The 144,179-nt window shown below is 42.9% G+C and overlaps 4 protein-coding genes across 22 annotated transcripts; 2 read left to right on the forward strand and 2 right to left on the reverse strand.

Annotated features, from left to right (window-relative positions):
• Positions 1 to 5,014: 5,014 nt before the first annotated feature.
• Positions 5,015 to 37,728, reverse strand: SDC1 (syndecan 1). Its single transcript, XM_035110015.2, has 5 exons — positions 37,500 to 37,728; positions 10,747 to 10,828; positions 9,272 to 9,810; positions 8,886 to 9,033; positions 5,015 to 7,178 (listed from the first exon to the last, which is right to left on the reverse strand). The coding sequence occupies exons 1-5, from the start codon at positions 37,566 to 37,568 to the stop codon at positions 7,012 to 7,014; spliced, it is 1,005 nt and encodes a 334-aa protein (XP_034965906.2). The 5' UTR covers positions 37,569 to 37,728; the 3' UTR covers positions 5,015 to 7,011.
• Positions 37,729 to 55,328: 17,600 nt separating this feature from the next.
• PUM2 (pumilio RNA binding family member 2) lies at positions 55,329 to 113,684 on the reverse strand. 19 transcript variants are annotated; one of them, XM_035109994.2, is made up of 22 exons: positions 113,539 to 113,678; positions 103,446 to 103,808; positions 98,117 to 98,185; positions 95,745 to 95,850; positions 95,370 to 95,557; positions 93,894 to 94,069; positions 91,806 to 92,079; positions 91,249 to 91,342; positions 90,639 to 90,761; positions 88,271 to 88,419; positions 85,445 to 85,586; positions 79,731 to 79,874; positions 77,911 to 78,198; positions 75,317 to 75,553; positions 65,485 to 65,752; positions 64,803 to 64,932; positions 64,414 to 64,548; positions 64,042 to 64,179; positions 61,608 to 61,733; positions 61,156 to 61,277; positions 60,235 to 60,427; positions 55,329 to 58,132 (listed from the first exon to the last, which is right to left on the reverse strand). In XM_035109994.2, exons 2-22 carry the CDS (start codon positions 103,734 to 103,736, stop codon positions 58,001 to 58,003), a joined length of 3,525 nt encoding a protein of 1,174 aa, XP_034965885.1. In that variant the 5' UTR covers positions 103,737 to 103,808; positions 113,539 to 113,678; the 3' UTR covers positions 55,329 to 58,000. The 19 variants fall into 19 exon arrangements, with proteins under 19 accessions (XP_034965885.1, XP_034965902.1, XP_034965903.1 ...); XM_035110011.2 differs by lacking the exon at positions 103,446 to 103,808 and having other exon boundaries at positions 113,539 to 113,684; XM_035110012.2 differs by lacking the exons at positions 103,446 to 103,808; positions 113,539 to 113,678 and adding an exon at positions 112,871 to 113,430.
• Positions 113,685 to 121,391: 7,707 nt separating this feature from the next.
• On the forward strand, positions 121,392 to 132,305 carry LOC118082460 (b(0,+)-type amino acid transporter 1). Its single transcript, XM_035109992.2, has 6 exons — positions 121,392 to 122,379; positions 125,788 to 125,921; positions 128,245 to 128,374; positions 130,086 to 130,210; positions 131,074 to 131,161; positions 131,472 to 132,305. The coding sequence occupies exons 1-6, from the start codon at positions 121,636 to 121,638 to the stop codon at positions 131,703 to 131,705; spliced, it is 1,455 nt and encodes a 484-aa protein (XP_034965883.1). The 5' UTR covers positions 121,392 to 121,635; the 3' UTR covers positions 131,706 to 132,305.
• Positions 132,306 to 138,009: 5,704 nt separating this feature from the next.
• RHOB (ras homolog family member B) lies at positions 138,010 to 140,799 on the forward strand. The gene has a single exon (XM_035109991.2). It carries the CDS (start codon positions 138,506 to 138,508, stop codon positions 139,094 to 139,096), a length of 591 nt encoding a protein of 196 aa, XP_034965882.1. The 5' UTR covers positions 138,010 to 138,505; the 3' UTR covers positions 139,097 to 140,799.
• The last annotated feature ends 3,380 nt before the right edge of the window (positions 140,800 to 144,179 follow it).

Consider the following 144,179-nt stretch of genomic DNA (forward strand, 5'->3'; position numbering starts at 1 on the left):
CAAAAGATTCCTGCATTGCAGGGGGTTGGACTAAACGGCCTCGGTCCTGTATACCTGAAGGAGCGTCTCCACCCCCATCATTCAGCCCGGACACTGAGATCCAGTACCGAAGGCCTTCTGGCGGTTCCCTCATTGCGAGAAGCCAAGTTGCAGGGAACCAGGCAGAGGGCCTTCTTGGTAGTGGCACCCGCCCTGTGGAACGCCCTCCCAGCAGATGTCAAGGTAATAAGCAACTACTTTACTTTTAGAAGACAACTGAAGGCGGCCCTGTTTAGGGAAGTTTTTAATGTTTGATGCTGTAGTTTTTAATATTCGGTTGGAAGCCGCCCAGAGTGGCTGGGGAAACCCAGCCAGATGGGCGGGGTATAAATAATAAAGTATTATTATTATTATTATTATTATTATTATTATTATTATTATTATTACCCTCGTGGTCCCTTCCAACTCTACAATTCTACTTCATTTATTTATTAAATTTGTATACGGCTCTTCATCCGAAGATCACAGTGCCAATGTCATTAAAAGGCACCGGAGTCCTGATGGTCTATTCTAAAATAAATTGCCATTTGATTTGAAAGGGCCAGCCGTCCTCTCTGCAAAGGTCGTGCAGAGCTGGGATGACATGGGATTCTTGTGTGACTCATCTCTATGAATGTACAGTCATAGTCAAGACCTCACTGAGGATCAGACACAATTCTGGCTGGGAACAGAGTCTGGGCTGGTGATGACTTCCCACAGCAAAACAGGCCACGGCAGAGACGGTTGCACAATTTTTCGAGAGTCTAATCCAGAAAACTGCATCTTAGAGTAATGAGCTTCAGCATTACAGCTTGGGTGCAATTTTCCCATAGACGTGTTTTTACAGCTGTGGTTAATGTGTGACTAATAATTACTGTGGAGTAAACCACATTATTACCACTCCTTAAAAAACTGGGAAACTTCGTTAGTATGTTGCGGGGGTGGTGGCGGCGGGGGGGGGGGATGGGAATAGACTGAAAGGGCAACTGCTGAAAATGTAAGATGATTCTCAATTATTTTTTACTGGTTTGAGCTGTGCATGTTTTATGATGAACCATTAGGTCTGGCTACAGTTACTTTATGACATATATCATGGAAGTAAAAGCAAGAAGCCTTTGACTTATATATAAGCAAATATTAATGGCAGTAATAAAGTCAGCTTTCTTCTTGAGCTGACATTCCTTCAAATAATTACTAAATATTCAAGCTCTCCAGCCCTGCAAGCGGACCACCCAAAATTTTCACCTACTTTCTTTAGTGAAGTAAGGAGGCGGGGAGAGGGTTGGGGAACCCAACCTAGAACACATTCAATGTTATATCATCACTTTAGCATATGGGTATACAAATCAAATAATCTTTGAATTTGGAAAGGACCACAAGGGTCATCTAGTCCAACCCCCTGCAATGCAGGAATCTTTTTATCCTATGTGGGCTTTGAAACCATGACCCTGAGATTAAGAGTCTTGTGCTCTACCCACTGAAGAAAAGTTTCCGTTTGCATAAAATCCAGCACCAGAAGTACTACCAAAATTAAAAAGAAAAGGCAGCACATACCACAGGACATTTCATCAATCTGGTGTCCTCCAGAAATTTTTGACTATGACTCTCATCAACCCCAAACAGTATGCTGGAAGGGACTGATGGGAATTGTCATCCTAAACTTCTGAAGGGCACCAGGTTGGGAAAGGCTGAAACCAAAATGTTAACAGGGAACAAACAAAGAAGAACTGAAACATCAACTACCAACAATTATATATAAGGCCTGGATATACATTTGCGTAAGTGTGAGCCCAGAATGCATGAGGGTGGAGGAGAACCAGACAGCTATGCTCTGGCTGCTACCACCACATATTCAACATGGTGTTCAGATATGTGTTGACCTGAGATGTTTCACCACTCAGTTTGAGGATAAACAGACCATAACCGGGGGCACACCAAAGCAACACACAAGGTGTAGACCGTAGTTTTAAGCAGATACACAACTCCAGCTTGAACATGTGTTCAGCCCTGCAGTGTAGACAATCAGGAACATTTGTTCCACAGTACAATGTTGCTTGGGAAAGTTAAGTCAGGGATGCATAACCTGCCCGTTTCCATCTACCATCAATCCCTGACTCGAGGCTTGTCAATCTAATAATTTGTATGCTTCCTTTATTCCAGGCATCCCCAAACTTCGGCCCTCCAGATGATTTGGACTACAGTTCCCATCATCCCTGACCACTGGTCCTGTTAGCTAGGGATCATGGGAGTTGTAGGCCAAAACATCTGGAGGGCCGCAGTTTGGGGGTGCCTGATTTATTCCATTGAATATTCCATTGAATATTCTATTGAATATCCCTTCCAAGATATCTTGTAGACCTAGCAAACATTAAAATGAGGGTAGCCTTTACACAGGCAAGATTAAATGTCCTTCCACTAGCAGATTGGATGGGATGGCACAAAGGAATTCCTAAGGACAGAGTCCGTTGTTGCAACTCTGTGTCAATAGAAGATAGAACTCATGTGCTCCTTGAATGCCCTTTTTAAAAATAATCTTAGAAACGACTATATTAACCCATTGTTAAGATCAAAGAAGGAAAGGTCATCCTTAGCAAAGACTTGTTTTTTGCTGTCCGGTGTAGAGAAGTATATATCTTTCAGAATATCTAAATTTCTTGCTAAGGCTCTACAGATCTGGATGTATGGGAAATGATTTATCCTTTAAGGGTTAAGGAGCAGAAATGTAAATCTCTATTATTACTTAGCATTTTCATGCGTATAACAGCTGTCTGCTAAAGCACAATAAACTGACTTGACTTGCTGGCTTGGGCTGTTGGGTACTGGACGTCCAGCAATGTCTGGAGGTCCACAAGTCACCCACACCTGCAATGGGACAAGTGCATTTTGGGCAGGAGTTCTTCAAGAGAGCAGTTATGTTGATAAAGTAATTGCAGGGCTCCTTTCCTAGCTAGTGGCTCAATAAATCCTTCTACAGCTCACCCAACTAACCCCATCACACAGAGATATTTAAGAGCTCGCACTGCCGGTCTTCGTTACCAAGAAATTTTGCCATAAGTTGAAAGTCCCAATTGACCAACACTATGGACTCATAGTTTATTCTCAAAGAGAAATGGACAATGAGTGGTATGAATGTGGTTACTCTGCAACTACTAGAGATCACTCTGGACCAGAAGGGAACCACCAGACAATCGTAATTAAGGAACGCAATCCAGCTAGCCTTGTTGCAGCAAAGAATTTTGTTTACTACCCAAGAGCACACATACCAATGAAGAAGTGGGGCTTAGCAAATAGTGAAAAGTTGTCCGTGTGCAGAGGGAAAGTTGTTTTTCCACAAAAAATGCTTCCAAGTTCAACCCCATGTGTTGCAAGCTCACTTAAAGCTTTAAGTTAGCAACTGTCTACCACACAGTAGAAGGGAAAAAAATGTTTTATTGCAACTGTAGCGCTGTCAGGCTTGAAACATTGGAGCATGGTTTCTTGTTACCTGCCCTGAACATATTAGTACTTCCAGGTGGTAAATATATGCTCCTTTTGGTTGTTGTGTACTATTTTATTATTTCATTTTTAACTGTTATTATTTCATTTAATGCTTTTTATTTTTGGGACGCAGGTGGCGCTGTGGGTTAAACCACTGAACCTAGGGCTTGCCGATCAGATCGGCGGTTCGAATCCTAGCAACAGGGTGAGCTCCCATTGCTCGGTCCCAGCTCCTGCCAACCTAGCAGTTCAAAAGCACATCAAAGTGCAAGTAGATAAATAGGTACCGCTCCGGCGGGAAGCTAAACGGCGTTTCCGTGCGCTGCTCTGGTTCACCAGAAGCGGCTTAGTCATGCTGGCCACATGACCTGGAAGCTGTACGCCGGCTCCCTCGACCAATAAAGCGAGATGAGCGCCGCAACCCCAGAGTTGGTCATGACTGGACCTAATGGTCAGGAGTCCCTTTACCCTTTACCTTATTTTTATTTTACTGTTGTAAGCCAACCCAAGGTCTAGGAGGACTAAGGACAGCAGTGTGAATAATTTTAAATCTTACTCATCTAAGATGCAACATGAAGCAATTTTACCCTCATTCCACATATACACATTTCCACTCCCCAAATCAAATATGCAGAAAGCAGCCAAAATGGCCAATACCGCAAGTGGTACAATTTGTGTTTCCCCAACAGCACCACCGCATACTCTGCTTTTGTAAATCCCTTTCATTTTTATTAGAAAGAAAATGTAGCAGAATACTTTGCAATTCAAGGCAGCAATTATCATAAAATTGTAGCAAAGTTGGAAGGGATCCTGAGGATCATCTAGTCCAACCCCCTTGCAATGCTGCTGTCCAATATGGGGATTGAACCTGCAACCTTGGCATTATCAGCACCACACACTAACCAACTGAGCTACCCAGCAGATTCTAGGCATGCTTACTGGTCTTATTGAACTGGTCAGCAGGTCTGTCTGCACAGCAAATATAGATAGGTCCAGGCTCCATGTGTTTCAGACCAGTTCTTCCATCTTCATAGCAGAGCAGTGGTCTGGATATAGACTGGTCAGGCAGTGTTTTGTGTGTGTCTCTGTCCCATTCCCCTACCTTCATTGTCACTGACATTCTGCATGTTCAGTAGCAGCCAAAGCATAGCATGGCCAACCTCTGGGCCTCCAGAAATGGCTGGAATACAATTTGCACCAACCCTACGCTGCCTGGGCTTGAGGGGGGTTGGAGTCTAAACACAACATCTGTAGGGCCAGACATTCCCAGCTCCAAATACTTTGCCAACACACTCTGAGGTTCAGGTGCCCAGGAGAATTAATAAGCAATATAGAAGGGCAATATAGAAGTCTTAAAAGATAAAAGTAAACCAAGAGGGCAAGACAAGGCTGCATTCAGTACACAGAGTTGCAACCCTGTGTTTCTAGTGCCATTTTCTGAGGCTTGCAACTCAAAAGAAGCCGCTGAAAATAAAAATTTGGGTATGGACAGGTGGTTCAGGTAATGACATGAGACAGCTTATTTTGGCAGACTGCCTTTTTATTGCATGTGTTCTGTTTGAGAAGTACAAAAAGAACCAACCGAAGGACTTGCATTTCAAAATTAGCCATTTGCAAGTTACAGAATTCCAGTTTCCGCTCGACCGTTAAAAATGCACATGCCAATTTTATCACTTAAATCTTGCCCAAAAGAAGTGTGTTTCCTAGATCCGAGACAGGCAGTGATATCTTTTTGTACATAAAAAAGGGACACACAATCACTTAAAACCTCATTGTAAAAAGGTACTTATGGGTAGCTGAGTTGTATTGAATGCAAGTCAGGAGTTGACAGCCTGGTTTCAAACGCTGAAAAAAAAGTGTTTAGCCTATCAAAGATATAGATCTTTGTGGCAGTGATATATGGAAGGCACCAATTGTTTGGTTGAAAACTCACAATTATGCTTTATTTGAAAGGTTCTTACTTTACTGTATGTATTTACAGTGCCCTAGTGTCAACTCATTCTTCTGCCTACAGAAGCGTCTTGCAAGCTAACAAGTGTAAATGGTGAAATAAAGAAGAGCCTAAAACGGTGATGTATGTGGTTTTCCCCCCACCGCTAAAAAACCCCAAAGCCTTTACCAAAAAAAAACACAAAAAAACTGTTCAGCAGAGAGATAATTCACATCCATGTCATCCTGTACATTACAGAAATCATATACTTATACTTATTCTACACCAGCTAGCTGTTTTTCAAGAGAGCTCCGCCTCCCTCCACACACAGTGTAACTTAACACACATTTAAATACTGCTTTGGAAGTGCTGACATTCACCGGTTTGGTCCTATCGATACACATCCCAACAAGACCCCCAACTTTACACTTTGGACATGCAAAGGAGATAAAGGCACCCTGTCCATCTTTGACCCCATCTTCTACACAGAACAGCTCCTGAAGGCATTTGCTCTCCAAACTCTCTTAACGCTCTGACACAAGTTGGACCGAGATAAAAGCCAGCCACGTACATTAATAGATGCTAACTCCCTTAGGCTCTGCATGCTGAGCCTGCGCTCCCAGAACGCCGACTACAAACGCCAGTCTAATATGATTCTAGTCCCTGGGACTTGGCAGCAACAGGAGCTCTCATCACCCCTTAACAGGCTCCGTCCTGTACGCTGAATGCCACACCCAGCGTTTTAGGTACCGAGTGGCAGAGGGAGTTTGGAAATCCAGTGGAGAAGTAGCCACTATAAAAAAAAATGCAATGCAGAAGAGGTAGATAACAAACGGTGGCTCTGGGACTACTATGTGGACCTGGTACACAGTGAACAAGGACAACACTACAGCCAGTAGGACCAGAAGTAACTGGAAAAGTGTGCACACCTCAAATACATGCTTCCACCTCTACGTTCCCTCATATTTTTACAAAGCACAGTGTATAAAATTTCTCCCACTAGAATTCCAGAGGAGTCATACGCCTAACTTTTAAGAACTCCAACACTTTGGACAGACCTTTTAATTTGAGGGGGGAGGAGGGTCTTCTTTCACACACCATTCAGCTGCAATAGAGTGACCGAGTGTTACCGTTGAAAAAGGGGTGGGAACATTGAAAGCCACATAATAACCTGTTTTATTATTATTATTTTAAAAAGAAAAGAACATTCTCTAATGCACACAGGGATGGCTACTAAGCGTTGGGGCCCCGAAATGTCTTTAGCATACACACACGCACATTATACCTTACTAATTTCTTGGTGCATGTTCCTAGGACGTCAAGACTATATACAATCGGTTCCTTATCTTTTCCCCAGGAGTCCTAAGGGCTAAGGTTCCACCTTAAAGGTAATCTTTGTGCAAGAAAGCAGGTATGGTTTTACTTAATCCAGATTGACTTTGGAAAAATAGAGGCGTTCCCAATGGCAAGGAGGCAGAGGCTTCAGCTCAGTCCTATGGCTTTTAGTTTCCCCCACCCCTTTTTAAAACGCAGTGAGAACTCATGATGCCCAGGTGACATCCAAATGTCTTTTAAACTTTCTTTGTTCATGCGTAGAATTCTTCTTGTTTCTGTGGTTTCTGATAGCCTCCATTTGACTGTTTTGGCTCATCCAGTGAGTAGCTTCCTTCATCTTTTTTCTTCATTCTGTACAGCATGAACCCAACTAGGAATCCAGCAAACAGCAGACCTACTAGTCCACCAGCGATGACCCCTGTGGAAAAAGCAAGTGCCGAGTTAGATATATTCAGATTAGAAATAAACGAAGTGATAAAGTATTTTTTTCCACACGCAAAAAACCCAGAAGCATTCCTGCTCAGTATCATGTCCTCAGAAATCAAGAAAATGTGTAGACCACTCTTTATGTATGCCATCACAGCGGCAATAATTCTCATAGCGAAAAATTGGAAAAGCAACATAATCCCCACCAAATCTGACTGGTTAGCTAAAATGATTGAATATTCACATCTTGCAAAACTAACAGGGGGAGTAAAATGAAACACTGTTCAAAAAGTTAATAAAGTATGGTTAATTTTTAAAGAATATCTTAAAAACTCTATGGACAACGCAAATCTCCTAGCAGATTCAGACTAAATGTGGAAATAGAGGGAAGATATGGTAAAATATGTATAGACAAACAAAAGGAAACGTGGAAGAACCACTGTGACATGCGTATTGAGTTAAGATTGATAACATAGCATTAAGAGGAAAGTGCAAAGTCAAATGTGTGTGGTGTGATGTCCAATGTAAAGGTACGAGGGTAGGTACTGTATGAAATATATGTACTGTGTATTGTGTAATATCTGTTGAGTTTTATGTCATTAATGTGTGATAACGATAAAGATTATGTTTTTAAAAAAGATAAAGTATTCCCCCCCCAGCAAACCTGGCCACCTCACTGCTCACCCCGAATTCTAGATTATTTATGAACAAGTTAAAAGAAGCACAGGCCCCAACACCAATCCTTGAGGGACTCTACTTTCTCCATCTCTCCATTCGGAGAACTATCCATGATGGCTATGGTCTGCCTCCACAACTGGAGGCACTAACACTTCCAAATACCAGCTGCTGGAGACCACAGGAGGGAAGCATGCCCATGTACTCAGACCCTGCTTGAGAGTTCCCCACAGGCATCTGGTTGGGCCCATTGATGCTTCTTATGTTCCTCCAAGAGTGACCAACGCTTCGTAAAAAGAACAGCCAGCCTGAGGTATGCTACAAAGAGAGTTGTTTCTGTGGAATCTACAGTCCGGATTAGGGCTAGACAACATGATGCCCTCCAGATATTGTTTTGTCTATAAATTCCCATCATCAGCCATGTTGGTTGGGAGTTGAGAGCCCAACAAGGTCCGAGAGCCTACAGATTCCCCATTTCTGGTCCAGATGAAACAATCCAAGTGTACACCTTTGGGGGCTAATCTTTTTCCTCCAAGCTGCTAAGAATGGGGCATATGACAGTATTCTCCATTGAGCACAGCCTTCTGAACACGTATTTAAGGTCCCGGTCATGTGCCCTCTACACAAAGGCTCTGCTCACCCTCCACATGCTAAGGAAGCAAGAGTGGGGATGCACTAGTTGTGCTTAGGCTTTGTCATCCGTTGTCACAAAGCCGTATAGTAACTTCAGCCCGTAAGGTGCTTGCCATAGTACTGGGTTGCCCTGGGCATAACTAACCACACAGTGATGCCAATGTGAGCAGCTACTCTGCAGCAGCTGTTGAGGTTGTGACAAATGTAGGGCTCAGTTCATACTGCAGCTTTGCTGTGCAGAAAACAGTATGGCAGCTCAATAACAGTTGACTGAGATAGTGCTAGAGGTTGCACAATAAGTAGTTTAAACTAAGCGGGGGGAAGAGGGAGAGGGAGAGGGACCAGGAGAGAGAAAGAGAGAGAAAGAGAGAGATCATCTACTTTCACATACCTCCTAGAACTTCTTTCCTGTCCATTATTCCTTGGGCGGCTCCTGCAGATTTTGCATTCTTTGTTTCTGTATCTATTGTTTTATCACCGGGCTGAGGTCCCACTCCTAGTACTGAATTTTCTCCTTGTAGCTCAATTGAAAAGTCATCCTGCATAGAAGAACAACCACGCCATTTTAAATTTCCCTTCCACAGATTCAGTGCATGTATGTTGTTCACACAGTCACAAGAGTTTCTGAGGCACCGTTGCTACTCAAAGTTCTATCATGACATATGCTCGAAGTCTGCATTTAAACAGTCTGCAAGCTACAGCACAGGGCAATTAATTGCATTTCAGCGTAAGAGTTTAATTTATGTAGCAGCATGGTGAACAGCGTCTCGTTCTTACCTTACTTCCAGAACCATCATCAATTAGGATGACTCCGTCATCGGGCAGAGAAGGGATTTCATTCTGGTCACCAGAGGGTATTGTAGTGGGACTTGCAGTATCCAGACTTCTCTCACTAGTCGGCACAAAGTCCAAAGCAGGTGTTGCATCATCAGTGCTAGATCCTTGATGGACATCTTGGTAGACTTCTGCCTCAATGAAGTGTGTGCTAGAAATTTGCGACGTTGTGGTTCTGACTGTGGAAATGTGATGAGTCGCAGGGATTCTAGTCGTTATGACTGGAGACCTTGTTGTTCCTTGTTCAGTAAATGAGTCCAGCTCATATTCTGTAGCTACTGCTGTACTGTCGGTCACCAGATCCATCAGTGGGACTAAAGGTATGCTTGTTTGGGATACAGGTCCTCCTGGATAGTCTTCTGTAGGGCTGTCTGTTTGCTGTACCTCAGGCTGCTTGTATTCCAAGTCAGTTGTGGATTCGGGCAACGACGACATATTTGTGCTTCCTTGTAGTGAAACTTTATCGAAGGTTGCAGGATGGCCTGACAAAGAACCCAAAGCATCAGTATTCGTTTTAGCCAGTACACAGGAGGCCTCAAAAATTGCATAAGCTCATCCAAGTGGTTCAAAAAGTCTGAGGAATCCCTCTCTCTTCAATAGCCAATGCCCACCCCATGACCAACTATTTATGACACCCCTCTCCAGTTGTAGAAAACACACACACACACACACGTTGACTATATTGGTCTCTGTCAGGGTACTTTTTCATTATTTATGTTAATGTTCTTTCTAGAAAAATGAAATCCCTACTTACAGGGTCTTGAGATTTTAACATGCAGTCAATTTTAAATGAAATCTGAACTAGCCACCATTTAACTATAATAGCCATTTTTTATATTCTGGTTACGGCAGGCACTACAAAATCTGGATGGCCCCATTTAATAGGTGTGGGGAGGCTTTGGCCATCCCAATGTTGCTGAACTACAGCTCCCATCAACCTCAGCAGCATGGCTAATGGGCCAGGGATGATGGTAGTTGTAGTAGTTTGGCAACATCTGGAAAGCCAGAAGTTCCCCAGACCTGCCACATGGCCTCTGTCAAACTCACTAGGCGGCCTTGAGTCCTGGCCTAACTTGATAGGCAATAAAGGCACAACAGTTACTCTAAGGAGGACTGGGAGGCAGGATGGATTGTGAAGCAGGAAAGACCCAGATTCAAATCTCCACTCAGCCTGAAGCTCACCAGAATCTCTCTCTCTCTCTCTCTCTCTCTCTCTCTCTCTCTCTCTCTCTCTCTCTCTCAGCCTAACCTACCTCACAGAGTTGTGAAAATAATAAGCGTGTGCAGAGCCATAAACACTAAGCAGTGTGGCATTTGGCCTTTAGTTAACTATAAGCGTACAGAGTTAGAGCTGTTCAGAACCCAAGAGTTCAGGAAGCGCTTTGTTCGTAGCTAAGCAGACACAGAAGCAAACATACCTGCTCCAGAACCAGAAAAAGAGTCATAATCATCACCAGATGAATCCATGTCTTCAGGTGGGAAACTGATGTCTGCTGGTTGCTACAGAACAGAAAACAAAGTACATTTAGAATATTCTCCGTTGATTGTTTCCTGCACACATTACTATAACCCAGCGTTTCTCAACCGCTGTTCCGGGGCACACTAGTGTGCCGCGAGACGCTGGCTGGTGTGCTGCGACGTGCGGCGACGAGAAGGGCGATTTTGCAGCTGCAAACTCCACCTCCCTGGGCGTCCTATTTCTTCGCCCCTTCTAGTTTCCACAGACCAATCAGCTTTCATTATTTCCATTTTCCCCATGCCTCACGTGACAGGATCATCCCAGAATCCTTTAGCCAAGATGGCAGCCCCCAGCAGCTAATAGTGCCGCACGTGTGTCTCTTTTTTGGAAAATCGAGCAGACTTCAAGTAGCTACTTTTAAAATAATCATTCAAAAGGTAGTTTGTTGCTAATTCACGGAGGCATGAAGACCAAATCGTCCTCTCACAAGTCCGAGAACACGCACAGGGTAAGATATGGGATGGCGGGGTCGGGTGGGGTGGATCAGAAACCCGGATCTTTTAAGAACTCGGCAGCGCTGACCCGCCGGAAAGCAATATTTGGCAAGTGTTTCTTACAGTCATAATTATAATATAGGGCGGCACAGAGTTAATTTTTTAAACTTTTTTAATGGTGGTGTGCCTCGTGATTTTTTTCACGGAACAAGTGTGCCGTGGCCCAAAAAAGGTTGAGAAACACTGCTATAACCTAGCAAAATCCCCATCGTTATGCTAGGTGGGATGCCATATAGAGGAATACTTTTTATTCTGCTAGGGCTACGGGTAGGGCAAGAGGACACAGTATGTGTCTGCAATACCCTTACAAACAAAGACAAACACGTATAAACCCTGATAGATCCTTATTGGCAAAGCTGGACCATTCAGTATTGAGAACAAAGGGCAGTTAGTTGCACTGTAAACTGCACTGCTTTATTCCACCTCCCTACTCCTTTCTGAATATACCCATACTGTAAACTACAAAAATGAAGCTTGCTGCACAGCCATAGTGAATAATAATTACCTGCAGAACAGAGATTAGAAGAGCCACAGAGGAACTTATAATTATGATTCATTTTTGCATAGCAATAAGACACAAAGATTCAGAGTCATGCAAGGCACACATGGAAGTTTTGTATAAGGGTGCCAATTTACATTCTTTTCTGCAATGTGTCTTTTAGACACTTACACAAGCAATACTGGAATCATTTCATTCCACTATTTGTTTAGAAAAGTATTGGCACGAGAGAAGAGATGCAATTAGTGTAATCAAACAGATACACATGGTCAAATAAGAAAGTAAGTAAGAGCAGGGGAAAAGTAAGAATTGGAAAATTTTAGAGCAACTTTCATTAGAAAAAAATATTGGTTTGCTATGTAAAATTTTCTGATGCCCTAGAGTGTGATCTAATTTAGCAGGTTTACTTTCTTTGAAACAGAGAAGCTTGGCCAATATCATACTTGCAACTGCCATCTTTTCATGTTTAAGAAATGCATGGGAGTGTGTGTGTGGAAAAATAAAAGAACTGGAAACTTTTCTGCTCTGCATCACTGCCTGTGGGCCATGAAAAAGGCACACAGAAACTCTACTCTGATATTAGAGCTTGTGGTGAATGTGTGTTCAGAATACCCCTGAAGCCATTAAATTCTTTGGCTGCATTATATCAAATATAGAAATTACAGAGATTCCTTTCAAGCCATTTGGCCAACTGAGAGCCCTCAACACAAACTTCCTTATCCACAAACAAGCCTACAATCCTTGCTAAATGATGGTCTTTTTATTGATGATGAGATCGAACAAGGATTTTACTTGGGAGCATCAGATGAACTCCTTCCCCAAGTCCCTTTTCACAAAACACTGGACACTACAGAAACACAACATGTCCTCATTTGGGCAGACAGGTTAGGTAGGTAATGACAGCTTTTCACATGTATGTTGGGCTCATCCTCTATTTAGAGTGCTGCAAGGCTATTTTCTGCAAACTTAACAGTTATATTCCCCTTTGTATGAGTGCCTATCTGCACTCTTTGCTACATCAAGATCAAGACACACACACACACACACACACACACAGAGAGAGAGAGAGAGAGAGAGAGAGAGAGAGAGAGAGAGAGAGAGAGAGAGAGCGTCCTGCAGGGCTATCTTATCTACGGTATATGGTTTGATTGCATTTCTCCATTGTGTTCCAGCTATGTCAGCATGCCTTTTAAGCATCCTTTCTACTGTTAAAGGAACAGCAGTCTTCCTGCCTTCAAGAGGATATCAAACTAGGCTTAGAGCAGAGCTGGGGAACCTTTTCACTCTCGAGGGGTGCATATCTTCCAGGCTATCCTGCCAGGGGCTGCCGGAGCAAAAAGCGGACAGAATTTGCAGCCCTGTGCTACTCCGTGCCATCGCCACATCCCTCCTTCCCTCTGGCAATCCCTCCTTCCCTCTGGCACACAGTGAGAAAGAGGGTTCCCAGAGGGGTAGTCTGGGAAGCCAAAGTGGGCCTGCAACACCTGGAGGGCCACATGAAATTAGGCTGGGTGGTGGTAGTGGAAAAACGGTTGCCCACTGGAGGGAAGGATCAGTTGGGATTAATTGTCACCAGCACCAAGACAGATGATCCTATCTGCATGAAGTTGTTTCCATATACAGTGGTACCTCTACATACAAATAACTCTACTTACGAATGTTTCTACTTACGAATGGAGCTCCGTCCGCCATCTTGGATGCGGTTTAGATAGGATTTTTTCCACTTACGAATTTTTAGATAGGGTTGCTTCGACTTATGATTTTTTTCTCCCAATGCATTCCTATGGGATCCGACTTACAAATTTTTTCGACTTACAAATGTGCGTTTGGAACGCATTAAATTCGTAAGTAGAGGTACCACTGTACAGTTAACAATCTTGGCAGCTCTGGATCTCACGTTTGGCTCTCCTCAAACAGGATTTCCACATCATGTCCCACATAGGAGTTCTACATCACAGACCCTGTGTGTCAATGCACGGCCTCTGAAATAGCACTTTGTCTCTTTCACATACCTCCACTGCAGCATCACAATGCTGACACCTGAGGCAAGGATTAGGAGGCAACCGATTTTGTGCATTGTTTTTGTTTTTTTTAATGTCCTTAACCCTACAGGATTTACAAAGGCAACCTTTCACATTTGGGCTAGCAGCACCAAATGCTTAAGCCGGCATACACAAACCATTCTGCTGGCATTGAAGAAAGCTAGTTATGGATCATTGCTTTGGAGGTCTAAATCTGCCCAGAAGATCAAGAGGAAGTTCCCCCCGAGGATGAGAAGCCAAACAGAGTCCTGGGATGTTTGGCAGTTTTCATTCCCAATGAAAGGTATTGGAAGCTCTCTTAGAACTTATCTCATGGATAATTTCCCTCATCTCATGGATATCAAGTGAAAAGTTTCAAATACTAGACACTTTTCAGTGATACAAAAGCATGCAATGTGGATGCTGTTCTGAACACTTTCTTGTAGAAGCTTGTTCTATGCAGGTGTTCAGTATGTTAAAATAAAAAAAGCATCTCTATACTGGAGGTAGATAGCCACAGGGGAGACTTCTGGTAGCCCTACACTCTTCTCATGAACTTGTGAGAAGCGCTTGTTACTTTTCACCTCCAGGCAATTTGACTGCAAATGCATACCTTTAAAAATAAAAAATATATAGTGTTACAGGTCCTATGATTTTGGCTCTCAAGATATCAAACAGTGTTAGAAACTGGGATAGAAAAGCTAGGAGCCCAATGGTTCCTGGGACCTAGGTTGTGGGCACCAAAACAGATTATCTAGTCACTGCTTTCATTGGGGGAGGGGTGACAACTTTTAAAAATTATTTTGAAAAGCATGAACTAATATGTAACTCACATAAGAGACACATTAATTATATCACATTTTTATCAGAAACCGTTAATACATGTTGAATTTCCAAGCACGAATTCCAAAGGATCAGCACACCCCAACACGCGCATTATTGCAGGAGTTGTGGATCCAGCCTCTTTGAATTGAAATCTGCAGAAAGTTCTTTGAACATCTCTACTCTCTGGCTGGGTTTCTTTGATAACAAGAGATTGACACAACTATTTCCTATTCAAGTTTCTGAATGCTGTCTTTGGTATAGCACATGTTTTTGCCGGGTTCCCCCTATACTGTACTTCCAGCAGCATTTATGAAGACACTCTGAATACATGCATTTCAAGGATGTCTCAACTGGAGGGCAGTGGATGGGAAGGATATATATTCTCCAGGTGGAGACAAAGTAATAGTCTCTTCTTCCCCACCCTATTTCAAATGAGACATGTGTGGGAAGTATTTTAAGACACACATGATTTTTCTTGATGCTTTCCTAAAACAGCTGGATTATCAACTTGAGTTATGTCCATAGTATTTACATCGAAATGGGGGTGGTGGTCTAATATTTTACAGGCTACACACTAAATATCTGGGGTAGGTCATTATGCCATGGATTATGCCTTGAGGTTGACCACAAGGAACCTATTTCAAACAGCACCATGAAGTGGAGAGCTGACTGAAGGAAAGAACTGGTGTCCAAAAAGGTACAGAAAAATGAGTGTTGGCCCTAGGAACTAGGGCTCTGCTTCAGGCACCAAAATATATTGGATTAGTGCCAACTCCATCACTCGAGTTCCAAGAATATATTCTATTGAGTTCAAGCCAGACCTCTTGTAGCGTTCAGACCAATGCAACCAAAATTCTCTTCTCAATTTAGTCTTTTTTTAAAAAAAAACACCAGCAAATTATCTTGTAGTATTATCTTGTAGGATTTAAGATTGAGATCAGCTATCTCTGAGCTTCAATAAAGGACAGCTGTATGTGTGGTGATGTTGGTCACCATCTGCTAATTTTAGCTGCTCCAACTTTTCAAAAGATTCTGAAGTTCAAGAACAAGGAAGGCGATTGAGAAAGCTTTGTAAGCTTCACCACTTTAACTCACCACTTTGCAAACTGTGCAGCTGCTCGTTTTACTCAGCGTGCAAGTTCTTAATGAGCTATAGTGCCATGCACTTTGCTCAGCTACAGCCTGTTGGGCTTCAAGCAGAGCAGGTCCAACTGCTTAGACCAATCGGTGGCTCTTAATGTGGGTTGCTTATTAAGCAGCAGCTGGCCTTCAAGGGGGGAAAAACAACAAGAAGATCTATTGTCATTTGGGGTTCTAACAAGATTATCTCGAAATTCTAACCCTCCCTTAGCTGCCTGCTGATAATTCCACTCTGAAGAAAACAAGTTCTAGAAAGTTATTTGGCTGAAGCAACAAGCTGCCTTTGGGTGAAAGCAGCTGACACATCGGTGCTTGGACTCTACCACTTCAAACTGTCTGAGGAAGATTGCATAGTTAGAAGCCATCCCATGGGGTAGGTGGAATCCTGTACTTGCACATTGGGAGGCAGAAGCTAGATGAGAACTCTTCACAGTATCTAATTTTCTAGCCTCAGCTGCTTTAATACAGAGGAGCCTTCAACCATGAGATCTGGCAGCTGTAGTCTGATGTGGCATTATCCAGAAACCGATCTTATCACCCCATCAACTATTACTGTAAGCTAGGCCAAAGACATCTTGTGACATGTACAAACCATTCAGATCTTGTATGGAGACTGAACATGCTTGAGTGGCTTCTGTCAACTCAAGCTTGAGTTAGTAGATGAAGGAATACCAGAAACTCCATTAGCTGGGCTTGGAAGAGTGTGGACAGCACTACACCTTTTTCATTTAACTATATCTAAAAGTGTTTAAATTTGCTTGAATCATAGAATAGAATCATAGAGTTGGAAGAGACCACAAGGGCCATCCAGTCCAACCCCCTGGCCAAGCAGGAAACACCATCAAAGCATTCTTGACATATGCCTGTCAAGCCTCTACTTAAAGACCTCCAAAGAAGGAGACTCCACCACACTCCTTGGCAGCAAACCGAGGTACCACTGTACATTGTTTATCGCTTTCATTTTATGGATCAAAAGTCTGGAATGAATTAATCCATTTTGCATTACTTTCTATGGGAAAGCACGCCTTGGTTTTGGAATGCTTTGGTTTTGGAACAGACTTCCGGAACGGATCAAGGTACCACTGTACTGTGTTGTCCTTGCTTGCTTTGCTGTGACACTGCTAGACTTGCCTCCCACGTGAATAACATTTTAGCAGGTGTCTGATCCAGACAGTAGGTTGTCCTTGAGAGGGAGACACCACGCAGTTTCCATGCTGACTCATTGCTATCTCTCTCTGACACTGCAAGGTAAGCCTGGACACTTGATATCAGGATATGTTTTGGCAGATATGGCCTCTTGTGAGCAAAGCCCATCAAGGCAATGGATTAGGATGTTCAGACAACACCCACATCCTCCTAGTCAAGCTTTGGCCATGACTTTCAATCTTTAGATTATTTCCCACCTGAAAGATTTACCTCACCACTTATTGCAACAAACAGGAAGCATGACCTAGGAGTAAGCAAGGCTGATGCAATGAGGTTTTCCATTCATGGAATCATAAAATTATAGAGTTGGAAGGGACCACGAGGGTCATCGAGTCTTGCAGTGCAGGAATCTTTTGCCCAACATGGGGCTTGAACCCACAGCCCTGAGATTAAGAGTCTCATGCTCTACCGACTAAGCTATCTTCATTCCTTTCATTCAAAGGTGAGAGGGAAACACTTTTAAAAGCAATTTACTGGGATAATTCACCATTGCTTCCAACAGTACGTTAAAGCCATAGCTTTTATGTACACCATTAAGATGCTATATAGGTCAAGATGGTACAGCACAATTATAGTATGACAAAAAGTATGTCGGAAGAGGCAGGTTAGCCCACACTTTTTCCCACAAGACAAGAGAGCAGCCACCCTATTCCTTGCGACATTTCCACATGCTATCATTCTGGTGGTTGCACAGACCACGTGGCCGGTGGCAAGATGGACTGTTGAGATCACAAGTGCCAAGAGTGTGCCAGGTCATCCAAAGTTAAAAGCCAAGTGGGAACACTCCAACTACTTGCAAACATGGGGTTGTTCACCAAGACACTGTAGTTCATTGTGCCACTAACGTATACTTGGAAGCTGGTCAGTGACCGTAATAAAGATTTACTTACTTGGAAGCTCACCATTTCCCAGGCCCTGCACACTTCCCTTTGAAAAATTATAAAATGTTTTCACTTATTTGAGTGCCCAGTTTGGTCCAACCAGGACCTATCCTTATGCTAGTTTGCACGTCAACAATATTTTATCCTGGGAACCTGAGAATGTAGTTACCAGTGTTTGAAATTAGCCAGGCGCCAGATCATTGGATCTGGACTGTTTTCACACATAATACCCCACTCGGTAGAATTCTATCAGTGATATTTTATCTGCACAATCGGAATGAATTTCTGGAACCAAATTGCTTTTCCTGTGCAGCTGGAGCAGGAGTAGTCACCATTAAGAAAAAGAGGTCGAAATAGGCCAAGGATCAAGTGACTTTCTTCTTTATGTTCTCTAAGTTTTTAAGCTAGTTCAAGGTTGTCATCTGAACTAGCCAAATGTTTAATTGAGAATCAATCACAGTCAGTCCTTCATTTGAAAAATAAGACTTTAGAGCTATCTTGCCCCAAAATGGCAACTAGACATTCTGTTTTGGTGACTAACCTCAATTTAAGGGGCCATTTGGCACCTAGCTTAAGTTTCCAACACTGATAGTTACAGTTCAGATCAGGTTATAGATAGGTGTCATGGTGGACACATTATGACAGCTTTGTTAAGAAGTTTCAAGTTAACTAGCTCCCAAGAATCTCAACTAGCCCACATGGCCACAGATGCTAGCGTCAGTTGTATCTGGTTCCAATGACAACTAGGCAATTCTTACTCACCACAGGTGACCAGGAGTGTGACTATTTTACAAGTCTCTGTTCTAAGTCTGCCAGCCAACTCTACAGTGCCAATGCTCTACTGCCAGTGCTCTACAGTGGGCATACAGTATTTCCCCCTTTTAAAGTCATCTGTTCCTACTTACAGTTAAGGAAGCACCATATACTAGTCATTGGCTTCAGCAGGATGGAGCTGTACATTTAAAAAGACAGTTTTAAAAGGTGCCATTTCCTTATGCAGACCTCCATCTGGGGTGTTCGAAAAGCTCAAAGAAAGGACTTGGCATATTATAACTCGTTCCTCTGAAAGCTGTGGCATTTAAGTACCTCCCTGCCCCCCAACCCTCGCAAATGATCTTCTAAAATGAAGCAAAAGTCATTAATAGTTTTGCCTGTTAAATAAGCTCTGCTCTTTGAGAAACATATACCAAGACATGGACGGACCTCCCAGTTTCTCCTGAACACAAGCCAAGAATGAATGGAATAATAGGTAACATAGCCTATTCCACATAATGTGCTAAGTGATGGCAGAAATTGAATTTAACCCAATATAGTCATCAATAAAATATATTATGGTTTTTTCGGGTGCTGTGTGTGTGTGTGTGTGTGTGTGTGTGTGTGTGTGTGTGTGTGTGTGTAACTTCACAGCAAGTTCTGCTCTCTCCCACTGAGCTTGTATGCCCAGAGGAGAAAAAGACAGTTAAGCATTTCAAACAAGAGTTGAGTCATGATTTACAGATGCTGCAAAATGGCACGAGAGAAGGTAGCATATCACTTCAGACTGCAGGTGGGACGGTCGTGGTTTTCAAATGCTCCCTTGCATAAAAGATTCCATGCAAGTAGAAAACTAGCACAGCAAGAAGTGGGCTGAGAGAGGAGTCCTCTTCTTGCTATGCTTGGTTTTGGGCAGGGTTGTGTTTAGCGTGTTTAACCATGTTTTAATTTCTGCAATCCACCCCGGGACCTTAGGTTGAAGGATGGGTGATAATTAATTGTAATATTAGAATAATAATGGGGTGCCATAATAAGCACAGGATTCCTGCCTGCAATCTGAAGCATTGTCTTCTACCACCTGCTTCTTGTGTACGCCAGGCTACAAAAGTATTAGACAACCTAGAAATGAAGTCTTGCAGTGTTTGGAGTTTTTTTGTCACCTGAATCAGAGACATCTATTTACCCCTTGTCATTGCCTATTTGACCCAGGGGGAGGGGGCAGATCTACTGATGGATCTCTGCATGATTTCCAGTAGGTCCGCAAGCAACGGAAGTACTTTCCCCTAAAGTAGGCTTCCGATATGAAGGAAGCTAAGGAGGAGAGGACTCCCATGTGAAATAGCTGGGAGCTCAACTCAGTGCTTTAAATGTATGTTGTGAGTGTGACCTAACAGCCATGGCTTCCTCCCTAAGAATCCAGGGAACTGCAGTTTGTTGAGGCTGTTGACTTCGCAGAGCTAGCATCCTTGCACTAGTGTCCCCTGGATTCTCAATGACTGCTGAAGTGGTACAACAATGTTTTAAATGCATGATGTGGATGCTGACCTCAGTTAAGTTCTGGTACTGAAAGAAAACTCTAGACCGGGGTAGGCAACCTAAGGTCCGTGGGCCAGATGTGGCCCAATCGTCTTCTCAATCCGGCCCACGGATGGCCCAGGAATCAGTGCGTTTTTACATGAGTAGAATGTGTGCTTTTATTTAAAATGCATCTCTGAGTTATTTGTGGGGCATAGGAATTGGTTCATTTTTTCCCTTCAAAATATAGTCCGGCCCACCACATGGTCTGAGGGACGGTGGACCGGCCCAGGGCTGAAAAAGGTTGCTGACCCCTGCACTAGATTCAAGAGTGTGTTCAGAGGCACCCTGATCTTTAAAACTGCATTTCCTTTGCACTTGGCTCTTGTGGATCTATTACAAGGGTATCTGACAAGCCTGAGGTCTGCCCATGCCCGATTTATCCTAGCGTTTCCCCAGCTATTTTTGGACCACAACTCCCATCATCCTTAGCTAGCAGGACCAGTGGTCAGGGATGATGAGAGTTGTCGTCCAAAAACAGCTGGGGACCCAGCTTTGAGAGACACCGGGCCTACTAGTCCCCCTTACTCCTTCAACCAACCAGATTCCTTTTGCCTCCTGGACCCGTGTCAGGTCCAAATATTTAATTCTGCTACCTCCCTCCCCTTTTTGTGCTTGGCACGCAAGTCCCATTATGCCGAGGACCAGGCAGAATCTTTGGCTCACAGGAAGTGCATTAGTAATCACCACAAAATTATCCCTTAGTGACCTGAGGATCAAGGCCAATAGTTAACACAAACTCAATTAGAGTAAAAAGGATGAAAGAGACATCACTAGGGGCATAATCTTACAAAAAGTGATGTGTGAACACTCAGCCATCTCCCCTTATTACATAAGTAATCCCTTTCACCACCCCAGAGGTAATTAGGCCAGTATTCAACTTTTAGAAAGCAAGGGCTGAAGCAGAAAAGACACCGAAACTGGCTAAGGGTTTGCAGCAAATTTTATGACAGAGCTGAAAGGGCGATCACAAGCTGCACTTATCCTCTGTGGTTGGAAAAGCACATTAAGCCCATCAAGGTAACCTATTATTTTTTTACCTTAAGACTCCTCCCAGCAGAGGTGACCGCTGATTCTTTTCTACTGAACAAAGCATATACAGATGTCTTTTCCATCAGCCCTCACAGATGAAGACACAAACACACCCACATGCTCTTATCTTTCAGCTCTGTGAGGCCTGCTGAGCTGTGAAGGTTATCTCTGATCTGAGCACAGCAAAGCCAGCTGCATGGCACTGAGCAGTCTGGGGAGCTGTTTACGTAGGCAAAGGACCTTCTGCTGATGTATTCCACAAGCAACCCCCAAGGCTTACTACAACTAAGGCTCTGGAACTAACAATTTCACAAGGAGCCACCTTCTGCAAGCTTGATGTGGCACCATCATGCTTATGGGAGAAACAGATCTGACCCGCAAAACAATGGATAAGCTGAAAGCCGACAACCTGAGCGCATCTGTATGTGGCCTGGATAATAATAACCCTCCTCTTGCACAATTCTACCTGTGCATTAATATTATATTCTGAAGGCTCTCCAAGTCCCCTGCCATCAGAAGTAATGTGGGTGGCAACTAGAACAACCTTTTCCAGTAATGGCACTTTGTCTATGGAATTCCCTTACTAGGTTTCTCCTGCACCATTCCAGGTTTTGGGGCATGAAGAGAACATTAGACAACTCTCACACTGGAATTCCTAATTCTTCTGCTGCCATTTTGCTTGAACTTGACTTCTGATTTTATTTCGTTTGTGTACTTAAACTTTCAACAAGCTTTTGACAAAGTCCTCATCAGAAACTCCTTAGTGAGCTTAGCAGTTATGGGAAAATAGGGCAGGTGATCTTATGGACCAGGAATTGGTTAAGAAACGGGAAAAAGCTGACAGTTCTTACAATGGAGGGATGGAGGATCTGGATTTGGGATCCTTTTTAACTACTCCAGGGCCCCAATTAAGCCCTCCAGGCCTCTGCCTGACCCTTGAGTCTCTCTCCAGGCCAGATTCCTCACTTGCCTTGCTTCACACACTTAAGCACGAATGTGTCTGTACCTCTGATAATTATTTTCGATTGCCTAGATAGAGGATAGCAAGGGGGCATGTGAGTTTATGTAGAATCTGGCCAACTGCACAAAAGTAAAGCAGTTGCAAGGAATTCAAAAAGGAACTCTCCAAACTGGATGAATCTATCTATATATAAATGTAGGCATTGCGCGCGCGGAGATCACAGCCTTTCTCCATAACTGCTGAACCGTAATGTAACAAATTTGGCCACAATGTTCCATGCCCATCAGGGAGGGATCTGGCATTATTTTTTTCCCTAAAAACCACACCTTTCACACCTAAAATAACGATTAAACACAAAAAAGTGGTGCCCAAATTAGACGTCACCACCAGAAGCTCTGAAAACTCCAGCAGCATCCAATAGAAAGGCAGATCACACCCTGTCGCCTCCAAAGCTGCACTGCCAGATGACATCACAAAATTCCACAGCAACCAACTGAACACAGTCCTTTTGCAGCAACAAGGCCCAGCTTTTTTCAACAGGCCGCAGCATTGCCAAGCAGGGAAAACTGAGTAGGCTGCAGCATTCAGTAAGCCACAGGCAAAAACAAACAGAATAGGGCCTTTCACAATGGGGGGGCACAGGGATGAGGCACAACAAAGGGAGGGGGCTCACAGGGATATGGCACAACAAAGGGAGGGGGGACACATAGCCATGGGGGGGGAGGTAGGACCCTGAGTCAGCAAAAGCAGTGGGGGTGGGGACATTTTCAGGAACACGTGTGGGTGGGGGAGTCTTATTTTTGAAACTTACAGTAGGGGAGTCAGGGTTGGGACAGGGCAGATGAGGGGACTCTGAAGGGAGACTTGAAGGTCAATTTAACAGGAAAAGTTTGATTTAACACAAAACCCACAGCAACGCGTGGCTGGGCCAGCTAGTTGGGAAATAAAAATGGCAAACGCTGCTCGGTGTAAGCAAAAGTGAAGCGATGCACACTGGGATGCAAATATAAAAATCCTAACTTCACATATATGCTAATGGGGTCTGAACTGGCCATAAGAGGAGAGGAGAGGAGAGCTTTGGGTCATAGTTGTTAGCACAGTGAGGAACATACGAAGAGTCTTGCCAACGACCCATCAAGTCTAGCATCCTGTTCTCACGGTGGCCAAACAGGTGCCTGAGTAGAAAGACACCAAGCAGGACCTAGGTCCTATGTCTCTATGCAGCACCACTTTTCCTCACTTGTTATTCCCAGGAACTGGTATTCAGAGGCATGCTGCCTCTGACACTGGAGGCAGAAATAACTTAAACTCATCTTCCATGAATTTCTTTAACCCCCTTTTACAGTCATACAATTATGGCAGCAAATTCCAGTTTTAACCATGCACAGTGCATAGGACTGGGGTACAAAGCCTTGCAATACAAGGGTCCGAGGGAGGCTCGTCGAAATAAGAAGCTACTCCTGAGGCCCACCCTCAATAAGATACCATCTTGCTTGTATCCAGTCTACAAACATGTCGGAAGCTTCTGACAGGTTAAGAGTTCAGTGTCTAGCATACAACTTAGCTTTCAAACTGCAATGTTACTCAAATGTTAGAGGAGTGATTCAGATGATAAACAAGATGTTGCCTTGTATCACTGATAGTACCTTCAGCATGCTGCATGCATAGGTTCCATGCTTGGCATCGGTGCTTGTTCTGAGAGCTCACGTAATCTTTTCCCTTGCGATATTCTAATCAGTTAGTCCCACCAAGAAGCAGGTAGTATACAAAGTGTTGCCAAGGTAAACTTTTATTACTTTTTGGACACTTGCAGACTGGCTGTCTGAAACAGATTCTCATCTACTCACTCACACACCCCTCCTGAATTTAATTAAACACGGTGCTGATTGAGTATGTAGGCCAATTTTCTCTTGAATTAGTTTTAACCTCGAGTCAGAAGACATTTTGATAGACTTAAGGTATATAAAAAATGAGTTCCATTGTGAAGGACTATTGTGTATTTAGTCATGCCTCAGCATGCCATTTTAAGCCACAGTTCATTGAGTAAAGCCCTCAATTTAGTGCAGAGAAGAGTACAACATTCATTGTGCCTCTAAGCTTCTCAATTGAAGGGTGGGGTCGAGAATTGGGAATTTCAGATGCAACCAAAACATAAGAGGCCAAACTTGGCATTGAGGCAGCTACAATTGCAGGTACTGACAAAATACTAAAGGAGACGAACTTGAAATAACATTCAATACTCTCTGCTATTGGTCAATAGGGAAGTGAATCTAAATCTCAAATATCCTTAACTATAATCCCTCGTTCTCTTCTACCGGTAGGTTACCCATAATATGCAGCCTTCATGCAACTATGGAGCATTATTTATTTCATTTTTAAAAGACATCCATTATACCCAAGCACCACATTGGTAAATATACTTGTTCTGTTGTCTAAATTGATGATGGGTTTTTTTTTCCAAATATCAATACGTGATATGCAGTATCTGCAGTTAGCACTGTATGTCATTAAATTAATATGTAAGGATGGGGCTGTGTGTGTTGAGTGCTAATAATTCACCCCTCATGTTTCCCTGGCTTAAAATTGTCCCCATTGCAAAACAGATGTGGGAGGCTGAAACTCTCCTCACAGTTCCAATTTGGGGGCAGGGGAGAATCTGCAGCTGTTTAAAAAAATCATGACAGATGATAAGAACTCTTATATCATCACTAGTTTGGTCCAGTGTTTGATATGAAATTGCAAACAAGGTTCTTTCGTCTGTGAGATATCTGAAATTGCTGCCATCACATGGGGAATCTATTCAAATAGCTGTTTTTAAAAGTGGGGGGGGGAGGAATAACCACAGACCAAGTAAATCTAAAATACTACAAAAGTCGGGAACGAGTGTGCATGTGAAGTTTCACTCCCCATCATTACCATTCCCTTAACAGGACAACCCTATGCATGCTTGTTTATTCATAAGAAAATACCATGGAGTTCAATGGAATTTACTTCTGGAGCATGCATGGCGTTTTGAGCAGGAATATGTGTCAGCCTACAAATCACTTGAGGCAATCTACAAAAGACAAGTTTTCAGTGCTATCCCCCCTTTTTTTGTTGTTATAATGCAACCTCCATGTATTACCGATATCTATGGTCAATATCTGTATTTTCAGGCAAACAAGAGGTCATGCACTCTCACCTGTGGAAACCGTTTATGAGACTCTTCTACCCTGTTAGCCACCATATATCCCATTACTCTTATGGAGTCAACAGTCTCTCTTGGAACAACTTTGAAGCTGTGTTGCAAAATTGTATAGCTCACCACTATAACACTGTGCTGCCCTTTTCAGCAAAGCTTACTTCTGCCTTTCAACGCCATATATTCTTGCATTCACATTTCACAAGGTGCAATATTTGCAGAATACTCAGACATTAAATAATAATAAAAACCATGTTAAGCTTGAGATGGAAAGAGCTGTAGGGTAAGAAAGGATTTTTTTTGGGGGGGGTTAGTCTGCAAATCTGTGCATAACTTACCTGGGAGCAAGTTCCATTGAATTCAGGGACACTTACTTCCAAGACAACATGTACAGGATTGCACTGTCATCCAGCTTTGAGCAATGAGTCCTCCCCACTTTGCTGGAAATCCCACCCACCTTTGTACAAAAGTGGAAGAAAACCAATGAAAAAAGCTGGCTCCAAGGCTCTTCATAGAAAAACTGTAAGGACCCTTCAAGTAAAACTTGGTAAAGTGCAATGTCCTCTTGAGCGCTTCCTTATCATTTACCAACAGTTAAGATGGCATGGGAGAGCTGCACTTTTTGATATCTAATCAAGTAGCTTCCCCATTCTCATACCGTACATGTCCAGAATTTGTAATGGCATCAAGAGTTTTATACTGTGCAGGAGAACTTTCCAATAACAAGGAGTTGTGTGTCACCTTAGACTCCTCTTTTGCAGCTAGAATGCTTATAGATTAGTCTGCTTTGTCAGATGAATTGGTAGAGTGCAAGGCCTCTTATCAATCACTTCCCATCAAATGTGTTGAAAGCCTCTACGCCAAGTTAGCCAAAAGGTTCCTAGAAGCCAGAAGGTGCTTCACCATCGAGTCTAAACAGGCTTACATCAGAAAAGAACAAGCACTGCCTGCTAGACAATCTTTAGATCATCCAATAGCACCTTAGGGGTTATCTCATGCCAAACTAGATCAGCTGAACTCCCACAATGCCTAGCAGTTCCAACTGTGGGAGTGTTGCAGCCTAGAGCTGATTTTTGGTTATTGGTAGAAACTGGTATTATCAGTTTGCTCAGTACAGTAGCCTAAACTTTGGACTAAAATGGTGCTTTCATGACCAATGTTTCCTTTGCAAGACTTTAACCCTGACAAATTCTCAGACAAAGGGACCCCTGACCATTAGGTCCAGTCACGGACGACTTTGCGGTTGCGGCGCTCATCTCGATTTATTGGTTGAGGGAGCCGGCGTACAGCTTCCAGGTCATATGGCCAGCATGACTAAGCCGCTTCTGGCGAACCAGAGCAGCACATGGAAACGCCGTTTACCTTCCCAGCATAGTGGTACCTATTTATCTACTTGCACTTTGACGTGCTTTCGAACTGCTAGGTGGGCAGGAGCTGGGACTGAAGAACGGGAGCTCACCCCGTCGCGGGGATTCGCACCGCTGACCTTCTGATCGGCAGGCCCTAGGCTCTGTGGTTTAGATACCCCATATCAAATTTTAAAAACAACTACTAATTTATTTTTTGCTCCTGTAAGCATTTCATATTACTAAGGAAGCATGATAAAGGATGCTCCGTGGAGCTTTATTGATTGCATTTGAGTGCTCTCCCCCAATTTTATGTCTCACTCTGTATGCTTTGGCTGTGCAGTATGCTAAAGAGTCACACTACCTTATGAAGATCACACAAAGGCAAATACCAATGGAAGTGTCTAGAGTAGGGTAGTCAGAAGTATATGCTTTACTTCTCAACTGTTCACACAATATTCCCAAGAATTTCCCCTCCTTATAAGAGGCATTGTGCTCAGTCACAACAAGCAAAAAAGAGGTGGTTTCAGAAGTCGCTGCTCTTGTGCTTTCTATAGTTTTCACTAATCAGACTTCATTCACTAGAAGCTATCAAACATTGTTTCCTGAAAAAGGGTGCGGGAGGGGAAGACAAACCATATCCCTGATCCTTTTTCTTTTTGCTTTCCTGTTTTGAGGAAGAGCAGCTGGAGATCACACTTTTTAATGGGAGACTATGTAGGACAGGCATCCCCAAACTGCAGCCCTCCAGATGTTTTGGCCTACAACTCCCATGATCCCTAGCTAACAGGACCAGTGGTCAGGGATGATGGGAATTGTAGTCCAAAACATCTGGAGGGCCAAAGTTTGGGGATGCCTGATGTAGGAATTCACTCCCATCAAAACAGGATGGGGCAAACCCTTTATAATTTAAGCAGCATGCATTGGTGTTACCTGCACACAGTATTTTGGACAGACTCTTCATCTATATGGGACTATAAAGACAGTTTCAAGATTCATAAGCATTCAGGCAGAGTTGCTTTCTTCTCCTCCCTACATATTAAAAATGGACAGGGGGCAGGATTAGCTAAGCCATGATTCATATAGCCACCACGTTTGAACCAGGAAGTTAGTTAGCTTTGACTGTAATTGACAGTGGTCTTTCTCTTCCCATGTTACCAAACCATCAAACTGTTTTAATAAAAGCCTTCGGCGCAAGTCAGCATCCCCAAGGTGGCTTGTAAGATGGAAAAAAAGAATGCAAACAAATGCATAAACATGGAACAACATCCAGGCTGAAATAAATCCCAGGAGATGAGATGAGTTTAGATACACTGCTGGATTTCCTTTCCCAAAAGCTCAATTTTTGAGCATTTGAGAAAATAAAGTTTGGGCGATCGAAGTCTTGCAACCAGTTCACCTAGGTGCAAATCTGAGCTAAACTTCATTCCTAGCCAACAGCCTACAACATTTGCTTTCAACTATGAGGTATGTTTGGAGAACATGGAGCACGGGGACTCCCAGCTACTAAAATCAGGCTCCCTATGATAGTACTAAAAACAGGCCTGCATGAAGGCAATCTACACAGGACAGGAAACTCCCATTCCTGGAGCTCAAGAACGTGTGGCAATTCTGCTTACCATACTGAGATTTCTCAAGAGTTTTAGTCTTGCACATTTTCTCAAGGTAACAGAAAGGCTAATCCAATCCACAAATTACACAACTTTACTGGGGAACACAAAAGCCAGCATTGTTAGATTGGTATGTTTCTACCACACTGTCATATGAAGATGTAATTATTTTATGATGCCATTTTGTTGGCTGGAAGACACCAAGTACATGCTGGTGTTTGTGTTTCAAGCTCCAAGTAACCCTCTACCTATTGTTCTGAGGCACCTGGGTTATGCTATGCAAGACACACACACACCCCACGCTTCAGAAAATTTGGGCCTGCTTGCCAGGCATACAGTGATATTACTAAGAGAATCATTAAATTAAAAGTGTCCATTCATCAATTGAACTGTTCCTTTCACCAACTCTTGACAGCTTCTGTTTAGGTCCCCTGCCAACAGTGTCCTTTTGTGTTCCACAGGACAACAGGATAGTCTCTATAGAAAAGAATTCATGGACACAAATCTGACATTAAAAATAATGTATCATAGACTAGGAGAGAATTTCTGCTACTGATCTTAGTTGAACAAAGCAATTTATTTCAAAAGGAGACATCAGCACAAAGTTGAATTGTATTTATTTGAGTCTGTATAAAGGCAACTGTTTCACCTCCCACCACAGAAAATCCCAAACTGACTGATTTGCTAGTTAGCCACTGCTGTTGCAAAAGGACACTGACCTTATTTTACAGGAACACATTCTAGTTCTGATTGAATAATCATTATCTGTACTCCATGCCTTTCAGCTCCCTCTGGTCCTACTGCTTACAACTTAAATCTCCCCTCATCCCTTACGAGTTGTATGCCTGCAACTGAAGACGAGACTTCACACAGGCACATCTGATGAAGCAGACTATAGTTCACAAAGCTTTTGTGCCATAATACAATCAGCTAGTCTTTAAAATGCCAGGGTTTCCCAAACTGGGGTCTCCAGCTGTTTTTGGACTACAGTTCCCATCATCCCTGAGCACTGGTCCTGCTAGCTCATGGTGGTAGGAGTTGTAGGCCAAAAACAGCTAGAGATGCAAAAGTTTGGGAAACCCTGGGCCACACAGTAGCATGAGTGTGTTACCATTTAATCAGCCAGGCATGTTGCTAACCACACAAATACAATATAATACACTGACGGGTGCATATATGAAGGCTCAGAATTATGTCAAGTGTGCAGAACTCCCTAAACTACTATTTTCCCAATTAAGTTAAGCAGCTTCGATCTCTTCTCTAATTAACTGTTGACCGAGTTAGGCTCCGTCTGTAACCCTTGGGAAATTAACCTTTAAACGAGCATGAAAGTTGCAGAAGTGCAATGCCACTGCCATTTCTACAATCGCTAAAAAGGTTTTATGCTGTTATAAGTTTGCAATTGCACTGTGGCAAAATAAGGAAGAAGGTTGGAAGAATCTGGAGTTGTAAAGTTCTTAAGGAAATCAGCCCTGAGTGCTCACTGGAAGGACAGATCCTGAAGCTGAGGCTCCAATACTTTGGCCACCTCATGAGAAGAGAAGACTCCCTGGAAAAGACCCTGATGTTGGGAAAGATGGAGGGCACAAGGAGAAGGGGACGACAGAGGACGAGATGGTTGGACAGTGTTCTCAAAGCCACCAACATGAGTCTGACCAAACTGCGGGAGGCAGTGGAAGACAGGAGTGCCTGGCGTGCTCTGGTCCATGGGGTCACGAAGAGTCAGACACGACTAAACAACAACAAAGGTTTGAAGAATGAGGGAAGAGTTCATTTCTTGAGAGTGTAGAGAATTGGGGTAATTTTGAGGAGGCATGAAGACAGGGGAATAACCAATTTGGTCATTTATTGTACCCACATTCCACACAGGAACCTGTTTTGTTTTTTTAAAGAAACAGAATTTGATGGGGTGTTTCAAGTTCTTCCCCTGCTGCTTCTGGAACACTGCGGACTGGAGTACTGTTTAATAGAGATACCTTTAATATTCTACTGAAACTGATGGACAAGCCTTGCAGTATGTTCTCCATTGCACTATTATATTCATCCAGATTTTCAGAAGTCCTGTTTATTATCCAGTGATCTCCCCCAAATCAAAGGTAACTCATACTGGCTTCAACCAAACAGCCTCAGTCCTGTATACCTGAAGGGGCGTCTCCACCCCCATCGTTCAGATCCAGCGCCGGGGGCCTTCTAGCGCTTCCCTCATTGCGAGAAGTGAGGTTACAGGGAACCAGACAGAGGGCCTTCTCGGTAGTGGCACCCGCCCTGTGGAACGCCCTCCCATCAGATGTCAAGGAAATAAGCAGCTATCCTATTTTTAAAAGACATCTGAAGGCAGCCCCGTTTAGGGAAGTTTTTAAATATTTAATGCTGTATTATTTTTAACACTCAATTGGGATCCCAGAGTGGCTGGGGAAACTCAGCCGGATGGGCGGGGTATATATTATTATTATTATTATTATTATTATTATTATTATTATTAAACTCAATTTCCCAGGTGCACCCACAGATTATACGTACAGTGGTACCTTGCGAGACGAATGCCCTGCAAGACGAATTTTTCGCAAAGATGAATGCGTCTTGCGATCTGAGGGTGACTCGCAAAACGAATTCATCTTGCGAAAAATTCGTCTTGCGAATCACGGTTTCTCATAGGAATGCATTGAAATTTAATTAATGTGTTCCTATGGGCAAAAAAAGAAATTTGATTTAAATCAAATCCACCCTGGTCAGGAATAGGGGAAGCTGTCGTTCTGCATCCAGAGAGCGCCAGGACAGTTTCCCTCTCTACCAAAATGGTAGAACTTTACTGCTTCATCTCTTCTGTCCATAAGGAAGCAATACTGTACTGGATTTCTTGGTTGACTCCCAGGTAAAACAGATCTAACCATTTCAGACTCATTAAGGTTGCAGCAGTAAGGAGTCTTTCAGTTTCAAACACTACTCAGTCTGTATAGCTGGGCAGCTATAAAATGTCTAGTCACCACTACAGTCGAAATTATGTTTTAAAGGGAAATACAAGGAAAGGCTATATAGGCCTACATAAGGGTAAAAGAGATGGATCAAAGTCTAAAGAGGCCTCCACCACACCCAATACCCAGGTAATGGTGCCACTAGAAAAGTACCACCTTTCCTTACTAAGGTCCTCTGCTAATTAAATTCACCTTCACTCAAACCACCACGAAGCTCAGAATGCAGGGGGCAGTGGGGGGGAGAGAGAGATTCACAGCCACTTCCCATTTTATTTTTTTACAACCCAACCCTTAACAAGGCCACTCTACAGGAAAGGCACTTCACTGGAGAAATCAATGGACTTGCTTGGCAGCAAGTAAGGATTTTAGTGTGGGAATGTTCAAATGCAAATATAAATGGGGGAGAGAGAGAGACTGATTGATCACAGGAAAGATTATTCAGAGCCCAAAACTCAATCCTGGCATACTTACTGTATTTTAAAGACAAACATACTGTATTTTAAAGACAAGCCATGAGTATGCCAGGTTACATATAAACAATATCAAGGAAGAACAGGTTGGTGTATTATCTCCCTCAGTAAATAAATGAGGCAAGTTTGTTGCCCAACACTGAGTAGGAGGAGTCTGAAGGGTTGGCAGCAACTAAACTTCCAGTACGTTTATTAAGACCTTTTGCCAGGTTATCTGTCCACTTGAATGGGCAGGAGGAAGTCAACTTTCTGTGGGCATGACTCTTCCTGTGAGAAGCAGGATCACATTCAAGGAGCCTCCACAATATTTCAGCAAATCATCCCCTGCTCTTTGATAAAGCCTAACTAGAGTTGAAACTAGGCGACTTAAAATGGGGATGATTTGTAAGTGAGTCAAGTCTAGCTAGGTAAAGCTAAAGGGACCCCTGACCATTAGGTCCAGTCGTGGCCGACTCTGGGGTTGCGGCACTCATCTCACGTTATTGGCCGAGGGAGCCGGCGTACAGCTTTCAGGTCATGTGGCCAGCATGACAAAGCCGCTTCTGGTGACCCAGAGCAGCACACGGAGATGCCGTTTACCTTCCCTCTGTAGTAGTACCTATTTATCTACTTGCACTTTGATGTGCTTTTGAACTGCTAGGTTGGCAGGAGCTGGGACCGATCAACGGGAGCTCACCCTGTTGAAGGGATTCGAACCGCCGACCTTCTGATCGGCAAGCCCTAGACATGTGGTTTAACCCACAGTTGCCAAGTGGCATGGCTCTGACAGATGAACTTGTTCGAGATGTGCATTCTACAAGCCAAGAGCTTAACCCTTGAAGCAGTTTGGGGACAGCAAGACTCCAGATTTATTACTTCTAACTTGATGTAAATAGTACTGGCACCAATGATCCTAAGAGCTAGTTAACATATGTGTGTTCTTATCACAATGGCCTGCTCTGCTGAGTCATGAGCTGCATGCGTGAATGAACCCTGCTCTGCCAGATCAGCAGAGAGAAATTTCATGCAACCTGCCAAAATGGCAAACAGAGGGATCAATTAACGCAACCAACCCTGTTGCCTTCCAGGTGTTTTTATTATAATTATAATTATTATTTATTAAATTTGTATACTGTGCTTTCATCCCAAGATCCCAAGGTTGTTCACAACAGAAAGATGCAAAGTGAGAATACAAAATGCGTAACATGACAGCATGGCACAAACAAGGAGCCACTGCAGAAAAGGCACTTTCTTGCGTTGCCACCTTCTGGACCTCTCATGGAGGAAGCACACAAAGAAGGGCTTCAGATGGTGATTGCAAAGTCTGGGTAGTTCACATGGGGAGAGGTGGTCCTTGGGCTACTGTGGTTCCTCAGCTTTATAGGTCAAAACCAGCACTTTGAATTGGGCCCAGAAACTAATTGGCAGCAGTGTACAGTAATATGCTCAAACCATCTTTCCCTGGCTGCTGAATTGCCCACCAGCTGAAGTTTCTGCACCGTTTTCAGAGGTAGCCCTATGTATAATGCATTGCAAGATGATACAGTATTTGATTCCAACTCTCTTCAGCCCCAGCCAGCATAGCACACAGTCAGGGACAACGGGACTTGCAGTTCAACAACATCTGGCTAATGCTGCTGGCTACCCATGGGGTTACAACACATCATTATCATCATCATCATCAAAAACTGTTTTAACTGATTTCAACAGAGTGCATCTTATATATATTTATCTCAGGTGTCAAAACATCAAGGTAGGAAGGTGGTTTTTCAGATACAGTATTTGGGACACAAGTCACTTAAGGCTCTAAATGTGAACATATAGAATTCATGCTCTCAACAATGTAAACCTCTTGAATTAGGCCCAGAAACAAAGTAGCAACCAACCAGTGCAGCTGGTTTTAGGAACTGTAAATAGGACTGTGGTCAATTAACTGGCTGCCGTGTTTTGAAACAAATGAAGTTTCTGCATCGTCCTCAAGGGCCGACCAAGATAGAGCATTATTGCAATAATCTAGCAGGAAGTTCAAAAGAAGTCGAAGCTGATGAACCAGCTATAGATTGACATGGCAAATCTGATGCCGGTTCCCATGGGGAACATGTGAGCATGTTATGTAGCATAGAGGGCAAGATGGAGCCCTGCAGTACGTCACGAGACAATCCCCATTGCCCTGAACAACAGGCCTTTCTCAAAAGAGACCTGAAGGCAGGAGCTGAACCACTTTAATGCAGTTTCACCCACCTCTCAGTACCATTCAAGAAGGTCAAGAACAAGGAGGGAGGTCACATTCCTCCATCTCTGTTCCAACAAATATTATCAACCAAGACAGTTTCAGTGCCATGGCCAGGTCAGAAACTAAATTGAAATGGGCCAAGATAATCGGTTTCCTCAAAGCATACCCAAAGGTGGGCTGCCACCACAAAGGGGACAGTCGCCACTGTGTGACACGTGTGATAGCTGATAAGAGAACCTCACTGGCCAAGGAACAGCTCACGGAAAAGACCCACCAGTTCCTTCTGCAAGGGAGAACTCTACCCTACCATTCCTGCAGTCATGCATTATTCACCCTCTAGACCCAGTCAATCTCCATCAGCTACTTCTAAGATGACAAGAATGCAGGTTGAGGGTGGTTGACCACACTTCTCCAAGCAGCTTGCTCACATCCTCAGTCAAAAGTGACACAGCACAGATGGAAAAGACAGTGCTCCAGATTCCTCATTACGATGCCTAATTCAAAACTGACGCAGCAGACTTCCAAGACTGTCGAAGCAACACTTAGCTAGGTAATTAAAAGCCACTTCAAAAAAAAAAGGCCTGCTAGAGAGGCACTTTCCTTGCCACTGCCACCACCCATGGTAGAAGGAAAAATGTGCTCTCACCTACACTGAGTCATGTTCAGACTGAAATTTGCACCACCAGTGCTCAACCATTGGCTCTCGTGTTTTATTGCATGCAGGTCAGTAGAGCACACGCACCAAACTCACTCTCTCTCTCTTTACAGTACTTACTGCCTTGGTTGAGCAATGGTACAGATCAATTTTAAGATTGTACAAGCGAAACAAATTAAATTTTGCACAGGACACAGACATGCTGTAAAAGTACAAGCATGTGAATTTCCAGATTTGTCAAAGTAGACGCTATGGGAGTGGCAGACACAAGACGGGCATTGTTTATTCAGTAGCGACATCTGCTGGTGCAGTGCTCAGGGGGGGGGGAGATAGTATTAAGATTTATTCTAGGTTCTAGAGTTTGAATACTGTCTGTTTTCACTTACACACTAATGTTCTGTGGTTGTAATTTTCAAAGCAGACAACTCATTATTTTGCTTCGGATGTATAGCCGCCAAAAAAAAAAAAGTCTTTAGTTTTGTTGCAATTGTACAAGTATCCAGAATGATTGCCTGGAACTTTATGCTTGCTCAATTCAAAGTACATAGTGCCATTTTAAAACTTTTTGATGATGCAATTCTCTGTGCAATGTAAATAGGCAAAGGGGGTGTCAAGTGGCCCATGACAGGGAACAGCAAGCATCAGGTATTATGAAGATAGGGATGTCCGTTCAAGCTTTTAAACCCAGGTTACAGGCTTTGACTGCACAAGCCATAGAAACAGATTTTTAGAGTCACATGAGGCACAGAAAGAAGCCAACAGATTCTGAAGTCATGCAGTATTGCATCTGCCGAGAGCCACCAGTGCAGAAAGCTGCGGGTACCCAACAACTATCTATGCCCTCTTTTGATTATAACTTGTGGGACCAAGATAATCATTAAGTTTAATCCTGTCCGACACTAGGAAAAAAGTGTTCTTGAGAACTATCCTGTCTGCAATCTAGTTTTAAGTGTCATTTTATCAGCTGGTACTTGAACTATTTGATTAAACCATCTTAGAAAGGAGGGGGAGAGGGATATTACTTCATTTAGGCATAAAAGAGAAAATTCTTGCTTGTGCAAGCAAAAGGTGGGGGGAGAGAGAAAGAGAATCTCTTTGAAGACCTATTAGTGTTCTGCCTTCAAGCTTGGGTGTTGAGCAGTTCCGCTGTTTCAGGCATTTTGAAAACCAGAGCCCTGCCCCTTGTTATTTGGACCCTTGAAACAAAATTCAAGCTCCATCTTAAGGATCCAGGCATCTCAATAAGGATGTGAGAAGCTCTTCTTTTACCCCACCATCAGTCATGAGGACAAGCATAAAATTGTACAGTTGGAAGGGACCCCTGAGGATCCTCTAGTCCAACTCCCTGCAATTCAGGAATATGCAGTCGTCCCACACAGGGATCGAACCTGCAACCTTGGCATCTACTTTGCTTGGGAATATTATAATTTCAGAAGTGTAAGATTCTACACCGCTTGGGAACAAAGCCAATGGTAGCTCAGGTCAAATGGCTAGGGAAATGCAAGAAAGTTGTGTGGATGACTTTGGTCACAAAACATCTCCCAAGATCTACTTGGCAAGACTAAGTAATTGTGGTGGCTCTGTCAGCGCTCTTTCCCCCAGGCCATATAGGAAGAAGTCTGCCTACTCCAAAAGCAACCTCATCATTTCAGTTCTCACAAGGGCATGAATTAGCAAAAGTGCATTTGCACCCATCTGCCTCAGTTCCAGAAACCCTTGCTCCCCTCCATGTGAAAAAAATTCAAGTCCTTCACACATCATCTGTAGGATTACCATGTGTCTCAACTTCCCCACCCATGATGGCACATCAGCGCCTCCAGAGTCGCCTCCCACAGAGAAGCTTTGTAACGTGTGAACTGGCACAGCCCGCCGTGCCTGCTTGCTACTTCTCCAGCTAGCAGCCTATTCCAAGGAAGCCCCTGTAAGAGAACCGGGGACTTCTGCACACCAAAAAGAAAAAAAGTATGATTGAACAACTATTTGGGGGAGGGGAGAGAGGGAGAGCCGCCGTTAAGGGGGACAAGGCGTGCCAACTCCTGGCTTAGGTAGCCGAGTTGCAACCTGCCCTTCGGAGTTAAAAAAAACAGCAACACACACACACAAAAAAAAAAACAGGGAGCAAAGCGGGCAGGCCGCTTCCCAGAGCAAGGCAAATATCCGGCTAAGAACAGGGAGGTGGAGAGGGACGAGGAGGAGGGGGAAAGAAGGAGCAGGGCGGCAAAGAGAGAGAGAGAGAGAGAGAGAGAGAGAGAGGCGCTTTGAGGTGGAGGGGAGAAAAATTCCAATCAGGTTATGAGCCTCCATGGTCTGGTTTGAATTAAAGCCTTAAGGGGCAGCCGCGGCTCTGGAATCCCCCCGCCGACACAATAGGCTATTATTGAACCCCGCTAAGCTGGGCTTTTCGAGAGGGCTCTGCGCCCCAGAACCTGTTGAAAGGAGAGGGCGCACCGGGAGGCGGACGGCGCGGGGAGGGGGATGTGTAAGGAAGGAGGCAAAAGGCGCTTCGGTGTTTCCACCATTCCCAATACACCAGCTGGAACCGCTTTCCAGGCGCGGGAGCGCAGGGCAGAGGAAGGAAAAGGCGCGCGGGGAGGGGGAGGTCCCGCGTTTCCCTCTAGTTCAGGCCAAGAGAGGGGAACGAGGAGGACTGGGCAGCCGCGAAAAAGAAAGTGCTCCCGAGTCCACCGGAGCTCTGGGCTTTCTCTCCGCCGACCACGTGTAGCCAAGCCAAGCATCCCCGCCTGCCTCCCTCCCGCCCTGCCGGGGAGCCCAGGCGGCGCTCGGAAGCGCTCCGCTCGCCTCCCGCGCTGCCTACTCACCGCCGAGAGCGCCTGCGAGCAAAAGACCAAAGCGCACAGCAGCCGCGCCGCGCTGACCGCCTTTGCCATCGCGAAGGTAGGTAGGTAGGTAGGTCGGTAGGTAGGTAAGGCAGGTAAACCCTCGGCTGCTGCTGCTTCTTCCTCGCTGCCTTCTCGCCACCGGCGGCTGCGGAACCAAAACGCACCGAGACGGAGCAGGACGAGCTTCTTCTGCCTTCTGATATAAATCTAACCTTCACCTAGAGCCCAGGCCCCGCCCCCGGGCCGGCTGAGGCGCCGCCCCTCGGCCCGCCCGCCACGCCCCCTCCTGTCTGCTTCTCGGACCATAAGGAGAGCTTCCTTCGCCCCGCCGAGGTCCCCTCCCGCCTCGCTTTCGCCTCCAGCCGGGTCACGTGGGCCGCCGAACCCTGGCTTCGAACCCCGACGGCTCCGTGCATTTTGGGGAGAATAGCTTGGGACGAGCATGTGTGCAACGTCCCCTCCGCCCCCTCCCGCCCCGGCTACGCGGTCCCTAGGTCCCTGTGTGCGTTCAATTAATTGCAAAAATCCCAAAAAACGCTAAAGGTAAAAGAGCGGGTCTCCAGCACCTGGGAACAATAAGGCGAAGCGAACAAAAGAGCAGGGAGCTACTGAGGGCGGGAGGAAAAGCGAGGGAGCCTCGACGCCTCGGAGGCTGCAGGCGCCTCAGGTTTGTGGCGCGCGACTCGGGGTGCCCCTCGTTTGTTTCCTGCGCTTAGGAGGACTTTGAAGTGAGACCAAGCTCGGAGGCTTGTTGCCATGCGCGACTGGAGAGTTCGGTTTCCTTAATGGCCCCACAAGACGGGCCGGTTTCTGAGGGCTTTGAAAGCTGGCGAAGGCACGTCTAGCAAAAGAGGCGGCTCCTTCCTCCCCTCCAGCTCCTGCTCCTGCGTCCTTTGCTTGTGGATTTTGCAAACATTCCCCTTTGTTTGGGTCTTGGGTGACTTGCAGAGTGAATTTTCTAAAAAAAAATTTAAAAAATAAATTTTCCATTTTAACAATCCAATAAAAACCACATTAAAATATTCCAAATTATGATGCAATCAAAAAAAGCCAAATATTCAGTGCCAAATTATATATCTTTGGGTGCCTTCCCATGCTCTGCAGAGTGGATTTTCTAGAGGTGCAGAAGCTCCAGACCTGGCTGGAGGAGAAGAAATCTCATGGTAACACAATCTCTCTTGCTAGGTTGCCATGTTGTGGTGGTGTTTGCCTGCCAAGTGTGTTGTGCTTGGGAAAAGCTGCCTCTTTGGATAGGAGGTTAAATTGTGAGGAAAGCTGTGCCAGCTCAGCTGTCAGGTAGCTGTAAATGCGCAACAGATAAATAAGTCTGGAGCTAAGAGATGGATGTTATTGGCAGCAACAGCGCATATTCAGTGCTCCTAAATAAAGCATATGGTCTCCTCCAGCACCATAATTCAAAAGCATCAATTCTTCGGCGATCACCATAAAGAAGGCTGATCGCCGAAGAATTGATGCTTTTGAATTATGGTGCTGGAGGAGACTCTTGAGAGTCCCATGGACTGCAAGAAGATCAAACCTATCCATTCTTCAGGAAATCAGCCCTGAGTGCTCCCTGGAAGGACAGATCATGAAGCTGAGGCTCCAATACTTTGGCCACCTCATGAGAAGAGAAGAATCCTTGGAAAAGACCCTGATGTTGGGAAAGATTGAGGGCACTAGGAGAAGGGGACGACAGAGGACGAGATGGTTGGACAGTGTTCTCGAAGCTATGAACATGAGTTTGACCAAACTGCGGGAGGCAGTGCAAGACAGGAGTGCCTGGCGTGCTATGGTCCATGGGGTCACGAAGAGTCGGACACGACTAAACGACTAAACAACAACAAAATAAAGCATGGCAGTTGTTGTGTCTCACGTGAGCTGCTTATTTACGAAAGTCGGGAATCCTGATGCTGTACGATTGTATGATTCTTCAATAGTGTTTGAAATTGGCACATTTTGCACCTGGGTTTCGACCACTTGTGCCCAAGTGAAGGTGCCTGGGTGCCAGGATCTGGGCTGTTTTCACACACTAATGCCCCACCCTGTAGAATTCTATCAGTTATATTTTATTAGCAGAGTCAGTATGAATTTCTGGAACTGAAATGCTTCTTCTGTGCAGTCTGAGTAGGAGTAGTCATCGGTTAAGAGGTCGAAATCGGCCAATATATATGTGGACTGTGACTTTTCTTAATTAAATTCGCAAAGCTCTGAGAGCCAGTGTGGTGTAGTGGTTAAGAGCGGTAGACTCATAATCTGGGGAACTGGGTTCGCGTCTCCGCTCCTCCACATGCAGCTGCTGGGTGACCTTGGGCTAGTCACACTTCTCTGACTCTGAAGTCTCTCAGCCTCACTCACCTCACAGAGTGTTTGTTGTGGGGGAGGAAGGGAAAGGAGAATGTTAGCCGCTTTGAGACTCCTTCGGGTAGTGATAAAGCGGGATATCAAATCCAAACTACTCTTCTTCTTCTTCTTCTTCTTCTTCTTCTTCTTCTTCTTCTTCTTCTTCTTCTTCTTCTTCTTCTTCTTCTTCTTCTTCACCTAGCTCAACATTGTCATCTGAACTAGCCAGTTGTTTAAGTGAGAATCAATCGTAGGTGGACCATCGTTTGGAAAATAAGGCTAGAGACGTCTTGCCCCAAAATAGCAATTATCGTAGTCATTCCGTTTTGGTGACTGCCACCTTGGTTTAAGGAGCCATTCGGCACCTTACTTATATATGTTTCTAACACTCTTTCAAGGAGCACTGCACCTTCTTAAGGGGAAAAACAAGGAATGTTGATATTATCGGTGCTATGTATTGGCATGTTTTGTGATTAAACTTCTGGTATGCAAATAAACTTTTTAGTATGGTTGAATTTGTTAGTTGCCTTTTTTATACAAAACTAAATAAAAACACAGTTAAACGAAAAGGCAGGACTACAAGTAATTACTGGGATGGGGGATCCTGTGGCCCTCCAGATGTTGCCGGACTACAACTCCCATCATTCCTTGCCATTTGGCCATGCTGGGTGTGGGCCGGTGAGAGTTGCAAATCAACAATACCTGCTCACTTTAATGCCTTGTTGAATTCCCAGTATTTATATTGAAATTCTTTATAGCTTTCAATGTGTATTTATGGTAATTGCGCTGTCAAAAGCATTTAAATTGCTGCCTCTTTTCCGTGAAGGCTTTGAGCGCAGTATATTTGTGTAAAAGGTAGCATAAAAATAAACTGACAATGGCAAAGTGGGGGGGGGAGATATTTGCTCAGAAGCTGAGCTGAAAACCTATGGCAGTTTCACTTACACCAAATTTATTAGGCAGGAATTCCAGGTGCAGTTTTATTGCTTTCAGATAAGAACATAAGACATGGGCCATCTAGTCCAGCATTCTGTTCTCACAGGGGCTGACCAGATGCCTGTGGGAAAACAGTAAGCAGAACATAAGCACAAATGCACTCTTTCCCCTCCTGTGGAATCCAGCAACTGGTATTCAGAGGCATTACTGCCCACAAGCCCTCTGCTCCATTAATTTGTCTAATGATCCTTTTTTTAAAAAGCTATCACTGCCTCCTGGTGGATCAGTTTCCATAGTTTGGTGATGCTCTGCACGAAGATGGGGGTGGGTGGGTGAGACATCCTGCATAGGCTTATAGAATCTGTTGCTTTCTTTCCAAGTTGACTACAGTCATACCTCGGGTTGCGAACGTGATCCGTGCAGGAGGCACGTTCGCAACCTGCAGCGTTCGCAACCCGCAGCGCTGCGTCTGTGCACATGCGTGACATGAGTCGGCACTTCTGTGCATGCATGTGATGTCATTTTGTGCTTCTGCGTGAGCGCAAAAAACCTGGAAATAACCCGTTCTGGTACTACCGGGTTCGGCGCAGTCGGCAACCCAAAAATGTGTAACCTGCACCATTCGCAACCCGAGGTATGACTGTGTGGATAGCTACCCCCTTTTACTATGTTAGAGAATAAGAGAGATGGGGAATGTTGTACAGCTATGCGTCATGCATGTATTGGTTGGGAACCTGTGGACTTCCAGATGTTACGGGGCTCCAACTCCCATCAGCCCCAACCTGTATGGCCAGTAGTTGAGGATGATTTGAGTTGTAGTCCAGCAACATCTGAAGGGCCACAGGCTCCCCATCCCAAAGAAGCCTGGTTTCAGTAGAACCTGCTCCCTAATATGTGTAAGATAGGTTTACAACATTAGGTTCACACATTTGAAGCTTGCAATCTGTATTGAAATAGTTCAGTATTAACAAGTGTAGCAAACAAGCCACAAGACCCAAGGCGTGGGCATGCCTAGGGAGATTAAAAAATAAATAAATTATTACTGTACTTTGAACAACAGATTTTAATCCAAACTGTCCCCCAGTTGTTTATTGACCAGGCATGTTGCATGGCTATCTGCTTCTTTAGCTCTGGTTCCTGTATTGCAAGGAGGTGGACTAGAGAATCCCTTGGGATCCCTTTCAACTCTACAGTTCTATGATTTATGATTACAGTGGAACCTCGGTTTACGAACACGTCGGTTTACGAATTTTTGGTTTACGAACGCCGTGGACCCATCTGGAATGGATTAATTCACTTTCCATTACTTTCAATGGGAAAGTTTGCTTCAGTTTATGAACGCTTCAGTTCATGAACAGACTTCCGGAACCAATTACACCCATGCTTCGGGTTAAGTACACTTCTGGTTGAGTACTCTGCGGACCCGTCTGGAACAGATTAATCCACTTTCCATTACTTTCAATGGGAAAGTTCACTTCAGTTTATGAACGCTTCAGTTTATGAACAGACTTCCGGAACCAATTGTGTTCATAAACCGAGGTACCACTGTACTCATAAGGCTGCAAATCTGAGGTTTCGTATTTTTGTCCAGCATACCTTTACTCAGCCCCATTGATCCCAGTGTAAATTACTTCAAAGAGATATGCTTAGGGAGGGCTATCAGTTGCTCCAGTCCTTTACCTGGAGCAATTAGTATGCAGATACAAGGCCAGGCATCCCCAAACTTTGGCCCTCCAGATGTTTTGGACTACAGTTCCCATCTTCCCTGACCACTGGTCCTGTTAGCTAGGGATCATGGGAGTTGTAGGCCAAAACATCTGGAGGGCCGCAGTTTGGGGATACCTGTACAAGGCCCTTTCAGGAGATAATCACCCTTGTGGTTCAGGCTGCAGACGCCTAGTGGGGGTGGCAGGGAGGAAACCCAACAAATTGACAGATTGGGGGAGATGGGAAAGTCACTGGAGATGCCCTCCAACAAGTGATCAATCAGTCACAGTGCAGCATGCTCTTGTCTCTGAGGAAGGCTCTCTGGCTAAGTAATGCCTTTGGTTTCTGCAAGACACTTGTGCTAGTAGACATTTTAGGAATATGCCTAAATACAATCCAGTTAGCTCCAGATATGAAGATGTGAAAAAAAGAAAAGAAAGATAGGCAGCGGACTTTGACATTTTGAATGAAAAGTTTTGCATTTGAAATCAAAATCCCAAATAAGACATTCCTGTGCGTACTGTTGGCATCCCATGAATACTTTAATTAGGACAGTGCGTATATGAAGCCCTGTAAGTTGTCAAACTGAGTAAATGAATACTGATGCTGCCATCAAAAATTGTTCATTCACAGCATAAGAAGTCTGTTGGACTGAACCAAGGGCGGGCATCTGGTCCTGTAGCAGCTGGCAAAATGCATCTTGGCAGCTGATAAGCTGGGCATAAAAAGGAACAGCATTCCTCCACTATTTGTCACAGATAACATGATAGTTAGTATTTTGACAATATTTTGAGTGCTAACATTCCACATTCCTTTCGTGTTGACGCTCATGATGACTTAGCAAATCTAACTAAAATATAAGGGATGGCCCAAGCCATGTACGTAAGTGTATGGCCAACATGTTTTCCGCAGTGCATTAAAAAAAAGTGTCATTATCATTATGTTTTAAGGCCTGCTTCTTAATTATAGCTACCCTTTTCCTTCCTTCAAATTCTTCTTTCCAGACTTTAACACCAGTGGAGGTTTTGCTTCTTTGCAATTGAAAAGCAGCAGGAGTAACCTTCCTTTCTGAGTGGGTTGAGCTAGTTGACCTACCGTACCTTTCTGCAATATTGAGCTAGTGGGTTCTGTTTCTCGGCCAAACTAATAGGAGGTGTGATGGTCGTGTCCCCCCCCCAAGGAACCCTGGCATGAGAATCCTACAAAAGATAAGCATGGTTTTGCATCTTAATAGTCAATTTTATGAGATGATCAAATTTACCTAGAAATACCTCTGCATCATGCAAACTGGGACAACAAACGGTATTTGTTTTGATTTATACAGCTCACTCTGTTTCCAGGGCACGTTAATGTGAAACAGTGATTCTACATAAATAAATATGAGCCTCTCAGTTACTCGTTTTGCATTAAAAAAAGTAAGCCCTAGACTCTTGATTCTGAATTACTAACAAACCTAAAAACTGCTTTTTACAGTTTGTACTTACAGTATCAACAACCAGCTACACAAGGCGGAGGCTTGCCACTTTCCATTTAAAATACATGCAAATTTCTGACTCATTATTCATACATATTTGAAAGATCCACCTGTGCGCTCTTCAGAAATGAGATACTGTACACCTTTCGTACTTGTGATATCGGAACCAGAGTACAAAATTATAAGCCGCAAGCAAGTCGTAAATTAATCTGGGTCCAGCATGAAAGGGGAACTAGGTTCATTAGGTAGAAGAAGAAGAAGAAGAAGAAGAGTTTGGATTTGATATCCCGCTTTATCACTACCCGAAGGAGTCTCAAAGCGGCTAACAATCTCCTTTCCCCTCCTCCCCCACAACAAACACCCTGTGAGGTAGGTGGGGCTGAGAGACTTCAGAGAAGTGTGACTAGCCCAAGGTCACCCAGCAGCTGCATGTGGAGGAGTGGAGACACGAACCCGGTTCCCCAGATTACGAGTCCACCGCTCTTAACCACTACACCACACTGGCTAAGGTAAGCACTCCTTGACTCAAGAGCCATTCTGGTGGCAGAAGGAGAAGAGGAGAGTTTTGCATATCCCCCCCCCTATCCCAAACTATTCCCCAAAAGTTTAGGGAATGTTCTGGAACAGCATGGGAGGTGTCGCTGGAGGCTGCAGTGAGAAGGGCAAATTGGCAAACATCATGTTATCTCCCGCTGTCAAATCCACTAGATAGAAAGCACCTTTCCCTCCATGGAAGGCAAAGTCTGGATCCAACTCGGAAAGAAAGACAAGTTTCAGACTACTACTCCATTCTCCCTTTTGCCCGTGTCTAATAGACACAAAAAGGGTCTTGCAGGACCAGAACAACAGACCACCTATCTCAGCATCAGGCTTTCAAGAGAAGTCAACCAGATTATTCCCAGAAAATTTACAAGTAGGGGAGGAAGGCAATGGCCCTTTCACATTGCAGGCACCCCCGCAACTGGTACCGGTATATTTAAACATGGTGACAGATGGGTGTGTGGCTGACTGCATTTGCAGGAGAAGGTACTAGCGCAGTCCATTGCAAAACTGTATTTTTCCATCTTTCTTTGGCTTATCAAATTATGCAACCTGTTAGGATTTCTCACCTTCAGTCTGCCTAGCAGCAGTCTCCCATCTGGTAGGCGAACGTGCATTTCGCGTTTCCTGTTGAAACAATGCAGCTTAATCACCATGCAGGCAGTCTGCCTACTGTCCTGTCGCTAATGAGTCATCTGTCTAATGCCCTTTCTGTAAGGCTGAGTGGAGTGGGTTGAAAAGGATGAGGAAGGCCAAGACTCCTGTGCATCTCTCAATAGAACCACCTTGGCATTGGCTCAAGTTGAGTTAGGTAAGGCAGGAGGTGGAGACAATGGAAAGTGTGTGGGCAGGACTATGGTCATGTAAGAGGCCAGGTGGAGGTGGCAGAAGGCTAAAGAATAGGGAGGCAGAGAATGAAGAGGAGAGAGGGCAAATGATGGTGTTGATGGACTAGGAAGAAGGAGGTGTAAACCAGAGTCTGACATGGGAGTAAATCTACTTTGGGGGTTTATAATAATTTTGAGTCTTCAGAGCACTGGGTGACCTTGGGCTAGTCACACTTCTCTCTGAAGTCTCTCAGCCTCACTCACCTCACAGAGTGTTTGTTGTGGGGGAGGAAGGGAAAAGGAGATTGTTTTTTTTCATATATATTTTTATTAATTGTTTTATAAAACACAAATTTTCAAAAACATAAAAATACAAAAACATAGAAATACAAAAATACAAAAATACAAAAATACATCAACATCAAACAGAACAAAACAAAAACATATCCTCTTCAATCCATTTTTATATTCATTGTCTTTTGGCTTCCCCAATTCCCCACTATCTGATTTTCCTTTTTTATATACATCTGTAGCAGTTTCTATTTCATCTTTCTTACCCATCGCATAATCCCTTTAACTCTTCTTATTTTCTTCTTTCTACCATCCACCAAAATTTACTACTTTTAACCTCATATTTTCTCCCTATTGCCTTAACTTCTTTATTTCCCTGGATATTCAGAGTCCTAATTATCAAATACTTTCCCTATATATATTTTAAACCTCCTCCATTCTTTTTCAACTTTGTCACTTGTTTGGTCCCGGAGTCTTCCTGTCAATTCTGCCAGCTCCATATAGTCCAGCATTTTCATTTGCCATTCCTGTAACGAGGGCAATTCCTCTTTTTTCCAATATTTTGCTATTAAAATCCTAGCAGCTGTGGTGGCGTACATGAACAAAGTAACATCGTCTTTGGGAATTTCTTCCCCTACTATTCCAAGTAGAAAGGCTTCCGGTTTCTTCAGAAATGTATTTTTATAAATCTTTTTCATTTCATTATAAATCATTTCCCAGAATCCTTTTATCTTAGGGCATGTCCACCACATATGGTAGAATGAGCCAACATCCTCTTTACATTTCCAACATTTGTTGTCACTTTTGTGGTACATTTTCGCTAACTTAACCGGCGTCAAATACCATCTGTACATCATTTTCATCAGATTCTCCTTCAACACAGTACAAGGAAAGGAGATTGTTAGCCGCTTTGAGACTCCTTAGGGTAGTGATAAAGCGGGATATCAAATCTAAACTATTTTCTTTTCTTTTTTCTACAAGGCATCTGTTTTTGAAAATTGAAGTTAGCATTTATTTTTGGAGGAGAGGGTTCTCAAGCCTTGCCTAGGGCACAAAATAGACTGGCACGGAGTATGAGTTTCTGCTTTCCCCTCCGATGATGGCTCTTTGGACGGGTTCCTTGGCTCTGGTGTCCATTGAGGCAGCTGCAGAATTGAAGTTCTTGTTCATGTATCCATGTGGTGAGATCCATATAGGAAACCTGGGATCAGAGATGTCAATCGTGCTGTGCTTTTTTGTGTTTGTGTGTGTTCGTTCTGAGCTTGAGCTCGTAGCATGTGTGCAAGTGCTATCCTTGATATCTCTTTCAACAATCTCATCTGTCACCATTCATTTACCCAACCTGTCGCTCCTATATAGACTCGTCTTGTGCCACCCAGTGGCAGCACTCTTGCATGACATTTTTCGTTTGGCAGTGGATTGGTACGTTCTCTGCCAGCAAGTCCTGCCAAATGCCCCATGTTCAATTCCCAGCAACTTCCTAAAACGAAAAGCAAAAAAACCCCACCCAATTTATCAGCTTCCCCTGCCCTATCAGCTGTGCACGTGCAAATATTGATTGACAGGATTATGGCCAAAAACATAAATAGAACAACACAAATAATCCTTCTGGTCTGCTACTCTTTGTTAAGACTTCTCGTGAGATCTTGGAGAACCGCTGCTGCCAGGCAGAGCCTTGATAGACTAAGGCAGCTTCCTATTTACGGTAGATTCTAATGTCACCCCTTATTTTATTACAGCTTTCCCCAGCCTGGTGCCCTCCAGTGGTTTTGCATTGCTGCTCCCGTCAGTGCTGGCTGGCTGTTGTAATCCAAAACTGATGGAAGGCACCCAGTTGACGAAGCCTGTTTCCTTAAGACAATCCTCCCAACGGGGCATCTGCATCAAACAGGGTTTCGCTCTTGTTTCTTCCCTGTTGCTTAGTGCTTTGCCTCTTGCCACGGGTCGGGGCATGTATGTGTCTGCTTCCATGCCCGAATCTTCTCTGCGCTGGGAAACTGAACACGTAGGTGGAGACTTGTAGGGCTGCCTGTGGAAATGATCCATACGCCATGAGGCTTGTAGTCTTGTGTTCTCTCTGTGTGTGGGTTTACTTTGGATGCTGTTTGCCAAACTTGCTTATGTTGACATCTACCCTGCATAAAGTCTACGTGGGGCAGGGGGAAGTAGGAAGGTTTTTCTTCTTTGAGGAAAATATTTTGCTTTCTCTGTATATTGCACCACCTGTTATAGACTTAAACTCTTACTGTCATTTGGAGGAAAGCGGGGGGGGGGGACGGTTATTCAGAAACTGCTCTGAGAAAGATACAGCTACAGTTCCTTTCTTTCCTTGGGGGAGCCTGATGGAGATGAAAAAGTCGATGCAGCTTGATTCTCCCGAAGAGGATCTGAAACCTAATGATTCTTTGACTGTGCAAGACTTCTTCTTTCACTTTCTATTTCTGGGGTTTTCCTGCCTCAACTGCAAGCCACTTTCAGGGGCCACAAGTGATGTGGGGGGGGGAGAACCCCATTGCACAAGTGGAAGTCCATGGGCAGGGCTTCTGCTGAGAGGGGTGGTTTGGTGAATCCCATATATTTTGTGTGTGTATTTGTGCACACACGCACGTGCACGCACACACACGCGCACACACACACACACAAATACATGAATGAGCGAGACTGATAGAATGAAAATCAGTAGTAGTTGTTAGTGGTAATAACAGTAGTGTTTTGATTGCTTATCTGCCAGGGTGGGTTATAGCAATTTAAATGTACAATATCAAAAAGAGTTTAATACAAATAAGAGGAAGAGGGGGAGATGCTGCTGCTGCTGTGTTACACAATCCACAAGCTCAGTGGTCAAGGTGCGGGAGTTTCTGTTCCACCAGGGACAGCCGTCTCACGCAGAAAAAAGACCTGCCACAAATAGTCATGCTCCGAGCGCAGTAATATTGGAAGGGAAATACCAGCAACCCCACAACTGCAGGTCTTCTGCTGCTGCAGCACATTTTAAAATAGTGTTTGCTCTTTAACCTTCCATGACAATGTTGCCTGCTTTTTTCCCCTTTTTCTTTTTTACAACTCTATCAGGTTTCCTGACGAAAAGGTCTATCTTCTTGCAATTTTAGGTAGTTTTAATTGTAGCAGGGGTGGGGGCTTGCGGGGCTCAAGCATGTACAGCTGGATATCCCTGGGCGCGTGGTTTTATTATGCACATTTTAAGAGATGTGCATACTTTGCTACTATTATTTTGTAACCGTTATTTCGCTTGTGGTGATTTTCTGAACCACAAAGGAGCAGTCAGCATTTACACTCCACACGATTTACACTCCACACCCCTCCCCACTTCCCAACACAAATCAAAGCCACATTGTTAAGTGAACTTAACTTTTTAAAAAAGAAAAAAGACTACCCCTTAATGGCAGGAATGGGGGGGGGGGAGATTCAGCCAGAGACAAAGCTGTGGATTCCTGTGGAATTGAATATGGACCAGGAATACCCCCAAGATTAGATACCTGCCTGTCTCCCTCCCTGTCATCCTGGAGCCTCTGGTGGCAGGGGAGGCTCTGGGGGGGGGAAGGGTGGCGCAGGGGGAAACCCAACTACAAAATGGACCTCCTTCGGATGGTCGCCTCTCATAGGTTCTCCTAGTGGCAGGAGGGGGCCTTCCATGAAGAAGGTGGAAAAATAGTTTTACTTTTAAAGAACAAGAATTGAAGTTAAGAGTAAGAAACCCGCTATAATTATATTAGGAAATTACGAAAACCAGGAAGAAGGGATCTGAGGAAGTCACTAATACAATGTTTAACAAGATAAGGAATTGTGAATTATTGTTTGTTTGTTTTCTGTCTATTATGTTATGGGACCACATATAAATAGCTGGGGCGGGACACCAACCGGTTTCTCTCCTTTCATCCTAGGGACTCTTGGTGGCAGGGGGAGGCTCTGGGGGTGAGGACAAACCCAGCTATAAAATGGACTACCTTTGACTCTCAATGCCCGCAGGATTCTGTTGTGGCAGAAGGGGACTTGTGGGGGGAGGGAGAGAAGGTGGATGGATATGTTTTGTATGTTCTTGGTTTTTTGTGTTATTTTATAAAACAAATAAAAATTATTATTATTTTTTTTTAAAAAGGAATACCCCCAAGTTTATTCTCACCTAGGCCACATGCTAACCTTGTAGTCTTTATCAAGCCACCCCCCCCCGACTCAGCAAGCCCTGTCCTATCTGCAATATCATTACCAACCTACTTTAAAGTGTCATCATAAGATTGCTGAGAATACAGCACAGATGTATACAGATGGTGCTGGATACATAAATAAGTACGTGGAACACTTTGTCATTCATTATTGTGTTGTAATAGCTGGTTATGTCAATGAGACAAAATGCTGACCACATGTGGGGTTTCATAACACATTTATGAGGGGCCCACTTAAGCAAAGGGAGAGGGCATGGCAAGTACCACCATTGCTGGACCCCTGTGGAAATTATAACTGGATCATAAATTTGAAATTAAAACAATGATGCAACCCTAAGCATACTTCCTTAAAAGTTAAAACCACTTTTAAAAAAACACACCCACCAATAGGCACTGCTTCTGAGTAATTATGCCTAGAAGAATATTATTATTCTGAAATAAGTAGTTCCTTTTTCAAAAATTCAGCGGGTAGGACAAAAACTCCTATACATCCATTGCACTTTGGTCTTTCTGTCCCAGCCCCTCCTCTCCCCCCTCCCCCACATTATTTTTGCTTTTGTTCCTGCCACTCTCAAAGTGCTCCACGGATATTATTCAAGCTATTCTGTCTTTTGGGCAGGGATGGGGGCAATGGGTGAGGGCAAGAGCGATAACCCAACTGAGAAGTCTTCATATGTACTGATTTAATTCGTGCATGAATTATGGTGAAGATGACACCAAGTAATGATTTGCATGTAGGAAATGCTCGCCCGAGACAGAACTTCCCTGTCACCTGATACATCAAACGCAGTATGTTGCAAGAGAGGCTGTGCGTGTATCCGGCTGTGAGTCATACTGATTGATGAATCAGCACAACTTCACAAGTCTTCAAAGGTATCCACAGGGAGACCTGAACAGCCCTCCAGCTGAGCCTTTAATTGATGGCTGCTTTCCTAATCCAGGCTTCCTGTGGTGAGTCAGCAGCTTCTTTTTTTTTTTTTTTTTGCAGAATAAAACATCTTTATTGATTTTATAACAGAACAAACAGAACAAATATTTTCCTCTCACAAAAATAAAGATTTTCATTAAACAGACTACAAATTTGTTTTCATTATTATTACCCTGATGACTTCCCGTCACCTCCCATAGCGCGACTCTTCTTTTTTGCGAAGTACATACTTTTCTCTTCGTCCTCTTATAATCTCTTTTGTACATCAATGAATCCAATCATACCGATAATTCTTTTAGGTTCTAATATTACTTTATAGGCCAGTCATTCTAAGGCTGCCATGGAAATTACAGAATATCCATTTCTCTCTTGCATATATCTCTTAAGCACATCCCATTTTTTGGTAAACATCTGTTTCGTAACTCCCCTTAAGTTATCTGTTAACTGAGCCAGCTCTACCATATCTGACAATTTACTTTGCCACTCCTGGAGTGTTGGGAGCGTGTCCCCCTTCCACCTGGCCGCTATTAATAACCGGGCTGCCGCTGATGCATATAAAAAGATCTCCCTATATTTAGCAGGTAAGTCTCTGTTCAGGATTCCCAACAAAAAGGCCTCTGGTCGTTTTTGGAATGTTAATCTAAAGATCTTTTTCATTTCTTCATAAATTGTATTCCAAAATCCTCTAACCATCCGGCATCCCCACCACATGGTGGTGGTGAGTCAGCAGCTTCTTACTGGCAAAAGCCATCCTTAGTTTGGGACAGGGATTCTCTGACTTACACACACACACACACACACACACACACACACACACACACACACACACACTTTAGCAAAGCATTGCACGGTCTCTCTTGAAATTACAAATGCAGGAAAGCCCAGAGGATTCTGCATCTTTAAATAAGACATTCAAGAAAGTGCTTTGGCAACAGTAGTGACTGGACCATGTCACATTCTGGCATGAGAGGTAACTTTTCTTAGCATTCCCCACTTCTGAGCAGAAGATGTTCTGGAGTCAGTTGTACTTAGTCTAGTGTCGTTTGGATGAGAAGGTACTGGAGACTTTTAGTGTATTTACAGGCTTTGCTCTGTGCACAAATATACCCACAAAGTACACACTGGAAGCAAATATACAGTACACTGCTTCATAAGGTAGCCAATTTTGGGAGAGCAACACACCTCTGTTGTGTATAACTCAGGCTAGAAACTCATCTCCCTCTGCTGTAAATTCATCTTCCTCCCCCTCTGCCCAATTTTGTTCCCTTTGTTGTATCTTCTGCTCCCCCAATCAGCTGGAGGTGTGTCATCTCCGATAGAAATCCTGTTCCAAAATATGAAGGGAAACAACAACAACAACATCACGAATGAATGAACAAACAAAAATTGTATACTGCTCTTCATCTGAAAATGTCAGGGTGGTTCACAGCATAAAAATACAAGATACATAATAAAAACAACAAAACAGTAACATCCTTCACCCCTTCCTATAAACACAGGAAGGATCCTTAGGATCCTTAGAAAGCATCTGCTGCAATAGCTCCAGCTCTGATGAAACATCAGCAAATTGCCACGGGGTATCAGGCAGCTGAATGAAGGAATGAGCAGCCAGCAGCTGCCACAGCACAAAGCTCACAATTTAAGCAAAGCAATCAAGCAGGGGTATTTACCACTCAATCCTACCCATATTCAGAAATCAGTCCCACTGACTTCAGTTGGTCTTTTCCCACAGATGACATGCTTTGGCTTGCATCTTTAAGAGTTTGTTTCACTTAATCCATCTTCCTAACTGATGGGTCTGGTATTCTGCATTTGTATCACTCCACTCCCACCTCCAAAATTATCTAGTTAGAGCTCCCCTTCCTACAAAATAAATCTTCCGGTACAGATCAAATTTAGAGCACCTGCTGCCTCCTTGAGGCATCCCCAGGTAAGGCCAGGCCAGGTAAGGCCAGGTTAGGCTGGGGACGCCAGCCTAAAGTCGTGGAGAGCTGTTGCCAGTCAATGTAGAGTAGACAATACTGAACTAGACCATCAGTTTAACCCCATATTCATGCGCCCCAGTGACTGTGAGCACTAATTGTGCCCCTACTTCTATGTGCTGATGAAGCTTTTGACTTTGGGACTTTCAGCCTTTGCACTGGTCACATGGGGTGCTTCTGAAATAGATGGGTACTTCAAAACTGAATGAGGGGATTTGCAATTGAAGGAAAGGGAGAAGGGGAGAGAGAAAACCCTGTTGGGGGCAACCATACTCTTTGCCATATCTCTAGTTGTGTAGTGATTGGTATGAACATTTTTTAAGGGTCTGTCGCTCTAGCCGAGCAAATTTTTAGATTCACTAGAGAATTTAGATGCAACACATCCCTGATCAGTTCCCCCGGGTACCATTAAGCAGGGCTGAGGAAGACATCTCTCGTGGAACACTAGCAAACTGTTGCCAGTCAGTCCTAAGCTAGATGGATCCAACCCAACATAAAGGCAGATGCCCAAGTTCCTAGTTAACAGATTAATGTTTAGCTATTAGGATGCACTTGCCAGTTCCCCTTGCATTCAGTTCTCAAGATGTACCTTTGAATTTTAAAAAAATTTCAGCAGGCACTACAACACATTCCAGTGTCCAGCTGCCACAAATCTAAGCAACATAGCAAAAATTGTCACTGAATTATGACTATGCATGAAGAATCCAGTCCAGTCTTAATAGAAACCAGAGCCAGCATAAAATCACTAGCAAAGTCTCCGGGAAAAGGGATGGCCCATGGGATAGCCGTAGGATGTTTGGCTACTAAAAACCTCATTCATTAGGTTTCCCTGTTCCCTCGCAGGAACGATAATGGAAAGAAACAAGAGTGCTCTGAATAAATGCGGAGACCTTAAAAGAAAACAAAATAGGTGTGGCTCTGGAGGTGTAACCTGTGACTCAACATTACAGTCCAGAAAAGGGTGGAAAGCCTTGCAGCAAAATGCAAGCAAGAAACTTGCCAGCACACTGTATATATGGCCATAAGGAAGTGTGTTGGTGGTTTTCCCATTACTGAGTTAAGTAACTACTATAACGTCAGTTAGGAAATCAGAAGGTGGACCTGCTAATATCTTATGTCTGCTAAGACTCCGAGCTCCACTAAGCTTTGCTGAAGAGAGTGAATGAAAGTGCCATCTAAATAAATAAGCAGCCAACCAACCAACCAACCAGCCTAGGATGTAATATGACCACCTAGGCCTGGATCCAAAGGACTAGTTCCACAGGGAGCCCATTTCTCAAACTGCACCCATCTGGTGAACTTTTGTTTCAATAGCAGCTTGCGATCGGATTCAAAATCAGGCCAATGGGAAAACTCCACTGGGTGTCATCAAGTTGATGTATGTTTAACAGTCTGGCTGAAGATTCTGCTTCTATAAATGCTGGCTGACCAGTGGCCTCCTACAACTTGCTTAAGTACCAGTCCCGTACGTTTGGCCATTAGCTATCCTAGTTGAGCCCAACAGCAACTGCAATTCAACATTTTGAGGTCCATAAGTAAGTTGCCCCGTTCTTATATATTACTGTAACGTATTTGACCATTTCTGCCAAGTCTTACGCGATAGAGTAGTGACCTAAGGATGTCTCTCTGCTCTGGTCTGCAACTAGGGCTCCATTGCTAGAGTTACTGTTTGACGCTGCTGAAACATTGGAGTCTCTGGAAATGCTGTGGTGTGGATTTAATGGTGAAAATGCTGACAGACACTTCAGGGAAGGGGAACCTGCAGCCCCTGAGATGTGGTTGGCCTCCAACTCCCGTTAGAGCCAGCCAGGTAGTTGGAATATGGGTCACAGGTTCTTCGGTATTTATCTAGAGCAGCCTTACATGACGTGGTGCCCCTCTGGTGTCTGGGACTAAAATCCCAGCAACTCTAACCATTAGCCACACTGGGTGAGGCTGATGGGATTCTCACAATGTCTGAAGGGCCCAAAGGCTGGGTGGAGGAGAAGACCCAGAAGTTCCTGTGAGCAGGACTGCACTCATGGAATGCTCTCACTGAAAAGTGGGCTGGGGACAACAGTATTTTGGGGCACATCCCACCTTGCTCCCCTGCTGAAAAGCTGCTCTGGAATTTCAAAGGTGGTAGTACTGAGCATTATAGGAGAAAGGGGAAATTGACAAAAAACACCTTCTGCACTCTTCCTCTCAGGGGTGCCAACTTGAATATTGGGGGGACCCAGATAAGCCCCACCCCACATAATCACACACACACCATTGGACTGGCAATGCCCCCAGCCCCCTCAAATATAGATGAAGTCTCTAAGGGACACACAAAAGCCCACTTTTACTGTGACTTCTATAAAAATTTGCTCAGTTTCACCAAGTTATTAGGGTCCAAAGTAAGACAGTTAAAATACTGTTAAGTGGCTCTTCTAGCAAATGGAAAACTGTAGAGGCGATTAAAAAATCCACAATTTTAACTGATTAAATCCAGGAAGAAAACACTGATAGAAACTTCCTTTGGAGACCTGCTAAACCCAGAAATCAGAGTAGCAATTTTAGTTGAGTGTGTAACCCAAGGCTTTTTGATAAGAATCAAAACATAAGACCAAGCATATTGCATAAAGTTATTCACACATTTTCATTTTGTTGTTTTCTTTACAGCATATTACAAGTGAACATTACATTATTCAATATGAACTAAGAGCAGCCTAGAGGCAGAACAGACCTAAACAGACTAGGAAAAAATGTTCTATAACCAAATCTACATTGGGAAGAGACTGTAGGGGGAGAACATCCTTAAACCAAGAAAGCTTATTATATGGGGAAGTATGCTTGGTTTCCTACACTACTTCTGCAGAAATATACAACTGATTAGAGAAAGTATTGGTCAGATTAACAGAAGATAAAAGATTATTAGAGTATAACTATGCCACTTAGGCCAGCCAACAGGTTACAAAACAGACTTGAAATGTACCAAAGAATACTGAATTATTGTTTGAAGACTGAGACAAATGGAGGAAATTTTAACTTGATAGACTAGAGGTATTACGCACCTCCCCTCACATGAACCACCATATCCAACGACAAAGTCCCTGGAAAGATTAGTAGTTTCCTGTATCTACTGGGAAAATGTTCTAGAACTGTCATTAAACTTATATTCAAAAGTTAAATATAGGGAAAGAAGGAAACTACTACAGTATATAAATTCAAATTGTGAGAGATACTTCAGTTATTTTAAGGTGTAAGTAACTGTTGAGCTGTTGTAATAAATTATCAACATACTAATTTTTGTTGTAAGCAAATGTCTGTATGCTGTGATTATATTTTTAATAAAAATGAGCATTTTGTAAATGAGATGACATGTTGCTCTCCTATCTTCTCTAGGCCTCTCCACAAAAGGTTTTAATGCAATCTATAGTCAAATCACTACTTCCAGCAGCTTTGAGACAAAGCACCTATGTTATGACATCAAAATGAAGTGTTTACACAAAATACTGACTTGAACAAAATACAAAGCACTTTATCTTTCCGAAACTGAATATACAAAGTAAGCTTCTTTCCAAAATATTTTCATAGGCAAAGGATTAAAAAGGATTTTAATTATACACATATGGTCACAATTCTGCCTTAAAAAGGAAACTGGGAAATGTACATAAGGCCGCTTGTAAATGTACAGCTTTTATCTTACTGTTACAGTGTCTTGTTCAGAGAAAAATTGACAGTATCATACATATTTGCTTTAGGATGAAGCTGTCCAAAAATACAGTACTCTTCTGTACAAAAACAAATCGTGCCACATTTAAGATGGAAGAAGCACTGGTTTGTGTGGTCAGTATTTCAGTCCATTAATTTGCCTTTATTCTCATTAATGTTTAAACTGATTAAGTTCCCCAAATATCCATATTAACAGAACAACTATGTTAAACAAAAACATTTCCTCATAATAGATAAAAGAAAGCTGGTTTGTAGTTCTGAAACCATATAAAGATAGAATCTTTTAAAAAATCAGTCTTGATTTGCTGAAATAAATTTACATTATACAACACTATGTCAGGGCAAAAAAGGGACAGGGGTATGAATATACACTAAAATGCAAATTTTCTTCCCAAAAGGGGTAAAACAAATTACATTTACAGCATGGAGGTTTACAAATGTACATCTGTACAACCAAAGTAAGCGTCACTACTCAATTAGCAAGGCTTGTAAAACATTGAAAACAAGAAATCTGCTTACAAACGGTAAACTTACATCTATTAACTATACTTATATAATGCTTATATTTATAAGGAAGCAAAAAGTTATTTGAATATTTAATCATGCTTTAGATGTTGAGCTATCAAAGTCTCAGTAAGCCTTTCCTCCACCATTAACTGCCTACTGTTTGCAGCTACCTGTGAGAACACAAAGCCTATCAACACTTTCAAATCCTGTCTTACAATTGTATATGCAAAGCAAAGCACACACCTTATGCCCACTGACTGCCTATTATTTTAACGCAGGTTTACTCTTTTCCCAGACAGTACGTTGCTGGACCAAAGTACCACCTTGATTTTTATTCCCCTATCTTGCACATCAATTAAATATTTAAGTATATACATGGCTTTTATACACTGCTAGAGAAAAGGGCACATTACATTAAAAGAAAAAAAAAGTTTCCAAAGTAAAAAGGTAGAAACTATTCCTCAATGTTCACATTTTATCGTTCCTTACTGGTATTCTTCAGTGCCCTGATTGCTATTTGGATTATAAAATTGTGAACCACCAAAATACAGAACTTAACTTTCTGTAATATGTTAAATAATAATTATGCAATCATCTATTTTCATCTGTTATAAAAAAAGGATTCCGCACAAAGGGGTGGGGTGGGGGAGAAATTAAACTAATTTCTATATACAACTATATAAACATGTGCTGTGATGTTGGGGAGACCTACCAGATTGTGAGCCAGTATATTAAAAGAATACTGTACTTTTTTTCCCTTTAAAAACTATTTTATTCAATGACTTTACAAGGTAAAAATTTACAAAATGTGAGAGCTATTCGGATAGTTACATCATTTACAGGCATTCTGTGCTTTGTGAGCCACACAATCTGATAGGTCTCTGATAAGAAATGGCAATATGTTGCAATTCATTCCCCAAAAATATACACATGAATAAAAATTTTTACAAATGCATGAAGAGTCAATAAATAGGGTTTTTTTTATATAAAAAAATCACAACGTTTTGAGTTAAGTTGTATGTTTTGATAATTCACAATAAAATTCATCTTCAAGATATTCTGAATGTGTCCTTAAAGCATTCCATTAGGTGGCCCTCCAACTGGCCCCAGGTCAGCACTGTTCTTCAGGTAATACTTTTCCAGCTTGGCAAGGATATGTTTGCCATAGGTGTATTTGCGCAGGGTGGTAATATGGGGGCGAATCTGCAATCAGAAAATCCAGGTTTTAATCAAAACATTCCTATCACAAAGAGGGAAGGTGATAAACCGAAGTAGAATATTCAAGACATCTTTGTTAGTTTTATGTTAATGTTTATGAACTCCGAGAGCAATGATTAAATCTTCAGAGACAAATAATATTTAAGATGAACCCAAGTGAGGACTAGGCGTAAGAAAAATTACAGTGGTACCTTCGTTCCCGAATGGCTTATTTGTCAAACAAATTGGCTCCTGAACTCCGCAAACCCGGAAGTAAGTGTTCTGGTTTGCGAAGGTTTTTTGGAAGCACAACGTCTGAAGCGGCTTCCGCTTGAGTGCAGGAAGCTCCTGCAGACAATCGGAAGCCGTGCCTTGGTTGTCGAACAGACTCCCAGAATGGATTAAAAGTTTGAGAAACAAGGTACCACTGTACTACATTTTGATCCACTGCTTCCTAGCAAGGAACTCTTCTCCTGGGGCAGGTATGTCTTCCTACAAGCCTTCCCTTCACAAGAGTTCACAGACAATGATGTTCACGTCCAAGCTAGTGGTTTGCTTCTCCAAACAAACAAGAGGTAAGCCAAGAACCAAATTTGGCTTCTGAAGATGGTTTGTTTGGAGAGGAGGAATGAATCCAGGTTCAGGCATCACAACAAGCCACATTGTGGAATGTTTCTGGGCAGTGCAAGAGCAGCACCTTGGAGATCAGGATTCAAATCCCCACTCAGCACTGAAGCTCAATGGTTTGGGTCAGCCACTCACTCTCAGCCTAACCGACCTCACTGTGAGGATAAAATGGGAGAATCATGTACTGTATTACATATATCCAGTGTTGTTGTTTTTTCTTTAAAAAAATGTTTAGGGGTACTCTCATTTTCCTACTCATATTGAAATAATGCCCCTTAATGAGGCCAAACTTAGATTCACAAAATGTTTAGGGGTATGCTTACCCCTGCGTCCCCCCAGAAAAAAGCACTGCATATAAGTCATAAATAAAGCATGGAGAGAGTGAAGCGGGCATTACACACAAGCATGCTGCTTGTTCACATTTAGCAATCATTTATTTTTAACTATAGTTCATCATTATTTGCAACCAGGTGTGTATTTACAGTCTAGTGAAAAAGCATGGTTATATTTGAATCATAGAGATGGAAGAATGCCTGAGGATCTTCTAGTCCCTGCAATGCAGGCATATGCAGCCGCCCCATATGGGGGTCAAACCTGCATTTTGGCATTATCAGCACCATGCTCCAACCATTTTCATCCATATTTATATGAACCTGAGCCTCTTGGGCTTGCCAATCAGAAGGCTGGCGGTTCAAAACCACACGACGGGGTGTGCTCCCATTGATCTGTCCCAACTCCTGCCAGCCTAGCAGTTTAAAATCATACCAACGCAAGTAGATAAATAGGTACAGTGGTACCTCGGGTTAAGAACTTAATTCATTCTGGAGGTCCGTTCTTAACCTGAAACTGTTCTTAACCTGAGGTACCACTTTAGCTAATGGGGGCCTCCCGCTGCTGCTGCGCCGCCGCAGTGAGATTTCTGTTCTCATCCTGAAGCAAAGTTCTTAACCCGAGGTACTATTTCTGGGTTAGCAGAGTCTGTAACCTGAAGCGTCTGTAACCCGAGGTACCACTGTAACTGCTGTGGCGGGAATGCAAACAGCATTTCCGTGTGCTCTGATTTCCATCACAGTGTTCCGTTGTGCCAGAAGCGGTTTAGTCATGCTTGCCACATGACCCGGAAAGCTGTCTGCGCACAAATGCCGGCTCTCTCAGCCTGAAGCGAGATGAGTGCTGCACCCCATAGTCAAGTTTGACTGGACTTAACCATCCAGGGGTCCTTAACCCTTACCCTTTTCATATGAACAACATAGAAATTTTAAAGAACCTATTTGAAATGAGTATCATTAACTTTCATCCTATTTTCAATTATGCTACTTACAAATTGAGGAATTAAAACAGGGAGTTATTGGGGTGTGGGGGAGAGAGAGGGAAACTGTCAGATGCAAAAGAAGGAAGAGTCACCCAAAGTTTGCAAAAGCTGGGGAATGATTTTAAAATTAAGAGTTCTTTCAAAGTCTGGAGCAGATATGCACAATTACCTTGTGCATTATAATCTTTCGCTGAGCAGGTTCAGCCATGTCAATCATCTTCTGAACAACGTAGTTTGCATATTGGTCCTTCATCATGGTGTATAAGGCACTGTGAGGACCGTCATTCTGGCAACACACCTCATCAATAAGTAAAGCTCTTTCCGCACGAGATGCGTGAGTGACACATTTTTCTACCACATTGCTGAAAAAGATTACGGAACAGAATACAGGAAAGATTACAGAATGGAATGGAACAAAGAATACATAAAGAGACAAATTAGATCCAGCTAAATACATTACTAAGCATATTAAATGCAACACATTGCAATGAAATGCATGGCACTTAAACTATGAGACAACACAACATTACTGTATCGTGCTGAATACAACATTACTGTATCGTGCTGAATACAACATTACTGTATTGTGCTGAATACAACATTACTGTATCGTGCTGAATCTGAGGTGCAGATTCTGCTGAAATGACTCCTCCTTGTGTCAGAAGAGGTAACATCACATGCTCATATCCATCGGAGAGAAGTACAACTGCTCCCCACGGCCAGTGTTGCCCACTTTTTAGGAAAGGTGATGCTTGCAAAGGAAGGAATCCCAGCTTGGGCTCCTATCACATGGCCCAAGTCTTTTGAGTTATCCCATGGAGCACTTAGGAGTAGCAATGGCTAAACTGACCCTATTGTATTTCAGGTCTGGGGATGGGTCAGTGCCTTAAAGAGGTGACTGCCTTGGGTTCCACGATGAAAGAAGAGTTTGGATTTGATATCCCGCTTTATCACTACCCTAAGGAGTCTCAAAGCGGCTAACATTCTCCTTTCCCTTCCTCCCAGCACAAAAAGGCACAAAAGGGAAGAATAAAGCAGTCATTCACTGCCCAATATTAAACAGCAATTAGTAATTCACTGTTAACTATACCTGGCAAATTTATGCTGACTCAGAGTTAGAACCTTCCCTCTGATTTCAGACACAATCTTACTCTTGTCTTCAGGGCGTCCATGTTCCAGCACATGTTGAATAACATAGTTCCCATATTGATCCTGAAAGTAACATACGCAAGTTGTCTCAAGCATATACATTAGTTTAGAATTTTTTAAAGCACCCAAACACCTAAGTTGAAGAGGAGACCACTGTTACATACCCATGTTTTGGAATTGCAGCATTTTCATTATTGTAATGAACGGGTAGCATTATATGGGGAAAGTGATAATGCCCAACAGATACTACACCAAAAATCTAACAAATGAAAAGGTTGACATGATCTTTTTAAAATAATTTACTTCCAATATACCCAAACTCTGATCAATATTTGCTAATAAAAACACAGCTACACATTTTGTGCTCCCCAAAATATTTCAGTGTACACCAACCTGCACAAGCTGTTCTGTGTGCTGATGCAGTTCTTCTAAAATGGGAAGTGTCTGTTCAGCGGTGCAGTGCTCCAGAATACGCTGAATTACTCTGCAGCCATAAGGATGAGTTGAAAGCACAAACACCTTAAAACGACAGGGTTATAATTATTAACACATACTGCATTAAATTTGCTCTATTCCAGATGAAGATGCCTCAGGTGTTCAAAAGGAGAGATTCCCATCTTTAATTACACCACATTATTGGAAAACATTCGATGTAAACATGGAAGGAGGGAGAACAAGTGACTTTTACTTTTTAATATATTGTGTAACATTTAACACAGATATTCGTGCATTTTCCCTTCGGCAAGAAATTACACGGCACCTATAGGAAAATTCTGGTCCCCTGTTGCACAAGACAGGAACTTTTTCTTCATGTCCCATTACAGAGTTTAATATGTGAAGGGGTCTATATTCTGAAGACCACTGTAGTGGGGTAGGGCAGCTGAAAAAAATTCACATCTGGGAACCAATGTTCCCTTTGGTTTTAGGTAATACAAGGGTAAGGTAAAGGTAAAGGGACCCCTGACCATTAGGTCCAGTCGTGACGGACTCTGGGATTGTGCGCTCATCTCGCATTATTGGCCGAGGGAGCCGGTGTATAGCTTCCAGGTCATGTGGCCAGCATGACAAACCCACTTCTAGCGAACCAGAGCAGCACACGGAAACGCCGTTTACCTTCCCGCTGTCTACTTGCATTTTGACGTGCTTTCGAACTGCTAGGTTGGCAGGAGCTGGGACCAAGCAACGGGAGCTCACCCCGTCACAGGGATTTGAACCGCTGACCTTTTGATCAGCAAGCCCTAGGCTCATAGTATACAAGGGTAGACGAGTCTAAAAAGCCAGGGACACAAATTTGTTTCTTTTCTTTTTTCACTGGAATGGGTTACTTCTGGGTTTCGGCACACGTGCATGTGCAGAAGTGCTGAATTGCGACCCACACATGCACAGACGTGGGTTGCGAACATGCCTCCCGCATGGATCATGTTCACAACCCAAGCGTCCACTGTATTTAGGCTAGAGGGTTGTGAAAGTTTGTGTCCCAGGCTTTTTATACTTCTCTACCCATGTACCATCAGAAACCGAAGGGGTGCAGTGGTTGCCAGATGTCAAATATATTGGCATTATTTAAAGCTCTCCTACCCCACTACTGAAAAATAACCAGGAGTCTTCATGAAGCAAAGCCACTTATCAAAACTGAGGTTCTGTATGACAAGGAAGCTCTTCCCTGTTCAGAACCAACCTGGCAGGGCAGAGCAATGCATAGAGACCCCAAAGCACATGCCACTCTCAACATACACAGATAAGCACATTTTTCTTTTCTTTCTATCTTTCTTTGGTGACTTGCTGCAGAGTAAAAAAAAGACTAGCAAGCTTTTCTTGTGGAGAACAGTATACTGCAGGGGTGGCCAACTCCCAAGAGGCTGCGATCTACTCACAGAGTTAAAAACTGGCACTGATCTACCCCCCTTTTGGGGTTCAGGTCAAAGTTGTTGAGTTTTTTCAGGGAGGAAGTAAAATGTTGAGGTTTTTTAGGGGAGCCAGTTGTTAAGCTTCTTTGGGGGGGGGATCTACCAGTGATTTACTGCATGCCCAGTGATCTACCTGTTGGACATGCCTGGTATACCGCAACCCCAAGAAGCTGCATACATCCCAGGTTGTGTGTGCCTCATGATGCCAGTAACAGCCGGACCCAATGACAGCAAGGGACACAGTGAGCTTCTCACCCTCATCTGCCTGCCACCCCACTCACTTGCACTGCCATGGTAAGCAGAGAGCCTGCCAGTGGATGCATGCAACCATATCCCTATAGTTGATGATGGTGGTGACTTCTGAATATAGGTGGGCCATGCTCCCTCTGAGCAGAGGGGCCTGTGCAGGGCTGGCCCACCCATGAGGCCAGGGAAAGCAACTGCCTCAGGTGGCACAATCCACAGGGCAACGGATCCCGATATAGATCTTTATCCCCCCCTTTATTCCTGGCGTCAATCTTCACACTCCGCCTCTTCCCTGGCTGAGAGGCGTAAGCCATTTTGCGGTTCGTCTCAGGTGCCAAAATGTATTGGCGCGGCCCTACATGGCAAATTAATGGTTGCATCTGACTATGTGTGCTCAGAGTTCTGCTCACACACTGGAGCTTCCCTTCCTTGGCCTGCTGCAGAGGGTCCTCCAACCCCCTGGATCAGATTTTGAGGGTTGGGGGGGGGGTTCCGGGGGAGTAATGTTCCGTTGCACCAGCAGAACAACAGCACTGGATAGGACCCTAAACAAATGAGACACACTTAGGAAGGCTATATTTGCAACAGTGTGCTAACCAATGTTATCTGAAGTTGTGATTATGGATAGTAACCATTCAGTTAAAGAAAGTAAATATAAAAAAAAAACTAATTACCTGTCCTTTGAAAGCATCGATAATAAATTGGAGTGATTGCGGCTGGACACATTCTATACATTTTTGTACCACATGGTTTCCATTTTGATCCTTCACGCATTTCAGGACGTGCCCATCAAGCTCCTTCACCATTTCATTCTACAGAGGAATAATTTGGCATTACCAGGTTACACAGGTCCGTAAGAGGTTACTTTCCCCGCAAGTGTGCATTTCCCAATTATGATTTAACAAGAATCGTGCCTTCTATAAAGAATCAGACTACTATATTGTTATAAGCATGTTTCCCAACAAAGCAAAACAGGAAACATTTTACATTTGTGGGGTTTTTTTTGTTTGTTTGTAATGGAATACAAAAATATTGTTCTAACTTACAATTACCTGCTGGTCAGGTGATATAGACTCGAGGGCTTTCTGAATTACACGGCAACCGTACATCTGCAGTGCTAACGGGAGAACATGCCCACGAATGCGCGTAGCAAGGGCTAACTTCTGGTCTATGCTTCCAAACTACGAGAGAAGAGAAGGCACTGTTAAGAAAAACCAAGCACACATCTCTGCGTGTTGCTATGAAAGTCATCTCACGCCACTCTAAGAAATTTAAATCACCTATCAGTGGATTATTCAAACCTGTGGAAAGCTGGAAAGAAAAGCATGTGAGCGGCCTTCAACACCACAAACACGGGAGTTGGAATAGTCTAGGTTTCCCGTCTGAAAAAACTCAAAGGTTAAAAACCTTTGAACAGCTTCCTTTACGCACTTACCTCAAAGAATTTCTGTATGACATAGTTGCCAAACACATCCGTCATCAGCTGGTATGCTGCTTGCAGAATCTCACTAAATACCATCTGACGTTCAGCTGGAGTGGCTCGCTCTAATTTCTGCTGTATAAATCTGTAAGCACCAGAATAAATAAATAAAATAAAAACATCAAGTTGAATAGAAGTCAAATAACTACAGCAAAGTACTAAAAAAATTAAAATTTTAAAAGGCTGAAAATAACAGAAAACAAAGGCTATTGGGTTTCTTTCCAAGTTTATGAAATTTTAGTTAAATAGTAACTGGTAAGCTACTCTGGCATAGTCCTAGAAGGGATTACTGTAAATTAATATCTCCATTATTTATTATGACTACACTAGGATGAAATCATCAGCTTCAGTGGAATGAAATCTGTGTAAATCGCTTGTGATTCATTACTGAGAATGAAGATTTCTCTCGTTAGCCTTTTTTTTTAGAAGACAGGGCTTGAAAGCCAGATGGCCACGCCTGCTTACTCCTAAAGTTCCCAGGTAATGATGCATTGTCTGAACTCTAGCTCTAGCTCTTTTCACATTGAGAATTAAAATGACGAAAATTCCATGTGTCTCCCCGCAAGACCCAATTAAAGGGAATGCTTATCATTGTAAATGTCCTCCAAACCCATCAGCATAAGTTACAAATACTAACCTAGAGCCATGCTGGTCCCGTGAAAACTCAACTATGTGTCCAACTAGGTCTCTTAGTTGAAGATTAGGGAAGCGATTGTTTCGGAAATCTTCCAGTAACCTACTACGTCCAGAAGGCATAATGTCAGACCGACTGTAACGGAGGCGCGAAGGAGGAAACAACTGGCTGCTGGAGCTAAAAAGACTGGAGGTGTTTGCTGCACTGCGATACTTTGCTTCTGCTCCAGGGGCTGCAGAGATATAGCGACCACTACCATTGGTCAGCCCTCCTACAATGAAGCAGCCGTGTTAGTAAGAAGTCTTAATTATGCCATAAATACTAAGGATATAAATTGTACAAGAAATCAGGAAGACTAGACTAATGAGTGTCTTCTCACACTTCATTTTCATTAAATTTCGAGTTAAGTAGTTTCTACCACTAGAAAGGAATGAGCATTTTTTTAAAAAAAAAAATTATAATAATAATCAAGGTAAAGCAGCAATAAAATTGAGACAGCTCCAACATAAAACAAGAACCCCACAACTAGCTTTTGGACACCAGTGCACTTTGCACAAAAGAAAACTTGAACTTTCAACAATGGGCAACTAGTATACACGCTATGCCAACCACAGGAACTAAAGTGAATCGTCAGCTACTCTTTCTGGACTCTCACACTTGGCACGCTAAGTTGTATCAATTGGAATCATACTCTGATTTAAATCATACTCTGATTTAAATGGGCATGACTAATCTAACTTCAATGATTTCGGTGGGTCTGTTCTATGACTTAAATCAAAGCAACCTGCTATGTAAATAGCGGAAGACCTTCACACTTCCTCTCTTAAGGAATTAACGTGAAAGTTCAGTAGGCCAGCTTCTTAATATGCTATCAATGTTAGTACAGAAAAAGAATCTGGAAGTCTGATTTTCAGAAGAGATACTCAAAGCCCTGTCTTGACTGCTTTGTTATCGCTTCTCTCAAAACAGCCACGTAGCTCCCGCCTCTACAAAGCACCAAAGCTACTAAGAGAGCACCAAAATTGGAAGCTTTTGAAAAGACATCACATTGATTAGTCAGCACTCACCATGCCAATTTGGTTCATGTTATTTAAGCACTAGTCTAGAGACTTACAGATAGTCTACAGCAAACATTTGCTGATGTTACTAGCATGGAACCAGCCCTGTGAGGTAACAGAGGGGAGGCCAATCCAGCATTCACTGTGTGGGATGTGAAAGTAAAGTATGGAAACATGTCATCCACACATAAATTATACTGGTTTAGAAACTTTGATGCAGATATGGAAAAAATTAGGGGGGGGGGAATGAGTAATTAACTTAAATAAAATACAGATCATATTAAACATACAAGTCTAACCAGCACAGCTCAATTTAGCTAATCACTTAGAAAAGGTTATAGAACATTTCCAAGCTGACACTGGGATAGAGCCACAGTCTGTATATGAGTTGAAGACCACTCATGCAACTGGTATTTCCTCTTAGCCTGCATCTCCCCAAAGCCTCTCTGGAGGACTGGGAGTCCTCCTGAACAGCATGAGCTGCAGCTACAACAAAAAGATTGGTTGCATGAGCTGTCTTCTGCTTGTGCAACCTTTGGATTCAATCAACTGCTTTAAAACAAAACAAACAAACAAACAAACAAAAAACCCTATAGCTACATTATCAATACAGCGGTACCTCTGGTTAAGAAATTAATTTGTTCCGGAGGTCCGTTCTTAACCTGAAGCACCACTTTAGCTAATGGTGCCGCCGTGCTGCCGGAGCGCGATTTCTGTTCTCATCCTGAAGCAAAGTTCTTAAACTGAGGTACTATTTCTGGGTTAGCGGAGTCTGTAACCTGAAGTGTTTGTAACCCGAGATACCACTGTACATCAAACTTACTGCACGCTTTCTAGACTCAAGTAATGGCGGTGATTTGGCAAAAGACCCCCCCCCCCAATTGATCAATTTAAGAAAATAGCTCATTCTGAATTATTTCCCCCCAAGAATCGGAGTGAGGAACCTGGATGTGGTCCCCCAGACCTCCACTTGACACTCAGGACTTTCTCCAGACCATTTTCTATCACTGGTCCCTTATTCACACCCTCCTTGGGAGTTTTTGCCTGTCCGGAATGTGCCCTTGACAACACCTCTGGCTTGGCCAGGTGGAGGTTAGAGGTCAGTAGGTAGGTGCTAGGGCTGGGCGATATATCAATATATCACCCAAAACTGGTTTGAGGTCCATATCATGGTATCGGTTTTAGCAAATCTGAGGAAAGCCAGTGAGATAGATAGTGATACACACAACAGCTTAGAAGGTACATATTGAACACGTACTGCTCACAGCGAAAGGCCAGCACAGAGATTTAGTAGCTTGACTACTATGTTAGTTACAAGATGGGGGTAGGGTCCAGAGAGCCCATTGTGGAAACAGATTGCCCCTTTTTGCTACGTCCCATGTTACTGCAGAGGGGCCAGCAAATGTTCATAGGAAGAAACACAGGCTGCAGTAGCAAAGAGACAGTGGATAACGTCTCTTCTGTAAGCAACAGTTTCTTGGATCCCACTCACTGGATTTCACTTATATGAGCTACTCAAATGACCAGATCTCTTTAACCATTGCTTTTATATACATTTTACAAACAGCCCGTTTTCAGAGATATAGTGACAGGTAAGTTATGCACAGGTAAAACACACACACATCAGTTTTGCATTTCTTAAACATCCACAGAAGAGGAAAGGACAGAATAGTAATGAAGCAGCTTGGTGTGTTAAGAATAGAACCTGACATTTCCTTCTGCCCTCTTTTCTGAAGATAGAGAGAAGTAAAAATGACCAGCCATTGTTCTGGAAGTCAGCCTGCATGAAGAGGAAACTTACTGTGCAGTGTTATTGATATGGACACCTGAAGACTAAATGTTGATTTAAATCTGGGAATACAGGCACTAGGTTCAATGCAGTAACAGGGTGAAAGCCACCAGGTGGCAGCAAAGTTAGCTTAATAATCAAGTGAAAAGAATTAGGTACCATTTCCTGTAATTTAAGTGCACAGGCTCCAAAGTCTATTACTGATCTGCATAAAAATTCTTATTCATGCGAAGAATTTAGTTTGCACCCACTTTGTGGTGTTATTAGCGCACACAATCAAGGCATAACAAATGAGGAATATCTTGCACACAATTTGTTTTTGTTTGTTTTTTAAACAAAAGCCCATGAATTTAAATTGTAACATTTTCCCATTTTAATTTACTTGATAGCCAAAGTTACTAAATATAAATGTGTGATCAGATTTGCATTTAGCATGTGATCCTTCAGACTATGAACAAGTTGACTTACTAATCTTATTTGGAAAATAGTCCCTGGAAACAATTTTTTCTTTTAGTTATTTAGCAGGTAGTGGCAAATACAAAAGAGGAATAATCTTGTTTTGGTCTCCATTTTCTACAGAAAATCTTGCCCCAGTCATTTTATAAAATATGACATGAAATAATCTGTTGATGTTTTTACCACCAACTCTGTAAGAAATCAAACTAGCTAGATCAAGACTTCTGCATATATTCAGGTATGTGGAAGGAAGGCACTGACAGAAAGTTGGCAGAAATAATAAACAGCAGAGGTGAAAACAGCGTCTCTATATCATGGTGAAAATGAGGGCAGGTAAGGTAAAGAAATAGAGCAAACACATTGGGAAAAACAATTCATAAAAAGGGGGCAAGAAAGAAGCAATGCACAAAAGATAAAATGAGATTTTTATTCCAAGACCCTGCTCACTAGTTTGGGCCTCTGAATTTTCTCTAAGACAGAAAATAATAAAATACAAATAAGCTAAGAAATCCTTTTTGTGATATTGAAAAAAAGGAGATACCCAATGTTCCACCAGACTAAGAGACTTCTGCTTGTAGAACAGAACTTTTCCTTCCTCTCCGCTTTCCTGAAGCCACCCATCAAAATCAGATCCACAGGGTTGGGGAAACCCACCACAGCAGATTTTTGAGGCATGCAGGGGAGAGGAAGGGAAAGCCTTGTTGCATGAGTGGAGTTCTGCTCACAAAGCACTGAGTACAACCCAGACACATTATATCCTTCTTTGTAGAACTAACAAAGAACTAGAGAGGTGACAGTCCTGATCCATAAGCAATTCAAATCTGAATTTTTATGTTTTAATGTTTTGAAAGCTGGAACAGCAAGTACAAATACATTCTCATGCAGCTTAATTTTTGCAAAGATGAAACAGTGGAGCCTATATTTCTTTCTCTCTCTCTCTCTCTGATTAACCCATTTCTGTACAACTCCAAAAGCTAGCACTTATTCTTGAGAGAGAAACTCTCCATAAATCTTGATGGTGTATACCATTTTAGGTACTGATAATTTTGGGGCGAGAAACCCTCATCTACTTGGCAGGGGGTTGGACTGGATGGCCCTTGTGGTCTCTTCCAACTCTATGATTCTATGATTCTACTTTAACTGTAGGTTTGACTTCTCTCTTAACCTGAGCTTTTGGCTTTTAATCTGAAGCGTGCCATTACGGCCTCTTTTAGTGGGATGCAATCCCTAAGTCTACATCTTTTATCTGTGTAACTTGTGCTTTTAGATGTTTACAGAATGTTTTCAATTGCTTTTATTATAGCCATCTTCAAATATCTTAAGGGCTGTCACATGGAAGAAGAAACTAGCTTGTTTTCTCCTGCTCTGGAGGGTAGGACTCGGAACCAATGGCTTCAAGTTAGAAGAAAGGAGATTCCGACTAAACATTCGAAAAAACTTTCTGACAGTAAGAGCTGTTTGGCAGTGGAACAGACTCCCATGAGAGGTGGTGGGCTCTCCTTCCTTGGAGGTTTTTAAACAGAGGTTGGATAGCCATCTGTCATGGATGCTTTCGCTGAGATTCCTGTATTGCAGGGGGCTGGACTAGATGACCCTGGCCACCTTCCAACTCAATGGTTCTATGATTCTATTGTAAGTCACTTTGAGCCACTATGGGAAAAGTGACTCATATACTATATACAGTGGTGCCTCGCTAGACGAATTTAATTCATTCCACGGGTCTTATAACGAAAAATTCGTCTAGCGAATCCCAGAGGAATGCATTGAATTTTTTTGATTTTTTTTTTTGCCCATAGGAACGCATTAATTGAATTTCAATGCATTCCTATGGGAAACCGCGATTCGCTAGACGAATTTTTCGTAAAACGAATTCGTCTAGTGAGGCAACCTCCACTAGAAAAAACCTTTCATTAAGCGGAAATTTCGTTAAGCAGGGCATTCGTTAAGCGAGGCACCACTGTATAACAAAGAAAGAAAACAATCTGCAGAAAATTCAACATGTTAGTAGACCTACCAGCTACTTTTTCATCCACTTGCAAGGAATTCTCAGTTTGAAACCCTATTAGCCCAATATGATAACAAGGCATATTAATTCTACACCTCCTGGCAGTGTGCAGAGGTTCCTTAATCAAAGCATTTTTGTCTATCTGGATACTATGGGTGAAATTCACCACCATGGGTTATTTCCGTTCATAAAACAGGGCATCCCCTTTCTCTCCTCTGCTTTGCAGTCCCAAATCTGCTCCATGAGGTGTCCTGCAATCTGCCCCTTCCACAGCAAATTGAGGGGGTGCGTGTCAGGAAAAAAGAGGAAGAGGAAGTTCCCCTTGCATGAGGTATCTGTTCTGCAAATGTATGAACACCCCTGGGTACAAGGCACACTTCTGTATCAAAGACCTGTAAAATTTGTTCAACTAACTATTTAGAAGCAAAATGTGCACGCTTTAAATTGTCACTGAAATTCTGTACAAAGTTATGCTTTAGAAAATTCACACATCATCATCTGAAAAGCTAACATTTTTATTTCCTAGATGATGTTTTAAAATTCATTTTTTTAATGTAAAAAGCGTCCACTCAAAAGCATCCTTCGGAGCACATGGCTAGACAACCATAAAGGCATATTAAGAGGTTTTTTGTTACAGTGCGAAAAGACACAGTGTAATTTGAAAGTTGAAATTATTGTAATTAAAAATGCAGCAGTTTTTACAGCCTGCTTGGATTCAGGGCCTCTGTATTAGATAGCTTCCATTTTTAGTCTTTTTGTGTCTGTGCTTTATGTAGCCCACACTGTACCATCAATAAGATGGAAGTCTCGGCAGGCTTGAGACTAACCTCAAGGTATACAAAAGCATTAAAAAAAAATCAAATGGAAAACTCTCCTTAAAACCTCAATACAGCACTATAACTCCTTAATGGAACTGACAAGTGGGTGGGAGGAGGGAACTGACTGAACAAGAGAACAGAGAAACAGACGTCTCTAGTATTTTTTTGAAAGCTGTTTGCCGCACATTTGAACACCTTTTAAGATATCATAACCAAATTTTGCATGATCATTACATGTTTTTAGGTGACAGGCAAGAACATTCCTCTTTACCCAGGTCTTTCACCATTAAATAATATATGGCTTATTAAAACTTTGGGGCGGGGAGGGAGGGACACTATGATTATTTTATTATTATCCTGTCTATTGTGTTTTTATTTTTATGCTCCATAAAATGTGTTCTTAATGTTGTACACCAACCTGAGATCTTTTGATAAAGGGTAGTATATAGTTCCCATTATTATTATTATTATTATTATTATTATTATTATTATTATTATTATTATTATTATTATTATCCTGAGAAGAAACAGGTTGCCTTCTATGTTTGGATATAACTGGCTGTTGTTTGGAATCCAGATGGCAGATTGGCCCTTTCAAAACTACTGATTTTAGCCACTGATGTCAAACTTCATTACAGCGAGGTATGAAGTTGCAGGTATATGTATAAAAGGGTAGAAAGAACCATCTCATTGGTTGGATAGATCACTTACTGGTTCACACTGAGAAGTTATTTCTCAATATCCTCAAAGGCTGGAAGGCAGAGCTGCCCATAGACAACAATGGAGAAAATAATAATTTAATATACTGTAGCTAGGATTGGGCATGAGCATCCAGATTACTCCATCTCTTCCCTCCCCATTACATATATCTGTATCTATATCTATATAATTGATATCTATCTATCTATCTATCTATCTATCTATCTATCTATCTATCTATCTATCTATATAGGGGAAACTCCAAGAACCAGCCCAACAAGGGCTTTTTAGGCTCAGTGACCATGGAATGGTGACTACCCGGATGAGGTTGGATACGGACCTTCAGGACAGGGAGGAGGAATGGCATTGAACATCTAATCATAAACAGCAGCACTCCACACTGTGACATTTGGCTACAGGTTTGAACAAGTGGTCATGTTCGTAGCACAGTGTGTGCCTGCTTTATTTCTGATCAAGCAGAAAAAGCCACAGAAGGTGTACTGGGTGCAGATTTCAAAGTGCTATGAATCTCACCTTTCATTTTTAGACAATTCAGAATAAATGAAGTGTCTAATGTATGGTAAAATATCAAAAGCCTGAGGAGTTGCTAAGTTCCAGGCTTCCAAGCTGGCAGGACTTAATAATAAATAATAATAATGCATACATCTTTTGTGTCTTCCATGAATATTCAGAAGAATAAAACAATGCAGCACAAACTATGCAAATTAAGAACCACTTAACTCATAAATTGCACAGCTATAGGGCAGCTTTTGTTGTAGAACTTGGGATTACCCCAGTGCAGAATTTTAAAGTTTTAGCCAGAGTACACACAGCCTAATCATATGTCATTTACAGGAGAGTAATGTCAAACCAAGAAGTGCCTCAGGTTACCTTTGCTCTCGACTACAGAGAACAAATAATGTCTGATTCTGGATGGAATCTAAAGAGTGGTGTGCTATTGAGACAAGTGCTTCTTTTGCAAGCAAAAAAAAGAGAGCATCATACTGAATTCCACTCAGGTGAATCTCCCTATACAGTCGTACCTTGGTTTTCGAACAGCTTAGTTCTCAAACGTTTTGGTTCCGGATGACGCAACCTGGAACTAACTGTTCCCGTTTGCAAACTATTTTTGGAAGCTGAACGTCTGACGGCATTTCCGATTGGCTGCAGGAGCTTCCTGCAACCAATCAGAAGCCGCGCTTTGGTTTCCGAACGTTTGGAAGTCTAATGGACTTCCGGAACGGATTCTGTTTGACTTCCAAGGTATGACTGTATTTAATAACAGCTTTTCTGTGTGTGCCAAGCATTTTGGTAGGAAATTGGGTTGGAAAAGCCTGGGTATATGCACATAAGTCTTTTGTCAACTACTGTGCTTACAGGAAGCTGGTATTTTTCCTTGCATTGTGACAGAAAACCTCAGTTCTTCCTGGGGACAGATCAAAAGGCAAGATGCAAGCCCTACTCAAATGCAGAGCTGCAAGAGAACCTGAAACACATTCCAAGTAAAAATGTCTCCAAGTAGAGACAATATTCAAGTACTAGGCTAGACAACCTTATGACTTACACTCTAAATAGAGCCAGGCACTCAGTATAAAAGAGGGCCAATAAATATATGCCCAAACTGCCTGTTTTTACAAGTCAATGGGAAGGACCAAAGAGTATTTATTAGGTACCGTGCCATTATAGCACAAGTAAAAAGGTAAAGGGACCCCTGACCATTAGGTCCAGTTGTGACCGACTCTGGGGTTGCGGCGCTCATCTCGCGTTATTGGCCAAGGGAACCAGCGTACAGCTTCCAGGTCATGTGGCCAGCATGACAAAGCCGCTTCTGGCGAACCAGAGCAGCACACGGAAACACTGTTTACCTTCCTGCTGTAGCAGTACCTATTTATCTACTTGCACTTTGACGTGCTTTCAAACTGCTAGGTTGGCAGGAGCTGGGACCGAGCAACGGGAGCTCATCCCTCCGCGGGGATTCAAACCGCCGACCTTCTGATCGGCAAGCCCTAGGCTCTGTGGTTTAACTCACAGCGCCACCCGCGCCCCTAGCACAGGTAGATTTATAATATTTATAATATGTATGACATTTTGAAACATGTCTGGTAGTCATGTTTTACGATCTAACTGTGTGATGGAGAAACCTTCTCTAGCAAAATTCCCAGTGCCTCTACAGTTCACAAGCGTAAAGCATACAACCTTAAGTTACATAGCTCACACTAACCTGAAGTTACGTGGCTCACAGCATTACTAACAGGAAAGTACAGAATTGCAAATTGCACAAAAAGCCCCCCAAAATGTATGTAATTCAATCATTTAAAAATAAGCCTAATACCATGCTAAGTAAAACATTTACAGTGTCAGCATAAACAAAATTTGATGAAAATATTACTAATGCAGTAGGTGTGATGGAGAGGATATATTATAGACACCATATCACTGCTGTTCTCCCTCCAGCTGTTTTGAAGGCAATTTCCTAAAAGACTTCCTGCAAAATCATTCTAACCTGTTGGTTCAAAAAGCAGGATTTTTCAGTACTGCAAACTTTGCATGTGCTTTTCTTTAACAAAGATATAATAATTCATGCCACTACCACGCACCAAACATTAGCCTAAAGCCGACTCCATGAATAGCAGACATATGTTTAACACAGAAACAAGAGGAATATATATACCTTTTCCTGTCGTACAACAACAACAACAAAACAACCCAATCTCAGTTTGTTTTCTCTATCTAGAAATCGGGCTTTCGTTTTGATGTGGCAAGTCTGCAGGATGGTTATGGGAAAACATGTTGCTCCCAGGGGGCTGATTTAACTTTTGGTAACTGCATCCGTTAACAAGATTTGACTGCGCTGAGGAACATACTGGGACCTGGCCCGTTATGCAACATTTGTTTCCTTTACTGAAGAGGCAAATTGACATTTAACCCAACATAAAATATTTAATATACATAGAAAAATACATATACACACATACATACACAAACAAAAAAGGGCTTTTGTTTTTTTTACCTAAATGCAAACTGGATGAGGATCCATGTGATGAAAGTGAAGGCGGAGGCGTAAGTGAATGTCCAGGAGTTTGGCTTGGCAGAGGCATGCCTATTGGGCTTGGAGAGGAGGAAAATCCCAGACTATTGTAAAATGGCTGCCCTATGGGTGCTAGGCTGCTACTAGATCTTTTGTACAAGTCAGAGCTAGTAGATAGAGACTCTCTCCTTGTGGCACTACTACTTGCAGAACTGCCAACTGAAGGAAGAAATAAAAAGACCCTATTACATACAGCGTCAACCAAGGAAAACCTAGCCCCAACCTACAGCTGGGTCATAACAGATGTGATCACAATCATTATAACAATCAAAATTATTCCAAAGACAAATTACTGTGATAACCACACATGATTTAATATAAATCACAAAATGAGCACAAGCATTAACCCTCAAATCAGGAAGGATTTTTAAGCAATCGCCAAGTCTCGACACACTCAAGACTTAGTAACATTTCTGAGGTTATTTTGATACACTGGAGTCGGGCTTTGGGACCAATAGTCAGGTATGTCGTACTGTGTTTAAATGAACCAATGAAGCGGAGTATTAATTTGAAATAATTTCCGTAAATGGTGTCCCCTTTCCCTCCCCAGCTGAATTACTATATTGACAGGAGCTCCCCTTGTCCCACGCAACAACCCCCAGCTCAGTAGTGCTATGGGATTTGGTTCTGCAGGAGAATCCCTAAAATACATTTTGTTTCATGCTACTTCACAATTGCTACTAAAAAAATTCCCTGAGATTCCACACTTCTCATTTAAATTGATAACACTCTCTAAGTAAGCAGTCTTTAAAAAAAGAAAAAGTCCAATGACATTTTGAAGGCAGATCATAAAAGGGATTTGAACTGCAATTGCAAAATATATGTGGTCACGTTTAAACAAGGAACTGGGATATGTACTTAAAAAGTATGGACTAATAGTTTAATCACGTACTTGAATATTATAGGATAAATGTCATGCCATTTAAAAATCTTAATCTGTTACTTTATGTAAAAGTAAGGCAATGGGCAGATGTTGAGATTACCCAAACATACTTGAAGATACTAGGTAAAACTTTGCTTCCCTGTTTAGCAAATGCAAGCAAATATCTCGAACTGCTTCACATGTTTGTTAGGAAGCAGTCAAAATTATTCTGCTTTTAATTCAGAAATGCAGTGTATGTCCAGATTAACTGCCATTCATCATGTCAAATTAAATACAGAAGCAGGCTGATATCTATCAATCATCTAGGACTCAAGCAACATACAACATTTGCCTGAGAGGATTAACATTCTGCCCACCCACAACCTGGAGATGTGTGACACACATTTTTGCTATATCCCTACTCTGCTTTGTAGAACCTGATTTTAGCACACTACAAAGGAATAGTCAAGTAACAAGGAGAAATAAGTTGCAGCTAATATTTTAATCCTAATTTAGGATAGCATTATTAACAAATATAATAACTGGGAAACAATTTATCAATATGAAGAACTCTTTTAAAAATAGTATATGCATAGCATTTTCAAACATAATTGGGGACTTGAATGGACTTACGTTTATATAATTAAGCCAAGATTACAGAATTAAACTTGGAAATGACAAATGGCTGCAACTAATTAGTGCCAGGGTACAAGGAGCACAGGACTACAATAAGGTTGTTTTTATAAATGGGCACATCTGTATCATACTCAGCTATGGGAGTGAAAAAGAAAACAAAACTTTGGAAGTCTTAAGGGTACTCTATGTAAAAATGACATGGACATAATTCTCCATTTTGCCATTCATAGCTTTCTGTTGAAAGCATTTTAAGATTTGTACAAAGGGCACCTTTTTTACACTACATTATACCTACTCGTTTAAAAAATGGAATTTACTAGCTAAGATAAAAACAATCCTACAAGACTAAAAAGGGAAACTGCTTATAACGGTCAAAACTAAAGAGTTTTATTAAATTCTCCAATACATTAAAAAAATTGTTTCACATGGGACATTTTCCACTGTCAGGGTGTGCAAGCGCACTTCTATTGTGTAACGTGCGCAGAATTGTGTGTGCTTCACACATACCTTCTTCTATGCAATGCAAACAGCAAACTACTCATGTGTGCTTCACCATACATTCAACACTTCCTTCAATAATAAACCAATTTCCACAATCTTAACAGGTTGACAAATTCTAGAAAGGTGTTTAGGTACTTGTGTTATCAAAGCTGTAAATAAAACAGTATAGATCATTGTCTGATGAAAATAAAAGAAAATGGCTATTCCTAAACATTTATAAACTAAAGCAGGTCCAGTAGGAAGGGGAGGGCCGTAATTTCGCTTGCCCACTGCTCAGCCATAGTTGCATTTAAGGGACATAAACTTTGAAAAGCACAAGACAAATCAACCACAATAGAGAATTGGTTTTAAAAGCTCCAAATGTGACCCGTCTGTCAAAGGCATCAACACGCTCAACCCTGTTTCTCGTGTACAAGGCCTAGCAGGCTAAACTGCCTTCCGTTGAACTCCAGGTGTACCTTTTTTATGCATTCATACAACCTGTTCAGTTTTCCTTCTTTAAAAAAATGTAACTTACTAGATGCGCCAAATCCACCGAGTGCAGAGCCAATGGCAGCTCCTAAGGAGCTGCTGCTTCCAAAGCCAAGGGATGTGCTTCCTGGTTGGCCAGGACCATGCGAAAAGAGTGAACTGCTCTGGGAGTTATTGGTCAAAGTACTGTTGCCATAAAATGAATTGGACTGTAGGCTACTGTTTGTTTGCTGCTGCTGTGGCTGCGGCTGGGCACCAAGGGGCCGGAAAAGCCCGTTTGTGGCTGCTGCGAGGTTGTTTGCTGTTCCTCCAGCTGAAGCTGCTGCTGCTGCTGCTGTAAAGAGACATGGTTTTCAGTCATCAGATTCTAGAACATTTCGATTTTAGAAAAATGAGACTATTTTCATTACTCTCTCCTATAAAGGCAAATCATCAGCGAACCAAAGAAATATCCAACGTAAAAATGATCCCTGTCGCATAAGGTGTTAAGTAGACGAAATGATTTTCAATGAAAATACAAGAGAAAATTGTTGGGAAAATGAAAAGGGGTCCACAAATGCAACAGCCTTTCCCACTGTGGAAAGCTGTCCTGCCTTGGATGCTATTCTCCACAAACTGTAAAGAGCTTGGAGAAGGAGCGGGATCTCCCACTTGTATGCTGATCTTTTACAGAAAGCTGAAGGATTAAGAGTAGTTATTGCTTTCTGCAAAAGACAAGCAGCAAGTCTTCCACTGCACATGCAGCAAAGGGGTCTTATCTCTTAGCTTCAGATGCTGTCATCTTTCTCACTGCTTTCCCCCTTTCAATGTTTGCTGTGAGGGTGAATCTGTGAGGGTGAATGTCTCTGTGTACTTGACTGAGCATAGAATCATATCAAGGTGGAAGGGAGCACAAGGGTCATCTAGTCCAACCCCTGCAATGCAAGAATCTTTTTGACCAATGTGGGCGTATCTACAACTTAGCAATGGCAGGAGGTCCCTTCTGTAATTGCAGCATGCTGCCACCACAGAAATTACTACCAACATGTATAGCGCCCGGGGTGTGGGGTGGTAATAGAAACATGCTAGGTTGCCTTATACAGAGCCCTACTATTGCTACATCTAGCTCATTACTATGCACACAGACTGAAAGCAGTTCCTCAGGGTTTCAAATCAGAAGACCTTCTCATCCCTACCTAGAGATGCCAGGGAATGAGCCTTGAAACCTATGCATGCAAAGTATGCAAGTTACAGCACTGAAGTATGGCAGATTTACTTTTGGGGTTTCTACTTGGGTTTTAAAATACAGCCAAGTACAAAAAAGAAAAAAAACCAAGATGCTTCTGAGCACATTCTGAGCCTCAGAATTTAATTTCTGTATCAGAATTGAACCGGGCTAAGCTCCCAGACCAGTCACACAATGGCTTTCTTTATTTCAGCAGCTTAATTCAAGGTGAGAAAGTCATTTTGTGGCAATTTTAAAGAAATAAGATTCAAAAACCCTCACATGTCTACTGCAAATCAGCAGATCTCAATTTACTTTCTGTTCACCTATGTATACAACCTGGTTCATACAATCATTTCTCCACATGTTCAATATCTAAAGAAGAGTGCATTTGGTGGTGGTAGTAAAAGGGAATTTCTGAAACAATCCAGGAAATAGTCCTTCAGTAATTTAGCTTTTATACTTGCGAAGGAACAGGAGATGCAAATCTTGGGAGAAACAACTCAAACACAAACTTTCTTGCATATATGCGGGAGCTACAAGCAAATGATACTAGCTATATAGCAACACTATTTGAAAGAGTGCAAGCAGGGGGAGAGAACTGATTACTGTTAGAATGTTTCCCCATCAAATTGTGGAAGTGCTGCGAAAGATCTACCTACCTGCTTGTGCAGCTGCAGAACTGATGATGACAGGTGTTGAAGCCACCAATCTGACAGGTCCTCCAAGTCCAGTTCTGGCCCCAGGACCCATTACCAATGCACCAGTCTGATCATAATAGGCAGTGGGGGCTAAGACTTGATAGCCTAATTAATACAAAACAAACACTAGTAAAATTTATTTATTTTGGGATAAGCGTTTTATTTTGCATCTATATGAAGGATCACTTTTTAAACAATGAGCAAACTGACAGCTTTTTATCTCCTAGAAATGATGAACCAATTCTATTCCAAATATAGTGCCTAAGGTTTGGCTCGGAGGTACAGTTTGCCATGCACCTGCTTGTCTAAAGACTAGACAAAGCAACTGTCTCCGAGCCACTCCCCCATCTGCCTTCATCTATTTGCTCTCCTAACTGTCTGCCCCAACCTTTCCAAGCAAGGAAAAGCAAAGCAAAATAACTGCTCTTCTGAGACAGTGGGAACGGATGTAAGAAATGCTGCACGAGATGCCTAACATGACCTGAAAGGGTGCTGCTTGTATACAGCCAAGGCAGAGGCATCTGTTTTTAGAGAACTGGTGACATGCCCCCACCCCCCACCAGCAACACTACAGAACCACAGTGGAGGACACCTTAGCATAACAGGTTTTTTAAAAAAATTTTTAAAAAAACTTATTAAAAAGCACTTTGTTGGAAGGGGGAACAAAAAAATCTTAGGGGAGTGGGGCTGATCCATTCTGCAAATCTGTCACCTCTACAGACATGTAAAAGCTTCCTGTCATTTGAGATAACAGCCAATGCACTGCTGTACAACATGTGTGGAAACCCAGAGCCAATCAAGGAGATGGGGGGGGGGAGTCAATGGTTTCTTCTGAAGTCCCCCTTCCATGCATGTAAGGGCTGCATGCAAGTGGCAGATTAGGTCCATGAGGCTCTGTGTTTCGTTTTGTTGTAAATACAAGCAAATAGTGCAAATTAAATGGGGAGAAAGGGATACTGGAGATCACATGCATGTTCATAGGCATGTGACTCTATGCCATTTGAAATCAACAAAGAACTATATATAGTTACAGGGATACTGAAACCTTCTGAGGAACAGGAGAAGTGTAGTTTCATATTACAAATGCATATTCAAAACTAGACTGTGCTGTTCTTTTCTACTACCTTCACTACCATTTTCACATGCTAGCAAATGGGTCAGGCTTTCACTGCACTCTGCTTTACTGCTCCTCTGTAAAGAATGCAGAATAGGCCGTTAGAGAATAAATGTTACAAGTAATATAACAAAAACTCTTTCACAGATAAAAACTGCTCTTTATCAAATAGATGGCCCTTCTCTAGAACAAATGGAGCCAAGAACTGCTTTTTTTTCCATAAAGAACACTCCTCAGGAAATGTACCTGCTTTTTGAGGTTAAGCATATCACACAATAGTGCAATATATCACTATAAATATGCATGATACTAGAGGCTCAAATTTTTAAATGTATGAGTGCCAATATAAAGGTTGAGAGCAATGTAGGTGTGGTGCAAGTTCCTTTGTATGGTACAAAATAGCATTTGCATTTTGTTTTGTGAAATTTTAATTAATGTGCTGCAGCCTGGCCATGTCATTTTGCCTGTAAAATATTTATTGAAAATACAGTGGTACATCTGTTTTCAAATGTAATCCGTTCCGGAAGATGGTTTGGCTTCTGAAATGTTTGAAAACCGAGGCGCAAAGGGCAACCTGCAATTTCAATGGAGAAAATGGGGGGGGGGGTTTCCAGCAGAAGCCATTCAACTTCTGAGGCACGTTCAAAAACGGAAGCATTTACTTCCAAGGCTTTTGGCGTTCAAAAACTGAAACGTTCAGCTTCCAAGATGCTCGACAACCGAGGTACCACTGTATTTAAAAGATTTAACTTAGGTCATAGAGAAGCTGCTAAGCTCTAGGACCGTGCTCTTCAGTCTTGGGCTCCCATCTGTTTTCGGACTCCAACTCCCATCATTCCCAGCCAGTTAAGACACTGATCTGGGATGCTGTGAGTTGTAGTCTTGCAACATCCAAGGACCCAAGTTTGAAGGTGGCCACTCTAGAAGACTCCAGGAGTTTTATAGAACACCATGTCTGATCATACAGCAGCCTACCCTCCTCACAGCAACTACAATGGATGCTTTGACACCTGTGCTCTGTGCCCCCTCTGATGATGGATGTATGGGTTTTCTCCACGTTTCTTGTAAACTGCGATTCTGAACAAAGCAGCAGCCAATTACAGCATACAGCTGATGAAAGCTATGACATGTGGATCGAGAGGGCAGTGACTACTCCTAGATAAGGAGTGTGCAGGAGTGCAATCCTGATTCCATTAATTGCTGTCATTAAAAAAAAAATAGAGCACTGACATAGTCAAGAAGGGAATTCTTGACTTCACAGAATTATTTGGGTAGTCAATTGACTAGCTTTCCGGCCCTAACAAAAAGGTGACTTAATAATCATGTACATCATTATAGTAAGGCTTTAATACCAATCATTGCTACGTTAATGACAGCAAATTCAAAGGAACACTTGTGCTGTGGTTTAAAATGTTATTTTGTTTTAAAACTTTATGAATCATGACAGCATAACAGGCACTGCAGTGATCTTGCAGAAACAGAAATGTTATTTTCATTGATCTAATCCATCACCTCCAATCTTCTGAGCTAAAGGACCTTGATCCTTTACCTTTATATGTGTCAGAGGTTCCCAAACTCTGGTCTGCAGGTAGCTGGTGGTATGTAAGTTTCATTCAAGAGGTCTGCAGAAAGGTTACGGAACAGCAGAGACTATCTGGCCTTGATTTTCTTCTTCTTCTGACAGATAGAAGCCATTTTAACCCAAGCCAGAATTACCTGACCTAGGGCCTGCAATTTTCATAATATGGCACTTGTGTAGCCTAATTTATTCTAAACATCTACCAGTTAGTTGAAAGTCCCTAGTTGGCCAGGGCTCCGTAATTTTCATATCACAGCACTGATTTTGACAAAGCTGGTACTGAAGGAAATAGAAGTTTATTGTGGTCCATCAAGACCTCCAGTAATGTTTAAGCGGAAATTTCCTTGGGAAAAAGGTGTGAGAATTGCTGCTTTATATGAAACAGAGAAGTTGTTACTATTTCTGTACCATTTATTCTTTTAAGGTATTTACAAACTGCCCTTCCAGAAACTTTCCAAGGCAGCCTTTGAATCTTTCTTAAATAATTTGGTATATTTTGGTAATATTAATTCATTAGTAAATTACTGTGTCAGTATTCATTTCATTTACCAAGGGAGTAATTCAACAAAGCGCAACGGCAACTGTTCCATCAGCACAAATATTTCAGCTTACCAGACAAGATAATCCCCGTTCCCAACCCCTACATGCTATTTAGAGGGTTCTCCCAATCCCCCAAACCAATTTTGGGGGGACACAAAATGGAAAGCCCCACTGTGCTAGCAGAGGTCCTTATGTGGGCTTCTGGTAGCAGGACTCATAAGCTGACTCCTGCCCCATATCCTGAATTAGGTACAACATACTTAAACAGTAAATGCTAAGCTAGTTTCTGTGATCCTTTCCTACAGCATTGTCATTCGCTGTACTGATTTCTGCTTTTCCTTAGTACAGAACCTAAGCATTGCCTCCCTGAGACAAATCTGCAACCTCACTCCTATCAACTTTATTAGTCTGGCCTCAGCAGTTACATTGATTCTTGTCCTTGCCCACCATGTCGAGCGGAAATCTGTTTCGCTTCTGTAGGAACACCATTGAACAGAACCCTATACAAATTAGATGTTACATATATAGATAACAAATGGAACAAAAATCAAACCACCTCTACTCCTCTCCAGCTACAGGTGTTTTGTGATTAAGGCTGCAGTCCTATACCCAAATACACAGAGGTAAGTTCCATTGAGCACAGTGGGACATAGAACTGTGCTAAGCCAGAGTTTTCCAAACTGTGTGTCACGGCATCAGTGTGTCGGCTGCACTATGCAGGTGTGTCACACAAACACTCCCTGCACTCCTCCTGGGGCTAGAAAGGGTTAGTTTAACCTCAGGTTTGCTAGTAAAATTGAATTACTGTCACAAAATGCAAAACTGAATTACTGTGTTGTGAAATGATGCATGTCCTAAGAGTGTGTCACCAACACGAAAAGTTTGGAAAGCTCTGTGCTAAGCAGTGCTATCCTATGCCTCTTTACTTGAATTGTCCAATGGGGGCTACTCCCAAACTAACTTCATGTATGCCAAAAGATGAACACAACAGAACCAGAGAATGTTCCCATCTTTGAATGTCAATCAGTTCTTTAGATGTTCAATAATTATATAGAATAGAGTCAAAGAAACACTCCAGAGCAAATGATACCAAAACTGTGTTATAATTACACAGTGGCTTAAGTTCAAAGGACTTCCCACCCAGCAAACTTATGCCAGAAAAAATAGTTAAGCCTGATACTTCAACAATCCTACTTGTAGTGGCCACTTTTTTTCTTCAGTCTTTGAAAGATCATCAACCACATTCACCACCAGCACTAGGTGCCATTTTCACATGAAACTAATCCCATAACCAGGTACGGTAAGTACCGTAAGGTCACACAAATATCTAAGTTACAGCTTCAACTCTGGACCAAGTCAGATGCCCCATTCACCAGAGAGCTGAAATGTTTAGAAGATGCTTTGTATACACAGTCAAAGCAGCAGCAGCAAAGCTCTAAAAGCATCTGTATATTCTTAGCACTTCTGAGCTGTCTTAGAAATATTACTGTCGTGCTATTAACCAGTCTACTGTATAAGTATTAGATATTCTGGACTGCTTGATGACCAATGACATTTTGCATAAAAGCAGACAATAGAGAAAAATCAGTGTAGCTGTCCTTAAATGTCATGCATGCAAGTCTAAGTTCTTAATGTAAAAATGCATGTGACAAATTTAAGACATCCATTCGCCAAGCCCTTCGAAGTGCATATTCTAAGATGTAAATATATTATGCACCAATGTAAGGAATGTGGTTTAAAATCTTTTTCTGAAATTCAAACTTTCCACACTGAAAAACTGCTGACAAAGCACTAAGCTGTGTGTTGCATGTTGTCACAAATCGTAAATATTACCTAGTAAGATACACACAAAAATTACAATGCCTTGGATCCAAACATCTCATGGCACAAAAGGAAAGCATTTCTGTTTGTACAAGGACATTGTCTCTGATAGCTGGCGTTCCTTCCCTGCTGCAGCTCCCTCACCGCACCAGATCCCATCCCATTCCACAAGGTCTCATAACTCTTAGCAGTAATTTTTTGGCAGCTGCAAGGGGCAGAAGCGCAAAGGAGGGATGGGAAAGTGCCAGTGCACAACTGGAATGCCACTCATGTTTCTTAAAATACAAGTCATTATTACTCCTGATAATCTGAATGTGTGATAATTAAGAGATTAACACTGGACAGTTGATTTAATTCTCCCATGGATAGGGCACAGACAGACTACTTAATGTTAAAGGGGCTGGAAGCAGCCTACATTATTCTCCCCCATCTTATACACACATTTCTTCTGCCAGCTGTAAACATGGTTAATGAAAAGTCACATTTCAAATTTTTACCGGAACTTTAAAAAACAGTTACCAAGAAATTGCATCTCAGCAGTCTACAACTGTGAACACAGCAGGATTTTTAGGATATTTAGCTTGAACTCATTCTTAGTTTCCTTAACTCATCATTAGATACCTTGCATGCCTGTGGCAAGACCCTGACCAAAAGCCAAAGTTGGATTTGCTGCCGCAGCTGCTGCAAGTGACTCTGCCTGCTGCTGCCCTTGCTGACCCTGATTGGGAGTAAGAGGACGTTGACTTCCTCCAGTACGAAGAACCTACAAAAGACCAATGGCGACACTAACTGCTTAATATGTGAAGTATAAAAAGGTAACATAGTATAAAAAAGCTGGAACATCTGTTGTGCGTACTTTGGGGTTATGATTTAAAACACACACACACACAACAACAACAACAGTGTATAAATAAGGTAAAGTAAGCAGGCATAGACTACTTCAATGGAAGAATTATGACACAAGAAAACACAAGTTTAAGGTGCTAGGCCTTCTGTAATTCAATAACACTGAAAAGTACAGTCATACCTCGGGTTACAGACGCTTCAGGTTGCGTCCCGCGCTGAACCCGGAAGTACCCGAATGGGTTACTTCCGGGTTTCGGCGCTTGTGCATGCGCAGAAACACTAAATCGCACCCCACGCATGCGCAGACGTGACGCTGCGGGTTGCGAACGTCACTCCCGCACGGATCACGTTTGCAACCCGAGCGTCCACTGTAGTTTAAAAATAGCAAGGAACCCAAAGTAGAGACATTTAGTAGGTTAAGTGTGGTGAGCAGGTTATCGTTTTAACAGTCTTTCTACCCACTTTCAACCTGCAAATTTTAAATACTGAACATTTTAAAATGCAATTACTGTTAAACTGTAATTATGGATTTTAGCGATATATTTAGAATTCAAACCTTTGCAGACAGCACTTGCTGGTCCTAAAATGCATTTAAGGGATTGTTAGCCGACCATGCAATGACATACTCCATTCACCTGTGCCTCTCCACTTATGAAAATTCTTACTACCACCCTTAACCATGGTTCCTTACTGTATTACCATTATCAAGCATACTCAATATGAACCAGGATGTGCTCCTAACCTTCAATTTGAAGCTTGTAGTGAACAAGGTACAGTGGAACCTCGGTTTTCAAACGTAATTCATTCCATAAGACCGTTCGACTTCTAAAACGTTCGAAAACCAAAAGCAGAAGCCTCAATACGATAGGGAAACTCAAAATGGAAGCTGTGTGGGACGAGGTGATACTCGGAAAATTAGAATATCGTCGAAAAGTGCATTTATTTCAGTAACGCAACTTAAAAGGTGAAACCAATATATGAGATAGATGCATGACATGCAAAGCAAGATATGTCAAGTCATTATTTGTTGTAATTTTAATTATTTGTCGTTAGGCGGGTCAATTGTAAATGGAATGTAATTAATGAAATGTAATAGCAATGCTTGGGACGCGGGTGGTGCTGTGGGTTAAACCACAGACCTAGGGCTTGCCGATCAGAAGGTCGGCGGTTTGAAAGCATGTCAAAGTGCAAGTAGATAAATAGGTACTGCTCCAGCGGGAAGGTAAACAGCGTTTCTGTGTGCTGCCCTGGTTCGACAGAAGCGGCTTTGTCATGCTGGCCACATGACCTGGAAGCTGTACACCAACTCCCTCGGCCAATAACGCAAGATGAGCGCCGCAACCCCAGAGTCGATCACGACTGTATCTAATGGTCAGGGGTCCCTTTACCTTTAATAGCGATGCTTATTTTTGTATTATTGTAACTATTTGTTTTATTACTGTGGAATTTCCAAAAGAAAGCATTTGTAAAAATTAAAAGAAAAACAAAAAAATGCTGAAATAAATGCACTTTTCGACGATATTCTAATTTTTTGAGTATCACCTGTACACTCCTCCATTTATAATTGACCTGCCTGACGACAAATAATTACCATTACAACAAATAATGACTTGACATATCTTGCTTTGAATGTCATGCATCTATCTCATATATTGGTGTCACCTTTTAAGTTGCGTTACTGAAATAAATGCACTTTTCACCTGTATTTCTTCACAGGAAATTAATAGTGGTGGCCATCTTGGGTTCCAGATGTGCTGGGTTCTTTAGGGAACCCAAGCTTTGTCCTCAGGATTCCTTGAAGATGTTACCTAAGATGTCTGCATTGCATTATGCCACTGCATTGCTGACACAGACTGCTTTGTGGTCCATGCTAGGTGGAGAGGAGAACTGCAGTGGCAGAGCACATACCGTTTCTGGTCCAAACAGGACATGAAAATGCGGTGGTGGTACTCAGCTGTCCTGAGGGCAATGCTCCTCAACTACATTTCCTTCCGACATATGTGGGTAGAGGAAAAGTGGGGATGGGGTCAACAGGAGGAGGCTTTTCCCTTCAGAGCCAGTGCTAATGTTTTAAGCAGGTGGAAGGTTTGAGTAGGAGACATCCTGACAGCTTGTTTCATACTGGCCTCTCTGTTCCCTTCTCAATTTGGGCTTTGCTGATTTGTTGCTGTTATTTTGGCAGGCAAACTCGCAACACTGAACTCAGCTGAAGCCTGCCTACCACAATAAAAAAAAGGAAGCCAACTAAAAAGCAAAAGGAGAGGCCTGCGTTTCTAGTTATAAACTTTAAACTGACCTTTGTAGTTCAGAAGGCAAACTAAAATTTTAACCTGAATAGAGGCTTTCCCCCAAAACTAGCTGGCCTCATCCCTCAGAGGAAAGAACTGATATCTGCTATTTGATACCTGCTATTTGATAATGAAATACACTTGACAAAATTAAGCTTATGGACTGAATAGACTGCTGTCCAGCATGACAAACACATAAACTGTGCACTGTTAGATATACCATTACTTTTTATTCAACAATACACATTGCATTCAATAAAACTGCATGTGCAGACAGATATATTAACTCCTCAGGTGTGTCCACCCAGCTTACCTGTTGCTGGCTTTGTTGTGCCTGTGATGCAGCCTGTTGATTGGCTGTGTTGTTTGCTGCTGCAGCTGCTGCTGCTTGCTGCTGAAACAAGTTGGCTGGATACACTCCCCAAGGAACTCCGTAATACTGAGGAGGGACCACTGCTGGCCCTAACAAAACAAAACGAATGGCTTTACACGCAAATATTTACAGTCTCTCCTCAAAAGCCTCGAGATCAGTTCTAACTTGGTTGTGTGAAAACAAACACACATAAACAAACCCAGTATCCTATGCCAAAAAGGGAATCTCTGCACACGTACCTGAAAGCAGAACTCCTCCCCCAGGACAGATTTCCCCCCTCCCTCCCTGTAAACATTCCAAAAGGACCATTCTCACCCTCTGATCAGAAGAGGGAAGAAAAGAATTACCCTCCCGCAGAGAAATAAGCAAGCACAGCAAAGAGACAAATAAGAAGGGGTATACCAATAGTGGAAGAGCTACCATTTCACTAACACCTTTCTTCCTATATATAAAAAACAATAATCCTCTTCTCCACAGGGTCAGGAGCCCTAAAGAGCCATCCCTGTAAGAACTAACAAACATGTTACTTCAGTACAGTGGTACCTCCGGTTGCAGACGGGATCCGTTCCAGAGCTCTGATCATATCCAGGTTTCCGCAACCGCAAGGACTGCTTCTGCACATGCATGCGGCACAGTAGAGCACTTCTGAGCATGCACACACAGCGAAACACTTCCGGGGTTGCCGCTTTTGCAACCCAAAGTTTACATTACCCGAAGGTAACATAAGCCGAGGTGCTACTGTATATCTGAATTGGAAGTGCAACACAGTAGCCCAACAATTCAAATAGAGGCAAGCGTCCCATGATCCTCTCCTCTCACAGAGTTACACAAGCTCCAGAACTCAAGTAACAATGTGGGATACAGGAGACATGCAAAAACGGTTAACAAGAACAACCTGCGGTCCAAAGATGGCGGTAGTGTACAAACAGAGCTCTACTAAATCCCACAGAACCTCTGATATCGTTTATGATTATCAGCACAATTTAAAATAAAAAACTCCTAAACAACAGCATTTTTAAAATGTTCTCACAAGCTCTCTAGTGGCTGTGGTACTATGAAAATCAGCTATTTTATATATCTTCTGAACTGTCCAGATCATGCATGCATGGACTCAAAGTGCTAGGACGTACAATCAGCCTTGCAATCTGCCACAATGCTTTATTCACGCCAAGGGTGAACAGCATGCCAATTCCCCCAGGCAGCAAAACCATGCCTTAAGGTAGCTATTTAAGCCTCTAAGAAGGGGAAAGATTTGCACATCCATGAGAGTATCACAGACTGTTGCCATCACAGTTTGCCATCTCCTCATCCTTTAAGGGCTATTAGCTATTCAAGCCAGAATAAAGTCAGAGCCAAGTGTATAGTATACAGTGGTACCTTGGTTGTCAAACTTAAACCGTTCCAGGAGTCTGTTCAACTCCCAAAACCATTCGAAAACCAAGGCGCAGCTGCAAGAGCTTCCTGCACTCAACTGGAAGCCGTGTCGGACGTTCAGCTTCCGAAAAATGCTCACAAACCAGAACACGTACTTCCGGGTTTGCAGTGTTCAGGAGCCAATTTGTTTGACAACTAAGCCGTTTGAGAACCAAAGTACCACTATATATCTAACTACTCCCACTTCTCTTGGACTCCCAATTCCTCTGCTCCCCTTCACTCAGCTGCAAAAAACCAAGCTGAATATAGGAATTAATACCCTAAGCTTCTCTTCAATCTAAAAGACCCACTGGTGACAAGGTGAACACAAGAAGGATGCATGACCACCCTTGGTCATTAGTTAAAAGGCTGTAGAACGTAAGAAAGACAATTTCCTTAAAATGTTTCAGTAAATAGACGTGTGAATCCCTAGGGTCTGCCAACCCCTCCAGGTAAAGCAGGAGTAATTCTTGGTCCAACATCTTTGTTCCTCACATTTAACATGAAATCCAAGCCTCAGGCAACAGGAGCAAATGGGAAAAGAATACTGTGGTGTTATATCTAAACTAGTTCTCAGTCGTACCTCGGAAGTCAAACAGAATCCGTTCCGGAAGTCCCTTTGACTTCCGAAATGTTCGAAAACTAAAGTGCGGCTTCTGACTGGCTGCAGGAAGCTCCTGCAGCCAATCGGAACCCACAGAAGCCCCGTCAGATGTTCGGCTTCCAAAAGAATGTTCAAAAACCGGAATGACTCCAAAGGCCTTCAGGAGCCAAAGTATGACCTTAATGCAACCTTCTTGTGCGTTTTGGTGGTTTATGCCCAAACACTAAAGTTTTCAAATTTCTAGAGAAAAAGAGATTGTTGTAATTAACTTGAGTGATGGTGGTTTCTTACCCGCTAATGTAGCTGCTGCAGCTAAACCTGCTGCCGTGTACGGGTCAGCACCTGGTGGAGCAGCACTGATAATGTATGGGTTTGGCACAAAAGCAGCTGGAGCCAAACCTGCCGAAAATACACCTGTTACAGTAACAAAAAGTTCAATTTCACCAAAATCAAGACACCACACACACACACACACACACACACACATTACATCATTCAAATTGGAAACGCATTAGCCTTAGAAATTTATGCAGCCTATTCTTGAAGAGGCTTCAAAAGGTAATTAAGACTAAAGTATCTCTCGCTTCTCTCATTAACTGTCAGGTTCATGCTCTACTTTAAGAAATGTTCATACCGTAGTCCCAAGTTACTGCTGCCATTTCTATAAAACTAAATTTATAAAACCAAATATATTTTAAAAACGTATCACACTGCCAGAACAGCAGCTTTAAAAATTCTTATTATACCTTTAGAACTTCACTTTTAAGCAATGAAAATTCCAAGTTTGTCAAAAGATCTGCCCAAATTAGCAAGCTTTTAATTAAAAGAAAAGCAGCAATAATACACTGCCAGTTTTTTTAAGCTTGAAATTTAAGTAAATAAACTTGGGAAAATGTCTCACCTATGTGTGGTTGCTGTGCCGCTGCCAATGCGTATTGTTGCTGCTGAGCTGCTGTTAACTGCTGGACAGTGAGAGGGTTAGTCCTCTGAAAAAGCTAAGAACAACAATTTAAACCTTTTAATTTTAGCAACAATCCCAAATCAGAATTTAAAAACAAACTGTGTGTAGTTGCATTCACAGGACTGTCCAAGATCCATAGTACTATGTATGAAGTTTAAATTCAGGTGTAATTCATTCTTAAGCAGTATCACGGCAGAATTACACATTATAATAAGCATGAGACTACAGTAAAAAAAGAAAAGGCAGCTCTGTGTTGCAAGCTTCTGATCTTTTACTGTTAACATGCAATCAAATATAGCCATGTCCTTTGGTTATCACATTTTTAGCTTCCCTACCAGCCAATGATGCAGAACTGACGTTGGGAACTAACCACGACTCCAGGACATAGGTAAGAACGCGGGAATAAATCTCTACGAAGCTGCAATTTTCAGTGGCAGCCTGTGATTGCCAAAATGTTGTGGTTCCACTTTTTAATGTGGCTGTATAAAAACACTAACCTGCTGCTGTGAATTGTAATCAAAGAGTCCCACAGTAGCTCCTGAAGAGTCCATTTGTACCTGATTTCCAGGATAATCAAACTGCAGAGAATCAAGACCCACTTGTTCCATAGCATCCAAATTCTGAGATTCAGAGTTAGAAAATTCTTCCACCAATGGCTTGTGGGTTGCAGGATTAGGAAGGGAAGCCAATCCTTCAGCAGCGCTTGGATTCGGCCCCAGACGCTCAGTTACTTCAGTTGGGGAGGCTTGCCGACTTCCAGGAGTACGACTGCTTAGGAAAAGAATGCAAAATAGATGTCAGCTTCATTGCTTAAACAACAGCATTTGTGAAAATGTAAATACTTCTTTAATTAGTATCAGCTGTAGTTACTTGATCTAGGGAAAACAGCATACAGCTGTGCTTTAACAGAACACTTTGAAATGCTGGGATTTTGTCTGGAAATGAAAAGAATTAGTCTCTATAACAGCAAGCTCAAGCGGTTAACTACAGAAACAGCCCAATGAGGACCGATGGCCTTCAGGAGCCAGAGAATGTTAAAAGTCAACCAGAAAAGAAAGCTGGTAATAGGAGAGAAAGAGTGAATTGAGCCCATATTGTAACACTCGTCAGAAAGGATACTCTGCAACATTTTGTTGCAGGATCTGAAGTGAATGGACAAATCTTGTGGACAGAACAGAGTAGTCTAATTGGGGGGGGGGGAACCACCATTTAACATGGAAAGCAACCAGTCCAGATGGTACATAGAATGTAGAGAGGGAGATTAAGAAGAGCTGTTCTATCAGCTCTGCTGAGAAGTCAACTCCACCCTACTTTACTTGCTCTTCAACTGTCATCCAGCAACAGCCACTCCACCAGACTGCAGTATATATAGAGAGAGAATGTAATCAAGGCCTCTTCATCTGTTCATCTGGCAGACCACTGGCAGCCCTGTTTAGGGAAGTTTTTAATGTTTGATGTTTTATCGTATTTTTAATATTCTGCGGGGAGCCGCCCAGAGTGGCTGGGGAAACCCAGCCAGATGGGTGGGGTATAATAATAATAATAATAATAATAATAATAATAATAATAATAATAATAATATATTATTCTAGTTGTCATCAGCCGCCCACCCAAAAGAGCTTCCTGAATAGCCCCTTCTTGCCCTTTCCAACATACAGAGGCCAAGAAGACCCTGGCAAAAGCTGTCCCAGCTCCAATAGGTCTCTAGCTTAAAGGAACAGAACTCAAACCTCCTCTATGTCGCTCCAGATGTGCCTAAACCTCTTACTCATTTCCCCACTGGAGATCAAGAACGTGCTCACCTTGGAGCTAGGATTCTTTTAGATCCTTACATTGCCCCAGATATATTGCAAAGTTTTTGAAACAGCTGGTAAAGCTGCCTCACCCACCTAGAAATTTCCTTCAGCCAGTGCACACACATCAGAAGGCAACTGAGGCTCTTGGGATATAGTAAAGAATCCTGTCAATTACAAACGAGTGAAGATCTAAGCACATCAAATGCTTGAGGAGGGGGAAAGAGAGGCAAAGTGATCCTGGCTGGGGAGCATTAAATAATAGATGGATCTGGATAGACAACTTGTGTGTACAAACCAAACCAAAGCAGAACAGGGGACCAGTCAAGCATATTGCCAGAGAGTAGACATGCTGGAGATATATAGGCAAGGACCCACGTAGAGGGATCATTGAACAGGGAGCAGCCAAAATCATACCCACAAGCTTCTAATACAGTAGTCAAGGGAGCCAAAGTGAAATACAGAGACAGACTCTCCTATGTCCCCCAGCCATTTAATTGGATCGCCAAGCATCTATGATGGCTTTAAAGCAACCTTAGAACAACAAAGCCTTTTGACTTGTTTTATAGCCTAGCTACACAAATAGAACTTTAAACTATTTAAAGATGACCTGTCTATTTAAGGTGAATTTAGAGGGGGGGGTGCGTGCAAGAGGCTGAATATTATGCAAAATAGGCAGGTAGGACTTGAATCATCAATATGAAAACGAAAAAGGGGTTAAACCTACTGAACTCGGAATTTTTATTTCTTAAAAAATATACTTTGTATCTTTAGAAAAATGTAAATGCCTACTTAAAATCTTTGCAGTCAGCATCCATTCCATTTGGCAAACCTCTGCCATTTATTTTAGTAACATCATCATCATCATCATCTCGTTTGAGATCTCTGTTTTTGTCCTCCTCAAATGGAGAAGCCTTGCCTTTCTGGTCTCCTTTCTCAGGTCCATCTGTTTCAGCTTCTCTAGTGCCCTGAAGAAAAGAATGTTTGATTCTGAATATGACAAAATGCAAAAGCACCACCACAAAACAATCTAATTCTATGTTACACTGCACAATGAATCATATAACACTCAGTAATATACCTTGATTGAGGAAGTTTCAGTCTTATACAAAACAAGCTGATGCATGAAAGCAAACTGCTAGGATAAACAGAAAGAACCGCTGGGCTTACCTGCAAAAAGTATTTTCCTTTGAATGAATTTTTTTAAATCTCAGGTGAGATGTGAGCTCCCTCTAGCATCTGAGGACAGGATTACAGTTGAATCAGTTTTGCTCCCAACTGACTAGGCCCCACAAGTTTACACAACCGTCCAAGTTGCATCCACCCAACATAAGAAACAAGTAACACCAAAAAGAAACAAATTATTTTTCTCTGGTTGTATTCAGCTGCCATCCTGCCTCCAAGCATTAGAGGAAGCTCAAATCCAACCTGAGAGCATCTTCACTCAAAGGAAAAAGTCCAACTTTTGCTAAAGCTGTGTAGCCCTTTTCATCTGTGGAAGAGCTGGTGATCTAAGAGAATCCCGTACACACAGAGGCAAGGAAATTTTTGCTGATTCACCTTCTGCCTTCTCCCACCTGTAGCCTCCCTCCCACAAGCTTCAATAAGGTCTTCTGCCAATCTTTCAAAACTGATTTGGGAGAGGGGGACTTGCAGGAGAAAATTGGTAAAAAGCACCTCCCCTCGTGGAATCTCTAACCCACTGTCATGAAGCTGTAGGATGAAACTTATTTTCATACCTATTATTTTTTCATTACTAACTGTCCTCCGTAAATATGGAAGTGTTAAATATAATACAACTCTCAGCTTAATACTAATAAAATGTCAAATAGTTTATGCTCTGGTGAACACATAGAATCTTAGAGTTGGGAGGTACCCCAAGGGTCATCTAGTCCAACCCCCTGCAATGCAGGAATCTCAGCTAAACATCCATGACAGATGGGTATCCAACCTCTGCTTAAAAACCCCATATGGAGTTTCTAAACACAGCTATTATTTGGAAGTAAATCATTCCGATTTCAATGAAACTGAGTTTCATACAAGCAGACTCATGCGGTTACGCATACACAATTCTTGTCTACATATATCCTCAAATGACCTACAGGAAATAATCATGTTAACACAAAACACTGCTTCCCACAGGTCAGAATGGGAACCAAAGTTTGCTAGTCCAACTTCTTATTAATACTGATTTGGAATTAGTGCAGTCTAATGGGGGATCCAGCTTAGGATGGTCTAATATTTTGTTGACATAACCAAGTTACTTACAAAAGCTCCTTTTCTAAATCGGGAGTCCAATTTATCCGCTGGAGAAGAACTTAACACATATTCTACCATGCTCACACCAAGGCCACCACTCTCTGATCGAGGAGATAAGACAGCATTCACTTCACTGTTTCCATGAAAAACATGTCCAGGCTTTCTCTGAACCATAATAGGCTGAGACATAGAGTGGTCTGTTTAAAAAACAAATAAACTAAAATGTAACTGACATGAATATACATAGATTGAAAATACTTAAGTTAATGACACTTTGTTCAGTCACTTGTTTAAATCACTAAAGCATGAGTGTGATTCTTTCCCCCAGTAATTTCTTTCCCAAGTGATTTCTGACCATAAATTCCTTAAATGCACATCACTTACGAGGTGCTCCCCAGGCAGTTTCTCTCCATTCATCACCAAGGAATATGCCTTTTTGTCCATCCTTTGCTGGATCATCTGGTTCCCAAAATTTTTTGGCAGGTAGCAGCTATTTAAAAAGGATATACCACATTTAAAACTGGTTAATTTTCAGTTTATTTGTAAACTGGTGCTTACACAGACCTGTGGAACAGGCATGCTTTGCTTAACAGCAGGTGTTTAGGAGAGTGAAGCAGTGGTATGGCCCATTATAAGTGAATCTTGCTAAATTTAGTACTAGCATACATTAGTACATAAAACTTTAGAAAAAGGGTGGGAAACCTGTGGCTCTCCAGATGGAGTTCAGCTACAACTCCCATTATCTCTGACCTAATGGCCTAGTCTGATGTGAGTCAAACAGGGGGTCATAGATTCCCGCTTTACATGGTTTGTAATTAAGACTCCAACCCTATCTCCAGATACCTGATTTAATAACATCTAAATTAAACAGGACAAAATGCACATAACTGCACGCAGAATTGCAACATTACAGATTGGTTCCTTATCTATCCAAAATGAAATATGTTTTAATGAAAATCAAACCAGAAACATGTCTAATAGGTATTACACTTCAGCACCAGTATACATGCCTGATACTTGCTACTTTAGGGCCATGGAGAATGTAACACCTATAAAAAGCTCCAAAAAAATAAAGATGCACTGGTCCCTTCAGCCAAGGCTGCTTCCGAAGGGTCATTTTCCATTCAGACATAAAACTTGTTTGTACAAAATGATCTATGCTACCCTTTGTCAAGTGCAATTATTTTAAAAATCTTGCTACTCTCAGTCTTAAAAATTGTTATACACACATGGCTGCAATTTTCAGCATTCACTCATTAAAAGTATGTACAGTGGTACCTCGGGTTAAGTACCCAATCCGTTCCGGGGTGCCATTCACACCCTGAAAAGTACTAAACCCAGACGGCAGTGGACAGTTGCGAGGAATTCCCAATTTCTTGAAGCATGGGAACCCAAATAAAAAATTCTTTAGATGATTTGGCATAACATTCAGTTTGATTGATATATATATGTGTATAATCTGAAATATTGAATGTGATATAATTGGTTTTAATTGGAAAATTAATAAAAATATTTTTTTTAAAAAAAGAAAAGAAAAGTACTAAACCCAAGTGGTGCTTTAGGGCATGTGTGAAGCGCTGATAGAGCGCTTCTGCACATGCGTGCACAGTACGCAACCCGCCAAGTACGCAACCCGCAGCATACTCAACCCAAGGTATGACTGTAAACTGATTTGGCTTTCAGGCAACATTTGGAAATTTAGTTAGCATCTTTTTCTATATAGACCTGGGGTTTCCAAGTAACTAATTCAAAAAGGGGGGGAATAGGATGGGATTATTTTATCACCCTGAATGAGTCTAACCTGCTAGCACTCAACATGCAGCCCTTTCCAAGCAATTCTCTAAAATCAAAAGTTAGAGATATGGGGCAGCAGTAAACTAAGAGTCTTGTCAGAAGAAGGTGTGCAACAGGACGTTTGCACAATGGGGTATTCTCCCCTCCTTCCCCAAACTTGGCTCCGGGGAGGCGGGGTCAAAACAATCACTTTAGCACAACACTTAATTCCTCCCACAGAGCTTTATTTAGCATTATCATTCTGTATAGACATGAGGTTTCCAGGTTACTAATTCTAAATCAAGGAAAATATGTCAGCTATTTCAATACATTAATATGTTCCGGCTTAAAGAAAAATACTCACTGGAATCCTGTGCATGTGTCCAACTGAAACAGATGCTGTTCTTCATAATATAAGCAATGTTTGCTCTCCCCGAGTGCTTGCCATATTAACAGTACCTCATTTAAAACTGATATACCTCTACCCCATAATTTTCACATAAGCATTCTAAAGAACTGAGGAAGTACTCTAAGGTCATTTAAAAGTGTTGAACAGGAAGCAAATGGTGAAGATGTTAGTACTCTTTAGTGCATCACCTTCACCACAAGCACCAGAATATTTGGAGACATGGTACTATGATTTTGGACTTTGAAAACTGTGGCTTGAAGAACTCAAGCTACTGATAGCTTTGAACACTAGCTTGACACACAGAACCCATCCTTCATCAGCTGAGTTTTCTAGCAAAACTCAATCTTGCCAGTCTATTCTCTCCCACAAAGTATGTGCTATTTGTGTTTCATGTCGAAAGTACAATGCAAGACTCACAGTGTACTTGCATAAAAGGTGACTTGAAAATTCCAACAACAACAGAAGATACATATCTTAAATTGTGGTTATTTTAAATGGTGCCAAGTTTAGCAGAGCTGTGATTTATAAATTCTTGCGACAATCCATTCTATACATTTCAACTAAAGCTATTTACCTCTCCCATTCCCCGAGATTCTAGTGCAAGAGCTTGAAACTCATGATTCATTTCATCCACAGAGCGAACCTGGAGAAAATAAAAATAAAAATTAGATTTCATTTGAAAGCTACGGGTTCTATTTTTAGAATTTAGAAGTAGTTTCCAAATTGTTACGCTCCTGTTCACTATGCCCCATTTTTTTATTAATTGAACTTCCTTGGTTGAAGAGCAACAGACAATTCTCTTGAATATTCACTTGGTGAATGAAAAGAACTATGAAAAATATTTGAAAGCGCATTATTTAGTCACCATGAACTCCTGATATAATACCCACATAAGTAAAACTGATGTGATAAACTTCCTAAGTAATTTATTTCAGGCAAAAGTTACTAAGCACTCTTAAAAAGGAAAAGCTTACAAGAACAAATAAGAAAGGTGAAGCTTGATAAAAACAAAAAGCACTGAAAACACGATTTATCATCTCTCCCACAACCCAAGCATGCCTTGAATATATTAACTATGTAATATAAATCAACAGCATAGATTTTAAATCCCTTGGTTTGCATCCATTTGTATCCTTTCACAACCAGAAACGGTCATTCAATTTTCAGAAGAGTCTTTGAAACCATGCCTAGCTTTGCAAATCTGCTAGCAGTTTTTCTACTGCACCACTGGAGTGCAAGAGGTGGGGCAGCAAATTTGCTTGTCCTATTTTCTTTACGAGTCATTCCACATCAAATCAACGCATAAACCAAGGGTTTTGCCACCCACCGTCTCGGATTTTGATGAAACTTGGTGTACACCCTTCCCTTATGGTTGAAAGAAACCCCCTTAATTTTTTTCCCCTCTATCTCAAACGGTTTTAATTTTATAGCACTTCAAAGTTTCGTGAAATCTGTGTTTCTGTCGCTCTTGAGATCCTCGGCCTTATGTGCATTTTATTTTTTTTCTCCATAACCAACAATCAGACCTCTTTGAAATTTTGAGGTATTTAAAACTATGAAACACCCTGGAGCAGATTTTCAGAGGGAAAGCTGCTGTAAATTGCCTCCTTCCTATTCCATTAGTACAGGCGTCCACTGGATCAAAAGCTCTTCCACTAACTGGCTACCTCTGTGACATTCAAATGTTAAGGAACATCAGTAGCCAGTTAGTGGAAGAGCTTTTGATCCAGTGGACGCCTACTGGGTTTAAATGTTGCAATGTTGCACAAATCAAATCAATGTTTTATAATCAAATTGTTGCATTATTAGTGTATTTCCAAACACCAAATTAAATTCAGAGTTAACAGTAATCAGCCAAAAAAATTAAGTCTAAAACCTGAATGCCTACAATTGCCTGTATAATGAAAATTAAAACCTGAATGCATTGATTCTCATTAGAAAGCATTTTAGCAAAGTAGTCATCTTCTATTCTATCAATATAGCAAACCTGCTGCCCAGTCATGCAAAAAAAAAACAGTGGTTATTGTTGCTGTTGCTATTATAACACAACATAGAGTTAATATCATCATTTTGAACTTTGAGCTCCAGGTGAAAATGTTGAAATATTCAAGGTGCAAAATGAGACAGTGCCGCCTCCACTAGCTTGGAGAACAATAGGCACAGAGAACTTGAATCAAAATCTGAAGGAGACATGGGCTCTATTGTCAATTTCCAGAGCAGCAACTCCACCTCTTGAGATAAGGAACTGGATCTCTGGTTGAGCCCCAAAATATGGTGAAGGAGGATACTGATTTATATTGCTCGACCAGCAAACACCAATACATGTAAGGGATTTGCTACAATGATGAAGGAATCAGAACTGAGCTAAAGAAAGGAAAGCATATGTTCAAAGGGCAACCCTATATGAGGTGCAAGAGAACAGATCATAAAGTTAACTCCTGCAGCAAAGAAGCTGGAAGGAGTATGACATGACACAAGTAACATTAGGAGAAGTCTTAAAAAAGATAATCAACACAGAGTGCTGCCTTTTCTCTTCATAAAGAACAAACCCGAACTGCTGAGATTCACTAGCAGTTTGATCTACCCATCTCTAAACAAGTGCAGGTTGCTGGTTGTGGTTTGTTGATGAATACCATAACACCCTGTTTGCAAGGCAATGAAAGCACCCTTTTCAATATTTACAATTGGAAAATGTAATTTACACGTTGACCTAATACAAGCTGCACAGCAGTATGCTCTTGTTCAACGTTCCAGGCAGCCAGCCATGCCTTCCCCAAGATACTCCATTCCACTCTCCCTCCTCCATTGTTTTTCCCTTCTCAGGCAGAAAGATTTAGCATTCTGTGCCAGCCACGCATGCTCCATCCCACTGTGTTAAGGCTTTTTGTACTTCTGCAAAGTTCAGAGTTTGCCCAAACATGCCAATACCTCTCTTAGTCACTACTGGTGCTGTCTTGGCTACATAGGCAACAAAACTTGATGAATGAGTTCGCTATTAGTATACAGAAACAGTGTTACATACAAAAATATTGCAATGCAACTGCTGTAACCCACCTCATGCTGAAGCGTGGATATCTAAACATCATCATCATCTATTGGAAGAAACAATTATAGCACCCTAGTTTGTAACTAAGTAACTTTACACTAATGAGGAACATAATCCCAACTTTCTAGCTGTGCAACCCACATGATTTCCCTGAAGTTTGCATAGGTTTAGACACTTGGGAGCAAATTTTGAGATTGAGGATTACTGTTTAGAGCCATAGATGGACACTTCATTTGAAGACTTTACAGAAGCACTGGCTATATTACTGGGCAGAATTCTTAATGATTTTTTATATAAAAAAAACTTGTGAAGCATGATTGACATTGTCCATACATTCTAATTTTTACTTGATGATTTGTCATTAACACAACTTTCAAAATCAGACTTTTGATCCTGGTTTTACATAAAAGCATGTTTTAAAATAGGGGTTAGATAGAGGTTCACAATTTGCTTTATGGTGACAGCTAACATTATTCACCCTCACAGAAGACCCACTTAAATCACAAAACTAATACTGACTTATCACTCTACGTCTACTGCATGCAAGACAGACATGAACAATACATAACGCTGAAAACTAACTACAGTGGTACCTTGGTTTGCAACCGCTTTGGATTACAACCATTTTGGATTAAATCCGGAAGTGCATGTCCCTTTTTTTTATTCCAACCCATTTTTTTTATCACAACTAATTATTATTTTTTTGGGGGGGAGGCCCCATTGGTGAAAGCATGCCTTGGGTTACAACCTGTTTTGGTTTACAACTGGACCTCTGGAACGGATTATGGTTGTAAACCAAGGTACCACTATACAATGCTAGGACCTAACTCAATAAAAAAAATGAGAGCACTAAACAGATCCATGCAAGCAAGTAAGTTTTACCCCAGACTACAATCACCTTTTAATGGTAAAAACGACAAATGAATATTAAAAAATAATGAACTTTTCTTAAGTTTGTTAGGAAAAATCAGAGCTAGACAGAATCTTTTAAAACCAAGGATTCTTAGAAAGACTGCATTCCAAAGGTATGCATCAGTATGCAGAAAAAAATTCTTTGACAAGTCAATTATTTCCCTCTTTGTCTTCTCTTGAAACACTAAATTCAGAATCAACTTTGTGTCCTTGGTTACCATGTCATATTCCAGAAATCATGGTGCCTTTTGCACTCTCTTTATTCTAAATATTCTAAATATTTCCAGCACTCTGCAAGATACAAACAATCTGCATTCCAAAGGAAAAGCCAAAAGCATGTTAGAGTAATGAGAATAAATAGGAAGTGTGATCTGCAGGTCTACAGAACAGTAATTCATTCTATCTGCTAAGTTTACTTAAGTAACCAGAACCTTAGGGCCAAGGCTGGAATGTGGCCCCTCTACTTGACCCTTGGAAATCTCCCCAAGAAACCTCACCAGTTCCACTTCACACCAAACATTTCTGCCTAGCTGGAATGTGTCCTTGAACTCCAATACTGCCTTTTGCTTCTCTGGATGGAGGACAGAGCAGTGTGTGAAGCAACTTGCCTCCTGTGCAAGGGCAAAATGTACATTTATTGCTCTACATACTTTTGCCTCAAGACATGCCCACCACTGAAAAATGGCCCTCGGAAGTTTGTCTAGAAGGGAATGTGATCCTAGAGAACAATACATTCTGATTTCTATAAAGCTCTTCATAGGAAATAATTTATATAAGATGTCCTATTCAGAAGTGTTGTTGTTCATGCGGTCATAGATGTTTCTGAAGGAACCACACAATTATAATGGAAAAAACTATTTCCTCTACAGCAAGAAAGTTGAAGACAAGTACCCCTGAGTTATCCAGCCATTACAGACCTATCAGGTATTAGCAAAGAAACTCTTTTAGAAGTATAATCCTGAATTTAAAGAAAAACTTATTCACAACTTGAGTAGGTAAATTCAAAGCAGCAGCAGCAAGCTGTGCTTGAATTGTTCCAGAGACTAAAGGAATCTCTTTAAAATGCCAACTACAAGAAATGTGGCATGCTGAAGCAAAGTACTAGAAAGGGTGGCATTCAACAAAGTATTATGCAGGTAGAGACACTGAATTTAATGAACATGACTAAAGGTAAATCCAGAGTTCAGTGTGCTGATCATGTGGCTGGAGTCTACATGTTATGCTGTACCAGAGGGGTGGAGGGCCTGTGGCTCTCCAGACTACATTTCCAACAGCCTCAACCAGTATAGCCAATGGTCAGGGATGATGGGAGTAGGCCCAACAATATGTGGAGGGTTCCCTACCCCTGCTGTACACATAGAACTCTAAATAAAAACATCAGTCCAACTTACAGATATCAGGGTAGGCAGATGCAACCTCAGATGTGGCATCACGAGTCTCCAAAGCATTAGAAAAATAACATTCAACAGGATGCAAGATTGTGTACAATAAGGTGTACATTGTAGGTGTTATTACTGAGATTCAGTGAATCAGCAGATATTGGCCATGACTAAGTATCATGCAATGGAAATTAAGCATGATCAATTTATTCTGTACTGAATGTAGGGTATTAAGTGTAACAGGCAAGGTTACATGCAAAATTTATTTTTAATGTCATCCTGTCACTTTTCTTTGATTTGTCAAGATGAACTACTTGGTACCACCTATCCACCTGTCATGAAATCTAATACTTTAAAAACTACTAAAAGTATCTCTGAGGGGGGAAATACCAGGTACTTTCATATTAATGTGTATCACACCTTAATCCAGTTACGCTGATAAGTTTAACTTCCAATAGCCATGATTAAATGCTGTGCTTATGATAAATTAACCTATACATATCTTTCTGAAAGATATGAGTTAAAGGGGGGGGGAACTATAAGGAAAACACAAATAAGCTACCTACCGAATGATCTACATGAATGCTATCTCCTGTGGGCCGACGGTGCTTACTGAAGTAGCCACTCAGTTGCTCACCAGCCTGCCTCTGGAAGACATATCCAACTGTGGCATCATCCTGAGACCATCCACTGAAGGGTACCTGGACACTGGAAGCACCTGACACTGCAGATGTAGGGATGGAGTGAGGATTGGTTCCACCTGAATTGGGCCCTGAAGTTGTTCCACCTACTGTTCCAGCTGAGGTAACCCCTTGTTCAACCCCTCTGGTTTCCTGACCAATGTTCACATGCATCATTCCTCTGGTCTCCTGTCAGGACACTTCATTCATACCTAGGAGGACACATGTAATTTCATACCATGTAGAAACCTAAAAAGAAAAAGGATTGATAACATAAAAGGCTTTCCACAGAAGGAGCGTAAAATATGCAGTTCTTATAATTAGGATTTCAAAACTAAAAATCCAAACTATAAGGAACAGGGAGTTTGCTCTGAAACACTGGCTTCTCTTTGGAAGCCCAACACGAAAGTCTGACATTACCCTAGAACAGGTATAGGCAAACTCGGCCCTCCAGATGTTTTGGGAGTACAACACCCATCATCCCTAGCTAACAGAACCAGTGATCAGGGATGATGGGAATTGTAGTCTCAAAACATCTGGAGGCCCAACTTTACCTATGCCTGCCCTAGAATATGTAAGGTAATATACTAAAAAAATTCTAATCCAGATACCTGTCAATCTTTTAACCAAAGCTTTTTGGTGGGGGGTACTTAAGGGTATGCAGTACCAACCTTTTTTTCCTAGAAGAAAAACACTAGTTAAAAGTGCGGCACTTACTGTAACAACCTTCACGGTGAGAAACGGTACCTTTTTTCTAGAAGAAAGGCACTGCTTTTAACTATTCTTCCAAGAAGCCATACCTTTCAAATCAGGAACTCAAAGTAGTTACTCCTACACCATGTATCAATAAATGAAAATTATACATCGCTCTCCTCTCCGCATAGGAGCCTGAGAGCACCAAAGGACTGGCATGCCAGTCAACTACTGACCTTGGTTACATAGTTCATAAAGCTGTAAACATTGATGAATTGGTCTGCTGCCTACTTAGTGCAAAAGCAAAACAGGCTTCTGCAACATTTGTTTCGAATTCTTTTCTTTTTAATTTTGTAACTATAGTCTGTTCAAAGATAGAAGTCAAGAAGTGGGTTGTATTCAAAGCAGCAGAGTTTCATTGATGCAGCGGCGCTTCTATTTCCACTCACCCCACCATGCTACAAAAAACCTACCTAGAGTCCCCAAATCCCCCTGAGCCAATTTTGAGAGTGTAGGGGGGTCCGCAGGGGAGATGTGTATGTGCTCATACACATCCTTTGCACTAGTGCAATGGGAGCCTTGGATACCGCCCACTGTTCGGTAAAGCACTCACCTTTATACAAATCTTTATTTCAAACGGTCTAAAATTTTCAGAAATGACTGAAATTTTTAAAAGAAGTAATAAATTAGCTTTTTTATTGTATTTTATCTCACACAAAACAAATGTGAGAGTAAGAGCATAGGGAACATGTAACGCTCCCTTTTCTGGAATTAATAAAAGGGAACTGCGATAGACCAGTATTTATTTTTTTTAAAAGGCACTTATAGAAAAATCCTAGAAATCCATGCTTAGTGATTTAGACCAAGGGTGGGCAACTACCAGCCTACAGGTCAGATCTGACCTATGGTATACAGGGAAAAACCTCGGAAGCCGAACGCCTGTAAACTCGAACGTTTCGGCTCCCAAACGGTTAAAAAACAGAATTGATTGTTCCGTTTTTTTGAATGATTTTAGGAAGCCGGAAGTCCGGTGCGCCTTCCGATTGGCTTCAGGATGCTCCTGTAGCCAATCGGAAGGCGCACCTTGGAAGTCAAACATATTGGAAGTCTAATGGATTTCTGGAACAGATTCCGTTCAACTTCCAAGGTACGTCTGTATATGGATCTGGCCCACAGTCTTTTATACCAAGTAAAAATTAGAATTAACAAAAGCTGTGGAAACTACCAATTTATGACTAATCCAATTGCATGCAAATTATTTCACCACTAAAAGTTCCATCCTATTTCGGCAGACCTCTTGCAGAGTTGTTCCTACCATCAAGAAATTTCTACTCATGTTAAACTGAAATCTACCCTCCTTAAGCCCATTATAGTTAATTCTGTACTATAGGGCAGCAGAAAACAAGCTTTTGCCTCTTGTGCTATCATCATATTCTCTTCCAAATAAACATACCCTGTTATTTCAACTTTTCTTCAAAGGATATTTTCTGATCTTCCTAACCACCTTCAAGGTCCTCCTCTAAGTCCATTACAATTTGTTTACATCCATCTTCAAATGCAGTGTCCAAGATTGGAGGATTACAAATGAGGTCAGAATAAAGTGCAACCACTTCAAGACTTGGAAATTATAGTTCTATTAAAACAGCCTAAAAATAGCATCAGCCTTTTTTGCAGCCCCACACGTTGACTAGTGTTTAGCTTGTGATCAAATACAATCCTGAAATCCATTTCACATGCATTATCCTCAAGTCTGGTACTCAATCTTCTGCACCTGCTTATTTGATCTTCTTTTGTGTAACAGTAAAATTCTGCATTGCTTTCTGTTGATTTTCATGGGAAGTCTCATTCCAGATTCACATTAATTCTGAATTTTATTCATCTTCTGTGGTGTCTCCTGTCCCTACCAGTAGGGTCATCTGCTGCAAATATGATCAGGATCCTTCTACCTGTTCATCTAAGTCACTGGTGTTTAAGTTTCATAAAATGTCGGTTTCATAAAAATGTTGACAAGTACCAGGACCGAGCTCTCACTCAAAATTCTCCCTCCAGTTTTTTCTGGCACCGACTACTCAAGAGACTAGTTTTCCAACAAGCTTGCATCCCTCAACAATATCATTATCTAACTCACATTTAGGCAGTTTCCAAACTAAAATATAATGAGAAAACTATACATTATATCCAGTTTTCCAACACCCTTTAAGCTAATAAAGAGAAAAATGCAGTTTGTGCGGCAGAATTTATTATTGTTAAACCTATGCCACCTTCTACAAACCACTACATTATTAACAAGGCACTTACTGGTTGATAAGCTTTAGAATTTACTCTAATATTTTCCCTGATATCAAAGTCAGACTGGTTTGTGGTTTCCTAGAATCTCCTCTCCAACCACCCCTTTCTTAAACTGTCTCAATCTCCAGGATTTTGGCAACTCACATGTTATTAGAATTTATCAAAAATGGCAGACAGATGTTCTAAGAGTGCATCAACAAATTATTTTATTAGTCCATGATGCAGTTATCTTACCCAGATCAAGAGTTCAACTGGCCCAACATTTTGTCCCCAACAGTGGCCAATCACATGGTCCTGGGAAACTCACAAGCGAGGCATGACAACAAGCAGCTCCTGCAAGCTCAACCCAGCCACTAGCCCCTATTGTTTGTCACCTAGCACCTAAAACCTAAATGTTGGTAGTTATTTTGGGCTAAACCATGTCTTTTCATGCTACATTAACAAGCCTACCCTCCTTCCACTCCCCCCCCCATGCAAAGCCAAGAGGCGTTGGGAAGCTTTTGCTTCCATTTTTAGCTCATTTCAACTGTCAACTACAGTGTCATTCTAACCAAGGAAGTGTAGTTACCATTATCTATTATTGTAGTTTAAACAATTCAGCTTCACAGACTACAGTGTAAAGTTGGCTTATTTTAACCTAACTCCAAATTGTTAAGAGTTTGAAGAAAAAGGAAGAGGAAATGCACATGTTCACATAGCACTAAACAAGAGCTAGTGCTAAATCCATTATTTGGCTCAGGTTACCTGTTGCCCGAAGTTTCTATCACAACTATTGTACTTTCCGTTCAAGTGTTGAAGACTACTTGTTTCTGTTTGCATTGTCTCAAGTTCTTTTCCAGAAGGGAACAGTGTCACCAACTTAAGGAAAACACTCATTCCCAAATGCAGGTAAGCCTTTCCATTAGCAAAGCCCAGGCACTAGAATCCAACCACTGTTACTGCCACCAAACACTCAAGCACTTTTGCCTTATCAGATCACAGCACAGATAAATGAAGCTGACTGAGCTGTCATTGCATACAAGAGTTCCACTACAATCCAAAGGGGTTTATTGCCAGTCACTGAAATCTCTCACCTCCACAGGGAGTTGGAAGGCCAGGAAAGAGTACTGGCAGAACACTGAATTGGCACCGCTCAGCTTTCTTGTTTCCTCAAAACACCTACTTGTGCGCCCAGGTCAGGGTGTTCCAGCTTCAGGCTGTTGCCCATTATTCTCTGCCCCCCCCCATCTCCACAGGTCCTCTCCCAATGGAACAAGACCTACCCACACACAGTACTTAGCAGACCACAAAGGAGGTCCTCGTCATTATGGTCAACAGTAAGCAGGATGCTCCCAGCTGTTCCTCTGATATGACTCCCAAGCAGGCTCCTTACAGGCTGTGCGCAAAAGTTATGTCAAAGGTGAATATATTCCTAAATGGAGCCAGTGTCATAAAGGTTCTAGTGCTATGACTTTCCCATGTGCATTGTTCCTTTGTTGTTCGGGATTGGTAGCTGGGGACACTTTTTCCATCCCCAGATGCAATCTAGCTTCAGCTGGACTCAGGGTGGGACACATAGCTTGTTACTACCAGTGGCCAGAGCCAGAGACCCTCTACTCTCTGATCAATCAGGTTCCCAGCACTGCAAAAGGACATGCCACTCAGGGCGCACTGTGGGGTAAGTGCTGATACAAGGGTGTATAGAAGCACCCAGTTTAGAGGGGGAAAGCATCAGTCAAAAGGTGTACAGGACTATTCAGTGCTCATGCATATTGATTCAGATGTTCCTGAATGTCAAAGTCCCTTTCCTATTCTAGTGTGATACCTGGATTTGAACACAGTATCTCCTGAATGTGAAATTTCAGCTGCTTTACCAGGGCTCCTCTTGCAACCTACAGGAACCTGGTGTTCAGAACTGGGTCTTGACATTGGCAGCCCAATGATATCTGTTTCCTGCCTACTAGCTGACCAGGCAGGCACTGTTCTGCAATTTTTGAAGAATTGCCTCAAGTTGAAGGAGCTTCCTAGTGCTTGTAACATGACTGTTATTAGACAAAACATGTAAACAGTGAGGGAGCCACTTTCTCCCCTATCCCCACCTGGAGCTACTGCTCCAATCTCCTGTTTCCCAAACCCATGTGGCAGGTGTGAAAAACCTGTGGCCTTCAAGGTGATGTTGGACTGCAACTCCAAATTATCCCTGACCACTGGTCGCACTAACTGGGTCCGATGGAAGCTGCACTCCAACAACATCTGGAAAGCCAGATTTCCCACCACTGCCCAATGCAGTGAACTGCTGCAGATGTCTGCTATCAGTGTGTGGTTGTGGCATACCATGGTTCCTGTCTTGGTTCCTCCTGTTCGCCCTTTGGCAAATATTTATTTTCTCCGACAGTGTGTCTTGAATCCTGGGAGCAAGGAGGGACACGAGTCCTCTCTGCAGATCTCCTGCCAATAGGACAATGCAGGTACTATACTCAGCAGCCTGTCCTTCATTCCCCTTGTGTGTGATTAAATGCAATTATTTTGAGCAGTATGCAACATAATGAGACCCAAACACCAGCCTGAGGAGGAACGGTGACATCAGTGTGTATGGATTGGTAGGAGACTGTCCTGAGGCATGTATCACCATCAGTGCACTGACTCCCTCAATCATAAGAGTGGTATGGGGGTCAGTACCCTGTTTCCCCTTTTTTAATACGTAGTCGTAAAGTAAGCCATGGCAGAGTTTTTAAGCATTTGAGAAGTATAAGACATACCCCGAAAATAAGGCATACTTCCGCGCTGCGGAAACCAACCCCCACAGGCACCTCCACTCACAGAGTCACTCCATGCGGCCGGCACTGCAGGAGTGCGATCAGCTGTGAAGTGGCGCTCCAAGAGCTCCGCTTAACAGCTGATCGCGCTCTCGCCTTGCTGGCTGCATTCCCGCGCTCCACCTTCTCGTCCACAGTCATCCCTGCCGCTTCCATGCTTGCCGCCACCACTGGGCTCACTGCTTCTTCCTTGCCTGGCCCGGCCAAGGAGCTTGGAGCGCCCTGCAGTGGCAGGCGGAGCGCCTGAGCCAGCAGCCTCCGCCTGGCCCGGCCAAGGACTCCTGCAGCCCCGCCACTCAGAACCGGTGGCTGCTGCAGTGCCGAGCACTCAAGAGAGCCCAGCAGCGCCCTGAGCCAGTGCCCTGAGCCGTAAAAACCGTACCAGTAATAAAAAAATAAGACATCCCACCGAAAGTAAGCCACCCTGTGTTTTTTTGAGGAAAAAAAGTTATAAGACGGTGTCTTAAAAAGGGGGAAACACGGTACTACAACAACCCATTATTAGTGGATACTGGCAATATTGCCATAGACAAAATATTGCTCAATTGTATGTTATTCCATGGTGCATTTTCCAGAGCAGTTTTTTCCTTTCTCATGTATGGGGCTGACCCCATATAAGATGCAACGGTAGCTGCACCAATATAGCAATGACTGCTCACTCTCACTCCCCAGCATGAGAGGCATATAGGATCACACCCTGAAAATAGTTTTTCAATGTGGACTAGAGAGTATGCCATTTTTCCTATAAAGCTTAATCCAGAAAACAGCAAGCATGAGGATATTTCCACAAGAGGCCTTTCCCACTCTATTCCAAAAAAGCCATTTCCCAGACTGTGAACAGTATGCAACAATACAAGTGAACACTGGTACAATGCGGCAATTCCATACTATTGTGGACGGTTCCTAATTCTCAGGCTTTCTGAGGGGCTCATGAAACTCCAAAGGAAGATAGAAGGGAAGTCCTCTTGCTTGAGCATCCTTATACTTAAGCTTCTCCACATATATTGGTGTTAGGTTTAGGAAACATCTACGGAGTCATTAAGTGCCACCCATCTGGTTCAGATGTTTATGGAACAAACTAGAGAACCTTTGTGCTATGGGTCAATCTTGGCCAGTGAGGCCATTTTGCCCAAACCAAACCTACCAATTAATATTATTTATGACATCACATAATGGGCAGAGCTCATTTCTAACTCAAGAAGGCGTTTGCTAAAAGAAATAAAACAAATTCCTGTTTTAGCAGAGGATTTCACTGCAAACACCTTCCCTGCTAAAACAAAGGCTCCTCTACTCTCCATTTTTGCAGGAAATTCCTCCCCCGCTGAGAGGGGAGAAAACAGTCCATTGTAGGCATGGCCTGCCCATTTCAAAGTTGCTGCAGCAACAGTAAAATTCTGGGCTCTTGGTGCTGTTTGCTTTGCCCCTGGACAGACGGGCTGCTCCTCAAGTGTGTAGTATCAACTGTTCCCTTTCTTGCTGCTCATTTATGAATACGTTGCTTTTGCCTTTTGCATACTGTGCATTCCTTGGGACTCTCTCACTCTTGGTGTGCACCAGCAGCAGCAGGAAGGACTCAAAAAGTATGCATATGTATTTGGGAAAGAAATTAGAAAAGCACCCAGATGAGCTCCTTTCAGTCTCTTCCATTGTTTCCTGTGGCAAAGTAGTGGGCAGAAGGCACAGAGGTTCCTTCATTCCAGGAGCTGAAATGTTAGAGGCCTTCTGAGAAAGTCTCCTTACTAAAACCCCTTTCTGATTCAGCAGCACCTTGCAAGTTGTTTTGAAGTTAGTACTTCAAAGCACCTTAAACATGACCTCATCATATTTGATTGAGAGGTGGGTGGCCCCACCCACCTGTCAAATTTGGCCCACAGGGTTGATTCTGATAAGGATCTGTCCCATGGAGCCAAAAAGGTTCACCATCTGCCAGAGAATCAAGCTATTCATTTATTTATTTTAAAATATTTCTATTAAACTCTGGAATTTTACCTTCCTATATCACTGCTCTGGAATTGGGGGGGGGGGTTTCTCAAAACTCATGCAGTGTTAAATGCATTAGAACATATACTTGTTTATCATGCTTAACAAAAATGAACAAGCTGTCAATTAGCCCTCCCCAATATACAACAGAAATGTATAATGCATTGATAGGTCTGAAAAGTTGCATGCTCCAATATAATTTGCTGCAGAGGAAGTCAACACTTAAAACTCACATACCCTACCTAAAAACTGTTTCCTTAAAGACTAAAGGGGGGGAACGCTGTATGTGAAACAACATTTACCAGAATGTATAATCAAATGTCAGTTACTCATTTCATGCAAAGTGCTTCCTCACACAGATACTATATTTACATTTTTTCCTATGTCACGTTATTCAAACCTTCTACTGAACAAGAGAAAATCTGCCTGTATGACCACCATGTGTCTTGCATATCCGACTCTCTCCCTTTTTTTCTACTCAGCATCTTACCATACCACCAATAACCAAACTTGTTCACAGTTCCCCCACACTAGTTCCTGTTTTGCTGACTCCTCTTGCGGTCTTCACCACACTTCTTGCTGCTCCTCTCACAGAGACGTGCTAAGTTTTTCTTCCCCAGACACCAAAATAAGTTCACCTCACAAATTCTTCCTGACTAGACTAATTTCCAAGTCACCATGTGCCAGATTCCCTATGCCATTATTTTGGCTGGCCTTTCAACAAATCCCAAGGACTCACACTTTAAGCCACATGGATGCTTCCAGCAGACCTAAACACCTTCTCAAGTGTCTTCCAATCAAGAGAATCCCATCAATTTGCAACCTATTTCCTCACCTGGAATCATGTGAACACTATACAAGGGGCATCCAGACTCTTTCTTCTACAGGGGGAACTGACAATAGGAATCAAACAAACAACCCACAGAACCAGGATTACTATGTCAATGAATGTTTTAAGACATACTGTGCAATAAGTAAGTCTACATATTTCCTTTGCACACCCTCCCCTCCAGCCAGTGTAACAGAAGAATGTTCCTGTTTACAATCTCCACTTCTTTAGTTGCCATTTCCCTTCTGTGCACCCTTTTGTTACATCTCTCTCCTTTCTCAGGTTACCAATCCATCAAATACAGTTCCCCGGCTAGAAGGGACCACAACACACCAATCCACAATACCCACTTTCCGTAAAACACCCCACGGTTCAGAGCCTCGCTACTATGTTAGTCCCACAGCAAAAGGCTCACCAAATTAGGCTGAGCGTGTCAGACCAGTTTCTGCAGGCAAAGATTTAACCTTTTTGCTTCTTGTTCTTTGCTGTGGTTAACAGTCCTTTGGCTGGCACCTCCAAAAAACCCTCTCGCCTCTTTGCAGCCCCACAATAGCAGGCCTTCAAACACGATTGGGGGGGGGGGGCAAACCTACACAAACCCTATTCATTAACCCTCTCTGTTAAAGAGGAGAAACTGAAATCCTTCTCCCCCACCCCCCAATACCAAAATCAGAAAAAATCCCTCTTAAAATCCCCCCTCCTCCACAACACACTGCCCCACCCACTTCAAAATTATCTTTCTCGGCTCTTCCCTCGCCTGTCCCGCGCTCCTCGCTTGGCAGAGACGAAACAAAACGAGGCGTTTTAAAACGGATAGGGCGAAACAAAACCAGGAGGAGACGGGGTTGCCCGGATCAGGACACAGCAGCCCGCCCGCCGTGCAGACGTCGTCCTCAGCACCATATTGACTCCTTCCTCTCTTTGCTTCCAAGCAAGCAAGCACCACACCCACACAGGCGCCCTCCTTTCTTCTCCTCCTCCTCCTCTCTCCCCACCCCGCTTTTCCCTATGGCTTCCCCGCCGCCTCCAGCAGCGAGGGCCTGCCCGACGGGCCTAGTGCTCGCCAACACAAAGGGAGAGCCAGAGAAAGAAGGGGGGGTGGAGACAGAGGGCACCGAAGACGTGCGCTCAGGCCTGGAGCAGCTGCAGCAGCGGCCTTTTCTCCTTGTCTGTGTGTGTGCTTCTCTCTCCCCCCCCCCCAAAATACCCCTACTGAAACAATAGGACGTGGGTGAGCGACCGTGCGACGGGGGGGGGGGAGGACAATAATGGATTCGCCCTCTTGCTCCTCCCTCAATCGCATTCCCCCTCCCGCGCCGTTCCATGGGCCGTTCCATCCCCTCCCCCCCCCACCCGCACCTCATCCCATCGCCTCGCGCAGCCGAATACTCACGGGCTAGTGTGCCTGTAACGGACACACGGAGGGGGGGGGGCGGGCTCCCTCCTCCTCCTCCTCTTCCTCCTTCCTCCGGGTACACCTTCACCTATAATTACCCAGCCACCCCGTCGCCTTCCCGCCGCCTCCCCCTCCTCCTCCTCCCCCCGCCGCCGCCGTCGTGGTCCCTCCCCCTCCTCCACCCTCGCCGCCGTGAGGGAGACTCACAACAACATGGCGAGCGACTGAGAGAAAGAGAGGGACGGGCATACACAGCGGCGGCGGCGGCAACGGCAACGCGCTAAAGCGCATGCGCGCCGCCGGCCCGTCCGCGACGCCGGGAGGGAGCGAAGGAGGAAGGGAGCGTATCGGGAGCCGCGTGCGTCGCGCCCAACGAGCGCGACGCGCGCTTTGCGCCTGCGCACAGGGTGCGAGTGGGTGGGTGGGGAGAACGGTGGGAGGAACTGCCTCCCAAGCACAAAGGCAGTGTAAAACCAAAGAGGTCGTGAAAACGAGCCGATGCTCAATGCTTCCGGTTCCCTGTGGGCATGTCCAGCGGGCATTCTTGTCCGCGTTCCCAGGACCCGTTGCAAATCCTAGAGTTAGGAGGAACTTCCCCCCCTAAGGTCATCTAGTCCAGCCCCCTGAAATGCAGGAATCTCTGCAAAAGCACCCATGACAGGTGGCCATCCACCCTCTGCTTAAAAGCCTCTAAGGAAGGAGAGTCCGCCACCTTCCGAAGACGACCGTTCAAATGCGTGGGAAAGATTTGGGAGGCGGGGACTCCAGCAAATACAATGCACGTTCTCAGTTGCGGTTCTTTGAAACCGTCATGCTCAAAACCAGCACCGAAACCGCTCATGGGGACTGGCGAGGCTACTGCCTCGGGCGGCAGCGTCCCTAGTGACGGCAGATCCAATGCTGGCTCTACAGCGGCCCCATGGCGAATAGGAGGCGCAGCTGGTCTCCTCCGCCCCTTGTTCCCATTGTGCAGCAAGCTCACAATTGGTGTTCAGAGATAGGCTTCCTCTGAACATTCAACTCTCCTGGCTCTTAGGAGAAGTTTGCATGGATGGAGCTGGTGTAGACAGAATGACTTTAGCAGGGCAGGGGTGTGTGGCCTGAAGTACACACACACTTTCCAGAAGCAACAGACACCACTGTTTCCATACAGCTATGACATATAGGTCACAGTCAAGGTCACAACCCACCTCTGTTTCCTTGATGATGAGATCTGTACAGCCACTTCCCTTTCATTAACATGAAGTCGGGGTTTGTGGTTGCTGCAAATGGTAAACTGCTGGCAATATATGAGTGTACTACAAACAGTGTAGCAAATGGATTATTTCTCATCCGGTTGTCTTCAGCAAGTGGCAAAGTTTGTGATACAGATCATATTGGTTTGGCTGGCCTATCCTCTCTAGACTGAATGAAGCAACGCTGTTCCGATCCCATAAAAAAAAAAATCATTGCATATTACAGCCAGCTCTTTATCAGCTTCTGGGGTCTGTAATAAATTCTTAAAGAGAGCTCAGGTGCATTTTCTAGAGAAGCTCCTCAGTGCTGCTTCAAGCAAGCAAGAGGGATGGTTTGTAAGTTAGGCAAATGTTTGCTGCAATGATTGCTGCAGCAACTCCACAGAGGTTTTCCTCTGAGGTGTGTTCTTAGGCACTTAATTCATAGTATCATAGAGTTGGAAGGGACCCTGAGGATCATCTAGCCCAACCCCGTGCAATATAGGAATATGCAGCTGTCCGATACGGGGATCAAACCTGCAACCTTGGCGTTATCAGCATGTAACCAACTGAGCTTGCTTTTATTTTGTACATCCATGAGCCTCTGCTGCTGTGTATTCCCAGAATGTCATTTCTGGTAGGAAAAAAGAGCACTTATTCTACCCCTGGAATTGCCAGGTAGGGATGGCAAAAGATTCTATGTCTGAAACCCAAAAGAGCTGCTACCAATGAATACTGAGCTACGGTAGACAAACTGTTCCCTGGTGTCCCTCCAGCATTGATTTACTCCAGGGGTCAGCAACCTAAGGCCCATGGGCTGGAAGCGGCCCATGGAGGTTGTCTGACTGGCCCACAAACCGTGCCCGAACTGAGCCACCCGCTCGCACACTGCGCTAAACCGGCGCAGCACGGTGCAGGGACTCGCTTCCGCAGCGCCTGAAATCGCATCTGCGCAGACGCCAAAAATCACCTGTGCACGTGATCCAGCCATGAAGGGATCTGTAAGGATGCTGAGCACTCTTATATTCCATAGTGCTTTACTCAAACCTCTGCCATTGTTTGAAACTGTCATTTACCTCCCTCCCTGCAGATATTTTTAAACATGTCTTCCCCCCTCTTAGTATCCCACCCTCCTCTTTCCCATGTCATTGGGCAACCTGCCTTCTCTTTTCCTCCCCTCTCTCCAGCCCCGACTGGGGAGAGTTGTGATGCAGCGCTACAGACCTTCCAATGGGAGCTGCGTGGCAACAGCCTTGCATTTTTATGTATGTAGGAAAATAAGTCATATCATGATCTATGAAATAGTGAGTCAGCATTTCACAGGACAAATTGTCAGATGTGGTGTTGTTGATTAAATGGTGGAAGAGTTCCAAACGTGGCTGCCGTTATCTCTCAGCAGCTGTCTTTATCTTGGTCACAGCGAGAACAAACGTGCATTCCTATTCCAGGACTCTACAGAAGAAAGGCAAGAGGACAAAATTTAAAAAATGCGAAACCTATCCTCTTTATATTAACATTGGAAATTCTTCTAAAAAATATAAGAGAAGAGGACAGCATTAAGGGTATAGTAATTGGCAGTAAAAAATATAAAGTTAAGGCTTATGCAGACGATATAATTATAACTACTGAAGACCCAATACAAAGTATCCCCTCAGTGATTACGAAGCTAAATGAATATGGTAAACTGGCAGGACTCAAAATAAATTATGAGAAAACCAAAATGTTGGTAAAAAATTTAGAAATCAAAGAAAAACAGGAGCTCCAAGAAAAAACAGGTTTAAAAATTGACAAAAAAATGAAGTATTTGGGTATAAAAACAACAATAAAAGGGATAGATCTGGTACAAGAAAATTATAGGGAAACCTGGAAAAAGATAAAGGCAAACATGGAGGAATGGAGTAAATTAAAACTATCAATAATGGGCCGAATTTCATTAATTAAGATGTGTGTAGTCTCGAAAATGAATTACTTATTTCAAAACTTACCAATTTTGGGGAAAGAAAAAAATTTTGGTGAATGGAAAAAGGATATTATGAAATTTATTTGGAAAGGGAAGAGACCGAGGATCAAATATACAATCATGATAGATCATAGAAATAGGGGAGGCTTTGGGCTCCCAGATCTCGAAATATACCACGACGCAGCTGCAATCGCCTGGATTAAAGAGTGGATGGAGCTCCGAAATACGGATCTTTTAGACTTGGAGGGCCAAGGATTAGCTTTTGGCTGGCACCGCTATCTAATGAAAGAAAAAATTGAAAAAAAGAACATTTTTATGTTCAACATAATTAGAAAATCTCTGTACCTAGTTTGGCAGAAATATAAAAGGTTCTTTGAACCAAAGACCCCATGGTGGGTCTTCCCACTTGAATTAGTGGCGGTCAAAAGAACTAATATGGGTGGTAATTGGCCTACCTATAGGAACCTATTGGAAGAAAAAGAGGGAACATTAAAATTAAAAGATTACTCTGAAATAAAACACCTCTTGACCACCTGGTTGCAGTACTTTGAAATAAATCAGAGGCTGCAAGTCGATAAAAAATTGGGCTTCGACAAGGAAATGTCAAAATTGGAGGAGATTTTATTAGTAAATAAGAGCAAATATATTAAAAAATTATACCAGATAATTCTAAAATGGAGAACAGAAGAAGAGCTGACCAAAGAATTCATGATTAAGTGGGGTCAGGACCTGGGGAAACCTATCCCAGTGGAGAAGTGGGAGAAGTTATGGAAAAAAGACTCAGAATTTACACCCAACTACGATCTAAAGGAAAACATTTCGAAGATGCAGAACAGATGGTACCTGACCCCACTTAAAATATCCAAAATCTACCCAGGAACCAGCAATTTATGCTGGAGGTGTAAAAAGGAGGTTGGCTCCTTCATCCACATATGGTGGAATTGTAGTATAATTAGAGAATTTTGGGAAATGCTCTACAATGAATTAAAGAAAATATTAAAATACTCTTTCAAGAAAACCCCGGAAATGTTCCTTCTAGGAATGATATCTGAGGACATCCATCCCAAGGACAGATGTGTAGTCAGTTATGCGGTAGCAGCTGCTAGGTTATTAGTTGCAAAAAAATTGGAAAACCTCGGTAAACCCAAGTAAAGAAGAATGGCAGTTAAAATTATTCAATTACTACAATTTAGCAAAAAATTACGAAGAAATTAAAGGAATGGATTCAGAGGAGACCGTTAAAAATTGGAAATCATTTATTAATTATATTAAGAGCCAATTGGAAAATCCAAATGTAATCTCAGATGCTTAACGATTTTGTCATGAATATTTGACTTAGAAAATAAGTAATTATATGCATTTTGTTATGTTTTTTATCTTACTTTTTTTCCCTTTTTTTTCTTTTTTCTTTTTTTTTAATAGTTAAATAAATTAAGGTATGTAAATAATATATGGAATATAAGGATAAGCTCCAAACAGGATGGAAAGTGCGGGGGGCGGGGAATGGGGGGAAGTGGTAGGGAGGGAGGGGGCAAAGCAAAAATGATATCTCAATGGGTTATAATTTTTGCTCATGGGTTTTAACGATTTGTACTATTTTCTGAGTTGATGACTTGTTTTTTTTGTGTGTGTTGTTAATAAAGATTATTATTATTAAATTAAAAAAAAATGTGAAACCAAACCTTATGTCATAATGAGAATAGAAGGAAAGGCATAGAGTTGCAGGAGCACAAGGGGCGGACAGCAGATGAACTTGTGCACAATGGGCAAGGTGGAATGAACAAAGAAAGTCAGAAAGGTAGAAAGCCTTACATGTAAGGGGAAAGCATGGGAAGCCAACATTGGGCCAATAAAAACTCATAAACAAAAGCAGACCTATATCCCCACTCAGGTATGAAACTTACTGGGTGAAGGGGGGATCCCTTTTTCAGCCTAACCTACCTCGCAGGCTGATCCAAATATAAAAATCATGCATTGTACACTATTTATTATTACCTTTATATCCCACCTTACCTCCAAGGTGCTCAAAGAAGTGCACATGGTTCTCCACCAAATTTATCCTTACAACAACCCCGTGAGAGACTGTAACTGGCCTAGTGAACTTCAGGGCTGACTGGGGATTTGAACCCCGGTCTCCCAGGTCTTAATCCAGTGCTCTTACCGCTACACCACAGTGGCTCTTTTGGAAAATATTTTTGGGCGAGAAAATACTGCTGAGCAACAGACCAAACAGGCCCAGAAGGGGGATCCTTCCCTCTCATCAGAGTCTACGGCTGCTTGGGAGGAGTCCAGAAGGAGAGGGCTTGAGAGGGACGGAGGGGCCAGGTGCTATACCCAGCAACATTAGCCTAGATGAACTTTGTTGTGTTTTGACTTTTGTGAGTAAAAGCTGATTGCACTTCGTGCCTCGAGTCCGTTTCCTGACCTATGGATGAGACTGCATGACAGCCCCTGATAGTGGAGGTAGCACATAAGCAACATGGCAAGGAGTCATTGATAGCCTTATCCTCCAGAAATTTGTCTAATCCTCTTTGGACGCCTTCCAAGCTGGTAGCCATCATTACTTTGTAGAAGACATCCAAGTTGGTGACCATCATCCCTGACCTCTGGCTAGGGCTGATGGGCATTGGGAGTCCAGTAATGTCTGAAAGGCCCTGAGTTCTGTTTTAATTAAAGGTGCCTGTGCACCTTTAGTTTGAAGCTACCGGTATATATGACACACACATAGTACCGGTACAGGTACAGGTAGGTAGCCGTGTTGGTCTGACGTAGTCCAAACAAAATAAAAAAATTCCTTCCAGCAGCACCTTAAAGACCATCTAAGTTTTTTTATTTTGGTATGAGCTTTCGCGTGCATGCACACTTCTTCAGATACACTGAAGTACTGGTAGTCACATTTTGTAAAATCTGGTTGCTTTACTGGTTGAAGACCAGTAGATGGCAACAGGTGGTTGGTACAAAGGGAGTTTAGCTGTAACAATTCAACCGCAGAATCTCTATGGAGTGTACTGATGCTTTTTTAAAAAAACAAAAAAACAGAAATAGCTGTTTTTAAAATGTGGGATGCCTAACCTTTTAGATTCTGGCCATGCCTTCATTAAAAGGTGCAAAAGGTCATAAACAGATAAAGATCACATGCAAGTCACTGACTTCATTCAGAGCTATCATGACATTCCAATAATCCCCATGCAAAATGATAAACTCACTTTCTTCCCATGGTACATCCACTCTCCAGAAAACATGAAAGTAGGATAGGTGATATCAGAACCGACGGCCTCAAGGTCTGCCGTTAATATTGCACCTAAATGCAACACAATAAAGATACACAGACGCACCCATTCAGTCTTCTCTAATGCAGATCCTCCCTTGGCATGACAACTCTTTATAATGACATACTTATGAAATGAAATGGCACTTTCAAACAGAGGGTTTTTCAAGCAGGAGCCAGTGTTTTCCCCAGGTATTGAAGTGGGCAGTTTGTTTTCATGGGGGCAGAGGATGATCTTGGTTGTAAATACAGCCCAGGCTGTATAGCCCGCATGGTAAAAATTGAAAAATAGGTCATGGTCAGGATTATTTTAGTAGCTTTAACTCAAATTTTGATTAAAGTTAGCTATGTATGCATCATTCTAGTTTACTTGCTGGAAGGTTGCAGATCCTCCAAGTGTCCATATTTCCCAGGGACATTCCGGATTTACAGGAGCCATCCCAGTTTTTTATTTGATCCTGGAATGTGCTGCTTTTCCTTAGGACATCCCTATTTTCATCGGCAAAATGTTGGAGGCTATGGAGTTATGTGACCACCGAGATAAGTAACTATGCAACCTTTAGATGATGTCTGAAGTTAGCCTTGTATATGGAAGTTATTTTTTTAAATGTTTAATGTTTTCTTATGTTTCTGTGTGTGTTGGAAGCCATCCAGAGTGGCTGGGGCAACCCAGGCAGATGGGCAGGGCAACAACAACAACAGCAACAGCGTATGAGGTTGCACAACTCTGTTCTACATAAACAAACAAACTTCTTGAATGTGTTGTGCTCATTTTTTGGTTGCTTCTTATTTGTGCAGTTGATAAACTTGTTTCATTCACATGATCAGGCATAAAATGGTGTTTAAAAATATACGTAGTCGGAAATGTTATTTCATTTTAATATTATTTATTTTATGAAGTATTTTAGGTTTTTTTTAATGTATGCTTTTTTAATTGAAAGTTGCTTTGAGACATTTTTGCAGTAAGTGACAAATAAAGGTACTAACAGAATAACAATAATCTATACGGTCACATCCGCACAACACATTTAAAGCATTTTGAAAGCACAAAGTTTCTCCCAAAGCAACCTGGGACCTGCCGTTTGTTAAGGGTGCTGCAAGGAATAAACTCCCCTTCCCAGAATTCTTTGCGGGAAGCAATGTGCTTTGATGTATGGCGTGTAGTGAACACAACCAACGACAGAGCTGGCTGTGAACTATCCTCAAGTGGCTTTTATTAATCAGTCACAAAGAATAAAGTACAGGGAGGGTGGCAGCTTATCTGTCGCCAATCTCACCAGAAGCAGGAGGCACAAAGCTCACCAGCCTGTGAAACCCAAAAGAGAGAGAGAAATCTTCTTGCTTTTTTTTTTTTTTGCTTGCACAGAAGGGCTCAATATGAAGACATCAACAGGGCCTGTATCAAAACAAAACAAACACTCTTGCCTCCTCCTGCCTCCTTGTAATTCTCAGCAATTCTTAAAACAAGCCAATACGAGGAAATACTTCAAGGAACTCAATTGCCAGAGTCGCACATGGCAAGACACCTCTTTCTTTTTTTCTTTTTTTTGCTGGCTGCATATAATCATTAACTTAGAAGGGAAAGCTCTCTTTTTATTATTTCACTGCTGTCACATCCTGATTCTCAAGAAGCAAATCCTATTAGTTTCATCATGGGAAAGGGAAGACCAAGCCGACCAGGGTCAGCCAGCGCTCAGCCGAGCACAGCAACTGAGATGTTGAAACTGAAGCGAGAGATTGGGCTGGCCAGCGCAGTGTCATTAATTGCTGGCACCATGATTGGTTCAGGGATTTTCATGTCCCCGGAGTGGGTGCTGCGTAACATAGGCAGCCTGGCCGGCAGCCTCATCATTTGGGCGTCCTGTGGCTTATTGTCCACTTGTGGGGCCCTGTCCTATGCTGAACTGGGAACTTTAATTAAAGAGTCGGGAGGCGAATATATCTACATCCTGCGGACCTTTGGCTCCCTCCCCGCTTTTCTCTTTGCCTTTACCTCTGTCATTGTCGTGAGACCCGCCGGCGTGACGGCCATCTCCCTGAGCTTTGCTGAATACACTGTGGCCGCCTTTCATCCTGGGTGCCCTTCACCCCAGGTAGCGGTCAAATGCACAGCTGTGGCCTGTATCCTGCTTTTAACTCTCATCAACTGCCTCAGCGTCAGGCTGGCCACCTCTGTCATGAACGTATTCACAGTGGCCAAACTGTTGGCGTTGCTGGTCATTGTGGTGGGAGGCGTGGTGCTGCTCATTCAGGGGGAAACGCACCGTTTCCAGAATGCCTTTCAAAACACAAGGTTGGAAGCCGGGGTTATCGGGATTGCGTTCTATCAAGGGCTTTGGTCTTTCGATGGATGGAACAACTTGAATTATGTGACTGAGGAGATTAAGAAGCCGGAGGTGAGTGGAGAATAGATGGTGATAATGATGAGAGAGAGATGATAGAGATAGAACACTGAATTGTTTATGTTTTATATTGTGTACGTATATGTATGTATTTGTACTTAGATTGGCAGATTTCACATGAGTTGCCATATAGCCCATGTGTCTTGAGTTTTGCTTGCATTCTGAACATGCCAGTCAATAGCTGGTTGGCCTATTTGTGGGCCTGGCTTCATTTTTAAAAAAACAAAACAGCAAGTAACTAGCCCTTATGAAGCCAGATCAAGGAGCAGGCATGTCCCATTGCATCTCCAACTTAACTAGAACTAAAATAAAAAAAATCCTTCAGTAGCACCTTAAAGACCAACTAAGTTTTTATTTTGGTATGAGCTTTCGTGTGCATGCACACTTCGTCAGACCAACACGGCTACCTACCTGTAACTTAACTAGAACTAGAAACCCTTTACTATCTAAGCGTGTATTTCCTGTAATAAATGTAGCCTTATTTTTTATATCAAGAGATTCGGTGTGATTGCTTTAGAGTTAAATAGGGTCAGCATAGACAAAGGACTGAGACGCTTTAGGAAGTTTGGAGGTTCCTCTCTCTGTCTCCTCTTTCCCCATGCAAACCAATACAATCTGAGTTACATCCCAACACTTCCAACAATGAGAGAGAGAAAGAGAGCCATTAAAAAAAATTCTCTATAATATTGAAGACATGGGGGAGGAATGGTGCTTCATTTTTCCAAAACAGGATTCAGACACAGACCAGAAGCAAAATGAACAGCCTTCAGACTGAATCAGGCTGCTTCCAGAGGGCCAAATTGGGATCTGGACTACGGAAGGTGCACAGTTCTAGAATATATACTGATCGCTGTGAAATTGTGAATATATAAGAGCCATGCATACCTAGGCTAGAAAAGCATCATAGGCAGTGGGTTTCTACACATACACGTGGCAAAATGCTCACCAGTAATCTTGCATAATGTTGTACTCTGGCATACTGTATTTGAAATTTCACTGACACCCAATGTGGCTGTAGAAATAAAGTGTGAAATTACTTTTGCTAAAACTCTTTTATCCATTCAATTCAGTTGGAATTCTCACTTACCTAGATGGATTCTCTGAGTCATAGATTACTGTACTTGCTTTTCAGACAAGTGTGGTAGCATTTGATTCAATTATGTTACCTTGATGGCTTTAATTTGTAAATGTATCACTTGCATATCTCTGTTCTGGGCACATTCTCATAAGTGGTTATTTGTGGGTTGTATTATTTGACTGGCACAGCAGACTTCCGCTTTTGCCAGGCAACTTTCCACTCCCCTCTTTTTCTCTACAGCTCCATGTACGCGCAAAAATCAGCTCCAGAGGGTTGGGGGAGATGAGCAAATATTGGAGTCATGTAGGGAGAGGACAGTGAAGCCATCATTTTCAAACATTGCAAATTGTTGATTTTCAGCCCTGGGCTGATAACTTTGCTCCCTTGTTATCTTGTTTTTGCTCTTTAGAGGGATGCGATGGGAGCCTCCTTAAATGAAAACAATGGTTGGCAAAAGGAGGAGGTTCCTAAAATTTTGCATTTATGACATGAGATCGCAGCACTCAGTCGCAAGGCATACAAATATCATAACAAAATTTTTGAGTTCACAGAACATGAATCTATGAATTGCAGCTTTCCAAGTGGTTTACAGTAGCAGGGGCCAACAATCCAAGGTCTCAGCTGGGATTTGAAGTTCAAACTTGTAAATTGCAGCTTACAGCTCCGATACGTGTGCAAGCTGAACATTGATACCTTTTACCACTTATAGCTTAAATAGTAAGCAAAGTCTAAGGTTATAGAATGCCTTTTAGTCAATCAGTGTCAGCTTTCACTATTCATTTCCTAAAGATGTGCAGATTATACCATCAGCCAAGTAAGTGACGATGCAGATGCATTTGCTCTAAAGGAGAGAGTGGAGGAGTGAGGAAAAAACAGATGATCCATTCAGGAAAACAGATACTAGTCCTACGAATCCAAAATTGGGCAATACAACAAAAATGTCCCAAAATAGTGGGCAAGCTTTTGAATTATCCTGAGCTCTTAACTAGGTTAGATTTTAAGCCAAGTTGGTGTATCTGCGTGGTACATTTAAACCAGTATGACACTACTTTGAACAGTTGTGCTTTCCCCAGATAATCATGGGAACTGTGGCTTGATAAGGGTGCTGAGAGTTGCTGGGAGATCCCTATTCCCTTCACAGAACTACACATGGGCATACCCAGGATCAAAACTAGGGTGGGGGCATGCAAATGAAGTGCCGCAGAGCATTGTGGGGCAGCACTTTCTGTGCTGTGCTCGCTGTGACTTGAAGGAGTGGGGGCTGAAGTTAGCCCAGGTCCAGGTCCAGGTTTCCCTCGACAGAGGCAGCTTCGCTGCCGCTGCTGCCGTTTCGCTTCAGCCGAGCAAGCCGAGGTGGAGCACAGCTGACAGCGTCCCTGCCTGTCGTGCTGTGTTCTCCCTTTTTTGCTTCTGGGGGGGGCAGCTGCCCCCCCTGCCCCGCGCTGTGTATGCCCATGGACCTACAGTTCCCAAAATTGACTGCTAGAAGCCCTACATAAATGTAAGTGTGCCTAGGCATGTCTGCTCAAAAGTAAGTCCAACTGAATGCATTAAGACTTACTCCCCGGTAAGTGTACATAGGACTGCAGCCTTAATTATGCAGTCTGCCTATCTCTCTATAACATTACAAAAATATGACCTCCAACTAGTGAAAATGAGCAGTGTAGAAAGGACTGAACTGTTGGAAGCTTTCTAGGATCATCACTAGTTTGTATATGCTTCTTAGTTTCCTGGATCCCGCAATCTCCTGGCTTGTATCAAATGCCTACCATCAGAGGTAGGCAACCTAAGGCCTGGGGGCTAGATGCGGCCCAATCACCTTCTCAATCTGGCCCACCGACGGTCTGGGAATCAGCATGTTTTTACATGAGTAGAATGTGTGCTTTTATTTAAAATGCATCTCTGGGTTATTTCTGGGGCCTGCCTGGTGTTTTTACATGAGTAGAATGTGTGCTTTTATTTAAAATGCATCTCTGGGTTATTTGTGGGGCATAGGAATTCTTCATTTTTTTTCTTTCAAAATATAGTCCAGCTCACCACATGGTCTGAGGGACGGTGGACCGGCCCACGGCTGAAAAGTTTGCTGACCCCTGACCTACCATGCTCAGAGTGGACCCATTTAAATTAATGAACACAACTTACTGATGCTCACTAATTTCAATGGGTTTACTTTGAGTTTAAAACTTGTTGGATACAGCTCTTTGCTTGGGGGCCTTTGGAGGAAACGATTCCGTGTCTGTCTCTCTCTGTGTGTGTTCAGTAAAAATGTACAAATCTAGAGGTGCATATCAGACCTAGTTTGCTTTTCTTTACTCTTTCTCCAGGTGAACCTTCCAAGGGCCATGATGATTGCTATTCCTCTAGTTACCTGCTTCTATTTGCTGGTAAATGTGAGCTATTTTGCAGCCATGACTCCTGCCGAACTTCTGTCTTCAGGTGCTGTGGCCATTACGTGGGGGTGAGTGATGCTCCAGAGCTCTGAAGACTTACCTACATATTCACCCAAAGCAACCCAATGTTATTCGTTCTGCAGTTCTTGCAAATCTACGTTCAGCTGCAGGCTGGATGAAAGTGGCTTTTCTGTTACCGTTGCACATCACCCCACATTGCTGCAACTGATAAGGAAATTGTATTTTTCCCGAGTGTGTCAAGTATCTACTCTCTAGTATAGAATCCTGGAAGAAATGCAGAAATGGGTGCAGGAGCTTCCAAGCAGATGAGATGCTGTTGCCTGCCAAGAGGGGGAGCAGCAAGGTGGTGGGGATGTCGGCATGGTGCGAACACGCCAGCAGGAGCCCCCGATTGTCTCTGCCATTGTGTTTGCAATGCATCAACTTCTCCTCCACTTTATGCTTCTCCCTCAGGGTAAGTGACCCACTTGCTAGGAACCTAGCCTAAGGCTCTGCCCCACCTGACAAGCTGCAGCGGATGCTGCAATTTCGAGAAGAGGAGGAAGGGAAAGCCAAAAGCACACTGCCTATGGGGATCTTGTCAATGGAATACTATACTCCACTTGTCTCAGGAATACCATAATCCACCGTGTCAGCCCTCCAGCTTAGAAAAACTGGGATGTGGAACTGAGGAACGTAGAATTGTGAGAACAGATTGTGAAAGCCAAACTGAAATAAGACACAGTGATGCCTGGTTATGGGTTGTATCCAATGAAGTCATCCCTTTACTGCATGGACTTCCACCTGTTAAATAGAACTCCCTCTCCTTGTTCTCCCCCATTTCCCTCTGCTTCTCCAGAGGATGGGGGGGGCACAGAACAGATTTTTTTTGGGGGGTGTCACAATACTTAGGGGTGAGAGGGAGAGGAAGTCCTGTTGCACAGGCAGAAGTCCTTGTGCTAACAGGATGACTTGGTTGGATACAACCAATAGTTAAGGCTATTTCAGGCTTTCAAGTTTCCCTGAACTCTCAGTCAAAATAAAATAAGTTTGCACAACCAAGTCACATCAGTTATTACATGCCTGTGTTAATATGCATGTGTATATGCAACACACACACACACACACACACACACACACACACACACACACACACACACCTTTAGCTGCTGCTGTCTGGAAAAAAGCAACAAAGCATCCTATGACACCCTGAAGATTATTTTTGTGTGTGTGTTTCGAGCTTTCCTAGGGATGATCTCTGCTACACAAAGTGGGCAGTGAAGGTGTTGGGTTTTTACACAAGCCTGGGGTCTGAGTGTGCACGAGACGATATTGTTCTGCAAAGACAAAAGAAGTGAAATAGTCAATTGCAAAGCATCAACCTGCCTATATATAGTGATCATCTCAGAAACGTTCAAGCCTTTAAAAGCTGGTGTTCAGTCTGCGCATTATAAACACTTGCCCCACATAATGCTTATGATGCATCTTTTTATAGAGTTTATGTTAATACCCATTCACGTGATAAATATAGACTGAGACAAGTGACAAAGCTCATTTCACTGTGTCAAGACAACTTTTCCATGCACTGCATTCCCTATTACTCCTGATTAACAAGTTATTTGTTACCGTTTTCATCTGTTACAGTTCTCTGAACCCCCCTTAAAGTCCTACGCCCTCTCCTGTCATTCCAGGGAGAAGGCAACAAGGGGATGGAAGAACTAAATGGTGCATTAAACAGAACTGTGTATCTCCTAGAGCAGATTAGGGTGACCACTTACACATTATCAAAAAGAGAGGAAACTCGTCACCCAAAGAGAAAACAAGAGAGAACACAATATTTGCACATAATTTGTCTATGCTAATTCATAAGCATAGATGAAAAATCATAACTATAATTTCAGTAGAATGAAATACATCTAACTTCATCAAGGAAGACAGTTCAGGTGAGCTATGTGCCTTTGAAGGCTGCTGTCTTGGTGCTGCTAATGACAGACAACCTCCAAGGCTTCTGTCTTCCTCCGTAAGGTTCTTAATTGGAGCTGGACCAGACAGCTCTCCAAACAGAAGACTCATTATTTATGAATTTTGCACTATTATGTGCATTTTCATTCTCATCTTACCCTGATATATGCATTTTGTATGCATTATTCGTTTGCAAAATTGCGTTGTGAAATGCAGAGATGTGCAAATCTTGAAGGCTAGCTGTGTTTTTATTTACCGATTGTTCCAGGAAGTGCAAACTAGGGAGCTTCACATTAAAATTGCCTCCACTCCTACTGGCTTGCCTTTCCAGTAATACCTCCTGCCGCATTAGTTGAGTGTGTGGTTTAACGAAACAAGTTTCCCTTCTTAGCCATCTTGTCACAATCATTTCTCCATCCCCCTCTTTAGGAACAAGGTCCTCGGTAGCTGGGTCTGGCTGATGTCGTTGTCCGTTGCACTGTCTTCATTTGGATCAGCGAACGGAACATTCTTCAGCGGAGGCCGCATGTGTTATATTGCGGCAAGAGAAGGCCATATGGTAAGAGCTGTGAACCTACTGATATTCCTGTGTGTGTGTGTGTGTGTGTGTGTGAAACAATGGTTTAGTCTCTTACATCCATTGCAATGCAAGCCAAGCGAAACCCATCTCTTACTATTACATGTATGTTTGACTCTTCTGTGTAATGTTCTGGTCTGATGCCAAACCCCACAGAGAAGGCAGGTCAGGCACAGAAGCACCCTGGAGAGCTCAGAGTGAACAGACGGGAGCCCTTTTAAGCTTCTGCCTCCAGACAACTCTCCCAGGCTTTGCCCTCTTGTGACCAACTTTATATTCTTAAAGGGGCAACCATCTGGCCTAAAGATGGGCACTCCTCCTCCATTCTCTAGCCTCCTGTGCGGTGTACTTTCTGTTTTGCGGGACTGGTGAGATTCTGTGGAAGTTATTATGGTCCATAGGCTCAGGCAAAGGTGCCTGTATGGGTCCAGGCTCTGCCCTGCAAATATAGGAGGTTCTTCTGATGGTTCATAGTTGTCAGCCTCGGGCTCAGGCAGCCTCAAAGCCCTGCACCTGGTCTTACTATTTAGCTGGAGCCTCTGCAGCCTCTGACTCCTAGTCTTGATAGTCGCTGGATTCTGGGTCATGACAATATTCTGTGGACTTATGTGGCTGCCTACCAATCAGCTAGGATGCGGGTGGCACTGTGGGTTAAACCACAGAGCCTAGGGCTTGCCAATCAGAAGGTCGGCGGTTCAAATCCCTGTGAGGGGGTGAGCTCCTGTTGCTTGGTCCCAGCTCCTGCCAACCTAGCAGTTCGAAAGCACATCAAAGTGCAAGTAGATAAATAGGTACCACTACAGCAGGAAGGTAAACAGCCTTTCCGTGCACTGCTTTGGTTCGCCAGAAATGGCTTAGTCATGCTGGCCACATGACCTGGAAGCTGTACACCAGCTCCCTCGGCCAATAACACGAGATGAGTGCCGCAACCCCAAAGTCGGTCACAACTGGACCTAATGGTCAGGGGTCCCTTTACCTTTACCAATCAGCTAGGGCAGCAGTTGCAATTCTTTTTTTGCGGGGAAGGAACCTATATAAAAGGCTAAAAATACGAGACATTTATGAGGTGAGGAATTCTATACTCTGATTTTCCTTCCCTTTTTATGTGATTGCTCACATCTTTTCTCTTTTGTAAGAGAATTATCACTGTGGTAGACAACCTGTGCCAATAGTCAAGTAGTATAGTAGTAGTAGTAATTAACCCCCCCCATCTGACTGACTGCACCAGCCGCTCTAGGCAATTTCCAACAAATATAAAAGCATAATAAAATATAACATTGTGGTTCTCTTGTGCACACATATGACATCCCCTGGTGCCTTGATGTGGTTTATCCTCTGATCTGACTAGATGGTCTTTGGAATCTCTTCCAACTCTATGATTCTATTATTCAATGGGCTTCCATTCAAGTTAAGTTTCTGGAGAACCAGGATTTTTTAGATTAGACCTGACTTCAAGTTTGCAGGCTGTTGGGTAAAACAGTGACATGCGAAATGAAACAAATGTATTGCAACAGAAATCATCTGGTGGGGATTTCTGTTTATTTCTCAAAGTTCAACAGCCATGTTTATTGCTCTTTTCCTAATCAGTCTTGTGTTTGATCTTTGGAGAAAGCTCCACCGAAGTGAAGGAGGAAAAAAAAAAAAAGACGTTTCTAGCCTGTTGATGATTGTGTACTTTGTGCCTTCATTTCAGCCAGACATTCTATCTATGGCTCACATAAGATACCTTACACCTTCTCCTGCTCTCATATTCACCTCTGCTGTGTCGATAATTATGGTTATAGCCGGAAGCTTCAGTCAGATTGTGAACCTTTTCAGGTATGTATGTTTAGCAGTCTCATTACTCCATGGGTTTCTCAGTATCATATTACACTGGGACCTTGACTTGCGAGCTATTCAACATCTGACGTTTTTGAGTTACGAGCGAAAAAAGTGGCCGCGCGCTTAAGATTTTTCTGCCATCCGAACAGAAAACCCGTTTGCGGCTAGATGCAGTTTCCTCGACTTACGAGTTTTTAGATGTGGTTTCCTCGACTTACAATTTTTTCCGTTTTCAGTGCATTCCTGTGGGAAACCGCGTTTCCTACGGGAAACTCGACTTACGAAGTTTTCGACCTACGAGTGTGCATTCGGAACGGAGTAAATTCGTACGTCGAGATCCCACTGTAATTCTATTTTTGCTTCCACAGTCTTCCCTCCCCACCCCCTTGTTTTAAAAGCGATGAAAGAGTGGATAGCAACTTTTTATCCATTCATTAATTTCATTAAGCATGCCAATGCAATATAACCATAAAAGCAACAGCAGTAAAAAGAGGAAGAAAAGTAAAAGTAAAAACAATTTCAATCTCCTCTGAAAAGCCTTGTGGGAAAAGGACAGTCTTCAAAAGGTAGCAAAAAGGATAACAGAGACAGGGCCTGTCAGAAATATAAGGTGAGCATATTCCAAAGATCCAGTTCCTACAGAGAGCAATGATTGTAGATCACTCTCACCCATTCAAGCTGTGTGCAGGAGAGAAGGAAATAAAAGTGTAAGTGTGTGTGTGTGTGTGTGTGGTTTGTTTTTTTTACTGTACTACAGCCCCACTTGACTCTGACTGTTGGCCATACTGGCTGGGGCTAAACTGCATTGGAGCCCTACAATTCCAGAAAGACTAAATGCTACCAACATTATTTCTGCACAGTTTTACAGCTTGGCTTTTTTATGGGACAACTGTCGCTGGTCTCCTGTACTTAAAGATTAAGAAACCAGAATTGCCAAGATCTTACAAGGTGAGCCTTTAAAAAGAAGACGACTTAAACTAGGCATCCCCAAACTGAGGCCCCCCCAGATGTTTTGGCCTGCAACTCCCATGATCCCTAGCTAACAGTGGTCAGGGATGATGGGAATTGTAGTCCAAAACATCTGGAGGGCCGAAGTTTGGCGATGCCTGAAAACACACCACTTTCTTGATTAAAGAGAGAAATGGCCCTCCAAATTTTGTTGGACTACAACCTGCAATTAAAAAAAAAAGTTACCTGGGGGGGTGTCCTTCTAAAAGATATGTCTATAATATTTTTTATTAAAATTCTTTTCATACAGGTACCAATCATCATACCAGTAGTTTTTCTGATGGCGTCTATATACCTTGTGTTGGCACCCATCATTGATCAGCCCCAAATGGAGTTCCTTTACGTCATCCTATTCATTTCCAGCGGGATCATCTTTTATTTCCTCCTGATTCACTACAAGTACCACCCCACCTTCTTAAGAAAATTTACTATGCATTTTCAGCTGTTTCTGGAGGTTGCCCCAACTGAAAAGAATGTGGACTGATTCAATAGTCACATGCCTGCTTTGAGAGACTCATGGCAAAGTCTGTATATCTGGTCTGAACTGTCAGTCCGAACATTTGGGATCAAGTCACCATAAGCCAGGCAGGTCCAAAGTCCGGCCCGCTGGTTGATTTAATCTGACAGTTTATTTCTTGCTCAACAACTTTGGTGTCAAATCCTAGAAAAAGCTCAACAACTGCAATCCTAAAAAAAAGAGGACAACAACTTTGGTCGCCCCTCACGCATGTTCACTTCATCAAATCTGGCCCTCTTTAAAAAAGTTTGGACTCCCCTGCCATAAATCACCACCGTTTCCAAAGCTGGAGAGCAATTATTTAAGTGACCTGGATGTTTCTGAAGCAAACTTTTTAAATTATGGTGTGTGTGTGTTTCTGAGTGTGCGCATGCACACACACACACACACACACACACACACACACTTTCCCCTATCCACTATAGCCACTGATATTTAATACAGTTAAAAGCACATAGAAATCAAGGAAAAGTTTTGTATTTAATGGATTGATAGTTTTCTGCTGGGGAAGATGCAGATCTTACCATAGAAACGTACCGTTTGTAAATAATAAAAAAAGAAACTTTCTAAGCATAAGCCGGCTGTTCTTGAATCTGTAAACTTGAATTGATGAGGTTGACCTCCATAGAGGGTGTTTGTAACAGCTCCTGTTTCACACTTTTGTACAGATTTTGGCCTAACTCCTGCCACTACCTACACACATGCATGTGTCACCCTGAAAAGCTTCTTCATGTGAGTTTTCCTCTCCAAACTGGCATGACATGAGTGCTTGTGGGTAGCTTAGGCGTATGCCAAGGCTACGGTGGCAACATTTCTGCACTTTGCTAAACATATGGTCCCAGGAGTACAGTCGGGAGGCGCATTAGCTACAGCAGAGAAGGTAGGCAGATGTGTAGGAGGGTGAAGTTGCAGAGTGTTGGGAAATGTCCTGGGAACTTCAAAACATCAGAAATGACATCAGCAAATGAGGGCTGAGGAGCAAGCCAAGGAGAGGTAAGCTGGTGGCGGAGGAGAAGAACAAAGGCATAAGATTAATTGTGTAGCAGTGCATGGGCATAGGCAGGGGGGGCAATTGCCCCCCCAGAAACAAAAGGCTGAGGGGTGCAGCATGGCGGCCCCAGTCTTACGCACCCTGCGCAACTCTGCAGCTTCGCGCTGGGAGCGGGAGTCTGGGGCCGCCTCCTTGGAAGAGCTGGCAGGCGCAGGCCACGTAGCCCTGCCCACATTCCCACTCTGGCCACTCCCCTCCCGTGCCTTGGCCCCACCCCTTGTCCCCCCCTAATTTTGATCCTGGGTACGCCCCTGTAGCAGTGTTTGGGGTTTTGCAAAGGCATGGAGGAACACATTGGGACAAAGCTGGAGAGATGCCAGGATGGTTACAGTCAAATAAAAATGAAAAATGAATTTGGAAGAGCAACTGATGTAGCCAAGTCCTCTGTGAGGAGACCATAACGTGATTTGAAGTCACTGATATATTCCTTTCGAAACAAATAATAATAATAATAATAATAATAATAATAATAATAATAAAATTCCTTCCAGTAGCACCTTAGAGACCAACTAAGTTTGTCATTGGCGTGAGCTTTCGTGTGCATGCACACTTCTTCAGATACCTTCAGATACCATCTGAAGAAGTGTGCATGCACACGAAAGCTCATACCTATGACAAACTTAGTTGGTCTCTAAGGTGCTACTGGAAAGGATTTTTTTATTTTTTGTTTTGACTATGTCAGACCAACACGGCTACCTACCTGTAACTCAAGAATCTTGGCTCCCTTTATGGGGGAAACAGAGGCTGGTTGCATAGATTCTCGGCTGTGACCGTGTTATAACCCCGTGGCTGATATTTTAAAACGCACTGCTGGGAAGCTTTTTGACCAGACCTACTAATCCTTGTCTTTGAAGTCAGAAGTCATGTGCTGAAAGGACTGCTGGAACAGTGAAAAGTACAGAATTGATGTACTGAATTGATGAAAGCATTGTTTCTGCATGACAGTGTTCAATTGCCTGGAGAAATATTACTGTATATGTTTTCCTATTATACCTAGGGTGTTTTTTAAATAAATAAATAAATTAATAAATAAATAAAACCCCTAAACACATTATACATATACATATACATATACCGGTACATATACATATACAAGCACTGGATAAGAGATTCCTGTTGTCTGGCCAGTATAGGATGTTGAGGGAAGAGCTTCATTCTCAGAGATCTGAGGTCCCTGACTTTCCGTACCACCAGTAGCACTGAGTTTGGAATAGGGGAAATTCCAGGACCCCCTCCAAGTGCCCCTATTTCCCAGGGACAGTCCCAGATTTACAGAAGCTGTCTCAGTTTCTGATTTGATCTCGGAATATTCTGCTTTCCCTTAGGACCTCCCTATTTTTTAAATGTTCCCCAAGACTGTCATGGAGCACTACCAGCACAGAATGCAGATGCTGATGAGAAAGTCTACTTACATCTCCATCCACTTTCTCTCTCACTCGCTGAATGATCAAACCAAAGGAGATGGCTATGCCTCTAGAGCCCTAGCGACCAAGGAGCCAGCAGAGGGAGGTGTCACAATGAAGGGCGTGTCACGAGGAGCATTATCAGCACAGAATGCAGATGCTGATGAGAAAGTCTACTTACATCTCCATCCACTTTCTCTCTCACTCGCTGAATGATCAAACCAAAGGAGATCTCTAAGCCTCTAGAGCCCTAGCGACCAAGGAGCCAGCAGAGGGAGGTGTCACAATGAAGGGTGTGTCACAAGGACCTCCGCAACCTAGCAACCACCAGCACTCAACTGACACTACTCTCAACTGACACTACTCTCAACTACACTACAGTGGTCCCTCGCTTCAGGTTACAGACGCTTCAGGTTACAGACCCCGCTAACCCAGAAATAGTACCTCGGGTTAAGAACTTTGCTTCAGAAAGAGCACAGATATCGTGCGACGGCGGCAGCGGGAGGCCCCATTAGCTAAAGTGGTACGGGATTTGAACCACCAACCTTCTGATCAGCAAGCCCAAGAGGCTTCGTGGTTTAAACCAGAGCGCCACCCGCATGCCTGCTGGTGTAGACAAAACTGAGTTAGATGGACCAATGGTCTGATTCAATTATAAGGCAGCTTCCAATGTTCCTGTAATTTATCACACCAGGCCAGACATCATCATCATCATATTTGTACCCAGCTTATCCGACTGGGTTGCCCCAGCCACCCTGGGCAGTTTCCAATATACAGTATACTGTATATAAAATCATAAGACCACAAGATGGCAGTAAACTCCAACAAAAATCAGCAGTATGAACTAGCTTCTAGCTTAAGCAAGACTACATGAAAATATGTTGGATCACAGAATCGTAGAATAATAGAATTGCAGATTTGGAAGGGACTCCAAGGATCATCTAGTCCAACACCCTGCAATGCAGGAATCTTCTGCCCAATGTCTCATCATGCTGTCCCAACTGAGCTACGATTGGTGGTTTCCCATAAGCAGGCAAAATTATCTTTGAAAATGAGGCATGATCTGCGATGGTCTTAATAATATCATCTGCGCAGTAAACATTCTACAGATTAGCTGGTTGATTTCTTAGGAACGGAAGAATCTTTACAGGTAGGTTTGCTGACACCCTCACCCCTGTCATGGCCCTGTGTCTTTATCTGCAGACTGACACAGAAATTCAGCAGGGGACCCTTTTTATTTTTTGCTGCAAAGAGAAAGTGGAAGGGAAGGCTTCACCTGAGCTGCAGTTGCTGGCAAGAGTGCGGCTAAAGGCAGGAGACGGCTGGACCCTTTATTGCTTTGTAGTAAGAAGAGAAGGGGTTTTCTCCCTATATATTCCCAACACTCTGCCTTGGAAGCAAGGAGAGGAAAGAACTTTCAGACTGCTATGTTTTAAGATATGCTGCTTTTATTTACATGAGCCTCAGGAGCTGGGGGGGTCTATATTAAGACAGTTGTATAACAGGAGAAACCTGTGTTTACAGACGTTGTTGGACTCCAACTCCCATCAGTTCCAGCCAGAACAATCAATTGTCAAGGATGATGGGAGTTGGAAGAAGAAGAAGAAGAAGAAGAAGAAGAAGAAGAAGAAGAAGAAGAAGAAGAAGCTATTATTTATACCCTGCCCATCTGGCTGGGTTTCCCCAGCCACTTTGGGCAGCTCTCAACAGAATATTAAAAATACAATAAAACATCAAACATTAAAAACTTCCCTAAACGGGGTTGCCTTCGGGTGTCTTCTAAAAGTCAGATAGTTGTTTATTTCCTTGACATCTGATGGGAGGGCATTCCACAGGGTGGGCGCCACCACTGAGAAGGCCCTCTGCCTGTGTAACCTCACTTCTCACAGTGAGGGAATCACCAGAAGGGCCTTGGAGCTCGACCTCAGTGTCCAGGCTGAACAATAGGGGTGGAGATACTCCTTCAGGTATACTGGACTGAGGCCATTAAGGTTAAAGGTCAGCACCAACATTTTGAATTGTGCTCGGAAATGTATTGGGAGTCAATCCAGCAACATCTAGGTCTCCCGTGCCCCCCACTCTCCTGTACAGCAGATATACCTGGGAGAAAATCCCATTTATTCCAACTTTGTGATGTCAGAACACATTTGAGGACTAGAAACTTTACAGGGATGCCCTTTAGGCTAGTAAATGAGCTCTATTAGAAAGAGACAGACAACCGATCTGTTTCAATGGAGCTTTGGACAGTATCTTTTGATTTTTTAAAAATTAATATTTATTTTATGCTTAGTGTATTATATGAGATAAATAACTTTTAACACACTGTGGCTTTATGTTTCAGTTAGGGTTTTTTGTGATTTGCAAACCTGTAAGCTGCTTGAAAGCTTATGGAGACAACACACACAAACACACACAAACTGAGTCACACACTTTCACCAATTGTTTAGTAGAATTGCCCTGAGATCTACGAGTATAAGGCAGTATAATAAACCAACCAACAAACTAAATATTGATTTCCTGCTAAATAAATGAATAAAAAGTAATGCCGACTAACTTTAAAGAAGTGTTGGTGGGGTTTTTCAGATTGTTTGTTTGTTTTAAGGCTTAGTCATTCTTCAAGAAACATATTCTTTTCTGGCACTGTAAAAAATAAAAATAAAATTTGGAAACTCTTTTTCTCAGCTGACCTCTCTGGAAATAATAAGCAAACAGCTGAGTTTTACTTTGTCACATCTTTCACGGTTATCTCTGCTTTGTGGTTTGCAGTGGTGACATCTGGTGACAGTGGTGTGTGTCCCTGACCCAGGTTTTGCTGCTCATGCAGGCAGAAGAAATTGGGGGAGGGGTGTTTCATTGTCATTGCAAATCGATGGACTTAATCCTATTGTGGGATTCTCTCCCATCCCTTTGCCATCGGCTCTGACACTTGCAGAACAAACGAAAATGACAGGACAAGATTATGATGAAGTTGTGTGTTGTGCAGGGAGCAGAACCTATGAGCGATTCACCAACCTGTCAAACGGCTCAATAATTCCTAGTTGCCAACGCACCACTTATGCCACAGCAGTTTCGTTCCCTTCCACTGGGCAGTTTCAGGGCCACCTCCTTGACTTCGGCGGTGTTGAGCCTGGCAACAAGTGAGCAGTTGCAGCTTGTGTACATACACACACACAGGGAGAGCGAGAAATGTTTGGAAAACAACTTATGGAGAACTGAGCAACATTTCACGACCCTTTTTCTGAATGATTGAGCAACAGCTGCTGCGCACCTCTCAAGCAAAGAATAATAGAATTGGAACCCCAACCCCCTGCAATGTCAGAATCTAAACATAGAGTCCCCCGCCCCCATCCGATTTGAAACCACACCGTACCCTACTTTAGCTTTGCAAATGTGTTAGCAGTTTCATTGCTGCATCAGTGGGGCAAAAATGTCTTTACCGTGGAGAAAAGTTGGAAGAAAACTCTCCAGCCCTACGGAGAGCTCGTCGGAAATGGGAGCGCTTGCTACGGGACGGGTGAGGTTAGAAACACAAAGGTGGAAGCAGTCTCCGCTTCTAGCTTTGCCGGATCCCTCCCCATCCTGCAAAAACCCCTCCTTGCAAATCTCAGCGCCTCACTCCAGAGCAGAAAGGGCTCCGCCCTCTTCCCATTGTTGGCTGTCAATCATCGGCACTTGGCTCCGCCCAAGCGCCTGCAGTCCCCGCCGCCAATCGCGGGCTTCCAGGGAAAGGATGATCTCACCCTCTCTATCGCCATTGGCCAGCTATATTAAGAAAGTAGCCGGCGCCTTTAAATACCACAGCCCGAGTTGCCGCGGCGCTATGGAATAAAGTGGACGGGAGGAGTTGTTAGTTGGAAGGCGCAGAGGGCGAGGCGCGCGTCGTTGTTGTAGAACAGATCGCGGCCCGGAGGCTCGGCAAAGCAAAGCTGCTTCGGATTCTTTCCTGGTTGGGTTTGCCTGCCTCCATTGATCCCTTTCTCCGGAGCCGTCGGGCAACAGGCGGCGACGAAAAGGGCCGCCGGTCCAGATTTGGAGCGGAAAAGAGCAGCTCGACGGCGCGTCGGAAGAAGCCGATCGAGGAGAGCCGCCTCTAGACCTGCCCCGCCTGGACGTGGCGAAGTGGGCGGTTCCCGCGGCAAGGCCGGAGCCCACAGGCGAGACTCTCCCGGACCCGTCGACCTCTCTTCCGGCGTCGGTTCGCGACGGTGCCTTGCACAAGGCGCGAGCAGACGGCTGCTGCCGATCGCGGGGAAGGGGTCGCCGCGGTTTCCCTGCTGGAGCAGTATAACCGCGCGGGCTTGGCGCAGCTAGCCATGGCGGCGATCCGCAAGAAGCTGGTGGTGGTGGGCGACGGCGCGTGCGGCAAGACGTGCCTGCTGATCGTCTTCAGCAAGGACGAGTTCCCCGAGGTGTACGTGCCCACCGTCTTCGAGAACTACGTGGCCGACATCGAGGTGGACGGCAAGCAGGTGGAGCTGGCGCTGTGGGACACGGCCGGCCAAGAAGACTACGACCGCCTGCGCCCTCTCTCGTACCCGGACACGGACGTTATCCTTATGTGCTTCTCTGTTGACAGCCCCGACTCCCTGGAGAACATCCCGGAGAAGTGGGTGCCCGAGGTGAAGCACTTCTGCCCCAACGTACCCATCATCCTGGTGGCCAACAAGAAGGACCTGCGCAACGACGAGCACGTGCGCAACGAGCTGGCGCGCATGAAGCAGGAGCCCGTGCGCATCGACGACGGCCGCGCCATGGCCATCCGCATCCAAGCCTACGATTACCTCGAGTGCTCGGCCAAGACCAAGGAAGGCGTGCGGGAGGTTTTCGAGACGGCCACGCGAGCCGCCTTACAGAAGCGCTACGGCACCCAGAACGGCTGCATCAATTGCTGCAAGGTGCTATAATGGCGCGCAAAAAGGCGCAAAGAGGGGGCAGTTTTCTGGAGGGACGCGCTGGAAAGCCGAGAGCCGCGCGCCGGACAAACCCGGGGGAGAGATGGGTGGGTGCCGTCGGAATGCATGCTTCTAGAGGGGGCGCGGGAGCATGTGTGAACCCCCCACGGGAAACGGGGAGGCCTTGGTCATCATCGCAGAGGGCGGACCCCTCGCCAAGGCATCCCCCTGTTTGCTGACACTGAGAGGCAACGACTCTCCCCGCCGTCCAAAAGGGCTACTGTGAGACTTGAATGTACCGGGCTCCTTCCTTTCTTTCTTTCCTTGCTGGGGAGGGCTGCAAACCCATCGCCAAGCCAAATATGGGAATCCATTTCTCGAGCCATTGTGATGGAGGCTATAGTAAGACTATCGAGGTGTCTCCCCACCCAGGACTGAACGGATACACATAACTCTACAAAGAGACATTTTGCTGGACAGATTTTTTCTCTCTCCTCTCTCCCACCCCCAATATCTCCTGCTGTGAATTCGTATTTTTCCTTGAGGCTTTGAAAAGGGGAGGAGGGTGGTGGTTTTCCAAGGGGAGGGATCTCTGCTGTGTGTACATATAAAATATTCTCTCGTTTAAACCGGAATACTGAAAAAGTGTGACTTATTATTTAACACTGGACTGGGCCGCAGTCTCTCTGGAGACTTGTTATATTTCAGTTTTGGGAAATTGTGGCCTATTCTCTAGCCTGCCTCTGTTCCCTCAGTGTTTGTTCTTGTGATGGTTTTTTAAGAAAGGAGTTTGGAGGTATGGAGAGGGCAGTAGAATGAGTTTGGGGGTGGAGCAGGGGAAGAGGTAAATGGGTTGAAAATTTTCATAAGCCTGGTGCCTCCTCTCCCTCTTGCTTCCCATCCCCTCCCCTTACTTTTTGAGTCAGCAAATGCTTCCCTGTGGTTTATTTAAATAAATTATCTTCCTTTGCCAAAAAAAGAAGAAAAAAAGAACCTACTTTGCACAAACCAGGATGTTTTTGTTTGTTTTTTTAATTTTAATTTTGGACACTTTATGCACTTGCTGATCTTCCATCTGAACAGGGTAGCATTGCAAAACACCCTCTTGGAACCTCAAACCTCATTCTGAGCACAAATCAACTAAGCACTTTCCAGCAAAACACTTTGAAAACACCCTTGGTGATGTCATGATTTAAGCACCTAAATCACTTTCACCAGTTGATGATCAAGAGGGGACTTGAAAATGTTCAATTTCGGCTCCATTGTGCCAACTTTGTTTTCTGTGTTACTGATTTACAAAGAAGTAAAACCACTGTAACTTCCTTTTGGTTGCCTTGAAAAAACAATTGTGACATTTACTTGTCTTTTTAAAAGGATTTTTTTTAAAAAAATATATATAGTAGGCCTACTAAGTGCACTCTTTTGGGCTCATCAAAATAGCAGTACACTTTTTTTCACAGGGCAACTTACAGGGCCTGTGTGAGAATAATCTGTACTTCTGTTTCGGAGAACACATTTAGTTTTCCCTTCCCCTTTACAATTTTTTTTTTTACAGTGGTACTAAAGACTCTTAAAAAAAAACCCCACACACTACTAAATCAACCTGGTTAAAAAGAGAAAACCTCTGTAGTTTACATTAAAATTATATAAGCTGTGTATGCAGGTGGTTTTTTTTAATGTAAAGTATTAAAAAATTCTATGACTACACTAACAAATGTTCTTTGCACTTTTTTGAGGTGTAACGAATCCTGGTCCTGGATTTTAAAAAGCATTATAAGGCTTAAAAAGTGAAGCTGAATAGTGGGGCATGGTCACCCTTAGAAGAAGCATTTATTCTCTTGGACAGATTGAAATGCTGTGCAATGAATTGTTTGAAATCCCATTGACTTTGTGGATTTAAACAGCCGAAATGCATGCAGGGTTGCAGTTTTGTGGCTGTCCTAAGCTTATGATTATCTTGCACTAAAGGAGAGTTTTCTTTTATGGGAGGAGGAGAAAGCTGCTTTCTTTCTTTTAAAAAAAAGAGTATTTGAGGCTGATCTCTAGTTCCATAACAAGCAGCTCAAAAGCATAAAAAGCCTTTGTCCTTCTGGGATGAAGCTAGTCCCTCTTTTTCTTCCGGGTCCTAAAGCCTGTTGACTTTTGTTTACATGCCCTAAATGGTAATTTAAAGTGCTATGGGAGCTGCAGATATTGATGAGATCAGGACTGAGTCTGATATGGGCCTCTTGCCAAGCTGGCAAAATTCTTGTTCTGACAAAGATTTACGAGTTTTGACATGACCCGCTTTGCTGTTGTGCATATGTTCCCGGCGACTTGAGCTTAACTGAAAGTAGTGTGTGAATGGGAGCTTCACTGGCGTGGGCTTTTGCTGCACTTTGCCCTCCCCGTGGAGAAAACAAAAATCCCAGGCAACGCTGGCATAACCTGCTGATTTATCTTGATTTACAATACTAGTGGGAAGAAGCAAATCAAGAAGATGCTGTCTCACTAGAGCAAATCCCTGGAAATGGTTTTCCAAATTGTTGCTGTTTTTAAACAAATTGAACCCAAATGATTTCATCTGAATTCATCCCGCTTGTATCAATGCAAGTCGCTTGCAAATTCTTCCTGTAGGTTCCAGGTGGCTAACCCCAGTTTGGGAGCCTGGTCCCTGGTCTGGCTGAGCAATTTTTTCTGACTTCCAATGCCCCACCAATTTCGGTGGCGGGGCAGGGGGAAAATTGGCCCAGCAGTGAGGGGCAGAACCCAACACCCTAATGAGGATGCAAATTGCCCTGTCCCCAGCCATCACATCAAGTTGTTGTTTAGTGGTGTCCGACTCTTCGTGACCCCATGGACCAGAGCACGTCAGGCACTCCTGTCTTCCACTGCCTCCTGGAGTTTTGTCAAATTCATGTCCGTAGCTTCGAGAACACTGTCCAACCATCTCGTCCTCTGTCATCCCCTTCTCCTAGTGCCCTCAATCTTTCCTAGCATCAGGGTCTTTTCCAGGGAGTCTTCTCTTCTCATGAGGTGGCCCAAAGTATTGGAGCCTCAGCTTCAGGATCTGTCCTTCCAGTAAGCACTCAGAGCTGATTTCCTTCAGAATGGATAGGTTTGATCTTCTTGCAGTCCATGGGACTCTCATCAAGTAACCCACACCAACTGAGGGAAGGGTCATAAGAGAGTGTGGGGTACTCACACCCAAGTGGCATGTGGGTCCCTGAAGGTTGGTCAAGGCTGCCTGAAGTTCTCAGATCCTACTCCCCCCCTTTCAAAAAACGTTAACAACCCTTTGTTTTAGGCACAGAACCGTCTTGCAATATTGATAATGTACATGGAAGTTTGATTTTACAGAGCTGCTAAAACAAGGTCCATTCTGTGTGATCATACAAGCACTGGGAGCTTTTATTTAGGGGAGAGAGAAGGGGTAGAGCAGGGCAGCCCCTTCCCCTAACCTAGTACCTTCTGAATATTCAATTTCCTTCAGCTCCAGCCGGAATGCCCAGTGTTTAGGGGTGATGGGAGTTGTAGTCCGGCAACATCAGCAGGTTGGCGAAGGATCTCAAGAGAAGTTGACATTAACTGTTCTTAATTTTGGCAGGAATTTGGAAACCTCCCAGCCAATTGCATGCATCTCCTGATATGAGTTAATTACACAACTTACAGAGGGGTGTTTTTTCTTTCTGGCAAGGGCAAGGGGGATTTTGTCATTTGGAAGGCAAAGGGGTTGGCAGATGGTTCTATAAAATGGCATTGCTGCAGATGTGATACAAAGGAAGCCTTTAGCACTGCCAACATAAGCTCAGATGACATTAGCCTACAACTAAATGAATACACCTAAGTCTGCGGAGTGATACTCTGAATTTAACATTCTTGTATCTCTGGGTACTGGATGCGGGTGGCGCTGTGGGTTAAACCTCAGAGCCTAGGGCTTGCTGATCAGAAGGTCGGCGGTTCGAATCCCCGTGACGGGGTGAGCTCCCGTTGCTCTGTCCCAGCTCCTGCTAACCTAGTAGTTCGAAAGCACGTCAAAGTGCAAGTAGATAAATAGGTACCGTTACAGCGGGAAGGTAAACTGTTTCCGTGTGCTGCTCTGGTTTGCCAGAAGCGGCTTAGTCATGCTGGCCACATGACCTGGAAGCTGTATGCCGGCTCCCTTGGCCAATAACACTAGATGAGCGCTGCAACCCCAGAGTCAGTCACGACTGTACCTAATGGTCAGGGGTCCCTTTACCTTAACCTTTTTATCTCTGGGTATTACTTGGGTCATGTTGGGATACCAAATCCTGCTAGATAGGCATGGATCTTGACAAAAAAGCACAGAAGACCAAGAGAATTTGGGAGGTGATGCCAGAATAGGTTTCTAATGGGCCGCTTGTGTAGTTAATTTAAAAAAGGATCTGTTTTTCTGTTGCCTTTAGCCTCGGCCCATAATGAACCCTTGAAGCTGATATGTTGGACTTGTGCTGTGTTCTCTTAATGATCTCAGTGAAATTTCAACTGGATGAAATCCTTGAGTGGTCTGATGAAACCAGCATGCTCCCCCACAATAATCTGCCCAGGGTCCATGGTGAAAAACTACAGGTGGTGTTTTGTTGGTGACGTCTGCAGACCTTACCAGCTGCTTGATTTTACCCTTATACCCTGTATGGGCTTCCGTCAACTGCCATGAAATTAGCTGAGCAAGCCCATAAGCTACTATTTAGGCTACTCAAACAATGCAGGCTATAAACCGAATAAATAACTCCCACTCCACAACAACAACAAGGAAGATTTGTATGCATCACGGCTGTGTATCTTGATAGTTTTTCTGCATCCCCATTCCAGGACTCGTTGGGACCCCAGTGAGCTAGCTGTGTTTCTTTGCAATGCTCTTTTCCATTCAGGGTCAACACTTCCTTGGCAAGATTAGAACTGATTTGGGACAATCGTTATTAATCCTGGCCTGGCCACTTAATACACAATGCCCACAGAGAAAAGGAGCCCCACCCCCCGCCCTCCTGACAACACATGTGCTAGTCTAGTTTGAATGAAGACTTGTTGTAATATTCATTGTTCCATGAAGCTATAGTGGGATTGGGGCACATTATGGTTGCTCGCACCCCTTCAG

The sequence above is a fragment of the Zootoca vivipara genome, chromosome 3 (assembly GCF_963506605.1).
Source record: "Zootoca vivipara chromosome 3, rZooViv1.1, whole genome shotgun sequence".
Lineage (NCBI taxonomy): Eukaryota > Metazoa > Chordata > Lepidosauria > Squamata > Lacertidae > Zootoca > Zootoca vivipara.

Excerpts from the sequence above, each read along its gene's own strand:
- SDC1 (XM_035110015.2), bottom strand. The coding sequence starts at position 37,568 with ATGGCAAAGGCGGTCAGCGCGGCGCGGCTGCTGTGCGCTTTGGTCTTT. Across the intron at positions 10,829-37,499 it reads GCTCGCAGGCGCTCTCGGCG|CAACCAGCAGACATCAGTTT; the intron begins GTGAGTAGGCAG and ends TCTGTTCTGTAG. Across the intron at positions 7,179-8,885 it reads CAGGAAAGAAGTTCTAGGAG|GGGTCATCGCTGGTGGACTA; the intron begins GTATGTGAAAGT and ends CTTTTTCCACAG.
- PUM2 (XM_035109994.2), bottom strand. The coding sequence starts at position 103,736 with ATGATGCATGTGAACATTGGTCAGGAAACCAGAGGGGTTGAACAAGGG. Across the intron at positions 91,343-91,805 it reads ATTACAATTCACAGCAGCAG|CTTTTTCAGAGGACTAACCC; the intron begins GTTAGTGTTTTT and ends TGTTGTTCTTAG. Across the intron at positions 61,734-64,041 it reads TCGATGCTTTCAAAGGACAG|GTGTTTGTGCTTTCAACTCA; the intron begins GTAATTAGTTTT and ends TGTCGTTTTAAG.
- LOC118082460 (XM_035109992.2), top strand. The coding sequence starts at position 121,636 with ATGGGAAAGGGAAGACCAAGCCGACCAGGGTCAGCCAGCGCTCAGCCG. Across the intron at positions 122,380-125,787 it reads AGGAGATTAAGAAGCCGGAG|GTGAACCTTCCAAGGGCCAT; the intron begins GTGAGTGGAGAA and ends CTCTTTCTCCAG. Across the intron at positions 131,162-131,471 it reads AATTGCCAAGATCTTACAAG|GTACCAATCATCATACCAGT; the intron begins GTGAGCCTTTAA and ends CTTTTCATACAG.
- RHOB (XM_035109991.2), top strand. The coding sequence starts at position 138,506 with ATGGCGGCGATCCGCAAGAAGCTGGTGGTGGTGGGCGACGGCGCGTGC.